The sequence below is a fragment of the Podarcis cretensis genome (assembly GCF_951804945.1).
Source record: "Podarcis cretensis genome assembly, chromosome: 12".
In the NCBI taxonomy this organism is placed as follows: Eukaryota; Metazoa; Chordata; class Lepidosauria; order Squamata; family Lacertidae; genus Podarcis; species Podarcis cretensis.
In genome coordinates this window covers 46,477,170-46,588,633 of record NC_137181.1, presented here as the reverse complement: position 1 = coordinate 46,588,633, position 111,464 = coordinate 46,477,170, and the positions used below count along the sequence as shown (strand labels likewise).

At 44.7% G+C, this 111,464-nt stretch overlaps 1 protein-coding gene and 1 long non-coding RNA gene across 3 annotated transcripts in view; both read left to right on the top strand.

Moving 5' to 3' along the window:
- Positions 1–51,708: 51,708 nt before the first annotated feature.
- ZNRF2 (zinc and ring finger 2) lies at positions 51,709–107,736 on the top strand. Of its 2 annotated transcripts, none has more exons than XM_079947447.1 (4): positions 51,709–52,511; positions 88,037–88,132; positions 102,413–102,485; positions 106,851–106,956. In XM_079947447.1, exons 1-3 carry the CDS (start codon positions 52,046–52,048, stop codon positions 102,457–102,459), a joined length of 609 nt encoding a protein of 202 aa, XP_079803573.1. In that variant the 5' UTR covers positions 51,709–52,045; the 3' UTR covers positions 102,460–102,485; positions 106,851–106,956. The 2 variants fall into 2 exon arrangements, with proteins under 2 accessions (XP_079803573.1, XP_079803572.1); XM_079947446.1 differs by lacking the exon at positions 102,413–102,485 and adding an exon at positions 107,598–107,736 and having other exon boundaries at positions 51,952–52,511.
- A 2,934-nt stretch (positions 107,737–110,670) lies between these two features.
- The window catches only part of LOC307199538, a 5,305-nt gene continuing 4,511 nt past the window's right edge, over positions 110,671–111,464 (top strand). The window contains exon 1 of the long non-coding RNA XR_013832014.1: positions 110,671–111,464. This exon is cut by the window's right edge and continues 3,456 nt beyond it. This is a non-coding gene — a long non-coding RNA (uncharacterized lncRNA).

The following is a 111,464-nucleotide window of genomic DNA, read 5'->3' as shown; positions in this document are numbered from 1 at the left end:
CTCTTATTCCTCTTCAGCCTGGATACCACCCTCTTTCCCATTGTTTGGTTTAACACTGGTGTAGTATTATATCTGGTTGTGTGCTGACCATGGTTTGGCTTTAAACCAGGGTTGGAGGCTGGCTTGCCAACCCTGGTTAAAATTTACCCTGGTAAATTCATCATGGCTAGTTCTTATCCAGCAAAAGGATACACCATGGTTAAGACTACCACAGGGAGAAGAGAATTTGTGAAGGAGAATGACCACCACTCTTATCTTCTAGCCATAAATACAAGATTGGGAATGTTACATCTGCACTGGCCTTGAGAGTCTTAAGTGCTTAGCTTCAGTTCAATCACATCTCTAAATTTGTGCTGTTTTAGCAGTGATAAATGCAGAAGAACCCCTAAAGTTTGAACAAAGATAATTGGATTAGGTGGAAATTCCTTTAAAACACATCAGTATTGATCTAATAATAATAATTCAACAATAATAGGTTTCCTAAGTGCCTGAAGCACTTTATTTACAGATGTTGGTCAGAATAGAGATTTATATTAAGGCTTTCAAATATTATGGTTAAGAATTTTATTATCAGCAGATGCTGAGCCAAATACTGCTTTATTAAAAAATTAATATAAATTAAAAATACATGTTGGACATGTTGGTCACAAATCCACATTTATCAGTACAATAAATCAACAAGGAGAGGAATTCCCTAATCATTTGCCTGCACAGGAAATGGTTAGTCAGATAACTAGTATCCCCTAAATTCTTTAAAAATTTACCTTATGTTCATAAATACCTGATTTCTCCTTTTAATCTTTTTAATCAAATGAGCAACGATTAATAGCCAAAGTTAACTGGAAGTCACGGGAGATAGAAACAGCACCTGTACATTTCTACTGTTTCTTTCCATTACGTGCAAAATGATTGTGGCGTGCTGTCTATTCAGAACAGTGGTTCATTACACTCAGTTAAGTTCACACTTGGAAGTTCTTCAATTGATAGCTGCATTTATCACTTCGGTGGAAGTGTATAGCCATCAGTCTGTAAGATGATTGGCCACCGCAGATCATTGTATCTAATTGCCATAGGCAATTGATCACCAGTGGGAGCCAGGCTGTGAGATAACAAACCCATCACTGAATGAGTTTCGCTTAGAACAGCTTATTTGGTTTTGAAGACACTCTGTTTTCCAGGCAGTGGTCTGGGGACCATGCCACACAACCTTATCCTTTCACATGTGACCAGGCTGCAAAATAGTGAGCAATAAAGGCTTCGCAATTAAGATGCACAAATGCTGTCTTGGGCTGCGTTCACACAGCAGTTTATTCCATCTCCCTGTTAATTTCCAAATTATATTTGAGCTTCCACACAATGCAAAAGCCACTTTCAGAAAACTTAACAGAATACAGTGCATGTTTCACACACATTTCTGCGTTGCTTGATTCCAGAGAAAAATCCTTTGCAGCCCCCTTGACCTGAAAAGTGATGAAATTTGGGGCTGTTTGGAATCAGGGAAACTAATGCACTATTCCCCATGTCTGAATGCTCCTCCATAATATGGAGCAGATGTGTGGTCAGTTCACCAGTTGGACTGGAATTGCAGGGCCGGGGTTATCTTTCATCCGACAAAAGTGCTTTGACATTATTAATATTATTATTATTATTTATTAAATTTGTATACCACCCTATACCCATAGATCTTGGGGTGGTTCACAACCTAACAAAACCTCCAACTAAACCAAATCCTTTTACCCATTCCAAGTTCCAACCCCTTTCTGACAAGTGACAAGCTCTTAAAAGCAGCCTGAAGCTTCTTCTTCACTTATTCAGTGGCCTCTCATTCACTCCCAACTTGTGCCCCACCTGGTATAAAAAGGGGGTTGGTTTTTCCGAGGACTTGTATCTCAAAAGACAATGCATCTGGAGGTCCCAGTTCAGGGTACTGTGGTGCAAGAGTTCCCCTCTGCATGGCAGTCACGCAGTAATGTTGGGGAAGTATCCCAGAACAACTAATAAAACATAATTATGTGTGAGCAATCCAGTCTAAATCAACCACTAATGCCCTCTTATTGCATCATGGCATGCCACAGAATACACCCTTTAAAAAATGGCCTGGAGATGCCTTTCACCTAATTCCCTTCATGGTGTTGCCCAAAGTGGGTCAGTTCCTCCTGCTATATGGCAGAGCTGAGCCCATATACATAGAACAGGCATGGCCAAACTTGGCCCTCCAGCTGTTTTGGGACTACAACTCCCATCATTCCTAGCTAACAGGACCAGTGATCAGGGGTGATGGGAACTGTAGTCCCAAAACAGCTGGAGAGCCAAGTTTGGCGATGCCTGACATAGAAGGATAAAGTTGGGAAGTGGGGATGTATAGCTTTTTGTCTTGGATTACTACACATTGGATGATTGACAAGTTGAATTCTGGATAGCTGCCTCCATTGGAAAGCATCCATTTCATTTCAGCTGACGCTGTTCACACATGCAGGTCATATGGAGTCTGCAGGGACGGTGGCACTGTGTTCTAAACCACTGAGCCTCTTGGGCTTGCCAATCGGAAGGTTGGCAGTTTGAGTCCCCACGATGGAGTGAGCTCCCGTTGCTCTGTCAGTTGAAAAGTGCACCAGTGCAAATAGATAAATAGGTACCGCTGTGATGGGAAGGTAAACAGTGTTTCCGTGCGCTCTGGCTTCAGTCATGGTGTCCCGTTGCGTTAGAAGCAGTTTAGTCTTGCTGGCCACATGACCCGGAAAGCTGTCTGTGGACAAACACCGGCTCCCTCGGCCTGAAAGCGAGATGAGCGCTGCAACCCCAGAGTTGCCTTTGACTGGACTTAACAGTCCAGGGGTCCTTTACCTTTACCTTTAGCATATGGAGTCATCAAGTAACAGCCGAAGAGGTGAGAAAGGGCCCCGAGTTAGGGGCTTTCTGAACGCAGATCAGGACTACTTACGTCTAGGAGCAAATAATTTTGTTGTGCGAATTCGCCCTCAGAAACAGATGGTTCCTAATCTGTAGAGCAGAACCCATCCTTAATAAAAACCTTTTTTAAAAAAATATCAAAACCATCTGCCCTGAAATTGATCAGATAGTTTTATTGATGCGAAACATATGTCACAGGGGTGCCTGCTGGTCCATTATAGGGCTAGGCTGGCCTTTGCTGCAGACTCCAGATGCTGTTCTTGGGAGTCAATTGGGCTGCACTGACTCCATCAGCCATCTTGTGGTCTGCAAAGATAGCATGCCTAATCTCATCTGCAAGGGTCCCCAAAGAGAGCATTCAGGTTGCCAGCAACAACCAGAAATTTAATTCTGGTGACTCTCGCAGAAAGCTGCTGGCATACATAGGAGTGACAAAAGTTTTTAAACCGTTGGCGACACACAGAGGTGGAGCTGATCTCTTTCAAATGGTGTTAGGGGATGGGAAGAGGCTGCCATAAACGCACCCCAACTTAGGGCCGGTCCTATCATTAGGCAACATGAGGTACCTGGGAACCATGCAGCCTGCCCAGCATCTCCTAAATTAGTTTGCTGCTTTCTGGATTGAAGTACAAGTTACCTCTTGCCCTTTGCCTCAAGAAGCAAAATGTCTTTTTTAAAAAAGTATTTTATTAGAAGAATTTCATTTATAAAAGAATGAGAAAAAAGAAAAATGTTAATGAACAAGACTAAAAGAAAATAACTGTTACATGACCATATATTAATACAGTGATACCTTGGTTTCCGAACATAATCCATTCCAGAAGATAGTTCGACTTCCGAAATGTTTGAAAACCGAAGAATTTACTTCCAGAAGCATTTACTTACGAAAAAATTGAATACAGAAGCTGCGTAGCATGTTCAACTTCCGAAAAGCGTTCAAAAACTGAAGCAGTTACTTCTGGGTTTTCAGTGTTCGAAAACCGAAACATTTGACTTCCCGAGACGTTCAAAAACCAAGGTACCACTCTATACAGATGTGTGTATTCTTTTTGTCAATAACCTAATATATTCTGTGTAAACTAATAATAATAATTGATTGATTGATTAATTAATTAATTATACCCCGCCCATCTGCCTGGGTTTCCCCAGCAACTCTGGGCAGCTCCCAACAGAATATTAAAAATATGATAAAACATCAAACATTAAAAACTTCCCTAAACAAGGCTGCCTTCAGATGTCCGCCTTCTTTGGAAAAAGCAAAATGTCCTGCATCGGCCTGCCCCTACGCACCTGCTTCAAGTGCAGCTCACCTGGCGAGGTGGAGCCACAACCCTAGCGACCTGGCATCATCAATGATTTTCAGGAGGGACAAGGCCAGGGCTGCCCAGGAAATCAGTCTGGCACTGCTGGTACAATCGCGCAGTACCAAGTTGGTCCCACCTCGTCTTTTCCCCCTTCTGGCAGGCTATTCCTGCAGCTCCACCCCACTGGGCGAACCATTCCTGGCCTGTACAACTCCGCAAGTACAGAAAGGTATGTAATTACAGTGGTACCTCGGGTTACAGACGCTTCAGGTTACAGGCTCCGCTAACGCAGACATAGTACCTCGGGTTAAGAACTTTGCTTCAGGATGAGAACAGAAATCATGCGGCGGCAGCAGGAGGCCCCATTAGCTAAAGTGGTACCTCAGGTTAAGAACAGTTTCAGGTTAGGAACGGACTTCCAGAACGAATTAAATTCGTAACCCGAGGTACCACCGTCCTTGGCATCTGCAGCATGGAAAGCTGGAAATGGGCCCTTGGTGGCTACTAGCAGAAACAGCTGGCCGGCCTTTGCCATCCTTTGCCAATGCCCAACTTAAGCCTGGATAGCATTCTCACCGGCCAAAGCCCAGGGGCTAAGCAGAACGAAACAGTCGACTATATCCCCCAGACGGTGGTGCTTAAAAGCTGCCCCACCAGACAGTGATAGCCCAATGGGTTGCCTGTAGTCTCTGGTGAAACGGAGACCAGTACCTTGCCAGTTTGAAACTACTGGAACAAGGGCCAAAGGAGAGGCGGCGTAACTCCATCAATAAATGGCCAGGCCAAAGCGTTAGAAGCACTGTGTGGTGTGTTTTTCAGCAGCCAGCGTGCATTTAAGTGGCCATCTGTTCTCAGCCAGTGGATCATATGGAAGACATTTGTCCGTCCGTCTGTGTGTGAAAAATGGCTTGATGTTCATAGCACCAAACGGAAGGCGGCAGAAGTGCCATATAAAATTACTGGCTGGAGTTTCCCAAAATTCCCTTTGTGTGTTGTGACGGGACGATGATGTAAGGACTCCACTCCCTGTCAAAGGCCTTTCACTCCTCGGCTCTGCAATTAGGCCGTAAAAGTCTTGTTTCAAAAAAATCCAAAAGATTTCATATTTAACTTGGTTAATGCAGATATTGATCCAAACACCATGGCATGTGAAAACGGCAACAGCACCTCTCTTGCTAGGAGGGAGAACCATTTGCCACGCTGAAAGTAGGGCATCTGTTGGCGTTTGCGTTTCCTTCTTCAAAGACACGTTTCTTTTTGGGGCTATAAATCTGAAAGATTGCCTCCCCAGAATAGTAACTTGAATAAAAGATGTGCCCTTTTGATTGATGCATTCGTACCCATTATTGCCTTCTCCTTGCTGCTTGGCCATCAAATCTAAAAAAGTAGCTCAATATCAAAAACTTGCCATCAAAGTGCTTGTCACATTCTTCTTGCTACAGTTCCCCTCTCCACCTCCGAGAATTCAAAGCCATCTCTGTGCATTGCACTTTTTCCTATGCAGTGATAATCTCTGCATAGGAAACACTTTCGGCAGACATGCCAAAGCATGCTTCATTTTCATATTTTTTAGTGGCGCTAAATGGCTAAGGTTCAAGTTGGGAGGGATAAGCTCTTGAGACCAACATCAAACAGTGTTTTTCCCCAAGTACAAATTTATACAGTTTGAGAAAGGTCCTACCTATAGCTACTGTTATACAGAGGCACTGAGTTCAGCATAGTATTGAAGCGGCTCGTTGAATGTGTGTGACATCACACGTGTGATGTCATGCATGTCGGAAGGAGGTCACAAGGCCCAACAAGGCTCTCTGCCACAGCGGGGAGGCCAGCAAGGCCCTCTGCTATCGTGGGGAAACCCAGCAGGGCCCACTGTCATAGTGGGGTGGCCCTCCACTACCATGGGGAGGCCTAGCAGGCCCCTCAACCAGTGTGGGGAGGCTCAGGGGGGAGGCCTGGTAGGGCCAGTCCCTCAAGACTGGGGACCTCAGCCCTATCCCCGCATGCTTTGTGGGGGCTGAGCTGTCCTCGGCCCCGTAGAGTTGCCATGTAAATTTTCACGGACTGGGCAGAGGAGGAATGGTGGAGATCATCTCCCCAGCTTGACCCTTCCAGGGAGGAGGAAGACAATTATAACAGGTGCTTGAAGGAGGTCACAGCTCAGAGGCAGATCAGGAGGAAAGTTGAGAAAGAAGAGGAGGAGTGTCAGGTGTGCGTGCAGGAGCCAGGCCCTGTGACCAATCAGAGTTTGCAGGACTGGGCCTTCCTCAGTTTGTTCTGAAGAGGCAAGGCACGGCCGCACAGGTGAGGCCGATTGGTAACTCACTGCACCTGGTGGCAAGAGCCGGGAAGGGTTATAAGGCCAGCATTTCCCTTCAGCTCTTTGCCACAGCAACATGTTCCCTGCCCTGCTGTGTTTGACTCCTTGCTTCTTGATCCTCGGACCCCTGGCTTCGTGACTCCTTGCTTCCTGACCCTCGGACCCTTGGCTTCTTGACTCCCGGCTCACTGACCCTCGGACTCTTGGCTTCCTGGCTTCTGGACCCCCGTTCCTGCTCCCACCCCGCCATCTTGCCCCTGGTCCTGACATCCCCTGCCAGGACTTCGTTCGTCCATGAAATGGACCGTGACAACGAGGAAGCACGGGGGGAGGGTGTGACAGCTGACGGACACAGTGCCTTTCTAGACCCCACCTCTCCCAGAACCTGGTGAGCCTTGAAAGTAGGAGAGCAAAGAGCTCAAAGACAGAGGGCACTTAGCAGCACCCGTAGAAGTGACAAGGAAGTGGGAGAGACAGGGGTGGTGGAGATTCACCAGGGTAGACCAGCAGTGGGGAACCGCCAGCCCATAGCACAAATAGATCTGCCAGGCTTCCTCATTTGGCCAACGAGGCCATTTCCCCCAAGCTGCACCCGCCTGTCATACAGCAAGCAGGGAGGGGCTGGCCCAAAAGGCGCTTCAGCAGCACTCGTAAAGTGATGTGCACAGATTGCCGGTGCTTGCAGAGATTGAAGCCTCGATGACCAGCTCATTGTCGAAGCTTCAAAACACCCCGCAGGGAACCTCACCAAAATGCTGGAGAGGGTGCACCTCCACAGTCACATACCTCCACATGTGGTGGGAGTGTCCCAAAATCCAACTATTCTGGACAACAGTCATACGAGAAATATGTAAAATAGCTAAGCAAGTATTAGACATCACCCCAGAACTGGCTCTACTAAACATCTTCCAAGACAACAATGCCCATTTACACCACAAAGAACACATAACCCACCTACTTTCAGCAGCCAGAAACATCATAACCAGACACTGGAGAGACCTGTCAGGAGTAAGCATGGACCAATGGTACCAAATAGTATGGGAAACAGCCCTACTAGAAAAATTAACCAATAAATCGAAACTGAAACAGGGACAAATAGAAGAACCTTCACCCCGGTATGGCTCCCCTTTATCACATACACAGCCCAACAAGACAATGACAAGAATCCACCAACAGCATACAAATCAATATGGCTAACCTGATCCAAAACACCCACCCACCCCACTCACACACGAAAACAAAGATCACCACAGCCAATCACAAACAAACAACCACACCCTAGGCCAACCCCAACCTCTCTCACCACCAAAGAAACACAAATGAACAGCAGAGAACCTGCACAGACAACGCTGACACCAAACCCTACATACATTAAGCAAAATAGAAACATCGTCATCCGACCCCATCCCCCCCATCTTCCCCCCTTCCCCCCCCCAATGTCTCAACAAATGAAACTGATTTGTAAAAATGTTACATGGAAAAAATACGAGAGACATTACACATACTTCTGTAAAACAAGAAAGTCTTTAATAATAATAATTTTTAAAAACACCCTGCAGGGTTCCTTCTCAAACTGGGAGGGGGAAAGTGGGTTACCTGGTGGCATTGTGATGTCAGGTGACTGACAGGTGGGCTCACCTATCCAATTTGGCTAACAGGGATGCGGGGAGATAAGGATCTGGCCCGCTGGCAGGATCCAGTTCTATAAGCATGGTGTAGACAAGACTGGGCTTATAGGATCAATTGGTGTTTCCCAAATTTGGGTCTCCAGGTGTTTTTGGACTACAACTCCCATCAGCCCTGACCACTGGTCCTGCTAGCTAGGGATGATGGGAGTTGTAGTTCAAAAACAGCTGGAGACCCAAATTTGAGAAATCTGGAACGCAATACAGTGGTGCCCCGCAAGACGAATGCCTCGCAAGATGAAAAACCCGCTAGACGAAAGGGTTTTCCGTTTTTCGAGGCGCTTCGCAAGACGGATTTCCCTATGGGCTTGCTTCGCAAGACGAAAATGTCTTGCGAGTCTTGCGAGTTTTTTCCCTCCCCCCCTTTTTCTAAGCCGCTAATAGCCGCTAATCCGCTAATAGCCGCTAATCTGCTAATAGCCGCTAATAGCGCTAATCCGCTAATAGGGATGCTTCGCAAGACGAAAAAACCACTAGATGAAGAGACTCGCGGAACGGATTATTTTCGTCTTGCGAGGCACCACTGTACGAATGAACTCTCTCCTGTTTCTACGCTGAATATATCATACATGGAGGTCTTTAATCAAGAGGCCAAAGAGCCAAGAGATTCAACAGGGTGACATTAGATGCATTTCCAAACCTTATTTCATAATAAGATGGCCGGTTTGTAAGGTCACTGCTGTTTCTGCAGCAACTGAACGGAGACCTCCACCAGACTGGCATTTACGGAAATGTTGTGGGCCAACATTTCTTGTCAACCTCTAGAGGTCAGTACAAGCTATGTTTTCGGCGGCTTGCTCCACGGAAGTGCATTGAATTTTCGCCCCAGCTATTTGATGCCACAATATTCTTTGTTAACTGGGGACACTGTCTGTTGCAATTCACATCAAGCTTCCTAGGAGCTCCTTGTGCTTGTTTTCACTCAGCATGGGCCACATTCAACCGCAGGGGAATCAATGCCAGTCACTTGGCAATTCATCGAGCGCTGGATTTTACCTGGCCGAGGGGTAACAACTGCCCGAGGCATTTTCGCCACTGGATTCAGACACTGTTGTTGCTGTATTGAAGAAAGCAGGAAAGACAGAAAGGCAAAAGGTTTGCAGTGGAGGAACAGAATCACAGAATTGTGGCAGTAGAGTTGGAAGGGTCATCTAGTCCAACCCTCTGCAATGCAGAAATCTTTTGCCCATTGCGGGGCTCGAACCCACAACCCCGAGATTAAGAGTCTCATGTGCTACCATCTGATCTGTGAGGGAGCCTAAGAGCACACCAAAGGAAGCCATCGTAAGCCAAAATGAAGCAGTACAAATGGAATAAATGTTAACAACACTGAAAATAATTTCAATAAATTTGGGCAGGGGACACACAAGAGCTTGTCAATCATTTACAGTGGTACCTCAGGTTAAGTACTTAATTTGTTCCGGAGGTCTGTTTCTTAACCTGAAACTGTTCTTAACCTGAAGCACCACTTTAGCTAATGGGGCCTCCTGCTGCTGCCGCGCCGCCGGAGCACGATTTCTGTTCTCATCCTGAAGCAAAGTTCTTAACCTGAAGCACTATTTCTGGGTTAGCAGAGTCTGTAACCTGAAGCGTATTTAACCTGAAGCGTATTTAACCTGAAGCGTATGTAACCTGAGGTACCACTGTATTTATTTGCCAGACAGAGTGCTGGAAGGTAGGAGCAGTGAGGCACAGTGGTTAAAGTGCTGGACTAGAATCACGGCAGCTAAAAAAGCCAATGCAATTCTGGGCTGCATCAATAGGAGTATAGCATCTAGATCAAGGGAAGTAATAGTGCCGCTGTATTCTGCTCTGGTCAGACCTCACCTGGAGTACTGTGTCCAGTTCTGGGCACCACAGTTCAAGAAGGACACTGACAAACTGGAACGTGTCTAGAGGAGGGCAACCAAAATGGTCAAAGGCCTGGAAACAATGCCTTATGAGGAACGGCTAAGGGAGCTGGGCATGTTTAGCCTGGAGAAGAGGAGGTTAAGGGGTGATATGATAGCCATGTTCAAATATATAAAAGGATGTCACATAGAGGAGGGAGAAAGGTTGTTTTCTGCTGCTCCAGAGAAGCGGACACGGAGCAATGGTTCCAAACTACAAGAAAGAAGATTCCACCTAAACATTAGGAAGAACTTCCTGACAGTAAGAGCTGTTCGACAGTGGAGGTTTTTAAGCAGAGGCTTGACAACCATATGTCAGGAGTGCTCTGGTGGTGTTTCCTGCTTGGCAGGGGGTTGGACTCGATGGCCCTTGTGGTCTCTTCCAACTCTATGATTCTAAGGTCTCTGGTTACACAAGGAAAACCATCTGATCATTCCATCACAGACAGTGGCAGCACCAGAATAATAATCAAAATTATGGGAGAGGAGCCACAGAAGGGGCAAAGTATATTTCTCTGTGGTTGAGAAAGAAAAATAACAGCATGTGTTAGTGACAGTTCAGAAAGTGGGGGGCAAGTGGGACCAGCTGCTTCTTCTGAGGGGATGCTGGCCTCTCCTCCCCACCCCTGTGATCTCAGTTTTCTGGGGAGCAGAAGCGAAGGTAAACCCGAAGGATTTCCAATTAGCGGTGCCTGAAGCTTCCAGCTCAGCCCAAATCAAGACGCTGGCTCTTCTTTGCGTTTCAGAAACAATACAGGACTTGACAGTCCAATGACAGGGTACTTGAGTTCCTGTCCCCGGGGCTGGGTCTCTGACAAGGAGGGCAAAGGCAGGGTCCCTGGGAGAGCCGATCAGAATGGATGATAGGAGGCAAGGGAAGAGGAGAAACGCATGGCAGGAGGGCGAAGGAAGTGACACTTGCTAAGCCCTCTCCCTGCAATATCTGTCTCTTCCTGCTGTGACTTCGCCTTAACGCCTGTCAATTATACCACTCAGGAAGGCTGGAAACTTTGTTTCCCAGCATCTCGAGATGATAGCCTTCAGGACTGCTGTTCAGTAATATATAATCCTTCCCCCAGATTACCTACTGCTGCTGCCCCACTTTCTTTGTATAGAGAGAGGGGGGGGAACAATTTTTTAAAGATCATAGAATCATAGAATTGTAACCAACCAAGCTTGGGACGCAGGTGGCGCTGTGGGTTAAAGCCTCAGCGCCTAGGACTTGCCGATCGAAAGGTCGGCGGTTCGAATCCCTGCGGCGGGGTGCGCTCCCGCTGCTCGGTCCCAGCGCCTGCCAACCTAGCAGTTCGAAAGCACCCCTGGGTGCAAGTAGATAAATAGGGACCGCTTACTAGCGGGAAGGTAAACGGCATTTCCGTGTGCAGCTCTGGCTCTGGCTCTGGCTCTGGCCAGAGCAGCGATGTCACGCTGGCCACGTGACCCGGAAGTGTCTCCGGACAGCGCTGGCCCCTATATCTATCTATCCGGATGAGCGTTGGCCCCATCTATATCTATATCTATCTATCTATCTATCTATCTATCTATCTATCTATCTATCTATCTATCATCTATCTATCTCTATCATCTACCTATCATCTATCATCTATCTATCTGCTGCACGTTAAGATGTCAGTTACTGACTCCTACTGCATATCAGGTGTCAAATATTTACAACATATCACTGTTTGCCAGAGAGTGGTGCTCATAATGCCCAGGTTGCAGGTTCGATCCCCGCAAGGGACAGCTGCATATTCCTGCACTGCAGGGGGTTGGACTAGATGATCCTCAGGTTCCCTTCCAAGTCCACCTATGATTCTATATGCAACACGTGAGATATCAAAAGGGTCTGCTGTGAAATATTTCAAGGTGAGCAATGACTTTTGTTAAATACACCACCATTGGCACTTTGTCCCATAATCGTTAGCAGGAGCATACTTGCTCAACAGTGTATTATTTAGAAAGGAGCCTTTGCAAAATTAAAGCTAAAATGTGCATTGCACACACTTTTGGATAATCTGCTGGCACATGAGCAAAGAATGTCTTTCAGTCAATGGGTAAATTTGCCCAAACAAAATATGCTATTGAGCTAGGATGCTGTTGTCAGATTCTTCCAGGTAGTGAATTGCTACAGCATGCCAGCTGTTAAGATATTGTCAAAAGTTCCAAATCTTTGCAAGTCAAATGTGGATGCTGAATAGCAAATAAATCTTCAATGAATATTATCAGTTCATCTTTGGGTGCCCAGAGAACATTTCCCATCAACATTCATCAGCGTACATGGAGTAGTGGTTTGAGGAGAATACTTTTGGCAAATGAGTTTCAGCTCTAATCTGCACACGTATGGGTCAGTCTGTTGCCCTCACAACTTGTGACATCTACATCATCCCTCCCAGGCGAGATGTTTTCTGACAACCGACTCACATAGCAACATCAGTTACAGATCTAGCTATGTTACCGGAAGGCCATCTAATCTTAAAGGAGAGCTCAGACCCGGCCGCTTTGTCACTAGGAGGACTATTCTGCTTTGTAAATAACTCAAAATTGAGAGACACTTTTTCATATGTGTCAGAGCTGCCTCTAGGTCCCAGCTCACAGAGGACCAACGCTAGGCTGTCGTTATGTACAAAAGTCTTTATTGAGGTTCAGTTTCCATTTCAAAGCCGCAGCGCGCAGCTCTACGTCTTAAAGCCTAGACCGGCGAAGTACCGTCTGAGTCTCCTCCCCTATGACACCAGTTTAAGATCCTAGCCCTGCTCCACCTTTTACGCTGCTCTCTCCTCCTCTGGGTCCTCCTGCCCGCTGGGGCATTGCCCTTTCTGGACTCTTCCGACGCTGAGTCGCTTAGCTCCTCCCCCTCCCTCCGGCGGGCTTTAGGACCCGGTTCCCAATCCTCATTCTCTGCTGTCCCGCGCTCCTGTACATTTGAACTTGCCTCTCGCGCCAACCCAGTGACCTTCCTCCTGACCGTTACACTACTTCTGTCACTGCTTCCCTCTTCCGGGATACTGGCCGGATCTGACCTCCCCTCCGTTGTCTGACTCTCCGATGGAGGTGTGGTCAGCCCTGCCTTATCTTCTCTCCCTGGTGGAGAATGCACTGGCCCCGATCCTTGGGACTCTTCCCCCCCCACTCTGCTCTGGTGGGGAAGCTGGTCCTGATTTCCAACTACTGCTCTGGGAGTCCCTGCTGCCCCCTTGCTTCTGGGGCGTTCCCCTTGGGAACTCCCTACCCCTGGCCACTGGCGCCCCCTTCTGTGAATCTTCCAATTCGCTGGAGAGGCTCATGGAATCCCTCGGTCCACTGTCCTCTTCTCCTACGCTCCCCTCAGATTCTTCCCCTTCGCTCTCCATCTCCTCTCTTCCCTGTGCCTCTGCTCCTGAACCCCTGACAATATGGAACATTGTAGCATTGGAAGGGACACCAAAGGTCATCTAGTCCAACTCCCTGGAATACTGGAACTTCAACCAGATCATACATACCAGATGGCCACCCAACCTCTGCTTAAAAACTTCCAAGGAATGGAAGTCCACCACCTCCTGAGGGAGTCCGTTCCACTGCTGATCAGCTCTTGCTGTCAGAAAGTTCTTCCTTGATGTTTAGTCAGAATCTCCGTTCTTCTAACTTGAATCCATTGCTTCAGGTCCTAGCCTCCGGAGCAGGAGAAAACAAGTCAGCAGTTTTAAGAAAAGGATCATTTAAGAAAAGGATCAAAAATAGCCTCCTTAACATTTTGTGGACATTTTGGTTAGTCCTTACAACATAAAGGTATTGCTGAACTGCGTGTTTTGGAATGTGGGTTTTAAAATGGGTTTCTGCCGTTGTATTCTGCACTTTTGTTCACGTTCCCTGTCTGATTGCTTTCATCCCCCGATGTGTCTCTCTTGCTTTCAGTCAACGAAAGCGTGGATGTCAACTTGAGTCAATCTCCACTTGAGTTAAAGATGGTGCATTGGAACCAAGAGGCATGGAGATGAATGTCAGCAAGCATAACACATCGCTGTGTTGACAAGGGTTTGTCAAGGGGGGGAATGAAGGAAATTAATTCTCTTGCAACATATGGGTTTCACTAGCAGGGTGTGTGCTGTGACAGCCATTTGGGGCTGAGCTATGCTTTCTTTTCTATACCCCCACATTCACAAGCTTCTGCTTAAGATCCAATCTAAAAGTATTTAACATTTATAAAATAAATGTAAATACCAGCAGCAGCAACAACAACAACAACACATTTCTGCAGTTTTGAAAAGATTTCTAATTTCATGTTGAATCCAACGACTAATTATGGGGATCTATTCCTTTCTCGGGGACGTGGGTGGCGCTGTGGGTTAAACCACAGAGCCTAGGGCTTGCCGATCGGAAGGTCGGCGGTTTGAATTCCCGTGACGGGGTGAGCTCCTGTTGCTAGGTCCCTGCTCCTGCCAACCTAGCAGTTCGAAAGCACCTCAAAGTGCAAGTAGATAAATAGGTACCGCTCTGGCGGGAAGGTAAACGGCGTTTCTGTGCAGTGCTCTGTTTCGCCAGAAGTGGCTTAGTCATGCTGGCCACATGACCTGGAAGCTGTACGCCGGCTCCCTCGGCCAGTAAAGCGAGATGAGCGCTGCAACCCCAGAGTCGGTCACGGGGTCAGGAGTCCCTTTACCTTTACCTTGTTCAAACAAGCCAAGAACAAGCCATGGTTTGAAATCCTAGCTTGTTTGAACAAACTGTGCTTTAACATCTAAACAAACCACTGTTCCCTGTGCAGAAAATGAAGAAGAAACTGGAGTTAGTTTAAAATGGAAGCAGGTGCTTCTGCTCTCCCCCTCACAACTGCACCAGGGAAGAGGGTGTGGAGGAGTAGGTTCATGGATGTAAAATCCCTGCATGCGGGGCTGGCCCGTCCCAGTATGCTGCCTGAGGTGAGACAGGAAGGTGCTACATTCCCCCATTGGGGGCCGGCTCCCTCGGCCAATAAAGCAAGATGAGCGCCGCAACCCCAGAGTTGGCCACGACTGGACCTAATGGTCAGGGGTCCCTTTACCTTTATTCCTTTCTCACTGTTCATGTTATGAGCAAATTACAAAGTAATCCTGCATGATTTCATTCCTGCACAATGTAATGGCGTGGCCAGAGCACGACTCGACCAATATCCACAAATACTTACAATCCAGCCTGTTTTGTTGGAGCAGTTACTAACTCCTCCTGCATATCAGCTGTCAAATATTCACATCATATTAACTGCATATACTACAAGTGATATATTAAGATGGACTGCTGTGATATATTCCGGGGGGGGGAGGGGGCTTTGACTTTTGTTACATGCACCCCAATGAATGGTCTATACCAGTTTGTCCTTTAGAAATCTTTTAACTGATGAATCTTAAATATCTGCATACTGTGCATTTCCATCTCATGAGTGAAATTATGCTCCTAGCTTGAGATCTAGAATGTAGGATTAATAGGACCGCCTATTTATAGATAAGTCACAGAATGGAAAAGTGGGGAAAATATTGTTGCGTGCACCCCCAATCTCTGCGCAGCACAAGATTCCTGGGGTTCCAGGTGCTTACCCAGGGTTCATGTTTCCTTTTGGGAACGAGGCACAGTGGAGACTGTAGTGTCCTTATGATATATGGTTTATTCATACACATATATACAACCTGAGCCTATGATGGAGGGGTTCACAGCATTAACACCCCCCAAAGGGTCTTAATTCTCCCACAGCCTTGAATTCAAACGTTGTGCTCTGCCTCTCCAGCTTTCAAGTTTGCTGCTTTACTTCTGGGTCTCATACCTGCAAACTCTGCTCTAAAAACTGTCTTTCAAACTATCTAGCAGCTGAAGGAGGGGCTCCACACATTTTACATCTGGCACACAGCCCCCTTTCCTTTGTTCTCTTAATGGCCCAAACCTCAAAAGGAACCTAGCTGGCTTATATTTTAACACTTGCAGCATCCAGGGATTCAGAAAGCTAGCTTGACTTGATTAACTATTAACACTTGCTGGATTCGGGGGTTTAAGGGGGGTCCGGCACCCACAAACTCATAACAACATTTTCCATACTCTGTTTCCTTTTATATAAATTCAGATGTTGTACAAAATAATCGTAAGAGCAACATAAGCCAGCAATAAGTCCCTTTCAAGAAATAAATTTGTAATGCTGATAAATAACTTCATAAAGTACCAGGAGGGAAAAAAACTATGTTGTATATTAAACCCAGCAGTAATTCCATCAAACCCTCGTTATTCCAACCCCCCACTGCCAGCTTTTATCCTCTTTAGGGACTTTTGAGAGCAATCTTGGCTTTTTGATTATTTTTTTTAATTGGCTCTTTTTTTCAGATGTCCAAATTGCCCAAGGGTCTTCTGCTTGATATTAGCTACCGAATACGTGCCAACCCCTCTTCCATTATTCTTAATTCCCAATTACGATCAGATGGTATTAAAAGCGTTTTGCTCATTGAGCCAGCCGGAGGTCAAGCATCAAAGCGGAATGGCTCTGGCGTTTGAAGTGTCTTCAATTACACTCGCAGGACGACTTAGCATAAGGAAGCAGCAGAGGCTGTGCCAAAGACGTCTCGCTTCAGCAAAAGCAACGCAGCGGTACATTTGTCCAAGGTGTGTGCCGCTGTGGTTTGAATGATGGTGTGTGCCACAATTGAGGTGTGTTTGGCAGTCCTTGCAGTGGAGAATACTTTGTTGTTGTTGTTTAGTCGTTTAGTCGTGTCCGACTCTTCGTGACCCCAGGGACCAGAGCATGCCAGGCACTCCTGTGTTCCACTGCCTCCCGCAGTTTGGTCAAACTCATGCTGGTAGCTTCAAGAACACTGTCTAACCACCTCGTCCTCTGTCGTCCCCTTCTCCTTGTGCCCTCAATCTTTCCCAGCATCAGGGTCTTTTCCAAGGAGTCTTCTCTTCTCATGAGGTGGCCAAAATATTAGAGCCTCAGCTTCAGGATCTGTCCTTCCAGTGAGCACTCAGGGCTGATTTCATTAAGAATGGATAGGTTTGATCTTCTTACAGTCCATGGGACTCTCAAGAGTCTCCTCCAGCCCCATAATTCAAAAGCATCAATTCTTCGGCGATCAGCCTTCTTTATGGTCCAGCTCTTACTTCCATACATCACTACTGGGAAAACCATAGCTTTAACTATATGGACTTTATTGGCAAGGTGATGTCTCTGCTTTTTAAGATGCTGTCTAGGTTTGTCCCTGCTTTTCTCCCAAGGAGCAGGCGTATTTTAATTTTGTGACTGCTGTCACCATCTGCAGTGATCATGGAGCCCAAGAAAGTAAAATCTCTCACTGCCTCCATTTCTTTATACCTCAGGTTGAAGTAGCTTCAGGTTGAGTGTTTTCAGGTTATGGAACGCGTTACTTCCAGGTTTCGCCGCTCGCACATGTGCAGATGCTCAAAATGACGTCACACGCATGTGCGGAAGCAGCGAATTGCGACCCGTGCAGACGTGCAGATGCGGGCTGCATTCACTTCAGGATGCGAACGGGGCTCCGGAATGGATCCCATTCGTATCCGGAGGTACCACTGTATGTCAAATCCTTATTCTAAAATTTCAAATGCTGGATTAAAAGGCCAAACATTGACATCAAAATCTGAATTTTAAACTTTTAAAAGTTGTTCGATGTCGAGACTTATTCCGGCTCTCAGGTAGATTTAAAATAACCAGTCACTCCACGGCAACAAGAGAGGAACAGCAGCAAACTGCTACTGGAGCAAAGAAACAAAACTATCTGCTAGTATTGACTCTACAAATACTGCCAGTTTGAATAACCCTTCTGTGTATATCAATATGCAGAGCCCAGCGGCTGCTTCCAAATGCATCACTTCCTTGGTGGTTTTACAACCGATTACTACTTCCCTGTAGAAATGACTCTGCCAGCCATGTATAGTTTCCACGCCAACAGTATATTGTTGTCTCTCAATCTATTGGCATTTAACAGCAAAGGAAATACAGTCGGTGTGGTTAGTGACCTGTGAAAGTGAATGTCATCAGTCTGAGGAAAGCTGAGCTTTCAGGCTGACAGTGATTTTTCCCAGAGATGGACAGGGAGGGTGGGGGCCGAATTGCCAGTGAAATAAACCAGAAATGTATACGAATAGGGAATCAGCCTTCCGTCTCAGAGATTCCATCCCAGTAAATCGAAAGGAACTCCCATCATTTCCAGCGAGAAATTGTTCATCCAGCGGCAGGTTTCCTTCCCTCTTTGTACAGTGGTACCTCAGGTTAAGTACTTAATTCGTTCCGGAGGTCCGTACTTAACCTGAAACTGTTCTTAACCTGAAGCACCACTTTAGCTAATGGGGCCTCCTGCTGCTGCCATGCGCCGGAGCACAATTTCTGTTCTCATCCTGAAGCAAAGTTCTTAACCTGAAGCACGATTTCTGGGTTAGCCAAGTCTGTAACCTTAAGCGAATGTAACCTGAAGCGTATGTAACCCGAGGTACCACTGTACCTGGAAATTATCTACTATAAGCTTCTGTAGTCTGATTCCCCAGATTCTATTTTCCAGAATGCTTGGCTGATAGAGAACGATCGCAATGGGGGAGGAGAGGGTGGGGGGAAGAAGCTATGAGAATGTTGGGAATAAAGATGTGATTGTTCCTACACACGTTTGGGGAGAGCCAGTGTGGTGTAGTGGTTAAGAGCGGTGGACTCATAATCTGGTGAACTGGGTTTGCTTCCCTGCTCCTCCACATGCAGCTGCTGGGTGACCTTAGGCTAGTCACACTTCTCTGAAGTCTCTCAGCCCCACTCACCTCACAGAGTGTTTGTTGTGGAGAAGGAAGGAAAAGGAGATTGTTAGCCGCTTTGAGACTCCTTAGGGTAGTGATAAAGTGGGATGTCAAATCCAAACTCTTCTTCTTCTTCATTCGCACATTTGTGTCCAACACACCTTTGGTCCCCCTTAGAGATGGCCAATGTGATTTGCTCATTGACTACCCTTGGGATGGAGTCTTTCGATGGTTACTCTCTGGCCATATGCAGCAACTAGATTCAGAGCCAACGTGCCTCACCTGATGAGGGCCAAACCTCTCATGGCATGGAACAAAATGCTGAACTAGATGGACTATCAGGCTTTGGGGAAATCAGCTTTCTCCTCCATGGCAGTAAACAAAGGATCAAACGAAACGAACGTGTTACCAGTTAGAATCTTTAATAATCACAGTGAGAGAACAAAGGACTCGTCTCCTAGAATGGCGATGTTCCCTATTAAGGACCCAACACACTCCTCCGTCCCTATTAATCTCCATCACTCCTACGTCTTCTAATCTGAGCTTGTACCCTCTGCGCTTTCTGTTCTGAGACTTTCTGAGCTTTTCTCAAACTTGGGGAGAGCAGAGGAATGCTGTCCAATGACTGTGAATCTGTTAACCCTCTCTCTCCCAGTGTTTATTCTCCTAGTTGTTCCCCATCCAGTACTTCCCAGCTTCTGCCTTCTAAACTGTGCCCCTCAGCAAACCACTGTTCCAAATCTATACTGTCCTCCTGCTCCTGGGAAGATTCAGGAGTAGGAGCAGGCGGAGGGGGTGGCTCCCACCATTCCTCCTCAGTGCAGCCCTCCTCAGCCTGGTCTCTGACACAGACTGTTGGTTTGAGCCAACAGAATGTAAAGGTAAAGGGACCCCTGACCGTTAGGTCCAGTCGTGGACGACTCTGGGGTTGCGGTGCTCATCTCACTTTATTGGCCAAGGGAGCCGGCGTACAGCTTCCGGGTCATGTGGCCAGCATGACTAAGCCACTTCTGGCGAAACAGAGCACTGCACAGAAACGCCGTTTACCTTCCCGCCAGAGCGGTACCTATTTATCTACTTGCACTTTGAGGTGCTTTCGAACTGCTAGGTTGGCAGGAGCAGGGACCTAGCAACGGGAGCTCACCCCATCACGGGAATTCAAACTGCCGACTTTCCGATCGGCAAGCCCTAGGCTCTGTGGTTTAACCCACAGCGCCACCCACGTCCCTCAACAGAATATAACAACACGTTAAAAACATTAGCACCCATCTGCAAATGAAAAAAGAGCTGAAGTGAAAGGGCCAAAATGTAAATGATCTGACCTCGTCACTGCTTCCCAGTCATAGCTTTGGGCTGGTGTCCAGTTAGTAAACAGCTTGGCTAAATGGGCAGGCAGACTCAAAGCGCTCAGAACGCTATGCACCATTGAGATCAATGTGGCTGATGTCATGAAGCCTGGAAATCCCTCCCCCCACCTGATCTCATTGGTTGTGTTCTCCTTTTGCCTCATTACATTATTGCAGAGACAAATCTATTATATGTGATCGTTTGCTCCATCTCGCTACATTAGCATGCCATGTATAGAATGGCTCCTGTAGCAGAACACATTCTCCTAATCAGGTTATTTCTCTTGGGGAAGGACAAAGTCTATTTATAATTGCGCTCATCGCGATAGGTATGTCTGCTTTCTTCCAAACAGGTTTTGTTTTTTGGTACAAAGTTTGCGTTCAAATGATTTGGATTTAGGAAGTACTGATCTATCATACATTGACCTTGTTTGTTGGTTTTTTAATATACCGCATTGGAATTAATTGTTCAGCATTGACAATCTGACCATGCAGCTGGGTGGAACAAGAGTACTAAATGATGACAGCTCATAATCATCAATCAACATGTTTATTATTGCCAAAAGAATTGGAGAAAGCTGGCTTTGCTGCCAGGATTAGAAAAATGCACTGGAGATTTCAACAGGATGAATGGACTATGGGCAATAATTTATTGAGCAAAGCTTAAATGGTTTGATCAGTAACAATCAATACACTGAAGCCAACAAACAGTCTATGGTACTCAGACTAAAGCATTCATTAATGTAATAGTCTCTGTTATGGAAGGAAATGAGAATTACTGTACCTGCAACACTCCTGCTGATTCTAATCAAGTTTTAGACAAAGCTTTCGGAAAGGTTTATGCATGCTGCCAAAGAACACCGTGCTTCCTCCTTCACACAATGTACAAATGGAAAATTGCATGAACACACCTATAGCCCACTAACATTGTAAGTGTTTACATGAGAACAAAGTTTCTTGAAAGCTTATGAGGGCTTCTTTAATCGAAAGGACAGTAATGGAGGAGAAGCTTCCCTTTGTGTGTTTGATGGACACATAATATAGTCCATCCTTCAATAAAGGGCAACTTGCGTTAATAGATTATAAAAACAAGTTTAAAAATACGACATAGAATGAAAGCAGTAGCCACTATAGATTCACGAAAGCAGCATGAAATCAATTGGCAGAGATGAAAGCTGATGTAGGCCGAAACCCTATGGACCTCCTTGGGGTTTACTTGTGACAAGGGACGCTGGTGGCGCTGTGGTCTAAACCACTGAACCTCTTGGGCTTGCCAATCAGAAGGTCAGTAGTTCAAATCCGTGTGATGGGGTGAGTTCCTGTTGCTCCTGTTCCTGCCAACCTAGCAGTTTGAAAGCACGCCAGTGCAAGTAGATAAATAGGTACCACTGTGGTGGGAAGGTAAACAGTGTTTCTGTGTGCTCTGGCTTCCATCATGGTGTCCCGTTGTGCCATAAACAGTTTAGTCATGCTGGCTAAATGACCCGGAAAGCTGTTTGCAGACAAACGCCGGCTCCCTTGGCCTGAAAAGCGAACTGAGCGCCGCACCCCATAGTTGCCTTTGACTGGACTTAACCGTCCAGGGGTCCTTTACCTTTTTACCTTTACTTGGGAGTAGATATGTCTACGATTAGGCTGTTAGAGGCTAAATTAGAGAAAGGCCTGGGAAAATAAAAGTACAGTGGTACCTCGGGTTAAGTACTTAATTCGTTCTGGAGGTCCGTTCTTAACCTGAAACTGTTCTTAACCTTAAGCACCACTTTAGCTAATGGAGCCTCCCGCTGCCGCTGCGCCGCCGGAGCACAATCTCTGTTCTCATCCTGAAGAAAAGTTCTTAACCCAAGGTACTATTTCTGGGTTGGTGGAGTCTGTAACCTGAAGAGTATGTAACCCGAGGTACCACTGTACACTTATAGCACAAGTCCTGCCTTAATGACAATTAATCATCACTACTGATCTTTCCCTTCAACAGGCCGTGCTTCATTTCACTTGCTTTTTATACTAATTTGGTTTGTACATCATGTTTAGCCAAACCATGGCTTACTGCAAATAAGCAGATTCTGGGAGGAGATTTCAGCTGCTTTGCTCCTTTTGGTATTTTTTTCTGCTGCTCTGCAATGAGTTCAGCCAAGGTTTGACTCTCGGCATGTCAACCTAACCTGGGCTCATAGTTTAGCTTTCTCCAGACTAACCATGAGCTGCAACCAAGGTTTGCCCTATGGTTTATAGCTCATGGTTTCTCCAGCATAGGCAAAACAGATAACACACTACACCAAACCATGGCTTATCTTCCTGGTCATAGGAGAACGATGGGGAAAGAGCAAAACGGCTGTCATCTCCTCTCCAGGAGCCCACATGCTCACACATTCATGCTAAGCCATGGTTTGCCTTAGCATGAGGTGCAAACCAGTCCACTGACCATGATCTAACTAATGTGCCATAGAAATGGTGTATGTGCCCTACAGCATGCCCCAAGCCAGGCATAGGCAAACTCGGCCCTCCAGATGTTTTGGGACTACAACTCCCATCATCCCTAGCTAACAGGACCAGTGGTTAGGGATTATGGGAGTTGTAGCCCCAAAACATCTGGAGGGCTGCATCTGCCTATGCCTGCCCCAAGTGGGAGATGCACAGGGCTTCCTTAGCATACAATGTGGAAGGGGGTCTGAAAACCACTCTTAGGTAAAGGTAAAGGGACCCCTGACCGTTAGGTCCAGTCTTGACCGACTCTGGGGTTGCAGCGCTCATCTTGCTTTATTGGTCGAGGGAGCCGGCATACAGCTTCCGGGTCATGGGGCCAGCATGACTAAGCCGCTTCTGACGAACCAGAGCAGTGCACGGAAATGGCGTTTACCTTCCTGCCGGAGTGGTACCTATTTATCTACTTGCACTTTGATGTGCTTTCGAACTGCTAGGTGGGCGGGAGCAGGGACCGAGCAATGGGAGCTCACTCCATCGTGGGGATTCGAACTGCCGACCTTCTGATCAGCAAGTCCAAGGCTCTGTGGTTTAACCCACAGCACCACCCGCGTCCTTTAAAACCACTCTTAGTAGCATTCTATTGCCATATCTCTGCGTGGCATGGTGATCATCCATTGAAGGACAAATAACTTATCCGTGGAATACCTTTGTGCTTGAAGCAGGAAGTCAGTTTGCAGAGCACACAGCTTGCGAAAGTAAGAAATTGGTCCTTGCACCAATTTGTAGGGAACAAGCCAAAGGAATGAAGATACAGTAAAAGTAATGTTTCCTAGTCTTCTTATTTGTGATTATAATGTTCCAGGGCTGTAAGATTTTTAATAATAATTTTTATTAATTTTCCAACTTTAGAACAAAACAACAACAACAACATAAAAACATCAACAAATACAAACAAACACACAAATATAAATTCTTAACCTCATTTTCATAAACCTCCTTTCTCGGACTTCCCCATACCTCACCCTTTTTGCATCCTTATTTTACAATTTTTCAGCAACCCTTTTTACCAATTAAATTTAGACTTGTTATCTTTCTCAGTTTCACCTTAAATCATCAAACAATTTCAGCTGTAATTCTGCATCTTCCTTCCCCTTGACATTTTAGCACTCCTCAATTTTATAACAGTTCTTAAGATATACTTTAAACTTCTTCCAATCTTCCTCCACCGTCTCTTTCTCTTGGTCACGGATTCTGCCAGTCATTTCTGCCAGTCCCATAAAGTCGATCACTTTCGTCTGCCATTCTTCCAGTGTGGGTAATTCTTGTGTCTTCCAATACTTTGCTAGAAGAATCCTTGCTGCTGTAGTGGCGTACATAAAAAAAATCTTGTCCCTCCTTGACACCACTTGGCCGACCATGCCCAAGAGAAATGCCTCTGGTTTCTTATGAAAAGTACATTTAAGTACCTTCTTAATTTCATTATAAATCATTTCCCAAAAGGCTTTAATCTTTGGGCAGGTCCACCAAAGGTGAAAGAAGGTGCCTTCAGTCTCATTACATTTCCAACATTTATTATTGGGCAGATGATAAATCTTCGCAAGTTTGACTGGGGTCATGTACCACCTGTAAATCATTTTCATAATATTTTCTCTTAGGGCATTACATGCCGTGAATTTAATACCGGTGGTCCATAACTGTTCCCAGTCAGCAAACATAATGTCATGACCAATGTCCTGTGCCCATTTAATCATGGCTGATTTAACTGTCTCATCTATTGTATTCCACTTCAGCAACAAATTGTACATTCTTGATACATTCTTAGTATTGGGTTCTAACAGTTCTGTTTCCAATTTCGATTTCTCCACCTGGAAGCCAATTTTCCTGTCTTGTTTAAAGGTTTCCATTATTTGGTAGTAATGGAGCCAATCTCGCACCTTGGGCTTTAATTTCTCAAAGCTCTGTAGTTTAAATTCACTGCTTTCTTGTTCTAAAATTTCAGAATATTTTGGCCATTTGGATTCCATGTTAAGTTTCTTCACCTCCTTAGCCTCCATAGGTGATAACCACCTAGGAGTTTTATTTTCCAACAAATCCTTATATCGAATCCAAACATTATATAGTGCTTTCCTAATAATATGGTTTTTAAAACCCTTATGAACTTTAACCTTGTCGTACCATAAATATGCATGCCAGCCAAACCTATTGTCAAATCCTTCCAAATCCAAAATATCTGCATTCTCAAGAAGTAGCCAATCTTTCAACCAGCAGAAAGCTGCCGATTCATAGTACAGTCTCAAATCCGGCAGGGCAAACCCCCCTCTTTCTTTTACATCAGTAAGTATCTTAAATTTTATTCTGGGCTTTTTGCCCTGCCAGATAAATTTAGATATATCTTTCTGCCACTTCTTGAAACAATCTAGTTTATCCACAATTTGTAATGTCTGAAACAAAAATAACATTCTAGGCAATACATTCATTTTAATCACAGCAATTCGGCCTAACAAGGAAAGCTTCAGATTCGACCATATTTCTAAATCTTTCTTTACCTCTATCCAACATTTATCATAATTGTCTTTAAATAATACTTCCATAACTTCAACCTGATACTGAGAGATGATTTTCCTTATGGTTCCCCTGCTGTTCCACCATAGTTCTCTGACTGTTGCTGAAACAATATTCCAGACTTTCTGTGTTTTAGGTCTAGCTGGGTAGCCTTTTATCTGTCTTCAGCTCCAACATAGCGCTGTCCGGTGCTCTGATGCTGGACTAAAACTGTTGTGTTGCTCTCTTTGCTATGATCTGTCTGCCAAACTCAGCAACTCATCTATGGCGAGGAACATGCTATTCCACAGCCTTGCTGCTTCTCTGGGCACAGTGCCTTCTCTGCGGATCCAGGGATTATTAACAGGAGAAATGGAGCAGCTTGCAAGGGGAGGGGACTGAAACTGTTGTTATCTGCATGCCTGCATGCTCCCCCATGTTTAACTTGCACATTGAAGGGGTGAGGCCCCCCAAAGAACAGCCACATGATGGAAATAAGCAATCTGTTCAAATGTAATACTTGCACGGTGCCAGGTAACTAAATACCACAGATCTTCTTTTTTCCTAACAGTTTCTCACCCAGCCTGGAGCAAGTGATATGCACAAGCATGCTTGGATATCAGAGGCCTGCTTTCCACGGAGAAATTATGCCCTGTTGTCATAGAAACAGCGACGGGAGGATCCAAGAATGTGCTATGAATGTTACACAAAGAAGGCATGAACGTTAATGTATTCCCGGGGAAAGTCAGTTCGTCTCTGTCCCGCTTAAAAAATGCCTGGGGAAATCTCTCAAATGTTATCTGGCACCAAATAGTATGGGAAACAGCCCTATTAGAAAAACTAACCAATAAACTGAAACGGACACAGGGACAAATAGAAGAAGACGCCTTCACCCCGGTGTGGTTCCCCTTTGTCACATACACAGCCCAACAAGACAACGACAAGAAACATCCAAACACACACACACACACACACACACACCCAAAAACAAATCTCACTATGGCCAACCAAAGGCAATCAACCACACCTTAGGCCACCCCCAACCTCTCTCACCACAAGGAAAGACAACAAGCGAATAGTAAGAGAACCCACACAAGGGACGCTGACACAAAACCACAAACATACACTAAGAAGAATAGAAATATTGTGACCCCACCCCACTCACCATTCCCCTTTCCCCCTCTTTTCTTCCTAACCTAACACTGTATATAACACTAATGTCTCACAAGAAATGAAACCGATCTGTAGAAAATGCAACTTGAAAACTATTTTTTTTTATAAAATTTTTTTATTGAGTTTTCACATTTTATAAACACAAACACACACACACAGACAAAGACAACACATATAAAGTTTCATATCCTTACTTTCCTAACCCCAGTTCTTGACCTCCCCCCACCCCCCCTTCATACATCCTAATTCAATTAAATTAGCTCAGCAAGTTCATATCTCTCATCCTTTACATATTATTATTATATATATATATTTTTAAAGAAATACTTAATTCTTATTACTTGGCCAAATTTTACTTATCCAATTTTCTTATAAATATTAAATCCTTTTCTAAGGTCGACTCAAATTCCTTCCACGAATTTCCCTTTTATCTTAAAAATAAAAAACTATATTTGTGTGTGTGTGTGTGTGTGTGTGTGTGTGTGTGAGAGAGAGAGAGAGAGAGAGAGAGAGAGAGAGAGAGAGAGAGATCTGGCACTTTTAAGTGCTGAATTCAATACAGAGGGCTCTAGGTTTTAAAACAACTGTGTTTTTTTAAAAATAATTTTTATTGAATGATTTTATGTTACAAAAAAAAATACAACCATACTACCACTAAATATACTTAAGAAATAAAAATTACATACATCAGTATTTAGTTTGTTATTTGTTATTTACCGTCTTATTTCCTCCCAAACAAAAACACACATATGTGCAGACACACCCACACCCGCACACAAAATGATAATAATGAAAGTAAATATTTCCCCCCTTTTATCTTCCAAAATCTTTTCAACTTTGACTTCCTGTCAAGTCCCTTTGCATATATTTTATCTTACAATCAAATATGCACAAAACAATAAACCTTTCTACATAAATTTTCCAATAGGTTTTAAAAACAACTGTTGTTTTAACAGAGCTGGGTGCAGAGGCACACAATGGTGGACCACAGCCTCTGGAGCCAGTGAGAGGCTCATGGGCAACACTGCCCTCCTTCCACCGAACAATATTTATTAGGGAGATGCCAGGGAGACCCTGGAATACAGGACACGTTTAATTTCAAAATGGGCACGTGCAAATTCAACAGACGGTTTTCCGACTGGTATGCCAGACAGTTCACAGGAGAGCTTTTCTGTCGCAAGATTTAGTAGTTGGCCTTCTTAGTCGGTCGGGATGATTACTTTATGGCTGAAGTTCCAAAGAGCGCCAAGCAACAGCTAATGTTTAATACCATCCTGAGAATTAAACAGGCAGAATAAAGGCAGGAATAAATATGCAAATAAATCGTGATGGCAGCTCTGCATGCATGAATATTTGTGGGGGCGTATGAGTAACTCAACTTGCTGTCTCCGCGCTGTACTTCTTCACAATTCAGAATGTGGCCGTCATTCCGCACATGAGAGGAGAGCAGGGGCCGTGTTTCTAGCTGAGGAGAAAGATGAAATACTAGCCAGAACCCGCCGCAGAGTAACTAGTTTCCTCCCTCAGCATGAAAAGGCATGTACAGGCAAGGGGACGGAATGTAATTTACAAAACAGAAACTTTTTGGAGCAGGAGAGAACCCTTTTATTCAGCAAGCTAACCTATCTGGAGCTTCACTTGGAAAGAACTGAATAATCAACCCCAAAGCATATATACAAGGTGCACTGTGAATTTTTAAATGGCACCAAGACTTGAAAAATACCCGTCTGTGCTGCCCTTCTGCTGCCAGACTACCTCCATAGGCAAGGTAGCCATGCTTCCAAATGCAGTGTTAGAAACTGAGATATGAAAGCTAGGAGATAAATGGTACCTTAAGCCTAGGTTAGGGACCCGGGTGGCGCTGTGGGTTAAACCACAGAGCCTAGGACTTGCTGATCAGAAGGTCGGCGGTTCGAATCCCCGCAACAGGGTGAGCTCCCATTGCTCGGTCCCTACTCCTGCCAACCTGCAGTTCAAAAGCACCTCAAAGTGCAAGTAGATAAATAGGTACCACTCCGGCGGGAAGGTAAACAGTGTTTCCATGTGCTGCTCTGTTTCGCCAGAAGCGGCTTAGTCATGCTGGCCACATGACCCAGAAGCTGTACGCCGGCTCCCTCAGCCAATAAAGCGAGATGAGCGCTGCAACCCCAGAGTCGGCCACAACTGGACCTAATGGTCAGTGGTCCCTTTACCTTTAAGCCTGGGTTATGGGCACAACAACAGAATGTCTAGGCGCTCTTTTTTTAATAACAAGAATACAAAGCTGCAGCTTCAAATAAATGAATGGGAAATCAGTTATTTCCTTGTAACTAACAGACATTTCTGTACTTTCATTAGGGTATGATGCACAGGTCTGTTTGTTTGTGTAGCGATGTATTATAAGGGGGAAATGACGCACGGGTCAATTATTGCCATGTAGCTAAGTACCGCAGAGTAGGCGTGCATGTCTGCCTGCCTATTTATTTGCATGTGTGTTCCTTATCTGTTTGTACCTGTCTGGTGAATGTCCTCTGGCTCTGTATTGTTGCCATTTCCAGTTCTTACATCCCTTTAGAGTGCATCAACTGTTTATGGGCTTCAAGGATTCACAAAGTGCTTTGGGGAATATGTGCTCTGTTCCTACATCCATCACTCTTTCCCTCTTCAGATTAACGACGGAGGATGAGCCTGAACAAAAAAGCACACAGCCCTGAGATGTCGCAAAACGGAGGAGATGACAGTCCCACGGTCGAGTGTTGCTTGCAGGAACGCTTCAGACATCAGGTTTCTCCATCACTGTCTATCACTCAGTGATTTTGTTGTTGTTGTTTAGTTGTTTAGTGTCCGAGTCTTCGTGACCCCATGGACCAGAGCACGCTAGGCACTCCTGTCTTCCACTGCCTCCCGCAGTTTGGTCAAACTCATGCTGGTAGCTTCGAGAACACTCTCCAACCATCTCATCCTCTGTCTGTCCCCTTCTCCTTGTGCCCTCAATCTTTCAGGACATCAGGGTCATTTCCTTTATATATATATATATATAATTTTTTTTATTTGCATTTTATAAATTTCCATCCAATTATTCATTTAATCCCGCATACAACAAATTGTGACTGTTTTTGACTTCCTTCAGCGTCTCTGACAATCATCCATATTTATACCTTTAATACACATTCCTTTCTTTCGTATTGCCATTATTCTTACTCCCATTATTTCTAATAAACAATACTTATTTTTATTTACAGTGCCTCTTTAAATCCCACTAGCGTTGTGTTTACATCACATATATTTTTCAGATAATCCACAAATTTTCCCCAGTCCTCAATGAACTTTTGGTCTTTAGTATATCTGATTTTCCTAGTTAATTTATCCAATTCTGCATAGTCTATCACTTTTGATCTCCATTCTTCTATCATCGGTATCTCTTCTTGTTTCCACTTCTGAGCCAACAGGATTCTGGCTGACGTTACAGCATATTGGAAAAGCTTGCAGTCCTTTTTTCCTATGTCCTTTCCTACAATACCTAGAAGAAAAGCTTCGGGGTTTTTCACAAAAGTATATCTTAACATTTTTTTCAGCTCATTATATATCATTTCCCAAAAACTTTTCACTTTCTTACATTCCCACCACTGATGAAAGAATGTCCCTTCTTTATCTTTGCATTTCCAACATTTGTTATCAACCTTATACATCTTTGCTAATTTTACAGGTGTCATATACCATCTGTAAAACATTTTCATCACATTCTCTTTCAGTGATGTACATGCCGTAAATTTTATATGCTCTTTCCACAATTTTTCCCAGTCTTCAAATTGAATATTGTACCCCAAATCCTTTGCCCACTGTATCATTACAGCCCTCCATCTTTCCCAACATCAGGGTCATTTCCAGGGAGTCTTCTCTTCTCATGAGGTGGCCAAAGTATTGGAGCCTCAGCTTCAGGATCTGTCCTTCCAGTGAGCACTCAGGGCTGATTTCCTTCAGAATGGAGAGGTTGGATCATCTTGCAGTCTCCTCCAGCACCATAATTCAAAAGCATCAATTCTTCGGCGATCAGCCTTCGTTATGGTCCAGCTCTCACTTTCTTACATCAGCTAAAGTGGTACCTCAGGTGAAGAACAGTTTCAGGTCAAGAACAGACTTCCAGAACGAATTAAGTTCTTAACCCGAGGTACCACTGTACTCTAACCACACCACCACACGGGGTCTCTCATTTCTACAGCTCCTGGCAGCAAACTAGGAAAGGATTCCTTCAGGCTTTCACAAGACTGTTGCAGAAATAGCGCTTTAGAGGGGAAATTGATTCTCAGGGGGGAAATCAGCCTTTGGGGTCTCCTTCACCACAGCACCATCTATCTCTCAAACTCTCTGCAGTTCATTTCCACTGAGAATTTCAGCCACAGCTGCATTTACGTCTGGCCACATCTATTTGTTGACAATTAGTCAATACATAGGGTTCCTAATAATAGCATCGCTTTCCCCATCCATGTTAGCAATTAGATCTTCAAGAGGTTGGCAAGGCTCCCGGATCTCAAAAGACAAGTCAGGTGGGGAAAGAAGCCCCACGCAACTTTCTGAAAAGCTCTTCCGATTGACTTATCTTCTGGAGAACTGCCAAACGGCACCTTCATGAGGAGACAAAACCCTTCTTGGGGGTATCTGTCTCACATAAACGAAGGGAGATATCATTTTAAACCCATTACGTTGTAACACACTTTAAAAAAAAAAATAACTGTAACTGTGAACAAGACAAAGCCCTCAGTGCCATTTTCCCGTTTCTCCGCCATTCAGGATGCCAATTATATGTAGGTTGGTTGTGCTCTATTGACTTTATTGTATTATGTTTTTATACGCTGTAATCCACCCTGCCCTGCCAACCTAGCAGTTCGAAAGCACGTCAAAGTGCAAGTAGATAAATAGGTACCACTCCAGCGGGAAGGTAAACGGCGTTTCCATGCGCTGCTCTGATTCGTCAGAAGCAGCTTAGTCATGCTGGCCACATGACCTGGAAGCTGTACGCCGGCTCCCTCGGCCAACAAAGCGAGATGGGCGCCGCAACCCCAGAGTCGGTCATGACTGGACCTAATGGTCAGGGGTCCATTTACCTTTACTTTTAACCCACCCTGCAACCTTATGTAGAAAGGTGCACAAGAAATACAACAAATAATAACAGCAATAACAGTAATGCATCTTGTTGTTAGGCATGGTCCACTCCAGTGGCATGTGGTCAGTGGACTAAGACAGGGGTCAGCAAGCTTTTTCAGCCATGGGCCAGTCCACCGTCCCTCAAACCATGTGGTGGGCTGGACTGGACTATATTTTGAAGGGGGAAAATGTGTACGAATTCCTATGCCCCATAAATAACCCAGAGATGCATTTTAAATAAAAGCATAGATTCTGCTCATGTAAAAACACCAGGCAGGCCCCACAAATAACCCAGAGATGCATTTTAAATAAAAGCACACATTGTACTCATGTAAAAACACGCTGATTCCCGGACCGTCTGTGGGCCGGATTGAGAAGGCAATTGGGCCACATCCGGCCCCCGGGCCTTAGGTTGCCTCCTCCTGGACTAGGGGGACTAGGCTAGTCCCCTAAACGTTTCCCTGGTGCCTCCTTTCCCAAGCCCAAGAAGCTTCTGTCTGGCTTAGGGAGGGAGGTGCGATGCCCCGAGGGGTCCCAGGGCTCTCCTGCCACCCCCTCAAAGCCTGGCTGGCTTTAGGCAGGAGGCAGGAGGGCTCCAATCACCCTGGGGTGCAGACATGGGTGTAGCTGTTGCAGGAACCCCCCCCCCCAAATCATTCAGTTTGTATAAACACGAAACACTCACACACAACATACGTGATGTTTCTGTTATAAATTCATAGTAAATCAACCGTACATCGGATTTACACCGGTCCACTTTTATTTTGCTCCACGAAGAAAGGACTATCAAAGGGGATAGGTTTGATACAGGACAGCCATAATCCCTTGAGCGTACCAGCACGTACACAGGAGCCCTGCCTAGTTGTTATGCCAACCCTGATGGTCCTAGACAGAAGACCATCAAGGTCACAAAGAACTTGCATATAGGAGTGGATTCAGCCCAGACTGGAACAAAGGACAATGATCAGCTCTTCCCCCTGCGGGCAGGAAACTGCAAGCTCCCCTTTGTCACCTGGAAAGTACTCATGAGGAGGGGGAAAGGAGGAACCAGCCAGGTAACAAAATACTCAGGTTACCTCCACAAACTCCTCCTGCAACCCCTCCTTTTTGTGATGTATCAATGATGTAGTTGGGATGTAGTCTTAGGGGTGTAATTTGGGGGATTAGTAACTAATAAAAGTTGGGGTCTTCTTTTGTTCTGGGCTTCCATCTTGCTTCATCTTGTCGTGGGTGGGAGTCCTGTCGCAACAGTTTCCAATATAGGCCAAGCCTACAGGCTGCTGTTTTGCTCCAAATTGTCCTGGTTGGTGTCTTTGTTTTTTTGTCCAAGGGAGCCCTCGGATTCCTCCGTTAACATAGCTAAGATTTATGTTGGGTGGGTAGGTTTTATGTTTCGGAGGAGGGACAGAACCAAGCTTTCTGCGACGCAATTGGCCACTTACTTAAGTATCGGGCAGGAGATATAGAAACATGATAAGTTGCACCAACAGGTTAAAGAACAGTTTCTACCCATGGGTCGTGAGGCTGCTGAATGGAAGACAGCAACATTGCAGCTGACGTTCAGGGCATAGCTGTCAACCTTCCCCTTTTTTTTGCAGAAAATTCCCTTATTCCAGTGCCGTTTCCCGCTGCTTCCCGCTGCTATCCCAGATTGTTAGATATCCCGTAGACCAGTGTTTCCCAACCTTGGGCCTCCAGCTGTTTTTGGACTACAACTCCCATCGTCCCTAGCTAGCAAGACCAGTGGTCAGGGATGATGGGAATTGTAGTTCAAAAACAGCTGGAGGCCCAAGGTTGGGAAACACTGCCGTAGACTGTCCCTGGGACAGGTGAGGCTGCTGATCCCTTATTTTTGAGGCTGCTGATTTCAAATTTTCAAATCTGAAAGTTGACAGCTATGGTTTGGGGTTGGTGGTCATACGACAGCACACAGAGTGTAACAAGGATGAGAGATTCTGTGGGGGGGCTTGTTTAATCTCACTGTAAACAAGTGGTACAGTGACAATAAAGTATTTCTACAGTGGTACCTCTGGATGCGAACGGGATCCGTTCCAGAGCCCCGTTCGCATCCTGAAGCAGACACAACCTGCGTCTGCGCATGCGCGGGTCGCGATTCGCCACTTCCGCGCATCATTTTGAACATCTGCGCATGCGCATGTGCCGAGCACAACCTGAAAATGCTCAACCCGAAGCTACTTCAACCCAAGGTATGACTGTATTTCTATTTCTATTCTATTTCTATATTTCCATTCATGAATAACCCATGGCTATGCCCATGGGTGCAGACTCTTTCCCCAGCAGGGTGGCCAGTTGGAAAAGAGGGCAGGGCTCCTTTAATAGTTGTGTAGAAAAGGGGGTTTCTGTTGGTTATTATTATTGTTGTATCTGTAAACAAAGCAGATATGATACAGGCATTCTAAGTCCCTAGTGCTCTTTCATCCAAAGAAACTAAACTTTATACAGCTGTCCCGGAACTTCCCTTTGCTCAGGGAAAGTAGGAGCAAACAGAGGGCATGTACACTTTGCGGGAATTATTCGTTGACTTGTTGTCTCACTGGGCCCTTACCTCATGCGAAATAAGAAAGGACAGAGTTGCTTCTGGTTGGAAAGTGAAAGCGAATTCTAAGAAGTTGGATTGTCCCACTATCAGCTCGCATTATTCTCAGACAACCTGCTGGAGTTGAAGAACATTAAGTCTACCAGGGATTGGGAAGCTGCCCTTCATCTAGGCCCAAAGAGGTACACGACTTCAGTTTCAGATCAAGAATAACTCCCGGCTTGTCAGCTCTCTGATTTCCCTGTAATATGAGCTTCAAGTTGATTTGGTAAAAGATAGCAGCTAATGATTTATACTGTGTTTTGATGGCATTACTGATTTGCAGAAAAACTGGAGCAACTAATCCCTGTTCTAATTAGGTTTGCCGGTTTACACCTGGGGGAGAGCTTTGTGGTTCAACACCACTGAAGCATGGAATGCGATTTTAACGATGACGGGACAAGATACTACATGTACCCACCCCAGCTGAACCAGTTTCACACTGTCAAGTCTTGAAAACAGGCTTAAATTATTGCGCTATAGTAGGGTACGGTTGAGAGACAGCAAAAGCATAGACTGTAAGTTACTTTTAAAGAATGCTACAATATGCAATCTTGCTTTACTGCACAGGTGGGCAAACAAGTTAGCAAATGTGACCCGACTAATCCGCACAGGTGCCAATTCCCTGGGGCCCTGGGTGCCCCAGCACCCACAAAACTCCCCATGAAGGGACCTGGCACCCACAAATTTTGGTGCCAGGGCCATGCACACTGTATGGCACCCACAGCCCCGGGCGTCCATGGTCATGGGACCAAGCTGGTACTCCTGCTCATCCATAATAGTTCTGGCTCCATGTACAGATCCAGGAAAGCAGTAATCACATTACATCGCCAGGCTACATTCATTTACAGACTTGCTGCTTCTAGGACTTAAAAAAAAAAAAATACAAAGGGGAATTACAAGCTATCCTTATACAGTGGTACCTCGGGTTAAATATGCTTCAGGTTACAGACTCCGCTAACCCAGAAATAGTACCTTGGGTTAAGAACTTTGCTTCAGGATGAGAACAGAAATCGGGCTCTGGAGGCGTGGCAGCAGCAGGAGGCCCCATTAGCTGAAGTTGTGCTTCAGGTTAAGAACAGTTTCGGGTTAAGAACAGACCTCCGGAACGAATTAAGTACTTAACCTGAGGTACCACTGTACTGTACAAACAATTTGAATCTGTGTAAAATAAATGTGTATGGAGAAAGGGGATTGTTGTGTACTAAGCTTGGATCCTAGAACAATAGGCAAGTAGGATCCTAGGACATAGCTGTCGACCTTCCCTTTTTTGGTGGGAAATTCCCTTATTCCAGCTCCTTTCCCGCTGCTTCCCACTGCTATCCCGGATTGTTAGATATCCCATAGCTGTGCCTGACACAGGTGAGGCTGCTGATCCCTTATTTTCGAGGCTGCGGATCCCTTATTTTCAAATCTGAAAGTTGACAGCTATGTCCTAGAATGCAGCAACTGATTGGCTTGCAGGAAAAGACCAATCAGGCTCCAGGAGGAAGTTAATCAGCCTATTAGGCTGGTAGGATTGTAGAATGCAACAACTGATTGGCCTTCAGGAAAAGACCAATCAGGCTCCAGGAGGGAAGCAGAATCAGCCAATCAGACACGACTCAACTACAGGACTCCGAGTATATTTCAGGGATTGCGCCTGCTGGTCCTCTCTCTAGCTGCCACACACATGTTTGTGCATCTGCATAGAGGAGAAAATCACAGGGAAAGAGCCTTTGCATATATTTGCAATTCGTACTCATGGAGGCTTTAGCCTATGTAGAAGAACTAATCAATGTATGGGGGTCTGAGCCCACTGCAATCCCAGTTCTCCTTTCATGCATGAATTGCACATGGATTTCAGTCATCTGCATGAGGCATTTGCAGGGCTGCAAACAAAGGAAATGCGACTTGGCTTTCATTCAGAGGCTTCCAAACTGTCTGATCTCTTGGAGCCTGTCAAGTGGTGTCGTTCTAAAATCTGAGAAGATCTCAGTTTGTGAAGCAAAGCCTATACATAGCACCAGGGCTTCTGTTCTGCAAACACGTTATTTCACAGAGTTTGAAAAAGGGCAAGGGGGATACTCTACTTTTAGAAACAGACACCCACCATTTTAACCTCTGGGGCTACAGTCAATTGCGTACTCTTAGATGGAATCTGTTAAGTTGTGGGTGAACATATCAGACGGCACAGCGATTCTTCAAACAGCTCTTGGTTCTTCACAGGCCAGAACAGAACTGAACTGAAGGGTTCAGCCAGCCTGCTTATATAGAGCTCCACTACATCACAACAGTAACCACTTTCTGTAACTATCCAATCACTGAATGTCACTTTCAATCCCTTATTTGCATATGTGGACCTGAGTGAAAACTATCTACAGTATCCCCCTGCTGTCCCAGGGTGAAAACTTCAGTACATAACAGAATCAGCACTGGAATTAACAGAACTGAACCCATTCACACAACTGAGTGTGAGGTGACTAATTTTCCACTTGGACTCACAGCCCGTCTGAAAGCTAGTCCAGAGGAGCCTTAGGTTTATGTGCTTCCTCTCCTTTCTTTTCTTCTGGTGCAGCTCAAAGGAGATCGCTTTGCCTAGCATTGTCTGCAGCAGGACACATGGTGGCTAATTTAAACTATGCTTTGTTCAAACAAGGGACGCGGGTGGCGCTGTGGGCTAAACCACAGAGCCTAGGACTTGCCGATCAGAAGGTTGGCGGTTCGAATCCCCGTGACAGGGTGAGCTCCCGTTGCTCGGTCCCTGCTCCTGCCAACCTAGCAGTTCAAAAGCACGTCCCAGTGCAAGTAGATAAATAGGTACCGCTCCGGCGGGAAGGTAAACGGCATTTCCATGCGCTGCTCTGGTTCGCCAGAAGCGGCTTAGTCATGCTGGCCACATGACCCAGAAGCTGTACGCCGGCTCCCTCGGCCAGTAAAGCGAGATGAGCGCCGCAAGCCCAGAGTCGTCCACGACTGGACCTAATGGTCAGGGGTCCCTGTACCTTTACCTTGTTCAAACAAGCCAAGAACAAGCCACGGTTTAAAATCCTAGCTTGTTTGAACAAACCATTCTTTAACATCTAAACAAACCACTGTTCCCTGTGCAGAAAATGAAGAAGAAACTGGAGTTAGTTTAAAATGGAAGCAGGTGCTTCTGCTCTCCCCCTCACAACTGCACCAGGGAAGAGGGTGTGGAGGAGTAGGTTCATGGATGTAAAATCCCTGCATGCAGGGCTGGCCCGTCCCAGTTTGCTGCCTGAGGTGAGACAGGAAGGTGCTACATTCCCCCATCGCCACCCCCTGCCTCGCTTACTGAGGTTATGCTGCAGCGGGTTCTGTCAAGATCCAATACATTTCCAAGCACAGTTCAAAGTGTCGGTGTTGACCTTTAAAGCCCTAAACGGCCTCGGCTCAGTATACCTGAAGGAGCGTCTCCACCCCCATTGTTCAGCCCGGAGACTAAGGTCCAGTGCTGAGGGCCTTCTGGTGGTTCCTTCACTGCGAGAAGCAAAGCTACAGGGAACCAGGCAGAGGGCCTTCTCGGTAGTGGCGCCCGTCCTGTGGAACGCCCTCCCACCAGATGTCAAAGAGATAAACAACCACCTGACATTTAGAAGACATCTGAAGGCAGCCCTGTTCAGGGAAGTTTTTAATGTGTGACATTTTAATGTATTTTTAATCTTTGTTGGAAGCAGAGTGGATGGGGAGACCCAGCCAGATGGGCTGGGTATAAATAATATATTATTATTATTATTATTATTATTATTATTATTATTATATCTTGCTGGAAGCCACTGCCACCCCGCAGCCCCAGTGTATAGAATGGGACAAATCAGTCACAATTAAGTTACATCTACAGTGGTACCTCGGGTTACATACGCTTCAGGTTACAGACTCCGCTAACCCAGAAATAGTGCTTCAGGTTAAGAACTTTGCTTCAGGATGAGAACAGAAATTGTGCTCCGGCGGCATGGCAGCAGCAGGAGGCCCCATTAGCTAAAGTGGTGCTTCAGGTTAAAAACTGTTTCAGGTTAAGTACGGACCTCCGGAACGAATTAAGTACTTAACCCGAGGTACCACTGTAATTGCATTCAATGAGACAGCTAAAGCATGACTAACTTCCTCGAGATCCACATCCCCTCCGTTGAAAATAGGGACATATTATTATTATTATTATTATTATTATTATTATTATTCCCCACCCATCTGACTGGGTTGCCACAACCACACTGTGGGCAGCTTCCAACATATATTAAAATCATCATAAAACATTTAACATTCCCTATACAGGACCACCTTCAGATGGCTTGGTCATAATATAACTCCATACCATCTGACATTTCTCCAATGAAAATAGGGACGTCCTAAGGAGAAGCGGGACACTCTGGGATCAAATCAGAAACTGGGATGGCTTCTGTAAATCCAGGACTGTCCCTGGAAAATAGAGGCACTTGGAGGGTCTGGATCTAGCCCAGTGTATTATCCTCCCCAAGCTACATTTTTATGCACTTTACCTGTGAGTGACCCTGTCTTAGTGAGCTTAACCTATGTTATATGAAACTGGGACTAAAATAGCAGGTTGGCTTTCTGTTTCTCATGTGGTTGAGCTTGAGCTCAAGCTCACTGAATTCTGGTTGTATTTCTGAACAGCATAGCATACAGTTAAACAGAAAGCATTCTCTTCCTGTTTTGCTTCCACAAAATATATGTAGAATATATGGTTATTGTGGCCAGAAAAAACATATTCAAAGAATCAGCTCATAAACAAGGTTCCTACCATAAAATAATGGGAAACAAACTATTGGATTAGGCTATTATGTCTAAATTGAAAAGCTATGCGAGACAGAAAGGAGGAACAAAGAGGAGGCAAATGTAGAAAACTGGTTACCTCTTAATTAATTGTTAGAGGACCGGAGGACAAATTTCAGTGGATGTTACACAGTAAGTCAATGTACTATGATTTATTTTGTAATTCTGCATACGGTCACAAATATGGTAATATTAAATCTTGTATATGCAAGTACAGTACTATATATAATAAAAATCCAATTTTAAAAAGAAGGGATACAGGGACAATAACTCAGTGGCTCTGCTTTCCCCACCTTCCCTCTATGTCGATGAGTAAATGAGAACACAGATGAATTAACCCAGCTATTGCCTTTCTCGCCAGTGGTGGCTGGGAAGGTAATTTACCAGCTATTCTTTCTCAAATCCGAATGTCTAAGTTGCCAAAACTATTATCACTAGGTGTCAGTGTGGAGTAATTTATTGCTCCCCTTTCTCAAGGGGAAAAAAACAATTTTCTGTATTTGTTAGAACACTAGACTGGTCTAGGTGGTCTGCAGAAATCTCTCTCTCTCTCTCTCTCTCTTCCCACAAGTATCCTCTATTTACTATACTAGTTACCCACATACCTAATCCATTCTAAACACTTTTCTCTCCTAGGACATCACAACCCACATTGGAGAGAATAATATGCATGTATTAATGAAAGTTTCCTCAACACACATTACAGACTTTCACAATTGGAAATTGAAATATACTCGGAGTTGAGAGTGGATTTCATGCTCTTTATTCAGCTCATAGTGGTGAGGAGGAATGGAAGTTCCCCCAGAATGTCTGCTTTATATACATTATTTACACAATGGGCCCCACGTGATTGGCTAATTCCGGGATTCTCCTGTAGGCCAATCAGGTTGCGGATTCACTTCCACCTGGAGCTGGATTGGGTGGCTCCTGTGGACCAATCAGACAGCTGCATTCTGAATCCTATTGTTCTAGGACCAATCAGACTGCTGCATTTTGGATCCTATTCAACTCAGTACATAACAGAAATAAAAATAATATAAATCCTAAATGGATCCCCTTTTCATATACCTTGGGGGTGGATTAGATTTCTGCTGACTCCCCTCCAATTCATCTGCAGCCCTCTGCAATATACCTCACACCATTCCCAAGGGACCCCAACCTCTAGGAAGAGATTGGGAGGGAGGGACTTTAGTGGGAAAGGGGACCCGGAAAGCCCCATTCTGTGAACCTCCATAGTCCCTAAAATGACTGGTGTCTGCATAAAGACGTTATGGGAAAGAATGTTCCATTAATTTAAAAGGAATTAATGTTCAGACAAGTGCGCTTACTGGCATAGCCACTGCCAGATACACAGCTCTAGCCAGGATGAAAGGCAAGGAAACCCCAGTCTGTGCTGCACCGGTTTTGAGCTGGTGCAATGGTCAGGCCTGATCCTGTCAACTAACTGCACTGGGGCTTGCTCTGGTTCCAGTGGATACTGCAATAAAAAATTTAAGGTCATATAAAATAAATGTTCATAAATGTACCAACCAAGCCCAAACATAGATATGTGGACCACATTTCTGGAGCATCACAGGAAGACCGTCTTGAAACCATTTTGACTCCCAAACTGACCAAATGTTTTCTCTGCAAGGAGGGAGGGCAGGAATTGGGTAATCACCATTTCAAAGGAATGGGCAGACTACCAGGAAAGGCAATCAGATAAGGCATGATCAGATAACCTGGCAGACAGGAAAAACAACAACATTCAAATTTCTGTTGTAAACCACCTTTTCTGTGATGCAAGTAGAGTTTGGATTTGATATCCCGCTTTATCACTACCTGAAGGAGTCTCAAAGCGGCTAACATTCTCCTTTCCCTTCCTCCCCGACAACAAGCACTCTGTGAGGTGAGTGAGGCTGAGAGACTTCAGAGAAGTGTGACTGGCCCAAGGTCACCCATCAGCTGCATGTGGAGGAACAGGGAAGCGAACCCGGTTCACCAGGTTATGAGTCTACCGCTCTTAACCACTACACCACACTGGCTCTCACACTGGTACGATGTTTGTGGGGGGTGGTCTTGGGTTACACCCCTCCTGTGATGTATGTATGATGTATGTAGGTCTTGAGCTCCAGGGCAGCGAATTTAAAACGTCTATATAAGGGCAGGCACACCTTTGTTCTGGATCCTCCTCCTTTCCTGCGTGTGAGGGGAGCACCCTGTTGCAACAGTTCAATAAAGATCAGGCTTACGAGCTGCTTTGCTTATCAAAACAGTGGTAGCTCGGGTTACAGACGCTTCAGGTTACAGACACTTAAGGTTATGGGCTCCGTTAACCCAGAAATAGTACCTCGGGTTAAGAACTTTGCTTCAGGATGAGAACAGAAATCGTGCAGCGGCAGCGCAGCGGCAGCGGCAGGCCCCATTAGCTAAAGTGGTGCTTTAGGTTAAGAACAGTTTCAGGTTAAGAACAGACCTCCAGAACGAATTAAGTTCTTAACCCGAGGCAGTGGCGTAGCGTGGGTTGTCAGCACCCGGGGCAAGGCAAGTAATTTGCGCCCCCTAACCCATGGATTTTAGCAGGGGCAGAGAGCTGCGACTGCGAGCGCCCCCCCCCCCAGATGTTGCGCCCGGTGCGGCCGGCCCCCCCTGCACCCCCACGCTACGCCACTGACTCGAGGTACCACTGTAAATAGCAAAAAGCGGTGCAGTCAAATATCTCACTTCCCTTATTTTTTGTCTCTCAAGCAGTGTCTTAAGCATACCTGTCAACTTTTCTTGCGAGGAATCCTATTCGGAATAAGGGAATTTCCCTTTAAAAAAGGGAAAGGTTGGCAGCTATGGTCTTATGAGTGATATTTGGTCTCATAGCTTTGCCTTAAAATTTTGGCTATGTCAGTGCTGACAACTAGAAAGCTCACCAGATGGCCTGAGGCAAATTATTAACATAACCCACCTCACCGGATTGCTATAAAAACAAATAAGATAAGCTTGCATTGTAAACCCACCTTGATCCCTTGGGCATGGGAGCAGGGAAGGGAGGGTACATGTGTTGATCACATTCCTTTCTTGCTTTTACTCTTTCGTTCTCCGTATTTAGAGGGGGGTGGGTGTTGTTGCAGGAAGAGAATAGAAAAGGCACAACTGTTTTGTCCCCGGATACTGGTAATAGCGCTCAATGTTCCTTTTATCAAACAACACATACTCAGCAGTGGTGAAGGTTAGACATTTTACAAAACCAAAGCTGAGATTCCCAGGAAGGCAAATTGCTGTGCCCTGTGCTGAATTAATCATCATAGTCCCGTCCCGTCCCCCCTTTTATTTCTCTTTTCCTGGAACCTGCCCGAAAAGGTCTGTCTGAGGTCGCTGCACTTTTTATAGAAGGGGAACTAATCCAGAATGCGCCAGTTAGACTGGTGACTGGGAGCGGCCGCCGGGACCATATGACACCGGTCCTAAAGGATCTACACTGGCTCCCAGTACGTTTCCGAGCACAATTCAAAGTGTTGGCGCCGACCTTTAAAGCTTTGAACGGCTTCGGCCCAGTATACCTGAAGGAGCGTCTCCACCCCCATTGTTCAGCCCGGACACTGAGGTCCACCTCTGAGGGCCTTCTGGCAGTTCCCTCGCTGCGAGAAGCAAAGTTACAGGGAACCAGGCAGAGGGTCTTCTTGGTAGTGGCGCCCGCCCTGTGGAATGCCCTCCCATCAGGTGTCAAGGACTATACAACTTTTAGAAGACATCTGAAGGCAGTTTTTAATATTTGATGTTATATGATGTTTTTATATGTTGGGCGGGGTATAAATAATAACATTACAGTGGTACCTCAGGTTACATACGCTTCAGGTTACATACGCTTGTTGTGATATGTGTTACATCTGTAAGAAACTTAATAAAAATTATTTTTTTAAAAAGAAAAGGAACATTGCAGGCAAGTTGGTACCTCTTTCATGAAATGGAAACCAAAATCAGGGATATGACCATAACCAAGGACCATATACACAGAATGCAATGGCTGTTCTTTCTTTTGCGATGGGACATATTTTTGGAAATACAGTTTGTTCACATTGCCATAGGAACATAGATAATAACTTACTCAATTACTATGTCTCAGAGGTCTCCGATAAAGTTTTTATATTCGTCTAAACGCTGCAGGATAAAGCATGAAAGATGCTCAATTTCTTTGAAAACCAGACTTGTGTAAAAAGGCAGCTCTACCTCCTTCATCTTGCTGAAGTTTCCATTTCAGGGAATGTAATTTGGGTTTTGCTATACAGCTAGCTAATATGAAAGTGCAGCCTTTAATTTTTAATTAACTTATGCAATAACTTCCACCATGACTCAAACACCCATTATCAAGCTTTAAAACTGAAATGTCATTCTCCCACTAGGATAACTTTGCAGATCATTTCTTTGCCATGCTTTTGAGACGCCTCACTCGAAGACAAATTTTGTACAGTGTCGTTCAGCATATATACAGTACTGTACAAAAATGTAAGCAAAAGAAGCTACAAAAGAGTTGCAACAGCTGAAGCTAGGATTTCCTAGTGAATGAACAAAATCTGAACCCACAAACAGTGCAATCCTATAGATATTAGCTTAGGTTCACTGGGTTTCCTGTTCCCAGGTAAGCATGCATAGGATGGGAGTCTTGCTAGTGCAAAACTTCTTGCGCATATCACAGGGATAGATGCTAGACTGGTTTTTTGGGATTCAGTACACTGGAAAGTCTTTCAGTTTCTCTTAAATTAATTCTCTTAAATTAACACCACCACCCCATTGCAAGTAAGGCCAGTTTGTGCTAATGGTGCACAATTTTTGCTGCATGCTATACAGATATTCAGTGTGCTTGGTCTTTTGCAGCCACCAGCAGATCTGGTGAGGCTGTTGGGATGTGACCACGCCTAGTGAGCTTAGGGAGACATGGCCACGTTGTTATGGTTTCCTTATCCTTTTCCCTTGCAAAGACATTGTGGACACTTAAGCATGACAGTTGCACAGATACTTAAAGGACCCTGACCATTAGGTTCAATCGTGACCAACTCTGGGGTTGCAGCTCTCATCTCGCTTTATTGGCCGAGGGAGCTGGCATTTGTCCGCAGACAGCTTCCGGGTCGTGTGGCCAGCATGACTAAGCTGCTTCTGGCAAACCAGAGCAGCGCATGGAAATGCCGTTTACCTTCCTGCCGGAGCGGTACCTATTTATCTACTTGCACTTTGACGTGCTTTGAACTGCTAGGTTGGCAGGAGCAGGGACCGAGCAACGCGAGCTCACCTCGTCATGGGGATTCGAACCACCGACCTTCTGATTGGCAAGTCCTAGGCTCTGTGGTTTAACCCACAGCGCCACCCGCGTCCCTTGCACAGATACTTAGCACCCATCAAAACTGAGGTACATCTTAGTTCAGAATTGCTTATACATTGGGGAAAAAGTTGTGTGGCCTTCAACTGTTCAAAAGTTGTGTGGCTATTTCTCTAGCCTCCTCCTTTGCAAAGAACGAGTGAACATTTGAACAGTTTTATAATAATAATAATAATAATAATAATTTATTATTTATACCCCGCCCATCTGGCTGGGCCTCCCCAGCCACTCTGGGCGGCTTCCAAAAGAATATTAAAATACTATGATACATCAAACATTAAAAGCATCCCTGAACAGGGCTGCCTTCAGATGTCTTCTAAAAGTCTGGTAGTTGTTGTTCTCTTTGACATCTGGTGGGAGGGCATTCCACAAGGAGGGCGCCACTACCGAAAAGGCCCTCTGCCTGGTTCCCTGTAACTTGGCTTCTCGCAGTGAGGGAACCGCCAGAAGGCCCTTGGTGCTGGACCTCAGTGTCCGGGTAGAACGATGGGGGTGGAGACGCTCCTTCAGGTATACTGGACCGAGGCCGTTTAGGGCTTTAAAGGTCAGCACCAACACTTTGAATTGTGCTCGGAAACGTACTGGGAGCCAATGTAGGTCTTTCAAGACCGGTGTTATATGGTCTCGGTGGCCGCTCCCTGTCACCAGTCTGGCTGCTGCGTTCTGGATTAGTTGTAGTTTCCGGGTCACCTTCAAAGGTAGCCCCACGTACAGTGCATTGCAGTAATCCAAGCGGGAGATAACCAGAGCATGCACCACTCTGGCGAGGCAGTCCACAGGCAGATAGGGTCTCAGCCTGCGTACCAGATGGAGCTGGTACACAGCTGCCCTGGACACGGATTTAACCTGTGCCTCCATGGACAGCTGTGAGTCCAAAATGACTCCCAGGCTGCGCACCTGGTCCTTCAGGGGCACAGTTACCCCATTCAGGACCAGGGAGTCCTCCACACCTGCCCGCCTCCTGTCCCCCAGAAACAGTACTTCTGTCTTGTCAGGATTCAATCTCAATCTGTTAGCCGCCATCCATCCTCCAACCGCCTCCAGACACTCACACAGGACCTTCACCGCCTTCACTGGTTCTGATTTGAAAGAGAGGTAGAGCTGGGTATCATCCGCATACTGATGAACACCCAGCCCAAACCCCCTGATGATCTCTCCCAGCGGCTGCATGTAAATGTTGAAAAGCATGGGGGAGAGGACAGAACCCTGAGGCACCCCACAAGTGAGAGCCCAGGGGTCTGAACACTCATCCCCCACCACCACTTTCTGAACACGGCCCAGGAGGAAGGAGCGGAACCACTGTAGGACAGTGCCACCAGCTCCCAGCCCCTCAAGACGGTCCAGAAGGATGTTATGGTCGATGGTATCAAACGCCGCTGAGAGATCCAGCAGAACTAGGAAACAGCTCTCACCTTTGTCCCTAGCCCGCCGGAGATCATCAACCAGTGCGACCAAGGCAGTTTCAGTCCCATGATGAGGCCTGAATCCCGACTGGAAGGGATCCAAATGGTCCGCTTCTTCCAGGCGTGCCTGGAGTTGTTCAGCAACCACTCGCTCAATCACCTTGCCCAAGAATGGAAGATTTGAGACTGGGCGATAGCTGGCCATCGTGGCCGCATCTAAAGATGTTTTTTTAAGAAGTGGTTTGATAACCGCCTCTTTCAGCGGGTCTGGGAAGGCTCCCTCACGGAGGGAAGCATTCACCACCCCACGAAGCCCATCGCCCAGTCCTTCCCGGCTAGCTTTTATAAGCCAGGATGGGCAAGGATCAAGGAGACAGGTGGTTGGTTTCACTCGTCCAAGCAGCCTGTCCACATCCTCGGAGGTAACAGATTGGAATTGATCCCATGCAATTTGACTAGACAGGACTCTAGCACTCTCCCGCCCCGGCCCTGCTCCCACGGTGGCGTCTACCTCTTCCCGAATCTGAGCGACTTTATCTGCAAAAAACTTTGCAAAATCATTGCAGGAGATCATGTGGCCCGTACTGGGCCCTGATGTAGCAGGTGGTTCCGCTAAATTGCGGACCACCTGAAAAAGTCTCCTGCTGCTATTTTCTGCAGATGCAATAGAGGCGGTGAAGAAAGTCTTCTTCGCCGTCGCTATCGCCACTTGGTAGGCTCGACATTGAGCTCTAACCTGTGTCCGGTCAGCTTCAGAATGAGTTATCCGCCACTGGCGCTCTAGCCGTCTCAACGATTGTTTCATTGCCCTCAGATCCGTGGAAAACCACGGGGCTCTCCGGGCTCCATGCAATCGGAGAGGGCGCTTCGGAGCCAAACAGTCAATAGCCCTGGTTAACTCCACATTCCAGCGGGCCACCAGGGAATCAGCTGAAAGGCCATCAACATGGGATAAAGCATCCCCTACCACTCTCTGGAAACCATTTGGATCCATTAAGTGGCGGGGGCGGACCATCCGAATCGGTCCCACCTCCCTGCAGAGGGGAAGGGTCGCGGAGAAGTCCAGTTGCACCAGGAAGTGATCTGACCATGGCACTTCTTTTGTTTCACTTTTAGTTAGTGTCAGGTCACCAACATCCGTAGAGGTAAACACCAGGTCCAAGGCATGTCCGCGGCTATGGGTTGGGCCAAACTTATTCAGGGACAGCCCCATGGAGGCCATGCTTTCCATGAAGTCCCGAGCGGCCCCTTGTAAGGTCGTGTCGGCATGGATATTAAAATCCCCTAGGACAACCAAACTAGGTGTCTCCAGGAGAACATCCGCCACGACCTGAAGCAGCTCGGGCAGGGAATCCTTGGTGCAGCGGGGAGGTCGGTACACCAAAAGGAATCCTGTACTGCCCCTATTGCCCAACTTCCAGAACATGCACTCAGAGAACTGGGTCTTCCCAATAGGACGCCTGGTGCAAACTAATGACTTCCTAAAAATCACTGCAACCCCCCCCTCCCCGCCCACAAGGCCTGGGTTGCTGTGCGTAAGAGAAACCTGGTGGACAAGCAGCAGCAAGAACAGGCCCATCCGCTTCATTCAACCAAGTCTCTGTTACACATGCCAGGTCAAATCCCCCATCCATGATCAGGTCATGGATGGCAGTGGTCTTATGAATCATTGACCTGGCATTGCACAGCAGCACCTTCAGGTCATGTGGGTATCCCTTGCTGATTCTAGTATCCATCTGGTCAGGACCAGACCTGGAGGCAGGGATAGTCCTCAGACAACGACTAAACCTGCCTCCTCTGTAATGACATGGTCTGGTCTTAGCGTAACTCCTCCTCCTACCCGAGATCACTGAGATCGGTTGTCCCAACGCATCCCCCCCTGTGGAACATGCCGCAGCCATTTTGTTGGCTGGGACCCACTCCCCGGCAGCCCTGACCCCTCCCCTTAAGAACAAAATAAGACCTTAAAACAATGAAAACGAAACAAAAAAGAAACCCCAAAAAACAAAAAACAATACAAATAAAAAACTCCAAAAATTACAAATCCATCAAAATCAAAACAAATTCCCAACTAAACATCCATCCCACCCCCACCCCATCCCTGCATATACAGTAATAATAATGACAATAATAATAATAATAAAGAAATATAAAGGAAAAGGAAAATTTTAAAACATTTTAAAAAGAACTCTGCACCCCTCCGGATCCCCCTGGGCCGCAGCAGCAGTGACAGCAATCGTCCCTGTCAGGCCTGTCAGGCCCCGCTCCAGGCCAGATGGTGAGTGGCAGGAAGGAGCAGGGCCCTCAGACACCCACACAGGAGAGTCCTCCTGGGCAGCAGAGCACAGCAGTCCTTATGGGGCTTCAGGCCCCGCCCCAGGCCAGATGGTGAGTGGCAGGAAGGAGCAGGGCCCTCAGACACCCACGCAGGAGAGTCCTCCTGGGCAGCAGAGCACAGCAGTCCTTATGGGGCTTCAGGCCCCGCCCCAGGCCAGATGGTGAGTGGCAGGAAGGAGCAGGGCCCTCAGACACCCACGCAGGAGAGTCCTCTTAATACTTAATAACTAACCCATTCTTGGTGAATCTTAGCTTGGTTCAGACTGTTGTCACAATTTCCAGTGTAGTTTCATGCCCAACTGTACATTAATCAGAGGAAAGAACCATTGAATTCCCTGGGGATCACTCCCAGGTACAGTCGTACCTTGGTTGTCGAATGCCTTGGTACTCGGACGTTTTGGCTCCCGAACGCCGCAAACCCAGAAGTGAGTGTTCCGGTTTGCAAATGTTTTTTGGAAGCCAAATGTCTGACGCAGCTTCTGACTGAGTGCAGGAAGCTCCTGCAGCCAATCAGAAGCCGCACCTTAGTTTTCGAACTGTTCCGGGAGTTGAATGGACTCCTGGAACGGATTAAGTTTGACAACCAAGGTTTGATTGTATATCATGATTAGGAATTAGGAGCGTGAGAAATAAATGGCATGAGCATGCACAGAGTACACTTGTCTGACCAAATATGTTTGACGATTCCAGAACATCCATTGCTGGCCAAAAAGAAATGCATGTCCCAGGATGCCTTTGACGAAGCGGCTGGGAATCATGAGTGGGGTACTGCTATTGTACTCATGCCCTGCTTGTGGACTTCCTCATAGGCACCTGGTTGCATAGCTGTCAACCGTCCCTTATTTGGCAGGAAACTCCCTTATCCCAGCACTGTGTCCCGCTGCTGTCCCTTATTGATGATGTCCCTTAAATTTCCCGGGTTTCAAAGGAAGCAGCTCCTCTCCCTCCCTCCCTGCCAGCCAGGGAGGAGGGAGGCTCCAACTGTGTTGCTTGGCTGGCTGGCCCACCCCCCTCCGGCCTCCTGTCACCAGTCTCAGCCCCTGGGAGACCCTCCCCACCGGGACTGAGGAGCCTTGAGAGGAGAGCGAGGGCAACCATAGAGAAAGCAGTTCAGAGAGAGGAGGAGGAGGCAGAGGCGGAGGCGTGGGCAGGTGTTCCAAGGGCTAACCATAGAGGGGGAAAGCAGAGGAAGGACTGCAAGGGCTTCTCCCACAGATTTGTAGTGGTAGACTAGTATAGATGGTCTGATCTGCGGGTTTACTTCGGGCGCTATTTCCCCCGTCCCTTCCTCCCGCCCCGCCTGATGGAACTGAGAGCTGCAGATGGAGCACGAGATACAGAACTGCAGCAGCATCTTCGTAGCTTGGACTTCGTTTTGCGTGAAAAGTGGTTGCTGCTTGTAGTTATTTAATTGCAGTGTTTCATCAGCTGGTGTCTTGGGCAGCAACCTCTGTAAATGAAGGGCTAAAAACCGACGCTGCTGTCCAAAATTATCTGGTCCCTTTTAACTGGTTGACTAAAATCCCTTATTTTGGCTGCTGGTCCCTTATTTTCAAGGCTGCTGGTCCCTTATTTTCAAATCTGTAAGCTGACAGCTATGAATTAGGGTTTCCAGAGCGAGACTCCAAGCAGCCTTGAACTGCAGCCCTCTTCACTTTGAGAAATGCAGCAGCGGTGTGTACCTATCACACCCGGCAACGGTTTGTCACATGCTCAGCCCACCCTTCACCCAACAGCTCAAACCTGTTCGGTGGTTTTGGCAAAGATACAGCAAACCAGCCCAAGGTCACCCTGCAGGCCAACCCAAGCTCTGCAATGCAACCACAACCCCTCCCCTCCCTCATACCAGTAAATACTTAATTACCACTACGTAAACCTGCTGTTTAAGAGTTGTCGCCTTCTCCCCCACCCCACCCCACCTTCTCTACCTTTAACAGTTGCCTGAAAGACAGATACTTTGGCTGTGAGCCCTAGAAGATCTGCTCCCTGCCTTACAGGCTTTTTTCCCACCTGGCCTGGGACGGCAGAGCCCTGACTGTCTCCAGCCACAACAAAGAAGGCTGCTGAACAGACTCTTGGCCTGTCGTTATGGCTGCTATTGATCTTTTGTAACTTTATTTCAGCTCTTCTTATAAATGATGTGGAAATTGTTCAGTTTGGCTGTGCACTTTTTGATGTATATTTCAGTTTGGTTGTGTGCTTTTTGATGTTTCCTTTATTGCTGTGAGATGAGCATAGCTGTCAACCTTCCCTTTTTTTGCGGGAAATTCCCTTATTCCAGCGCCGTTTCCCGCTGCTATCCCAGATTGTTAGATATCCCATAGACTGTCTCCGGGACAGGTGAGGCTGCTGCTCCCTTATTTTCAAATCTGAAAGTTGACAGCTATGGAGATGAGCGCCACAACCCCAGAGTCGTCCGTGACTGGACCTAATGGCCAGGGGTCCCTTTACCTTTACTTTACCTTTGGTTATGTTTGTATTTATGTGATTCCCCTCCCCCCCCCCGCAAGTCTCCTTGAGCATGGGTTGAATTACGGAAAGGCGGCATACAAATAAAATGATGTATGTATGTATGCCAGGGGTGGCAACTTTAATCAAATATTAGGGGAGGGGGACGACAAATAAGCCCTGCCCATAATTGATCACATGACAGGGAACACACCCACAATTTGAATGACAATGTCCATCAACCTGGGGGAGGGCCCTCACATATTTTATTGGGAGGGGAGCAAAGGGACCTCAGCCTCCTAGGAGCTGGCTTTTATGTATACGGTGGTACCTCAGGTTAAGTACTTAATTCATTCCGGAGGTCTCTTCTTAACCTGCAACTGTTCTTAACCTGAAGCACCACTTTAGCTAATAGGGTCTCCGCCGCCGGAGCCCGATTTCTGTTCTCATCCTGAAGCAAAGTTCTTAACCTGAAGCACTATTTCTGGGTTAGCGGAGTCTGTAACCTGAAGCGTCTGTAACCTGAAGCAAAACAAAATAAAAAAAATTCCTTCCAGTAGCACCTTAAAGACCAACTAAGTTAGTTCTTGGTATGAGCTTTCGTGTGCTACTGGAAGGAATTTTTTTATTTTGTTTTGACTATGGCAGACCAACACGGCTACCTATCTGTAACTGTAACCTGAAACGTCTGTAATCTGAGGTACCACTGTATATTCCAGGGGTGCCAACTTGAACCAAATATTGGGTGGGGGGGGCAGGTAAGCCCCGCCCTGCATAATTGATCACATGACAGGGAACACATCCACAATTTGAATGTCAATGTCCATCAACTTGGTGGGGCAGCCCCCTCAAATTGGGAGCGGGGAGCAAAGGGCCCCTAGGAATTGGCTCCTAGGTAGATATGCTAAGCATTTCCCCCTCCCCCCATTTTATTGGGAGTTACTGAGTGGTTTTTGTTTTTATTTCGATTTCGTGTCATTTGTGTGTTTGGGTGGAGATTTTATCCTGTGAACCCGCGGGTGTAGGGCGGTATAATAATAATAATGATGATGAATTTGAGCACACGTCTGTGGCGGGAAAAGGCACGTCGGGAAGAGGACGTCCTCCTCAGCTCCGCCAGGCCAACCAGCGGGCCCAGCCGCCCTGGCGGCCCCTCAGAAGCGGGCGGCGCCTGTCACCTCCCGGCGCTGAACGGAGACAGGAGGCGGAGCGGGAGGAGGCGGCGGGCCTCGAGCCTCCCTCCCGCCCCCTTCCCATGATGGCGAGCGAGGGAGGCGCGGCTGCGCAGAGGTGCCGCCCCCCTCGCCTCACACTTGAGCGAGCGCGCGAGCGGCCTCTGAGGCGGGCGACGGGCCGCCGCTGCTCCTCTCCTCACACGCCGACCAGCGCGGCAGCGACGATGGCCGGAGCGGCGGGGCCGAGGACTTGGGCAGCGGCTGCGTTCCCCGGCAGAGCGGTAGTGGCTCCCTGGCCCGTCGTTCTTCTGAGGGACTCGCCGCGGCGGAGGCAGCGCCGCCTCAGCGCCGGGCCCGCCCGCTGAAAGCCGCGGCGGCTCTTCTCCCGCTCAGCTGCCGGGTGGGTCCGGGGAAAGGAGCGAGGGCGGCGGCGCGCTTTCGCCTACCCCGCCCCGCGCAGGGAAGCAGGCGAGCCGGAGAGGAACGCAAGGCAGACGGCGACGGCGAGGAAAGGCGGGCCATGGGCGCCAAGCAGAGCGGCCCGGCCGCCGCCAATGGCCGGACCCGGGCTTACTCCGGGGGGGACTTGCCTTCCAGTAGCGGCGGCGGCGGCGGCGGCGCCAACGGGCGGCCGGCAGGCGGCGCGGCGAGGTACACGCACCTGGCCCCGGGAGGGCAGCACCACGCGGGGCCCAGCGGAGCGGCGGCGGCGACGGCGGCGGCGTCAGCGGCGCCCCGGAGCCGGTCTCTAGGCGGGCCGGGCGCGTCCGGGGCTCGCGCGGCTCATTCTGCCTTCAACATCCCCAACAGCAGCGGCCTCTACGGCTCGCAGGACTCGGTCAGCAGCACCCCCGAGGAAGGGGGCAGGGAACGGGCCGCGGCCGGAGGAGGAGGCGGCGGCGGTGCTGGAGGAGGACACGGCAGCGGCGGGCCCCGGCTCGTCATCGGCTCGCTGCCCGCCCACCTCTCGCCTCACCTGTTCGGAGGTAAAGAGAACGCGGAGGAACGGCACACGTGTGGATGGGTGGATGCGTGAAAGAGAGGAGCGGCTCTGAAGGAGATCAGGGTCGCGGGTTCGAGCACATAGATGTTTGCATTGCAAAGGGGCTTGGGCTGGATGACCCCCGAGGTCCCTCCCGACTCCTACGATTCTTACAAAATGAGAGTTGACAGGATCGTAGAGTTGGACTGGACCCTGAGGATCAACCAGTCCAGTGCAGGAAAATGCAGCTGCCCCGTACCGGGATCGAACCTGCAACCATGGATTTTTGTTGGGGCTGGGGCAGACCTTTGTTAGGAGTGCCAGAACCTCAGTTAGTTAAGGATTTTTTCTTGATTTGGGGGAGCAGCAGCTGCCCCCCCCATGTTTGCAACCTTGGCTTCTCAGCACCATGCTCTAACCAACTGAGCTAGTGCATAGTCTAGACCAGTGGTTCCCAACCTTTTTTTGGCCATGCCCCACCTAAGCATCTCTAAAATCCTGATCCCCCCCCCATATAATTCTTATTATTCTAAAAGTGAACTCATTAACGTGGTGGAAGCCTAAAAGGCCATTCACTGTTAATAACTCATTCTCAAATTGCCCCCCCCCCCCAAAAAAAAATCAAATTGCTACCCTGTGGGGCTTGTGCCCCATGTTGGGAACCAAGATTCTAGAGCGCCATTTCTCACCCACCCATGCTGAAATGTGCTTGATATTTGAGAGTGGGGGACTGCTAGTTTGGTGACTGTTAGTTAGGGCTTCCTGTGACTTTGTGCTTGCTGTTTTGACTGTACATCTTCTCTCTAAACGCCACCGGTGGTAGAGCCACGCTACCCACATGTGTGTTGTAGTGGATAGAGTGCTGAACCATGGACACCCAGGTTGAAATCCTTGCTCAGCCATGAAGCTCACTGGGTGACTTTGGGCTAGCCACTGACTCACCACCTGACCTGCCACGCAGGGTTGTTGTGAGGAGGAAATGGAGAGGGGGAGAACCCCCTTGAGCTCTTGGGAGGAAAGGTGGGATATAAATGTAACTGTCATAGGATTGTAGAGTTGGAAGGGTCATCTAGTCCAACCACCAACCAAAGTATCCATGACAGATGACCACCCAGCCTCTGCTTAGAAACCTCCAAGGAAGGAGAGTTCACCACCTCCTGAGGGAGTCTGTCCCACTGTTGAACAGCTCTTAATGTCAGAAAGGTCTTCCTCGTGTTTAGTCGTAACCTCCTTTCTTCTAACCTCCTTTCTTCTAAAGTGAATCCGTTGGTTGGAGTTCCCAGCCTCCTAAGCTTACTCCCATCTTCAATGTGACAGCCCTTTAGATACTGGAAGGTGGTCACCTCTGTCTCCTCTTTATCATGTAAATGTATACAGAGGAGTTGTAAGTCCACTTGACAAGCAGTAGCAAGGTTTCTATTGTGGGGGATAAAGCTGCTGCTGGTTCCATATATGGTTTGGAATAAAACCCACAGAAGTCAGTAGGGCTTGCTTCCTGTTAAGTTTGGCCAGGTTTGCTGACTTAACAGCAGCACAGCTCTATGCATGTCTGCTCTGAAGTTTCACTGAGTTGAGAGAGACTCCCCCCCCCCCCAAGTAGGTGTGCCTAGGATTGCAATTTAAGACAGTAATCCTTCGCATACATAGTAGGGAGCAAGGTCCATGGAATTTACCTCTCAGCAGATGTGTGGAGGGTTGTTTGTGTTCTCACCTAATGGCAATGTGCTTTGCATGGATTTTGCTTGCTAACTTCATCTGAAGAATGCTGCAAAGTTTCACTGTTTCATCGACTGATTTTCTCCTTTTTGTGCTTCACATATAACACAGTGTTACAAGGGTGGCAGGTGGGCAGGGGTGTATCTCACAGATTTTTGCTGCTTCCTGCTTCTTTGAAGTAACTACTGAGAAGTTTTTTCTTAAATTCAGCAGATTAGGAAAATTCTTTTGCTCTCTGACCAGTGTGTGTCTTCTGCTTTGTTGGTTTGGATTTTAAAATGCCCTTGAAACAGGAACTGGAAAAACTAACTTTCAGCACTATACAATACCGCAAGTATTTATTTGGCCCACAACTTCAATGGCTGTTAGTAGTTCTATAAATTTTCCTGCCAGCCATTTATATAATTAGGACTTAATTGGATAATGTATTTGCACATCCATGCAGTGTATTTAAATCTGACCAAAGTCTCTATTGCTGATGCAAGAACAGAAGCAGTTTATTTCTAATTTTATGTTAATGATTTCGGAGGGTGTTTACAATTTTTTATTTTAAAAGGTTTTATTGGAGTTGCAGCAGATTTGAAACAAAGTTTATGTGCATATATACGGTACTTCGGATGAAATCCAATTGAGTTCAATAGGAATTCAGCTTAAAAAGAATATTGGTTTTTAAAATCTACAAGGTAGCTTGTTATAATTAATATGACATTAATAAGATTAGGGCAAATTTTGGTTCCAAATTCCTTTCAGAAATACTACATTTTCTTGCAGCCCTATCTTTATAACAGTTCACCTAGCCTGGGGATGGGTAACATGTTGAACCAGTGAATCTCTATTTGGTTGTGTCTCTCGCTTTTAATGATGCTGACCTGTGTGAGGTCTCTAAAACCATGATTGTGTGTTGAGGAGTCTGTGAGAAGCCTGTATGATAGCAGTCTTGTGTAGGTTTGCATAGGAGAAGCAACAAGGTGCTTGTTTCATCTTGTGAGCAAATAGGATGATGTAAAATTCATGAGACATCCTTTTCAAAACTGTGGGGTTCCTAGGATAAATGATGGTAGGTGCAACTGGCTGGGTCAGTGTTGCAGCTATGTTTTAGGAAATACCCCTGATCAACATCCTAATGTCCAGAATGCTTTCTCTTTTTTTAGAAAGAGAAAATATAGAACCAGAAAATTAATAATATAATATAATACTTAACCCACCAAAATTGGGCAATCTGTATAGGTAGGCAGTCTTGCTCTGTGCAGTGAGTTGCTTCGTATTGTAGTGCTTTGAGTTTCAAGGTTTCCCTTCTAATAAAACTTTGGAATGTAATTCTGTACATGTATACGCAGAAGTACCATTTAATTCAATAGGACTTACTCTCAGGTAAGAGGTATAGGACTGCAGACCGAGGGTTGCTTATTTTAATGTAGTATATCCTGTGCTTTCCCTGTATGCATAAAATAAACGATCAAAATGTAAGAGTTTCAGACAGCAGCTTTTATTCTTCTTAGCTATAACATAACTGTTTTCTTGTAGTTTTCTGGTGAATTGAACTGCTTTAATGATGTGTAAATAACTGCTTCTTAGGATATCTTGTTACTGGAGATATCCTTATTTTAAAGCTTTTGATAAGTGGAATAGGATTGTTCAAAAGTAGATCGGATGAAAAGCCTTTTCAACATCTGCTGGCCACATACATGTGACATAGTTGTTCAATAGATAGATTATAACGTTGGCTGCCTGGCTGTATGAAGACAAGCAATTTAGAATTCCACTTGCGACTGTGGTGGTACACGAAGGCTCCAATCTGATACTTAGGAATAGAATTCAAAGTAGAAGCCTCATTGAACTCAATGGGGCTTCTGAAGCAACGTGTTTAGGATCTTACTGTAAGCCTATGTTCGAAGGAGCAGTTTTATACAAACTCTTCTATAATAAAGTGATAAGTGTGTAACTCATATTAGAGTGTTTCTGTCAGATTATTATTTTCTGCATTGAATAAAAGTTCTATAATTTTCCTCAATGTGTGTGGAGCAGCTTTGCCATGGAGGATTCCCCATTTCGAGGGATGAGTGTAAGGATGTTTGTTTTTAAATTTGAGCTGGGAATGGAAAGGGCAGGGGGCACTACTTCTGACTACTTAGAACCAGCAGTATCTTGTACCAAGGGAAGTTGTAGTGCTTTCCTACATATTCACAGGTATTGTGATTACTGTCTGAGTATAATTGTGCAAGTACCACAAGCATATGCTTGTGCTTTTTATGGAACTTCACATCTTGCAATTTAGACGTTACTGCACCCATGTGAGCACTCTGAAAAGCACTTCCTTTTTGTGGAAACAGTAGCATTTTAATGAAACTGGTGCCCTAGTACTAATATTTGTACAATAGCATAGTAGTGCCTATTCCCTGCAAGGGAGTAAGAATGAAATAGGCCTTTAAGCCTAACTTAAAGAGAGCAAATAATTGAAGTTATGCAGGGCTTTTGTTTGTTTGTTTGTTTTTTAATAAAAGAATGGAAATGTTTTATTTGATTTTTTTTTAAAAAAATATTTATTAAAGTTTTACACAACAAAGCAAACATCACAATCCGGGAAAACAGAAGAAAAAAAAGACGATCGAAAACAACACAGTTTAACAATGAAAGAAAAAAGAAAAAGAAGTAGTCAAAAAGAAACAAAATAACAGAGAAAAAATTATTTGTTACTTACTATCTTTATAACCCTCTTTCCTGACTTCCTCACATCTCCCTTTTCTGTGTTCCCCTTTACACAATCAAATTCAGCAATTCCCTACCCTCTTTCCAATCTTATTCAATATTATACATTTCAACCTATTTATGCCTTTAGTTTCCTTTACTTTTAAAACCATTTATCACATATTTTTTATAACTTAATCCTTTGTGTCATTTGTTTGTTTGATCTCGGCATAATAATACTCTGGTCTTACCCCTTTTTTTCCTTCAAAACATTTTTACATATTTCTTTTTACCATGTCATGAAGTTATGCAGGGCTTTTGAAAGAAATAGAACTGGAAAATTTTCTAACACCCAAAGAATGATCTAATTTAGCATGCTTATTTTACTTGTATTTTATCAACAAAAGCTACAAAGTTTGAAACTGCTAACCTTTCCTAAAATTTATTTGCAGTTGGCATCTATTCATTGTTGCTATTGAATATAAGAATCAGAAAATTTTCCACAGAAAAGTAAAGGACTGGAAAAAGTTTTCACTCCACCCCACTCCACGTCACAGAAAAAATGAATTCAAAATAGGATAAAACTGCAAGTTTTCCCAAAAAGTTTTAATTGAGTTCTTGTCATTCTAAAAAATAGTAGGATTTTAACTTTTTATTCTAATTAAACAGTACCTTTATTAAACTTTTGTTCCCTTGTGTAAAGGAGATGTGAAAGAATCCTAATGGGAATAATGCATTTTACACTTGTTCTGAATGGGAGTATTAACCTATGGAATAATTTTCATCAATGTGTAAAATAAATCAGCACCTTATATCTCTTATTCTTTGAGACCAATATGATAAAAACAGTTTGTACTTTCAGTGAGTCAGAGGGCACAAGAGTGCTCTTTTAGTTAAGGTTCTGTCATCATAAGCCTCAAAATTCTATAGCTCATAAAAATGACATCTTGATGTAATAACTTGAAACTTGAAATATAGGGAATACCTGGTGAAGTGTACAAATGTGCCAAGGTTAAAACAGATCCAATAAAAAATTCCAGAGGTACAGCAAATTTAAAGGTGCTGCAAACTGACAACTTACTGTTTTCTCCAATTTTCAAACACGCATATCATTTCTTTCCAATTTTGGTGAAAATTGCTGACATTCAGGGCACTGAGGGAAGCACACTATTTCATTGGTTTGGTCAGGTTATTAAGCTTTTCCTGCTCCATTAAACCTATGGCAGCAACTGCTGGCAAAGTTACAGTGCATGCTGAGATTAATTCTGAAGTGATTTCCCCCCCCCCCCCCGCCCCCAGACTTCAGTGTTTGCAAATGGAGTCGTCTAGTGGATGCTATGTGCAATGCCTATTCTTTTATTTGTGGAGTGGGGCAAGGTGGTGCAGTGGTTAGACTGTAGTACACAAGGGAGAGACTTCCTGGCTTGCTGGAGCTGCTGGACATGTTCATGATTCTTTCCCGGTTTTTAGCATATAGTGGTACCTCGGGTTAAGTACTTAATTCGTTCCAGAGGTCCGTTCTTAAGCTGAAACTGTTCTTAACCTGAAGCACCACTTTAGCGAATGGGGCCTCCAGCTGCTGCCACGCCGCTGGAGCACGATTTCTGTTCCCATCCTGAGGCAAAGTTCTTAACCAGAGGTACTATTTCTTGGTTAGCGGGGTCTGTAACCTGAAGCATATGTAACCGAGGTACCACTGTAACTGCAGGGATGGTGACCATGGCACTGTATCTCTCTGAGATGCATGCCATGCCATTCATTGTAGGTTAAACCACAGAGCCTAGGGCTTGCCGATCGGAAGGTGGGCAGTTCGAATCCCCACGATGGGGTGAGCTCCCATTGCTCAGTCCCTGCTCCTGCCAACCTAGCAGTTTGAAAGCACATCAAAGTGCAAGTAGATAAATAGGTACCGCTCCGGCGGGAAGGTAAACGGCGTTTCCGTGTGCTGCTCTGGTTTGCCAAAAGCGGCTTAGTCATGCTGGCCACATGACCCGGAAGCTGTACGCCGGCTCCCTCGGCCAGTAAAGTGAGATGAGCGCCGCAACCCCAGAGTCGGTCACAACTGGACCTACGGTCAGGGGTCTCTTTACCTTTAGAGCAGAATGAAGGCAGAAAGGACAGCACAAAGTTTCAGGTCTCCAGGTTTGCTTTCCAGGTGGTGGGAGAAGGAAGTGGAGGGTTCATTGCCTTACCCTGCCTTTCTGCAATGTAAGGGCTCTCATTCCCACCCTTTGTTTATGTTGGGGTAGGACAAGAAAGTATGGATTGGGGGCCTCATGCTGCCTTTCTGAAGGCATAAATGCACTAAGTGCGCCCTGCTCACTGTTTCCTTCCACTGTGGTGGGGAAAACACGTGAAAGTCTTACGCTTGGGCCCTACACTGTCAAGCTGTGATGCTCCATAAGGTGATACAGGACCAGGAGAATGTGGAGCATCTTTATTGGTTTCAGGCACTTGTACCTTCCCCCTTTGGATTTTGGCCAGAAAGACCAAGAAGTGGTTTGCGCATGGAGACTAAGTTGTAAGCAGCAAGCACAGTTCTTGACATTGCCCATCATCATTGATGATGAGGGAGCAAGTCTGTTAAAGCATTGGCTTTAGCTTCTGATTTACCAGCTTTTTGGGGCTTGGCCAGTGTCAGATACACTTAACTCTGGGTTTAAACTGACATATTTTTGAATGACATTAGGGCCTGTATCCTATGCTGTTCAGAAGAGCTTCACCTTTCTCTCGACTTGGCTATACCGCTCTGTGTGCCCCCCAGATTTTTGTGGGGGAGAAGTCTTGCTGAGCAAGCAGATGTCACAACATTGTACGTTGGATTCTACCCTGCATCTTTTGCTTTAATAATTGCTTTGGGTTTGTGCTACAAGGTACCGAACAGTAATGTGCCATTCAGCAGAGGACTGCAGCTTTAGAAATTTCATTTTCGTTAAAATGGAAACGGCACTTGACTATTCAGACTTGAGTTTTTCTTATTTTTGTGTCATTCCCTACATTACCCTTGCACTACAATGTAAATAAGCAGTGTTGTAATTTTAATCACAGGATTTTATTGTACTGCTTGTTTTTTACACATGAGCTCACAGTAATTCATATGGTAATAAAATTTGTCTTGGTGGTGGGTGAGTTGGAGGGCTGCTTTTAACTCACCCAAGCTTGACTAGGTGGGGCTTCCAGCAGTTGCCTTGCGTACTGTGAACATACTTCTGGTACATACTGTTTTTGCAAGCTGGAGTCTTAAATTAAGTGTTCTTATTTTTTTAAAAAGGCGTTATGCAACTTGGACTTTGATTCACATTGCAGCATTAAGTAAAAGGTTCGCTAATTAGACAGTTAACTTAAGTTGCTTATAGGGGTTGGTGCTGAATTAATTGTTCCTGCAGTTAATGTTGAGTTTGACTGCAGTTAATTTGTGGTTTACTTTCTGTAATTACTGTATAAGAAAAAGATTTAAAAACCAATATTTAAGCCTATATGTAATTGAAACTATGATATGAGTAGCTACTTCTGTCATGAGAGTTAATCTACAATTATTTTCATTATATTTATAGGTTTTTAAAAAAATATAAACCATACAATTATTCTTGTAACTTTATTTTATTTCTGCCTTGCCACGTTCTAAGACTTTAGGAGGATAACTACAGCACTATTTTAAAATGTGACTATTTCAAGTCTCCAAATGATTTGAGTTTTAAGTTTATGAGAAGATATGGATGGAAGACCTGGAGGAATCAAGCAAGATAGTATTCAAATTATAGCAGTGATCCAAAGCATTGCGGGAAGTGTGGTGCGTCCCTCCCCCTCACCTATTTAAATTGAATTTAAAACGGCAAAATAGACATGCTTGCACTAAGGGAGGAATTATTCTTGTTGACGTGGGGGAGAGTGTGGTGTCTTCTTTACCACCTCCTTGTTCATATAAAGGGCAGCATGGCAACAGTGGCTAGATTCCCACTCAGCCCTAAAACTTGCTTAAAATGACCCCGGATAATGCTGAACTAGTCCCCTATCTTTCAGCTTAATATACCTTTCAGAGCTGTTGGATAAAATAGGGGGCAATATATATGCTGCCTAGAGCTCCTTGGAGGAAAGGAAGGATATAAATTTAATAAGTTATTTTAAAACAAAATGAGTTAATGTTTTTCCTTTATTAAAATAGAGTCTTGATTTCATACATTGAGAGTGTTACTGTAGAAAGAGCTCCAGATGGATTTTGTCATATTGACTATCCTGGCTCTCATTCTAAGTGGCTTTGGCAGACCATGATGTGTTAAAAGATCTGTTAAGGTAACACTTTTCTCCTTTCACCAAATTTCCTGTTCTTCTCTTCCCCCTTAAAAAAAATATCCATGGATGCTAAAACTTCTTATTTCAAAAACTAAAAATTTCAGGAGGTGGAGACAGAAGCACTCCTAAAGTATTTTAAAATTTTATCTAATGGGATTTGAGTTACTTGGCAGTGCAGATATTTCAAGAAGTTAGAAGTGAACTACTTTCACCCCAATCAGATGAAATACAGGTGCCTATATATGAGTGTGGGAAAAGTCATGGAGATGTTAGATTCTCCCCCAGTGGTTGCTATACAGGTGGTTGGGTTCATGTATGTGTAGGTATTACCTTTTGTGTTGGCCTAGAGTCTAAATTAGAGAAGAGTTCTAATAGAGTGGCAGCTTTGGGGAAATGCAAAAACCTCATAAGCTTGCCCTAGAGCATAAAAAAGCACATTTTCAGTTCTGGTGTCCTCTGTGGAATCAACCCTGCTCCGCCCTTGTATTAAGGCAAGCAATAACACTGAAATCACTTCTGTCCTTGCCAAAAACTCACTTATTTTTTCAAGCCTTTGCTGGCCATTTAATACCAGTTTGTTAATGTCATGTCTGCCCTGGCCAATTGGCTGCTTTTTTGGTATTGTTTTTTTTAACTGTTCACTGCCTTGTGATTTCAAATGAAATGTTGTATATAGAATACACAAACACAAACGGATGTTGACACTATGTGTTTGTCTCTATTCCTGCCTAAGTAAAATTCCTGACACCCTATGCTTTATGCTATCCTGGCAATCCTGAAGACCTCTTAAATGCCAGACAGGCAACCCAGTCATTTTTAGAGGAAAACAAATAGCTTTACATTAAGATTCTTGAAACACGTTAACAAAAAAGCTTGGTTTATTATATGAAATGAAAATAATAGAATACATAAATTCTGTTTCAGACAGTAAAATTACAATTTAAGATGGCAGCAAACATACCTTGATCTAAAGAATGGAAGAATCCCTAAGGTAAAGGTAAAGGTAAAGGTACCCCTGCCCGTACGGGCCAGTCTTGACAGACTCTGGGGTTGTGCGCCCATCTCACTTAAGAGGCCAGGGGCCAGCGCTGTCCGGAGACACTTCCGGGTCACGTGGCCAGCGTGACATCGCTGCTCTGGCCAGAGCCAGAGCCGCACACGGAAACGCCGTTTACCTTCCCGCTGGTAAGCGGTCCCTATTTATCTACTTGCACCCGGGGGTGCTTTCGAACTGCTAGGTTGGCAGGCGCTGGGACCGAGCAGCGGGAGCGCACCCCGCCACAGGGATTCGAACCGCCGACCTTTCGATCGGCAAGTCCTAGGCGCTGAGGCTTTAACCCACAGCGCCACCTGCGTCCCTGGTGGAAGAATCCCTACCTACTCTCAAAAGCCTACAGAAGTGAGTGTAACAATTTTGCCAGCAGGACTCACACTAATTTAAGAAATGGAGATGAGGGAGGAAGCATATACCTGTCTTTATGTGTGCCTGTTCCCTGTGAGCGATGAATGAAGGTCCTGGTTGGAGCTAGGAGTGCCACTTCCTTTATACTCAGATTTTAGCCTTCCCTTCTACTCGTTTGGTCAAGTCATGCCAATGGAGAGGGGAAGTGGAGACCTTGTGATAAGCAGCTGGTTTATCTCAGAATTTTCTGCCTTTCATCTCACCCATCTTGCAAATTAAGTGTTTGAATGAAAGTCATCCTAGTGGGCTGTGGCTGGAGAAGCTATCTTGTGTCTTCTCTCTGCCTGACCATTACCTCGATGGGCCTCCATTTGCAAAAACAAGAAATATTCTTCAACAAATAAGAACTTTCCATGTGCATACAAAGACTTAAGTTTGGGAATAAGTTGTGTGAGGAAGAGGTTTTGTGCGCCTCCTTGCGAGTTTTCACACCAGTGTACTTGCCTATGTAGGAGACACTAATTCTCAGTTAGACGTTCAAGAAAAATCCTGCAATCTTTTAAACTTGAAATGTTCCAGGATATTGTTCTGAGAACTCAAGACAGACCAATGAAGAAAAGGAGTGGAGCTGAAATTAAATTATTTAAATAGATAAGCAGATGTGTTAGGAATTCAAATAGATAAGACTATGTGTGGTAGAAAGGAAAGAGACAGGACCTTAGTTTTTAACTATGTAAGAATGTTATTTTTGCAATTGGCCTGGCTATTTAAAGGCAAAATTACATAAATCCTAATAAGTGAATTTATATTTTGTGAATATGTTATGTTTTAAAAAACATTGTGTATAGGGTGGAGTGGGACTGGAAACATGAAGGCCATGAAACCATTGTTCATTTTTGACATCTGGAATTCCTGATAAATTCTTTAAAATTAGGTTTTTTCCCTATTTAACGTTACTCCTTAAGACATGGTTGAAGACTGTTATGGGTTAAGGGGCTGCTTGTGCGTAAATGGTTGAGTTCTCAACTCATGCAATCAGTTTCTAAACTCTCCCAGACCGTGGAGCCATGAGTGCATGGCTACCTCAATCGCTGGCAGAATCCGTCAGTGGGCGCTTCCGGAATTTACGCCAACATAAGAGTTCCTTAATGGAAACTCTCCTTCTGGATTCTCTGCGTGACAGTTTCCTGCGCGGAATAGGCGTCCCCAGCGGAGGTCCTGAGACCTCTCCGCTGTTCTCACTGGAAGTATCTTGGAGCCATCCCTCCGACTGAGTTTCTGCGGGAACTCTCTCTCTCCCCCCCTGCTGGTTCCTTCCTCAGCATCCGAGGGTCTCCTAGCCTCCTTGAGCCCTTCCACCACCTGACTCTCCAGTGGCAGTTCCCTGACATCCACCTCCCCTCCAGGACCCCCCTCACCCCCCGTTTCCCCCTCTTCTCTGGGTGGTGAGGCTGGGAACCCCCTGAAAGAATCCTCCTCATCTTCGGATGACTCGAAAACCGCCCTCCACCTACTACTGTCCCTTCTTCCCGAATACTCTTCCCCATCTGATTCTTCTTCCTCTTCTTGTCCTGATTCTGGGAACCCCTCGAACTCCCCTTCCTCGTCAGTGGTGCCGAAGTGTTCCTCCCAGAACCTAGCCAAGGGCTGAGGCTTCCTTGGGTACCGGAGATGAAACGTTCCTACTAAAACCTCATCATCAACCGTTTCTGCCGGTACCCAGGTATTTTCTGACTCCGGTTCCCCTTCCCATGCCACTAAGTACTCCACCTGTTTACCCTTCCACCGAGAGTCGAGTATTTCTGCTACATGACTGCTGCTTTCCCTCTCTTCTACTTCCGGTGCCGCGGGAACCTCACCTTCACGTCCCAAAAATTCCCACCCCTCCCGGTATGGTGACAGTAATGACCTATGAAATACTGGATGCAGTTTCATGTTGTCTGGCAACCTGAGTCTGAAGGCCACCGGATTGACCTGTTGTATAACTTCGAAGGGTCCCAGTCGTTTCGGCCTCAGTTTCTTGCAGCTGCCCTTGAATGGCAACCCTTGTGTTGACAACTACACCCGGTCCCCCACCCTTATGGTCTCTCCTTCCCTTCTGCTCCTATCTGCCTGCTTCTTGTATTCTTCCTTGGCCCTATCCAAATTCATCTTGAGCTGTTGATGTATGGCTTCCATTTCTTCCACGAAATGTTCCGCTGCCGGTACGCTCCATCTTTCTCCTCCTTCCCCTGGAAAGGCCCTAGGGTGACACCCGTAATTGGCCATAAATGGACTCATGCCCGTGGACACATTTTCTGCGTTATTGTAGGCGAATTCGGCCAGGGCCAATTTCTCTACCCAATCATTCTCTGTCATTTACATAACACCTCAGATATTGTTGCAGAATACTGTTTGCCCTTTCCGCCTGCCCATTTGTTTCTGGGTGTCTGGCGGTCGAGAAATTGACCTCTACGTGCAGTAAGCTCATGAGCTTCCTCCAGAACCTGGACGTAAATTGTTTCCCTCTGTCTGAGACCACCCTCAAGGGGGCGCCATGCAACCTAAAAATGTGTTCTATAAACAACCTGGCGGTTTCTTCCACTGTCACCGCATGTGAGCAAGCTATAAAGTGGCACATCTTGGTTAACAGGTCTCCCACTACCATTACCGCAGTCTTTCCCTTGGATTTTGGTAAATCCGTCATAAAATCTATGGAAACTGCCTCCCATGGCTGTTCGGGTGTGGGTAATGGTTCCAGCAACCCCGCCGGTGCCGCCCTCTCCCCCTTTGCTCGCAGGCAGCGGTCGCACCCCCTTACATACTCTCGTACATCTTCCCTCACCTTGGGCCACCAGAACTGCCTGGTAACTAACCACATGGTTTTGTGTTGCCCAAAGTGCCCTGCGGTGGGGCTGTCGTGTAGTTGTTTGAGTACTCTACCCCTCAATTCCCCTTCCGGTATGTACAATGCCCCTTTGTAATACAACGCCCCGTTCCTTTCTTCAAACCCCCCTGTGTTCTCCCCGGCTCTCCTGAGCCCTCTGAGCTTATCTTGGGCGTATTCATCGTTCTCTGTCCCTTCTACCAGTTCCCTTTGCCCCACCAATGCTGCTCCACAAACCCATTGGTCCTCTGGGATAATATGCCTTTCCTTGGGCGCTCCCTCCCCCTCCATATACTCTGGCTTTCGAGAGAGAGCGTCCGCCCTGACGTTCTCTGGTCCCGGTACGTAGCGAATCTCAAAATGGAATTTGGAGAACTCCTGTGCCCATCTCACTTGTCTCTGGTTCAGTACTCGGGCCGTTCTCCAATATTCCAGATTTTTGTGGTCCGTGCACACCTGGACCTTGTGCTGCGCTCCAATCAGCAGGTGTCGCCACCGCCGAAACGCTTCATGAATGGCGAGCAGTTCCCGGTCGTACACTGTGTAGTTCCTTTCGGATTTATTCAACTTCCGCGAGAAGAAGGCACACGGTCTCCAGTCCGACGCATCTTTTCCCGGCTGGAGAAGCACCGCCCCTACCGCTCGATCAGATGCGTCCGTCTCTACCCTCATCGGCTTCTGTAGATCTACGTGCAAGAGCTGTTCCTCCGACGTAAACACTTTCTTTAGCTGTTCAAACGCTCGCTGCGCCTCTTCCGTCCAGGCAAATTTCTTCTTACTACTGAGACAATCGGTGATGGGCGCCGTTAAGTGGGCAAAGTTTTTGATGAACTTCCGATAGAAGTTTCCAAACCCCAGGAATCTCTGCACGTCCTTCCTGGTTCTGGGTGTCTTCCATTCCAGTACCGCTTGGACTTTACTGGGATCCATGGCCAATCCCTTGTCTGACAAACGGTACCCCAGGAATTCCACCTCTCTGGTATGGAACTGGCACTTCTCCAGTTTTACCCACAGCTGGTTTGCTTGCAGCCTGCTTAGGACCTCCCGGACATCTCGAACATGCTGCTCCTCGTCCTCTGAGTAGACTAACACATCGTCTAAGAAGGCCACACAGTTCTTATAGAGCAGAGGTCCCAGGACGTGATGCATGAAGGATTGGAAGCAGGCTGAGCCCGCCTGTAATCCGAAGGGCATAACGAGATACTCAAAGGCCCCCAAGGGGGTGAACATGGTGGTCTTCCATTCATCCCCCTTCCTCATCCGTATCAGGTTATACGCCCCCCTCAGGTCCAGCTTGGTAAAAATCTTTCCCTTCCTCACCCTGGTCAGAATGTCGTCAATCCTGGGCATGGGAAAGGCCACTGGTTCTGACACCGAATTGACGGCCCGGAAGTCCACGACCAGCCTGGGTTTTTTCGAGTCCTTTTTGTCCACAAAAAACACTGGGCTGCCCCCCACTGCTCTTGACTCCCTGATGAACCCTCGTTTCAGGTTCTTGTCTATGAACTCCCTTAACTCCTGCATCTCCCTGTCCGACATAGCATACAGTTTGCCCACTGGTAGCTGGCCTCCCAGGAGTAGGTTAATTTGACAGTCAAAGGGTTTATGCAGGGGCAGTCTATCTGCTTCCTTCTCGCTGAAAACATCACTCAGGTCTGCGTATTGTGGTGGTATTTCTCCCTTTCCTCCCACCACCATCCCTGCCAGACTTGCCCTAGCCAACCCCTGAGTTTCTCTTCCCTTGCAGTGTTCTAGGCAATGAGCTGACCCAAAAGAGACTGTCCGCTGGTGCCATCCCACTAGCGGGTCATGTAACGCCAGCCAGCTCATTCCTAATATGATGGGCGGCCCCGCCAGGGTGGCTACGTGAAATACAATGACTTCCGTGTGCCTTGCCACCCTCATTGTCATGGGGACCGTTTGTTGGCTCACTTCCCCTCCCAGAAGTTCCCTCCCATCAATCGTGGTCACCTGCAAGGAATTCCTTAAGGGCAGCGTCTGTATCTGGTGCTCTGATGCAAACTCCTTACTCATGAAATTGCAGGAGCTGCCTGAGTCTAACAGGGCTTTTATCGTGAGTGGATGTCCATTGGGTAGCTCTAGCAGCACCTCTACGACTAGAGCCGCTCTTGGGGGTTCAGGCTTGGGCACGTTCACTGATCCTTGGCCTGGCTGCTGTGCCCTGTCTCTGGCAGCCAGGCGTTGGCTTTTACCTGCTCCTTAACCCCCTCCTCCTCACTCCCAACAGCCCCCACCATTCCTTGCCATCCCTTCCTTTGTGGGCACACTCTGGCAAAATGTCCTGGCTGTTCACAGAGGAAGCATTTTTTGGCGCTCTTCCCCTCCTTCCGCCCTTCGTTGACGTTTGAAATTCCGCGCGTGCAGTCCCAATCTCCATTGGTTCCACTGGCGGGGAAGGTTGCTCCGGCATCTCAGGAATGCGGAAATCACTCCAACGCTCTCCTCTCCCTTCCCGCTTCTCCAGAGCCCTTGCCTCTTGGTGTGCTCCAATCGCAAGAGCCGATTTGGTCAGATGATCCATAGACTCCGGACGGGGCGCGTGGGAAAGTTCATCTTTCACCGCCGGGGCTAGCCCTTCTTCAAACAGCATTTGAATCGGGTCCGAAGACAGGTCCCACCCCAATTTATGTATGAGCATGGTAAACTGTGTCCAATACTCTCGGACAGACTGATTCCCCTGTTTACATGCCATTAACTGTCTGCGTACCACGCCCTGTTCAATCTGGCTGGAAAACATTAAGTCCATCGCAACAAAGAATTTCCTCAAGTCTTTTAGGGCATCATTATTCGATGCCATCAGGGGCCTCACCCATTCTCTAGCTCCCCCCTCGAGGTGCCCAATCACAAAAGCCACTCTCGATTCCTCATCGGCAAAGTCATCAAACTGCAGGTTCAGTGCATACTGCATTTCTGTCTTAAAGGCTTGGTAGCTTCTTGGGTCACCCCCGAATTTCTGTACCAACCTTCCTTGCGATGGGGGTGGGCTTCCCCTGTGCATCCTGAGCTCTCCTCTCCTCGAGACGCGCCGTTAGCAGTGCCAGCTGGTGTTCCAACGCTCTGTTTCTCTCCTCCAGAGTTGGTCCCGCTCCAGCTCCTTCCGCTGCTCCGTCTCCAGTTGGGTTGCTCATGATGCCTCTCTTTCGCACACGCAGCGTCGAAGACTGACGGATTGCTGTTATGGGTTAAGGGACTGCTTGTGCGTAAATGGTTGAGTTCTCAACTCATGCAATCAGTTTCTAAACTCTCCCAGACCGTGGAGCCATGAGTGCATGGCTACCTCAATCGCTGGCAGAATCCGTCAGTGGGCGCTTCCGGAATTTACGCCAACATAAGAGTTCCTTAATGGAAACTCTCCTTCTGGATTCTCTGCGTGACAGTTTCCTGCGCGGAGTAGGCGTCCCCAGCGGAGGTCCTGAGACTTCTCCGCTGTTCTCACTGGAAGTATCTTGGAGCCCTCCCTCCGACTGAGTTTCTGCGGGAACTCTCTCTCTCCCCCTGCTGGTTCCTTCCTCAGCATCCGAGGGTCTCCTAGCCTCCTTGAGCCCTTCCACCACCTGACTCTCCGATGGCAGTTCCCTGACAAAGACCCAAGCTAAATTCCTTTTAAATACATTTTTTTATCTCACTTGACATAAATTAGAATAATTCCCACAAAATTGTAGTTCATGAAAGAGCATTTAGCCTAATTTATGTCCAAAGTGCTTCATATTTTGCCTGTCACTCCTTTCAGCATATGCTCAATATGCTGTGCAGTTCTGAGTCACTATTTTTACAATACTGTATTTAAAGTTATTTTTTTTCCTTCTATGGAAGCTTCTGTTGGAGACAATTAATTGAGTTGCTTTGGGGAACTGTACTCCCAAACCATCAAATAGTAGATTATTGTCTCTGCACAAGAAAATCTGTTTCTAGTAAAAAATGATGTAATGAAAATATTAATATGGGCATGCTTAGGTTTCTGTGGGCTCCTAAAACCTGTAAGACCTCACACTGGTTTGTCAGAAGCTTTCCTTAAATTAGTAAACGTTTGTGCCATTTACTTAAGCACATCTTTGTATGTTTGAGAAAAGCTAAAGTAAACCTGGTTTGTAACCTAAATTGAAGCCCTGCTGCTGAAACCAGTATTTCTGGAAAAGACAGGAAATGTACTGGAAAATACTCTGGGGTGTGGGAGCTTTGATCCTGGGTTCCTCTTGTGTCAGATAGAAACTATTGCACCATATTTGAGTGCTTCATCTCTCCTGTCATCTTAGAAATGAACTTGCTTGGGAGTGGTTCTCTTCTTTCTTCCATATGCAGCCCAGATACCTGTTAAGTCTTGAATAAAGGTAAAGGTAAAGGTACCCCTGCCCGTACGGGCCAGTCTTGACAGACTCTGGGGTTGTGCGCCCATCTCACTTAAGAGGCCAGGGGCCAGCGCTGTCCGGAGACACTTCCGGGTCACGTGGCCAGCGTGACATTGCTGCTCTGGCGAGCCAGAGCCGCACACGGAAACGCCGTTTACCTTCCCGCTGGTAAGCGGTCCCTATTTATCTACTTGCACCCGGAGGTGCTTTCGAACTGCTAGGTTGGCAGGCGCTGGGACCGAGCACCGGGAGCGCACCCCGCCGCAGGGATTCGAACCGCCGACCTTTCGATCGGCAAGTCCTAGGCGCTGAGGCTTTAACCCACAGCGCCACCTGCGTCCCTTAAGTCTTGAATAGTTCAGTGTAAATAGGCTTTGGAGGGGTAGGAGCTGAACTTCCTTAAGGCCTTATGCGCATGTTGTTTTATAGGGTCCTCAAAACAGTAGTTATTATGATTATAATTGTCGTTAACATCAGTCTCTCTGAAGTTTCCATCAATTTCTCTAAGCTTTAAGATGCTTTTGCAGGGACCACTTTTATCCTTCACTGAGTTGTTAAATTCTTGTGTTTTAATATTGATCCTTCTGGGCTTTTGTTCTCACACCGGTAAAGAAGTATCAATTAAAAGAACTGTTCTCATACAACTTTCTGTCCTGGTGTGCACTCTTCTTAGACTAGTAAGAAAGAAGGATAGGTGTAGTTTAGGAGCCAAGAACTAATGTACCCATCTTTCTTGGTCCGCTGCTGTGGCTGATAGACTGCCAATGCCCATTTTGTGTTTCTGCTTCTTTCATATCTACTTTCTCCATACATACTGATCCCCATGCTGCAAAAGGGCAATAAGGCAGACTATCTATCCTACTGGGTTGTAGCAAAACTCCATGGATGTTGGAGACAGGGTGAGAGAGTTGGCTTTGGTCTCTTACTATCAGCAGTGTTGCTTCCTGTCACTCTGTAGTAAGAAGGAGAAGTTTCTAATTTCAGAACCCAACATTTTTGCTATGTCCTGGCCAAAGGGAATCCTGCACACAGATCCTCCTCTCCCATTCTGGTATCTACCTTCATCGGGAACTGAAGTAAATATCATAAATAGTGTGTTATAGTGCTATATTTCAAACTGTTTGAATTCCTCCATGTGGGTAAGGCAGAACATCACGTGCATACTTTCCAGTTACAACCTCTTTAACTGGTTCATAGTACAGTAGGTCCACATCTTACGCTTCTTTTTCTTACATAATCACAGTTTTAGATGAATCACAAATAAATACATAGTAAAGAGGAGAGAGACCTTAGCTTATCGGGCTCTGGAGGCTCTCGCAAGATATTGCGGGGCCATCTGAAGGGTTTTCATTCACAGAAACAGCTTTTTAAGCCATGCACCTTGCCTACGGGGCTCTCAAGTGGTAGTACAAGGCCCTTGTGGGGCTGTCCAAGACGTTGTGAGATCTCAAATGGCCAGGACGGTTCCTGGGTTCATTCTGACTTTGCATGCTTTTGCCTTTGTGGACTCCCGGATATAACCCCAGTGCTCTCCAGGTGTTGTGGGACTGAAGCTCCTGTTAGCTCCATCCAGCATGGTCCAGTGGGTTAAGGATGGTGGGAGATTCATAGTCCAACAACATCTGGGGCCCCCCACAATGGGGTGGTTGGTCTGCAGGTTCAACTTGCAAGTCTTCTAAGCACCCTTGCAGCTATATTATTAGGAACTCACTGTGGGCACTTCCTGGCTGTATGTTTATGCATGGAATGTGGCAGAGGATAAGAATTGTGGAACACATTCTGCATCTTGGGTTACCAGAGACCTGGCGGTAATGAAACAAACTGGATGACAAGTAGAGTGCAGGATGTAGAAGATGTGCTGCAAAACTGACTGAACATGAGTGAGAACACAGAGCCGTGCCTACTGCATAACAGTGTAGATGGTGAAGAACACCCACTTTTCTGCTTTCTTTGCATCCTCAGTGGAATTTTGTTTTGTTTGTCTTTTTGTATTCTTTGGGGTCTGCTTACTTCTGATCCAGGCAGTGGAATTCTAGATCCTGTGGGATCCTGCTGTTATTTGTTTGCAAGACAATTTGAGGACTGCCCTTGAGGCTGACCCAGAAGCTGCAGTTATTGCAAAATGTGATGGCTCGACTGCTCACTGGAGTGGAATATCACCATCATATTACGCTACTGCTGAAAGAATTGCACTGGCTGTCATTTAGCTACCAGGCTATTCAAGGTGGCAACATTGGTGTACAAAGCCCTATGTAGCCTGGTACCAGAATATCTAAAAGGTTATATACATACTCAACCTATCACTGTGTTCTGCAGGAGAGGGCATCCTTCAGATATCATCCTTATCAAGAGGTCCATTCTGCACAATGTCTGAATCAGTGTGGGCACACTTACCTTCCCATTGTATATCAGGCAGGTGATATGTCTCTTTGGTGCCTGCTAAATACATTCCTCTTTCAAGAAAGCTTAAAAAACACCCAAGTTGGCATCTCTCTTGGATTTGAATTGATTTTATGTATGTGCTATTTCTAGTTCAATCTGTTTTGAATATGTTATACTGCCCTGCAAATTGCTGCTGAATGCCTCATGGGAAATGAGTAAAAAAATGAAATAATAAGGATTTGGCTCTATGACATTGTCAGTGTGGTTTCTGATTAGTTCCATTTATGCCTGGATAATGTGTAAACACAACAGAATAAGAATGTGTCATGTGCAAGAGAGTAAAGGATTAAGATGTGTGCTCTGATACAAGGGTTTGTCAGCATTAAGAGAAGAACTGCTTATTAAAATCTGCTGAAGGGCAGTACCACAGAAGTATTGAAGTAATTGCTTCTGCTAATGACTAAAATGAAAAGGAGAATAAATTTTTTCCTTTAGGATGTTTCATTTTGGGGGAGAGTTAAATATTTTTCCTGCTGTGAACAAGAGCAGACATAACTTCTTTGCAACCTCCAGCCCACCCTTCCCTCCAGTGCCACAAAGCATTTCCTTCCTCTACCATTTGCTTTGGTTGTGTTAGGGCTTCTGTGCTATCTATTTCATGACAACCACAATACCAGCTAGATTATTAAAAGTTCTGATTATGCATATCATTAGACTTTTCTTTTGAATTGTGCACCTAGTGCTGTGTTCTCATCACATCAAAACTAAGGGAGCTGTATAACAGAACTGCCTTATTTCAAGAGAATGCCGTGAAACGTCTGAGTCCAGTTCCAGTCAACAGTAGAAGGGTGCATTGTCATTTTCCAGAATAGAGCCAAATCAAAAGAAAACTGAAAGTTTTAATTTGTGCAACTAGGAAAGTAAGGGAGGAAGCTGAAGCACTGGAAGTGGTGCATGCAAACTATCGACATATATTTCTGTCTGTCATGGCAGGAAGAATGAAAGCTGTCAAACAGAGTGGTATCACGTACAGCAGTGGTGTCCAAACTTTTTTCAAAGAGGGCCAGATTTGATGAAGTGAAGGGCCGTGAGGGCTGACCAAGGGGCCGACCTTTTTTTAGGATTGAAGTTGTTGAGGGTTTTTTAAGGATTTTACCCTAGGAGAAACACTGCAACAGGGGCCGGATTAAACCGACTGGCAGGCCAGATTAGGCCTCCAAAACGGACTTTGGACATGCCTGACATACAGGGACTGTATCTCCAGATGGCATAGAATCCCAGCCATGAAACAATGGTGCTGGACTGCTGTTTACATCTTATCGAAGCTAGGAGTGAATCGCTTATTTGGATTGCCCTAGCAAACATCCCAAATGCATTTGAAAGCATGGCAATTGGCGCAGATGGTCAGATGCAATCTAAAAAAAGTCACCACTTTTTTTGGCATAAGACGGAATAGCAAAGCAGAATAGTTGACTACAGTACGTGGAAGTTCCTTGTGTTTACACCTACAGAGACTACAATAAAGCTGAAGCGTAAATAATGCTAACCTCGGTTTGCTTCTGTTTATGGAGGAAGCTGTGTAACCTTGCTGAGTTTCTTATTCTACACTTTAAAAACCTGGAGATCATCTCCATTCATGTTCTGTTTTCCAGGCTTCATGAGTAAAATCCTTCCTAATTAAAATTACTGCTTTAGAAGGCTGACTTGGCATGATTCAGAATGGTGAGGTTTGTCCCTGTGATCCCTGCCTATTTAAAGCACTCTTAATCTTATCTATACAAAACCTTACAGGGAAAAATGCAGACATAATTTAAAAAATAAAATTATTATACTGCATTTATATAGCTGTCCCTTAACAGTTTTGCTCTTCATTATTTTGTTCATTTTTGTAGGTCTTGTACTGATACATTTTCTTATTGTGTACTCTGGGGGGTGGGGGGGGGAATCATCTTGTTGTTAAAACATATATACCCGAATGGTATGGAAAAATTGCACGTATGCAACGTTCTGGCCTGTCATTTTTTTGATTGAGGGGCATTGTTTTTCAAAATCTTTTTCCTGCAGAAAAATCCTACAAGTGCCCTACCCTTTTCATTTCATGCCTCCGCACGTTGACAAGGGAGTAACAAATAGTTTATACCACTCAAATTACATTTGACTAAGATTTCTTTTAGGCAAAAGTTTTGCAGCACAAAATATTTCTCGTGCAAAATGCAGCACTGGAAGAAAAAGTGAGCCCTGACACAACTCAAGGGACAAGTGCTGACTCACTCTTTCTCTTCTCTCTCTCTCTCTCACCACTGAAGTTCATGTGTTCAAAGTCCAGTGGGGTTTACTGATCCGTAGAGCATAAACAGAAGGTGGAAAGCAGTCAATAAAGCACATCCTTAACCTGTAAGTCTTTAACTTTGTTTCGCAAGGAATGCATCAGTTTTTTATACTACTGGCCTCAGTACGTATTTGCATTGGTGCTTTTCCAATAATACTGCTGTGCAGGTTCCACCTATGTTTATAAATAGTTACTGTAGGGAATGACTAGATAAAGCAGGTGCTCTGTTCCTGCATTTCAGATACTTGTGGTTGATTGAAATATGTATGTTAGTTATTGGCCAGAAAGTCTGTAGCTGCAGGCACTGATGGCGACTGGCATGGGATGTGTGTTCCAGAAGTTGATTGTTTCATTGTATGTGATGAGAGGTGGTTTTGAGACTTCATGACCAAGTTGTTCCTTGGAAGTCAAACGGAATCCGTTCCAGAAGTCTGTTCGACTTCCAAAACATTCGGAAACCAAAGCTTCTGATTGGCTGCAATATGCTTTTAGCTGCTTGGAAGCAGGTGAACTAGCAAGGTGTGTGTGGGTTTTTTGGCAGTGTTGTTGTTGTTGTTGTTGTTGTTGTTGTTGTTGTTGTTGTTAGAATTAATATACCACCCTATACCCGGAGGTCTTAGGGCCAGTTCACAGAACAGAGATAATTTCCCATTGGAAAGACTCCAAAGGTCTCTGGTTATTTCATGGTCGGATTGCTAGCTCCTGGAAGCACAAAATCTTGCTAATTCTATGTTCCACTTGCTTGCATTAGTTAAACTGGTCACTTTACCAGGCAGACAGAATATTCAACAATATCAAGTGGAACACTTTAAGAGGTGGAGAGGTGCCCCACTTAATGTCCCTTCTCCCCCCTAAAAAGTAGTGACATGGAGCTTTTCTGGTTGTCTTACACTTTAATAGGAAATTATATATGCAGAATACACACACACACACACACAGAGAGAGAGAGAGAGAGAGAGAGAGAGAGAATATATCAATATATATTTTGAGATGAATTTTTAAAATCTGCACTTTGAGTCTACATTGGCTTACAAGGCTTTTTTGTGTTTGTTCTGCTGCCCCACCCCCCACCCCATATAGCCTACCTGGCACTGAAATCAAAGCCAAGAAAACGTATTGTCACTGCACCTAGAGCAATTGCTGTACTATATGCTCCACCAACACAGATTTCTTATTTTCAGTTTCAGTGAAATATGTTCGCTGCTTTTTGCAACCAGGTACCAGGGAACAAAATGCAGGCATATAGGGTCTGTTATGAATGGGACAGTTATGTGATTTGTAGCTTTTTCTCTTCAAAACATTTGCAGGTAGGAGCTGGAATGTCTCAGTTGTCACTATTTTGAACAGAATAGTTTCATGTATAGGATCTCTGACAGAGGTTTCCTCTGACTTCTATTTAAGATATTTTAGTTGGTAATGTTAAGGACTGATTCTGAAACCCCTTGGATGCCAAGCATAAGATTTTATCACTGAGGATTACGTGTGCTTGTCCTTCATAACAAGCTGCAGTAAGTTTGTGTGTCAACAAGGTACAAAATGTATTGTTCAAAATGGGCCTTTGGTGAAAGCCAGACTCTGGGTGTTTTCCTCAGAGGTTTGCCCTTTGTAGTGAGCTTCCAAGCACTAGAAAGTTTTCTGAAATGCATTTAATGGGTTCTGAACCAAGTTATTTCCTAGTATACTTTTCAGCTGATTGGGATAACTACTGATGTTACTTTTTCTCATGGCTAATTCTTCTGTGCTTGGGGAAAGCACATTATTAATGAGGTGTTGGTAAGATAGACCTCTTGAAAACCCAGTCAGATGCATTTGATGCTAAAGTCAGTTTAATGTATACATACTTTAATACATACTTTAATAAGAGTTAATTCCTCTCAATACAGAGATATAGCTATACAAATAAGTCCAATAGAATCTTCAGTGACCACAGTGTTAAAAAAAAAAATTCTACCAAACATCAGAGGTCATCCTTTTTTTTTTAACAAAGATTTTTATTAGTTTCCAATTTTTTAACATAAACAAAAACAACATAAAAACAAACACAAAAACTCATATTTTCTTAACCTTATTTCCATAACCCTCTTTTCCCGGACTTCCCCATACCTTTCCCTTTTTGCATCCTTAATTTTGAACCATTATTCAGCAACCCTTCTTAACCAATTAAATGTAAATTCATTCTCTTTTTCAATTCCACCCTAAAATTAAACACAATTTTCCGCTGCAATTCTACGTCTTCTTTTCCCTCAGCATTTTAGCACTCCTCAATTTTATAATAATTCTTAAGATACATCTTAAATTTCTTCCAATCTTCTTCCACAGTCTCTTTCTCTTGGTCGCGGATTCTGCCGGTCATTTCTGCCAGTCCCATAAAGTCAATCACTCTCGCCTGCCATTCCTCCAGCGTGGGTAGCTCTTGTGTCTTCCAATACTTTGCTAGAAGAATCCTTGCTGCCGTAGTAGCATACAAAAAGAAATTCTTATCCTTCTTCGGCACCAACTGGCCGACCATACCCAAGAGAAATGCCTCTGGTTTCTTGTTAAAGGTGCACTTAAGCACTTTCTTCATTTCATTATAAATCATTTCCCAGAAGGCCTTAATCCATCAGAGGTCATCCTATGGGTCATCTGTATTCCAAAAATGCAGAAACTGTATAAGGGCAGCTATAATATTGCAAAAGCAGTGTTAAACTTTTATCTGTTAATTTTTTTTCTCATGCTTAGTTGAGTTATGAAATCAGATGCATAAATTAGTTAAATAAGCAAATAAGAAACGGACACATTGTAAATTAAGCAGGAAAACACTCACAAATGGTTGAGAAGTTGAGCAGGTTAAAATACCACAAAATAATTTATGCTGTCTATTTCTTCTTTTGACCTGAAATGGATTAAAATTCTGATTTCCCCCAGGAGCCAGTTCTTCAGCATTTTTAAAGTAGTTGTGTTGACACTCCTTAAGCACTTGTATGAGAAAATTAATTGATCCTTATATAGTACACGTCTGCTTCCTCCCCTCCCCCCCGGCCAATAAATTTGGTCTCAAACTATTGTTATTGAAGATTGCATTTGCATTGGGTACCTGATGCTGTTTTCCTGCTTAACATATGCCTTTAGCTCAGCAACAACCACAATATGGAGTAGGCCTTATTTGCATTTTGGCTCTGCTTCATTCAAAACTCCTTTACTCTGTGTTGTGCTTTACATATTCTGCACCAACGCACGTAACGAAATAGTGAATGTAAAGCGGTCAAGTGCTGCATTTTGTAGCTACTTCGTACCTTTGCTGATATAAAATGAAACATGCTAGCCTAAGGGCCAGCCTTACCATTTGTCATAGTGAGGCAATTACCAGTGTGCACAAAAATACAGGGCCGATCACCTGAACTCCTTGGCTATTCGCTTCTGTTAAAGATCAGAACTATGTGTGCCACGAGCTTGTCATGCACTCTCTAAGCTAGTCTGCTTCCCTTGGGTACACTGAAGGATGCTGTCCCATTGCCAGTGTTGAATCAAGATTCAGCTGCCAGCCCAGTCAGCTTCTGTCCATGGAATGGAAGGGGCAGATTCGTTCTTTGCCTCAGGCAACCAAATGTTTTAGGCCAGCCCTGTGCAGCCAGACTGTTCTACTGCATGTAGTAATGAAGTTAAGTGGGATAACATTTCTTAAGAAATAAAGGTGTAATGCTAAATACATTTTCAAGTGACCTTGGTTCTCTTATTTCTGAATAACCTTCAACAGAGTTTTGTGGTACCTTAAAACTAACAATTTCCCCCCCTGGTGTAAGCATTCATGCATTAGGGTCAATTTCATCAGACAAATATTTTGTTTGCTGCTGCAGACAAATAGAGCAGCCCCTCAGGTAAATAAATACAGTACTTTACCAACTTTCACTAGCGTATGTTTTTTCTTTGTTGTGTTAGCTAAAACTTGCTGCGGGCTCTGACAGTTCCGTTTCCTCTTTCCCTTTAGCGATCAAACTTGGTACAAAAACAACTGCTATCAGTGGAGATGCTTGATTCTTAACTGTCAGTTTTACTGTTGTTTGTTACAATTTACTTAAAAATAATCTATGTGTGGGACTTCCGGGTTGGCGCCATCGCCGAATGGCGGACTCCCTCCAAGCTTCGGAGGGAGCCTGCTCGGCAGGGGCTGGGTTCTACCACGCCGGCGACGCGGGGACCCTCAAAAACCATGGGCGCTGAAACCCATGGGCATGGTGACTCGGTGGGCACCGTTTGCGCCCCCCTTACCCGCGAAGGAGCCTTTTTAAAGGCTGCGGAGCGGGTGACGGGGGGGGGGTGCTGTGAGTCCTCCGCTTCCCCTGCCGAGCGAAGCCCCATGCCATTCAACGGAGAGCGCTGACTTCTTCCATTGAAAATTTGGTCTTTAAAAGAATAACCCGTGAGTAATTGGAACTTGGATTAAAAAAGGGGGAAAATTCTATTTAAATTCGGAGCGAGCGGGGGAGGTGCAGAAAGGAAGTCAGCCTCCCCCCTGTTGTAGAGGAGCTAAAGCAAAGAATTTGACAACTAAGATCGAGTGCAATCTTTTTTTGATAAAGTTATTAACTTCGCGATGGAAAATTATAAGACTGGGCTGGAGGAGAAAAGTGGAATGTGAATTAAAATGCACCCCCCCCCCGGAAACCCCGGGAGCGATCTGTAAGAGCGCCGGGAGAGGAGAAATAGAGGTTTTGACAGCTGTTAAAGGAGCTGTCAAAGCGGAAGAACAAAAAGAGAACTTTGTTACGAGGACTTTGCTGGTCACATTTGTTACAAATTGGATATAAATTGTTTAAAACAAGGAATAATAAGTTACTTTGACTGTTGGGTGTGATTGGGAAGGAAACTGAGTTACTATAATCCCTCTAGAGGAGCTGTGGGACACTACAAGTATTGCTGGCATCGAATTTGAATAGGACTTTTTATCGCCTGGGAAACTGCAGAAATGGAACACTATTTTGTCTACAGAGGTCTACACACTAAAGGAGACAATAGATTTATCTATTGAAGAATGGAAGGGACTTGACGTAATGTTTTGTTCCTGAATAACAAAGCCTCTGCAGAGGAATTAGAAGCTTTTTGGAATTAGAACATTTGTGCAGGAGAGCAGGGGGGAAAAAAAAAAGAGGAGGAGAGAGAACAACAAGAACAATAAGAATAACAAGAACTGGACAAAGTTGGAAGATAGACTCCTTCCAAGATTGGACATGTGAAACCAAAGATGACCAAAAGATGGCAAAGACTAATAAAAAGACGGCAAAGCGGACTGGTGAAGGACTGTGGTTTAGATGTGGGAGCTCCAGGATGACAGTAGACATTGATGGACATTGGGAACGCAACCGGGAAAGGGGGGAGGGAAATTTGGAATCCAAAGGGTGTTAAATTACATTTTATTCTTCTTTTTTTTATCTTTCTGTTTATCTTAATCTGTATTGCATATTAAAGAGGGGAACTCGTGGAAGGGAACAGGTCGATTTTAGGGGATGGGAAAATATTTTTTTAAAATTGGGCCAATGATAATAATTTTAAATTTGGCGTAAGAATTTGTTGAATCTATTTGAAAGAATTGGAATACAAGAGGGGGAGGGGAGGGGAAGTCCTGGAAAGATGCCAATGAAAATAAGGTTTTAAATTTGGATGTTTTTCTTTTTCTGTTATATTTGAAAATCTTTAATAAATATTATTTAAAAAAATAATAATCTATGTGGTGCTTGGTTGTAAGGGAACCTTAAAGAGGTTTACACAAAATACAAAATGAAACATTAAAATTATCAATAGACATTCAAAAGATGATTAAAATCAATACTAACTGAAAAGAAATAAAACACATCAAACGTATAAATGTCTTCGATTTAAGCAAGGGCCAAAAAGAGAAAAGAAAAATACTGCAAAGGGGTTGTTTTCTGGGTGGAATGGGAGGAAACTGGTGGAAAAGCACTGTTAGGCCAATTTGTTCATTAGTTAGGGAGTTGTTTCCTAAGAGGCTCGAGTAATGTGAGATCTGATTATCTTTAAGAGGAGCCATTTGGTGTGGGACCAGACGTCCTTCCTGTACTCACCAGATAGAGAGTGCAAGTTGGCACTCTGTTAACTGTGCAGTTCAAATGGATGAGTGTGCATCTTACCTTGTGTAGATGGCTTTTTCTCAGGTAACCCCATCTCCCCCCCCCCTTTTTGCCCCCTTTTTCTTCCTCAAGGTTCTTTCTTTAGAGACATCAGCATTGCCCTGATACTCTGTTTCTGCACTTCTTGTTTCTAGGCAGCATGCTGATGGACCATCTGTTTTTTGTTTGAGAACTATTCTCCCCCCCCCCCTTGCATGACAGCTGTGGCTTTATGGTTAGACTGGCTTTTAGATACCTCACATTAAAGTAGATAACATATCTATTTTAGATACCAATATGGACCTTTGGGTAATTAAAGAATATTGGTTTGATTTACAAATAATTGCCAAGAAGGAGTGGGAAAGAAATGCATTATCATCTGTCTCACCTATGTGATCTGCTATGAAATAATTGTGTTTTGATTCTACTTTAAAAGTAAGGTTAATTAAAGTTCTTGTTTAACCTACCCTATAGTTGTTGTTGGCATCTGTCTCGAGAGACTATGGATCACGCCTCCGGGGTGGGAGGTCAAAACTCTGGAGAATCACAGCGGCTGCTATGACTGCAGAGACCCATAACTTGTAACTGGTGTGTCTCACATTATTTTTGCTGTATTAGCAGCACCAAAGTGACCCCTTTGGGCCACAAGCCTTGACAGTGTGTATGGAGGTCGGGGGCTGCCCAGACAACAAGACGCCCCCTAGCCTTGCTAATGTCCAAAAGAAAGCAGAGCAATACATTTGGCACCAGCTTGGCAACTATTGAAAAGGCCAACCCTGGAACAAGTGGATTGTAAGATTGAAAGAGTTGTGGCAGAACAACTGCAGACATACCTGCATGAGACTGGATCCATGGATCCTATCTGGATCCATGCCAGTCTGGTTTCAGGCCTGGGTTTGGGATCAAATCTGCTTCGGTCACTCTGATGGATGACCTTTATAGAGAGAAGGACAGTGGGAGTGCAATCCTACTCCTGCTCAATCTCTCAACTGTCTTTGATACCATGGTTGAAAACGGTATCCTTTTGGACTGACTCTGTGGGATGGATATTGGTCTCATGGTGCTACGTTGGTTCCATTGCTAGCTGAAGGGTCATGAACAAATTGTAGCATTGGGATACTGCTCTTCGGCCCCTTGATGTTTGCGCAGGGCACTATTTTGTCCCCAATGCTATTCAATATCTGTATGAAGTCATTGGGAGCAGTCATGAGGAGTTTGGAGCCAGGTATCAGCAGTATGCTGATGATACCCAACTCTACTTATCCATTTCATCTGAGTCAGGAGAGGCTGGATTATTGTAACACACTTTTTGTGGGATTTCCCTTGTATCTGGTCCATAGACTGCAACCAGTGCAGAATGCATTAGCCAGGCTCCTCACAGGAGCAAATTACAGACAACATGTTACTCTACTGCTGAGAGAACTGCACTGGTTGCCAATTTGCTCTCGGACCAATTCCAAGGCTCCTTTGTGAATTCACAAAGCCCTGAACAACTTAGGCCTGAAGTACCACTTGATCTCTTGTACTCCACCTCAGTCACGGAGATCTTCTGGGGGTTCTCCATGACCTTGAAGTTTAGTTGGCCTTCATTAGGAACCAATCCTGTAGTGTGGCAGATCCTTTTCAACAGGTTTTCACAATGTGATTTTTTTCTTTTTAACCAACAGTATCTGTTGCTTTTTCATTGATGTTTTTAATATGTTCATTGATTATTATTTTTTGTATTTTATGTTGTAAGCTGCCTTCATATATTTTATGAATAGTCATAGTCAAAATTCAGCACGTTCCCTTCTAAACCAGAATTTGCAAACCCACTAAACAGTAGTTTCACATTTTTGTTAAGAAGCGAGTCTGGATGCTATTAACCATTTTTAGCATTGGTGCAGGTATAAGATTAAACTATGGTTAAATTGGACAAGGGGAGGAATTGCATGTTCCTGAGCATGATTTCTAACTCACAAACCCAAGTCTGCAGGAGCTAGCACTATTTCTGCACTAGGCCTGAAGCAAAAAGTTGCATCAGAACCTGACCTTCGCATTTATCTAACGGAAATTTCCATCACATATGTATGTATTACATTCTGACTTTTTTGTCATTGATAAGGTTTTCCTTTCTTTCTTTATTGCTGCTGTGTTCCTCCAGGAACCATTAGCTACTGGTAAGTATTTCAATTAAATCAGATTTTACAAAGTTTTGCCTAGTGAGGACATTAGACCCTCGCTGACTTCAGTGAAAACTTTGTATCCGATGGACACGTCTGTTACCTTCAGTGCTTTCTCAGGTAGTTGCTATTACCCAGTTGAAGAAATTGTTGGAAGTAAGAATAATCAGGACACTGAAGTCTGTGTTTGGACTTCATGGTAGACCATGGTTTATTGTGAAGGAACAAGCAGCACTGAGCTTTGAGCTTGCATGCTCCCCCATCCCCTCTCCTCCTTCAGTTCCTCTAGGTGTCCATTAGGAGAAGAGATTGGAAGCTTTTGCTTCCATTTTTTATTAACTTCAGTTTAGTATATATTTATGGAAACAGTACAAACAGTATTGTGAGCAGCTTAAATTATGCAAACTGTAGCTGAAGCCGTGGCAGAAATGGAAGGCTGTGCTATTTGTGTCAAGCTTTTCATAGTGAAAGGGGATGTCCTGCTTGATTCTCAGTAACAGTTTTCAAAGTACTTTTTAAACTATTTGTAGGGTGCTGAGAGTTCCCAAGCAGTGTTCACAACCAGCGTGTTCCCCCCGTGGGATAGCAAAGCCAGTAACAGTGCATCCTAACTGATCTTTCTTTACCCCATATCCAGTGCAAAAGAAGCCAGTCTAGGCTATTGATAGAAAATTCTTGGCAAGCAAAGAGAGATAAAAATAGTAATTAATCCCTGAAGTCTCAAGCATCTCCATGTGTATAGTGTGTTTGTATGCTTTTCTCCTTTAGCATCCGACTGAAGGAAGTGATTCATTGTGCATTTTTAATCCCTGTGACACTTTGGTGAATACTGGTGGCATGTTATGTGGCGAAGGCTGCAGTTACTTGTATTTGAAATTGCACAAATGGCTTTACTTTCTCAATTAAACTCAACATCTTATATTTTATTCTGTGAACCACCCTGAGACCTTGTGACGAAGGGTGGTATACAAATTTAATAAATAAGATTGAAATAAGAATACTAACATAAACATACTGAATGCCTGAACATATCCATTAAACTTATTACATTCTTTTTTGTATTGCCACTTAATAAGCTTCTGGGTGAAGAGAGCAAATGGAGGTTATTAGGACGATCTGGAAACAAGATGTAGCCCATCTGTTGAGAAGGCCTGCACTTATATAATGCAAAACCATGGTTTGTTCAAGCCATAGTTTAACAAACCACAAGTTAACCATGAGTCAAACAATGACTTTTCCCTCCATTTGCTTTATAGCTGCTCTTGCCAGATGCCGTTATGGCTTGATGAACATTTGGACTGGGATAGGCAACTGTCAGATGGCTGTTGCAGTTGCTTGAGAGTAATCAGGCAGGACTCCAACCTGTCTTTTACAGGCTTTATTTTGGTGCAAACTACTTACAGTGAAAAGCCCCAAAGCTCATGTCTGGCTCAATCGCTAGCAGAATCCGGCAGTGGTCATCTTTTGGACCTCCCCCAACATAAGAGTTTCATTACCGCCAGCCTTCTCCTTTCCTCTTTGCAACTTAGACTACTGCGTAGGATGGGCGATGGCAAGGGCGTGTTTCCCTCCTGTCCGGCTTGCCCAGGAGTGGTGTTAAGGCTCCCACCAGCATCCTCTGGTCCTTGCACCTCTTCCCCACCGGAGGTGGGGCTTTCCTCCCTGGAAGAGGAACTGCTTCACAAGATTTTCGGAGGCTCCCTGTAACACAACTGCCCTTCTATTTCTTGCCTCTGAGCCGATGGCAGTTCCCTGACAGCAATTAACAGTGGTTAAGGAAGAATGCTGTGTTAACTTGGCTTGTAAAACAGCAAACTGTGGCTCCAGAAAATGGTGTTGGCAATAAGCAAACTTTAGTTAAGCTGCTGTGCTGGCTTGCATATAATGCTAAGCCACAGTATGGTTTAGTGGCTTAGTGTTTTTGTGAAAACCAGGCTATTCTTGCAAGTTTTTAGTTGTGTAAGTAGGAAGAACCACCTTTATAAACCACTTGGAGGTTTTATTCACAGTTAAGCAGTATACAGATTTTGTTAAATTAAAATAAAATGCTGCAATACATTCCTCAAAACTAGCTGTGACACTCTGCTCTCATCAGGTGTGTTCTGAACCAAATGAACCTTTGAAAATCAAGGGGTGAAATTTGAAGCTGAGTTTTTGAAACAGCTAATGGGTCTGTTTGTGTGCACGCACACATGCCTGATCTCACTTTAACCATCTTCTAGTTTTTGGGTGAGCAGGATACACTGCTCTATATACCCCTCTTCTTCTTCTTTTCTCTATAAGGGTTTAAACCTTCTCTTTTTAAATGAAAACTAAATTATCTAAATTGCCTGTGTAACTTTATCTAGAAGGCTTTTGTTTTATTGAAGGTACAGGGTGGCCATATTCACACGTAATGCTAAGCCATACTACTGGCTCCAGGAGGAAGAATGTGCCCACTTTCCTCCTCCCGGGCCCCTTTAGCTCAGTGGGGTGTGGCAGGTTTGGCTCAGTGTGTTATCCAAACCCAGGGTTGTGCTTGAACTCTCTCCCTAACCACAATCTGTACTCAGGGTTTGTTTTGGGGTTCGCTGCCAAGATGCACTGCCTCTCCCCAAATGAACTGACTCAGACCCTGCAATCATCACCTGAGGCCCTTCTTCGTACGCCTCCTCTGAGAGAGGTCCGGATGGTGGCAGCACGAGCATGGGCCTTTTTGGTGGTGGCTCCCTGTTTTGGAATGCTCTCTCCAGTGAGGCTCGCCTGGCGCCTTCATTATATATCTTTAGGTGCCAGGCAAAAACATTCCTCTTCTCTCAGGCCTTTTAAACTGTGTGTGCTCAAGTTATTGTTTTTGTTTATTATGATGATGTGTATTTTTATGGTTTTATATTGTAAGCTACCATGTGATCCTTAGATGATGGGTTGTATAGAAATTTAACTGATGATGTTGATGATGAGTAGCAAGTTCCTCTCTGGGTTTAGCACATTTTCAGTAAGCCTACAGTTGTCAGCATGTAATAAATACTACTTCCCACTTTGAGTTTTGTTTGTATATTGCTTTGTTCTCATTCTGGTTCTGTTCCTGTTACTAGTATAGAATAAGTATACTGGTCAAGTGATGTTCCTCTTTTGACAAGAAGGCTTTCTGGATTTGTTGGTTAGGCAAGGGGGCTGTTCACTTAAAGGAAATGTTGCCTTATTCTACCAGTTTTCAGATTAGGCATTCAGAAGACTTTGCCAATGTACACCTTCCTGCCCTATGTATCTTATGTGCCTGCTTGGTTTTTTCAAATGAAAAAGACACTTCCCTCTTTATTACATTGGACAAAATTGTGGGAGTTATTTTCATAAGCTAAACTAGAACAAAACTAGATGTCAATTCAAAACATCAAGGAGCTGGGTTCAGGAGATACTCAGGGGTCATTCTCTGCCATTTTTCACAATTCATATCCTCCCCCCCCCCCGCCCCACAATACAGAACTTATATCATTGTATCATCATATCTGAACTACAACACAAGTAGATCAAAAAGCTATTGCAAGAACGTCCATGAATGTTCCCTTCAGCCAGGGATGGGGGAACATGTGGCCCTTCAGAGGTTGTCAAACCCCAATGAGCCCCAGCCAGCAGGACCCTAGGTCAGAGATGATGTAGCTTACCATGACCATGCAAACATGCTGACTTCCAGCAGAAGCTTGTACTCAACTAAAATATTCCCTGGTCCTTTTAATGCTAACAAGATGTAAGTGTAAAATCACAATTGTTGGTTGGTTTGTTTGTTTTTTAAATACGGTTTATTTCATTATTTTGTTTGATAATGGGGTTTGCCATGGTATCTAGACTTACAGTAACATTGCCATATCAATAATGCAGGATCATAGTATTTAACTTCTTTTCTATTTCTATGGCAAACGTGTTTTCTGTGGATCTCCAAGTTAGTATTTCTGATTTAACAGGAGAGGGGGAGCAATGGTGAATTTCATCTATTCCAATATTGGGGTTGTCAGACTTTTCTTGAACTTTTGTGTAACATTCAAAACAGCCTAATCTGGTGGACAGAAAGTCTTAAGCATATAGAAATATTTACATCTTCATAAAAATAGTTAGCATTTATTGGACATCTCACAAGTTTTAATTTGTGCATTTTTAATGTAAAAGTGGAGCTGTCTGTCTCATATTCATTTTATAAAGCCAGAAGAGGTTATTACTTGCTGATATTGTTCTTAAACAAAGCTAAGATTATCAGAAGTGAAGTATACAACAGATGCTGTACTGGAAATCAGACACCACAATTCACTGTGCAATTGTGGTCATGCAGATGTCTAGCCTCTCTGACCTAGTTTCATGCAAAACTGATTTAATCCTTCCTAGTCCTAATTATGGGGTTGCTAGTATGTGACAGGGATAGAGAGATTCCTACATATGTAGGGTAAGGTCACAACAAGGATTTTCAGAGACTACATTGTGATGAACTGGTTCCTTGGGCAGAGTCGTAGCTATGGGGCGTCTAGCTGGGTTTTTTTACCCCTGGTGAAGCTGCCAGAGGAGGGCCATTGATGCTCCCAACCTGTGTGTGTGTGTGTGTGCGCGCGCGCGCAAATGTGCATGGGGGGGTACCAAACTGGGTTTTTGACCCATGTAAAATAAAGCCTAGTTTTGTCCCTGCCTTGGGCAATGTGAATCCGCAGTTATATAGTCCAGCTTTACATGAATCTTGATTCATTTTCTCTCACATTGGAAGTGAATATTGGCTAGGTTGCCATCTCTTGTCGTAGGCCACTACCAGATTTCACAAGGTGAAGTTTTAATTTAATTCTCCCTATTGAGATAAGAAATATCAGTGTCATATACAGTTCTCTTCTCTTGTCCATATTTATGTCATTTCCTCTGAACTGAGAATGTCCTTGTTGACTCTCAGTGTTTCTCATTGTCAGTGCAGTGCGATTTATTTTGAGCTGAGAGCCAAGTTAGTTTAGCCCAGAACTGAACTGCTTCCACACACTCTCTTTTCCCAGTTTGTATCAAAATGAATTTGCAAAGAATAAAGTATGCCTGCATCATTAACTTGTGTTAAGCGCAAAGCACCTGTCCTCTAAAGCAGTGTTGTCCTTTAATACCTGTGTATAATGACACTTCCATAAACCAAAGAAATATTTTGATTTACATATCATGAAAAGATGAGCTATACAAAAGTTGTCACACTTCTCTCAATATTTTTCTCTCCTTTTTTCTTTTTTGCTTTAGGATTCAAGTGCCCTGTTTGTTCCAAGTTTGTCTCTTCAGATGAAATGGATTTACATCTTGTGATGTGTTTGACAAAACCAAGGATAACCTACAATGGTAAGAAAGTAAGCTAATTACTGCTTGTAGTACGTAACTGAATTAAGATCAGCTGTGAACTAAGTTGATACAATTATTTAAACCAGCAAATACAAAGAACTATTTACTAATGCTTACTTGACACTGATAAAAACCTCACATTTCTGCTGACCCATTCTGTTAATTATTTCATCCATTTCATTTCTAGTCTGCCCTTGATGCCTCTCTTAAATGTTTTTGTTTTCATTTCATTCTTCAAGAGCCATAATCATTCTAGTTGGGAAACTAGTTGGGATACAATTATTGTTTGGACATAAAATCTTGGTATTTCAGTCGTGCAAGTCAGTCTTTTCTAGTTTCCTGACTTTTTGGTGTTGTCTGAATGGGGCACAAAAATATCTCCTTCCTCTGGAGTAGAGTACTGAAAATGAAAATTGGTTATATCAGAAATCCTGGCAGTAATTGACCATCAAGGCTAAAACAAAAAGTTGTGTCAATATAGCAGGTCATTGAAGAGCAGATACATTTGTGGGTCACAAACAGCAGATTTAAGCTAGTAAACCAGGAGTTGGTGGTTCTGTCTGTTTTGTTCCCAGATTCTTTTATCCAGATGCACACTTGCTTAACTTCTCGTAGGAGTACAGAAATAATATAATTAACAAATAATATTTTAGCACTGAGCAATCCTGAGCAAATCCTGAGCAATCCTGAGCAAAACATTGGGTTCAGATACACCCCTCTCCTTTTGCCCTCTTTCTCCTGTGTGGCCAGAAGAACAACTTCTACTGAGTTTACTTTCAATTTAAAATGATCTCTTCGTAATGTTATTTGGAAACCAGGAATCCTGGTTTAATACAAACAGTAGTTGCCAAACAATATAACTTGCATCACCCATGGTTTGAAATTGGTTTGTTTAGGAATTAATCATTGCTTTAAACTAGGATTCCTTGTTCACATAACGCCAAGTTGAGAATATTTGGAAATAAAAGTAAGCACTACAGAAGTCTTTCTTGTGGCTGCATGGAAGGAATAAGGGGGGCTACCTGAGCCCAATGCTTGCTTGGGTTCAGTGTGTCTCATCCATATAATGTCAAACTATGGTTTAGCATTTTGTGTGATCCAGTGAGTCCTATTGTATGTACTTTTTACTTTCTGTGGTCAGACATTGGGTCCCTATCTTTTCCTTAAAACTACAATGTGGAGAAGTGTGTAGGCTTGAGGGGTATACTATATAGATACAGGAATATTTCTGTTGCATAGAACATGGGTTAGAACATGTGACAAGTGGTTCCTTTTTATAACATCTGAAGTTCTCAGACAACACAAAATGTTGTGTTTTAGTTAAGTATTATATGTTTGTTTAATTTTGGGATACTTTCTGTTGTAATGTACATAAAGGTTTTTACTTATATTTGATAGTTTTCTAACATGCTGGTCAATCGGTGCAATTCATTCTCTCCCACAACTATTAAATTTCCATATTTTCCACCACACTCAATGATGTTTGCAGCCTTTTACAACTATGCTAAGATAATGTCTCTTGCTGTCTTGCCCAGTATGTAAAACATGCTATTTTACAGGGTTTTAAAATTATTATTCCATTGGTGAAGGCATTTAGTCTAGAGGGAGCCTTGTCCTATTTGACTCTTTGAGAACTGTTGTGATCTTTTTAGATGGTTAGATATTAAATAAGCCATTGTGTAACGTGGATTTTAAAACAGATTAGAAATGTAAAGCTATTACAGTAAGGAAGTTTGTAAAGCTACTGTACAACCACAATAGTGTTTAGCATGATATTCTTAGAAGACAGATCAAATCTGTTGGTGCTAGCAGTTCATGCAGAACACCAGCCGTATCTATTTAGCCTCATTGTTGCCCCATGTGAAGTATAAAGCCACACTGGAAAGAAGTTATCCACTTCTGCTGCTGTTGATTGCAAGGGAAGATGGACAAAGCAGCCTTTTCCAAGGAAGATTGCGACTTAGCTTTTTGTGCATATAGCCAGGCATCCACAAATACATGTGTGGATTCATAATACATCTTTCCAATGTCGAATGCTTCAAGCAGGGAAGCAGTGCTATCAAATCTCATTAGCACTGAGGGTTGGAGAAGGTTAAAAAATGCCACAAATCCATAAGGCTCTTTTATTTCCTTTTTTTGTGCCACACTGCAAATGAGAGGAATCCTGTCTCTTCCCCAAGCTCTCTGCGCATCCTGGAGGAGCTGGGATGGGGAAAGATTTGTGGGCAACCACACACCCAGGCTGGCTCATAAGCCAAGACTATCTTGGTCAATTGTTGCATGTAACCATCTCATTGCACTAACATACCTGATCAGAAATCTGAGAAAGTAGGAGGGTGCTTCATGTATCTTCACCACTCTGATTTGAACAACTGGGTTACTGAGTAGCTGCACATCATGGAAAGTTTCTACCTGGTCCTCCATATTCTCCCAGTCTCAGAGTCTGAAGCATGACACTTGCTACAAGGTATATTGTGCTGAAACTTTGGTTTCAGACTGCTTCTCTTCTTTCATTTCCTTGCTCCTCACAAAAAAAAAGACCCTGAAAATAACCCTTAGCAATACGGAAAGACTGTATCCCAGCTTCCACTCAACATCAAAAACAATGGCTTCATGATCCACTGTGTTCTATGAACAGGCAGCTGATCGCTGCCCCTTAAAGTGGCGATTCAGATGGCAAGTAATGATACCAGTAACAAGGTTCCCTATTTGGAGAATGCCCCCCCCTTGCTTGCTTATTATACTGTGTGTAGCTATAATCTGTATAGCTTGTGCAGTTCTCAAGAGTTTTCTACTTGCATATTACCCTTCTGATATGCCTACCTTGTGCTATTTCTGGCTTCTAAGGTAATGGCCTTTTAACTACAGCCTGGTGCTGAGGAGTTAAAACTATTAGTGATACACTCGGTACTGAAGAGATGGAATAGAGGGCAGGAATAGCTTTTCATTTCTACTCTGTTCAAGACACCAGTGTATAGTTGTGCTGAATTTCATTTTCTTTAAATGACATGGTGGTTATACTCTCTGCAATTTAAGTCAGTACTCAGAAATGCTGAGCTCCATGACCCTCATAAATAATAGAAATTGAGCATGTGTGCATAGTTTTTCTTGATTTACATAATTGTTTCTACTGTTGCAAATCAAAGGAGGGGCTAACACTGCAGCCCAGCACACTGAGTCCTTCTCAGTCAGTTTTCTTCATTCTGAGATTTTAGCTGGCACACTTTGCTACATTTCCTAAAGTTCTAGAAACTTTTATTTTTATTTTTTTTAAAGAAAAAGCTGAGATTTGCAGGAAGCTGCTTTCTGCACACTCTACCACATTGTAGAATTGCACCATATGGAGTCCTGACTGAGGGTGCGACACACATGTAGTAGTAATTCAATTGGAGGCATTCCTTCCTTCTTCAGGTCTATATTTAATTTTATTTCCTGATAGTGGGGAGTGCCCAGTGCTGCCCAGGAATTTTTCAAAAGCAAAAAATATTGGAGTATTGGAGTATCTTTAAAAGCTGCTGTCCCCACCTTGGGAACCCTTGTACTTAGTTAGTGATGCTCTCTAAAGATGTGTCCGAATTGAAAAGAGAATGAACAGACAGACAAACCACTTTCCAAAATCCATAGTAGATGACATACAGTGGTGCCCCGCAAGACGAACGCCTTGGAAGATGAAAAACTCGCTAGACAAAGGAGTTTTTCGTTTTCTTAGCCGCTTCGCAAGACGCATCTCCCTATGGGCTTGCTTCGCAGTGCGTCTTCCCCACTGTCCCCGGACCTCTTTTGAAGCAAGGGGCGGCGGGGAGAAGATCGCTTCTCCCCGTTGCCTGCCCCGCAATCTCCGGGGACAGAGGGGAAGGCGCGCGCCTTCCCCTCTGTCCCCGGACGGTCTCCATAGGAACGCATTGATTGATTTTCAATGCATTCCTATGGGAAACCGTGCTTCGCAAGACGAAAAACTCGCAAGAAGAAAAAACTTGCGGAACGAATTAATTTCGTCTTGCGAGGCACCACTGTACTAATGTTGTGCCATGCAGTGATGACCCACAAAGGGTTAGAGCCCCCAGAAGACTACATAGGCTCCTGGGAAGGTTTGCATAATGCACATCATATTGTGCTGGTTTGGATGATGTTTTCCACGTAGAGCCTAGGTCCTACTAACTAATGATTGCCCTAAAAAGTAGAGAATTGGCCGGATGATTTCCATTATCTAGGATTTTGAAATGGATTATTTAGAGGAGAAACTGTCTTCTGAACTCTGGAGCGGATAGTTACCTTTTTGTGCCTTACTGAAAGCTGTTTCAGTCTCTGTCTAAGCGATATCTCAAGCAGCTCTGTCGTGTGGTCTCTTGCCTTAGTGTAGTAAATGTTCTTGAGCATGATATGCTATACAGCATGACAGAAAACAGCACAAAACTCAAAAGAGAAAGCTCTAGGGCAGCTTGCTGTCTTGTTCAATTTGGAATGTTAATTCACTCACAGGCAAGGATTCAAGGTTATAAAAACCTGAGCACTGTGCTTTGTACCCCTAAAAGTGAAGGTCCAACGTGCCTACACCAAATGTTGGCAGTCCAGGAATCACAAAATGTTGTACTTTATCCTTTGACTCTTGGAATAATAATAACTTCTTCTTCTTCTTCTTCTTCTTCTTCTTCTTCTTCTTCTTCTTCTTACCCTGCCCATCTGGCTGGGTTTCTCCAACCACTCTGGGCTGCTTCCAACAAAATATTAAAATACAGTGATCTGTTAAACATTTAAAGCTTCCCTAAACAGGGCTGCCTTCAGATGTCTTCTAAAAGTCTGGTAGTTATTCTTTTTGACATCTGGTGGGAGGGCATTCCACAGGGCGGGTGCCACTACTGAGAAGGCACTCTGCCTGGTTCCCTGTAACTTGGCTTCTCACAGCGAGGGAACCGCCAGAAGGCCCTTGGCTCTGGACCTCAGTGTCCGGGCAGAATGATGGGGGTGGAGATGCTCCTTCAGGTATACTGGGCCGAGCCGTTTAGGGCTTTAAAGGTCAGCACCAACACTTTGAATTGTGCTCGGAAATGTACTGGAAGCCAATGTAGATCTTTCAAGAGCGGTGTTATGTAGTCTTGGCGGCCGCTCCCAGTCACCAGTCCAGCTGCTGCATTCTGGATCAGTTGTAGTTTCCGGGTCACCTTCAAAGGTAGCCCCACATAGAGCGCATTGCAGTAATCCAAGCGAGAGATAATTAGAGTATGCACCACTCTGGTGAGACAGTCCATGGGCAGATAGGGTCTCAGCCTGCGTACCAGATGGAGCTGGTAAACAGCTGCCCTGAACACAGAATTGACCTGTGCCTCCATTGGAGAGCTGTGAGTCCAAAATGACTCCCAGGCTGCACACCTGGTCCTACAGGGGCACAGTTACCCCATTCAGGACCGGGGAGTCCTCCACACCTGCCCGCCTCCTGTCCCTCAAAAACAGTACTTCAGTCTTGTCAGGATTCAACCTCAATCTGTTAGCCACCATCCATCCTCCAACCACCTCCAGACACACAGGACCTTCACCGCCTTCACTGGTTCTGATTTGAAAGAGGTAGAGCTGGGTATCATCCGCATATTGATGGACACCCAGCCCAAACCCCCTGATGATCTCTCCCAACGGCTGCATGTAGATGTTGAAAAGCATGGGGGAGAGGACAGAACCCTGAGGCACCCCACAAGTGAGAGCCCAGGGGTCTGAACACTTACCCCCACACACACTTTCTGAACACAGCCCAGGAGGAAGGAGCGAAACCAATGTATAACAGTGCCCCCACCTCCCAGCCCCTCTAGACGGTCCAGAAGGATGTTATGGTTGATGGTATCAAAAGCCTCTAAGAGATCCAGCAGAACTAGAAAACAGCTCTCACCTTTGTCCCTAGCCCACTGGAGATCATCGACCAGTGCAACCAGGGCCGTTTCAGTCCCATGATGAGGCCTGAATCCAGACTGGAAGGGATCCAAATGGTCTGCTTCTTCCAGGCGTGCCTGGAGTTGTTCATCAACCACTCGCTCAATCACCTTGCCCAAGAATGGAAGATTTGAGACTGGGTGATAGTTGGCCATATTGGCAGCATCTAAAGATGGTTTTTTAAGAAGTGGTTTAATAACCGCCTCTTTCAGCAGGTCTGGGAAGGCTCCCTCACAGAGAGAAGCATTCACCACCCCGCAAAGCCCATCGCCCAGCTAGCTTTTATAAGCCAGGATGGGCAAGGATCAAGGAGACAGCTGGTTGGTTTCACTCGTCCAAGCAGCCTGTCCACATCCTCAGAGGTAACAGATTGGAATTGATCCCATGCAACTTGACTAGACAGGACTCTAGCACTCTCCCACCCCGGCCTTGCTCCCATGGTGGAGTCTACCTCTTCCCGAATCTGAGCGACTTTATCAGCAAAAAACTTTGCAAAATCATTGCAGGAGATCGTGTGGCCCGTACTGGGCCCCGATGTAGCAGGTGGTTCCGCTAAATTGAGAGCCACCTGAAAGAGTCTCCTGTGGCTGTTTTCTGCAGATGCAATAGAGGCGGTGAAGAAAGTCTTCTTCGCCGTCGCTATCGCCACTTGGTAGGCTCAACGTTGAGCTCTAACCCGTGTCTGGTCAGCTTCAAAATGAGTTATCCGCCACTGGCACTCTAGCCATCTCAGCGATTGTTTCATTGCCCTCAGATCCATGGAAAACCATGGGGCTGTCTGGGCTCCATGCAATCGGAGAGGGCGCTTCGGAGCCAAACAGTCAGTAGCCCTGGTTAACTCCACATTCCAGCGGGCCACCAGGGAATCAGCTGAAAGGCCATCAACATGGGATAAAGCATCCCCTACCACTCTTTGGAAACCATTTGGATCCATTAAGTGGCGGGGGCGGACCATCCAAATCGGTCCCACCTCCCTGCAGAGGGAAAGGGTCACGGAGAAGTCCAGCTGCACCAGGAAGCGATCAGGCCATGGCACTTCTTTAGTTTCACTTTTACTTAGTGTCAGATCACTAACATCCATAGAGGCGAACACCAGGTCTAAGGCATGTCCGTGACTATGAGTGGGCCAGACTTATTCAGGGACAGCCCCATTGAGGCCATGCTTTCCATGAAATCCCAAGCAGCCCCTTGTAAGGTTGTGTCAGTGTGGATGTTAAAATCCCCTAGGACAACCAAACTAGGTGTCTCCAGGAGAACATCCGCCATGACCTGAAGCAGCTCGGATTCCTCCTTGGTGCAGCAGGGAGGTCGGTACACCAAAAGGAATCCTGTACTTCCCCTATTGCCCAACTTCAGAACATGCACTCAGAGAACTAGGTCTTCCCAATAGGACGCCTGGTGCAAACTAATGACTTCCTAAAAATCTCTGCAAACCCCTCCCCCCAAGGCATGGGTTGCTGTGCGTAAGAGAAACCTGGTAGACAAGCAGCGGCAAGGACAGTCCCATCTGCTTCATCCAACCTAGTCTCTGTTACACATGCCAGGTCACGTCCTCCATCCATGATCAAGTCATGGATGGCAGTAGCCTTATGAATCATTGACCTGGCATTGCACAGCAACACCTTCAGGTCATGTGGGTATCCCTTGCTGATTCCAGTATCTGTCCGGACAAGACCAGACCCGGAGTAAGGGATAGTCCTCAAATAACGACTAAACCTGCCTCCTCGGTAATGACATGGTCTCGTCTTAGCGTAACTCCTCCTCCAACCCATGATCAGTGAGATCAGTTGTCCCAGTTGGAACCTATTTTGATGGGCATTGTGAACAACAGGGTCCATTATGAGCAGCAGCTCATGCACACACAAATCAAGCAAAATAACAGTTTCAATTCTGGATCATTGGTGCTGGAGAAATGTTTTATATACTTAGGCAGCAGCATCCATATTTTGGAGCCAATATCATACATTTAGAGGCAAGCTCTCTGAAGACAGAACAAACGTTCTGAACTTACTGGCACTAGCACAACATTTCTAGGAATCTGAGCAACTAGGCGCCTAGGAGTTTTCTTCGGGTGCTGCATCTGCTGTCTTGCAATTAGTTGAGTCCTTGGAAAGGCATTACACATGCTATAAACAACCTGAATGAAACTCTGCATTTTGCATTTTATAAATTTATATTTTGTAAGATGGAGCATGGTTGGGTTCTGCTGCAATTGGGAGCTTTGGGGTGCTTTGTTTTCATGCCAGATGCAAACCTTAGGTTAAAGGTAAAGGTAAAGGTACCCCTGCCCGTACGGGCCAGTCTTGACAGACTCTGGGGTTGTGCGCCCATCTCACTTAAGAGGCCAGGGGCCAGCGCTGTCCGGAGACACTTCCGGGTCACGTGGCCAGCGTGACATCGCTGCTCTGGCCAGAGCCAGAGCCAGAGCCGCACACGGAAACGCCGTTTACCTTCCCGCTAGTAAGCGGTCCCTATTTATCTACTTGCACCCGAGGGTGCTTTCAAACTGCTAGGTTGGCAGGCGCTGGGACCGAACGACGGGAGCGCACCCCGCCGCAGGGATTCGAACCGCCGACCTTTCGATCGGTAAGCCCTAGGCGCTGAGGCTTTTACCCACAGCGCCACCTGCAATGTACACATGCAGTTGTGCATTCCACATGCTCTTAAAATATGCTGAGAGAAAGAAGTGGACCCAAATACAAGATTAATTTAACAAGGTTTGAATGTCGCTACTTCTATTTCTTTTAAAGCTGTCACATGGGTAAATGCAACTGATATAAGTTAGCTGCAGACTCTGACTCATTATTTTCTGCTTTGACTGTTCTTGAGGTTCTTATCAGAGCCATTAGGCTTAGTTTGGTTTTCCTTTCTCCTCATTCTCCAGTTGATTGTCTTCTTGTAGTTCTTGCCCCTCACAAGATCCATTCTTTGAAATTTTCCTGTTTCTGTTTTCATATAACAGTATCTAATCTCTAGACTCTAAGGCAGACTTCAGCCATCATGCAGACTACAGTATTACAAATATGTAATTGGGCGAAACTGCATATTCATTAGTTGGGTGATTCACCCCTGACCTTGCTGCCCTGCTTTCCAATGACACTTGCTTCTTCCATTGTTTGCTAACCCTAGTTTCTTGTCTTGCAGTGTCTTCTATAATAACTCTTAGATTTGATTTCACCATAATCATGTAACCAGTTTTTAAAATTGCACCTTTATAGGGTGATATTCAACTATGTTTTATTCGGAGATGTTTCTACATCTACACAACAAAAGCCAGAGTAGCTTGTCTGGTCTGTTAAGACTATTCCACGCAGGAATAGTAAAACAGTTGTATCAGAATTAACTGAAAAACCACAAGCTTGCACAAGTACATTGTGGTTTTGGTTGGTACCAGTAAAGCTTTTGATTTACTAACCCTAGGTAGAATCCCACACATTAAGCAAATAATAAGCCCTTGAGCAAATGTTTTACTTTTGCCATTAACTGAAATGCTTCTGCCATTGGAAGGGATAATCTCACAAATACAAATGAGTTGCTAAGAAAGGTATGCAAAAAGTCAGTAAAAACAGTTCAGAGAAAAAAGGGTGTGGAGCTTTTGCACGTGTAGATTTACAATACAGTATGCGTACATTTTCTTATGAGAAATGCACAGGGATTGTTTTCTGTACCTCGTGATTCTACTGGATAAGAACTACCTGGAATGTCCTACACTTAATCAGTTTCTAACTTTAAAGGTCATTCCGAGGACGTCATAAATTGTGTCTGCAACTGCTGCAGTCTTATGACTGCTAGGAACTGTACCTGAGGGCAAACCCTGAGCCTTATCTTTCACTATGTTTATGGAGCGATTTTATTTGATTGACCATATAAGCATCTCACAAGAGACCACAATTATTTTGTTGATGTAGCTCTTTGAATCAATAAAAGCAGTTTTCTTTTTCAGGGTTTCTCTGTCCTTATGACTGTATTTTGTAGGTTTGCAGTTGTTATACCTTACATTGCAGCCCTATGTATGTCTGCTCAGAAATCTGCTTAATGGGGCTTACTCCCAGTTAAGTGTGTATCAGATTGCAGCTTTAATCAACATTAGTCATAATTGGAGCAGACCTATTGAAAGCAATAGGTTTAAGTTTAAGTCTGTTGCTTTCAAAGGGTCTAAGCTGAGTGTGAGTTTTTGGTATACCGTTAGCTAAAGTGTTTTGCTGTTTTTTTTTTTTTTAAAAATAAATCCTAAAGCTGTAATTGATCTCTCACAATGTGGATTTTGTTTGAAATGTGATGTGGTATGAGTCAGTAGCAAAGGAAATTCTTGACTTCAGCATTTTCTGCAACAGCTTAGACACCAGATAGGGTTGCAATTTATGCCTGCCTCAGTCTTTTCCAGGGTTGCGACTCTGTGACAGAGTTACACATACTGGAATGATCTTTTCTATTTCAGATGAAAATATAGTACTGGTAATTATACCTGTTTTTGTTTTTATTTTTTAAATCAATTTTTATTGCAGGAAGTGGTGTGTATGTGTTGCTGGTTTGTTTATGTTAAAATCTAAGTAGGAATTTCTGAACTATTGAGAAGGATTTTTGATTGAAAAATGCTTGCTGCGCCAAGACGGAGAATTGTGACATTGTTTAACATTGTAGCTTATTTCATACAGTGTTGACTGTTTACATTTTGAACACTGGAAACACCCAGTGTTTCCATAATTTGTATAACAGTGTCATCTTACCTACAGGGGTTTAAGCTAATGTGTTAATCTTACCTTTGAAAATGTTTATTTAAGGGCCCTGGTTGCATCCTGTTGAGGAATTATGTACAAAATGTCAGGCTGAGAGATATGGTGGAATACAGAACCTAACACCCACAATAACAATGGAAGAGGTGCCTGAACAGTTGGGTACACATGCAACTCAACTGGAGTGGTCTCCTAATGGATGTTGCTATGCAGGTTTTTGCCATAGCAAGTCTACATTCAAATACTTCAGAACTTGCAGGATTACCATACATCTATTCCTATTGGTCCCCATTTTCAACAAAACAACTTCAAAGGGAGGCTCCATTGTGAAATTGTTAAACTACAGTGGTAACTTTAGTTACGAACTTAATTCATTCTGGAGGTCCGTTCTTAACCTGAAATTGTTCTTAACTAGATGCGTGCTTTTGCTAATGGGGCCTCTTGCCGCTGTGCCGCCAGCACACGATTTCCGTTCTCATCCCAGGGCAAAGTTCTCAACTCGAGGTAACTCTTCCAGGTTAGCAGAGTTTGTAACCTGAAGCGTTTGTAACCTGAGGTGTTTGTAACTCGAGGTACCACCGTATAATGCATTAACAACTTTTTTGAGGCACCTTATGTTTTATATGGGTGACAAGTAGCATTCATTTTCCTCTTCTAGGTCTGCCCTATAGTAGATTTCTTTCTGGCTACAACTCTGTGGAACTTTTATTTCACTGGATGGGTATTGTAGACTGAAACACCTGGTAGACTGAAACACCTGTGAGTCAGAACAGAGGCAGTTCTACACAAAAACATGTAGATATATATAGTTGTCAGTAGGTTTCCAACAGAGGGTGCTTATGTCCATAATGTTTTTCCACCGCAGTGTCTAGAAAATTGCTTGTTGATAAACTGGTCCAGGCTCACAATGATGGTGAGTTGAATTCCTAGTAGAATTTTCCACGTGTTTCCTTTCCATTAGTCAATCTGAGCCTGGACCAGTTCATTCAATGGGGCATTCTGGTCCTACTTCTTTCGTTTTATTTAATCACCTTCAGCACACATACCTTAAGGTGATATACAAAATACAATAAAAACAACACAAGCAAATCCTAAGCAGGCAGAGAGCTATCCATCCTGCTGCCAAGCTTCCTTGAACAAAAATATATTCAATAGCTTCCAGAAAGTACAGTGTGTGTTTGTCATATAACGTGACAGGAATACCGTTCTACAAAACTGGTGTAGCCTGCTCCAAGTTACTGTGGAATGGGCTTCTGATATCTTTGGAACTTGAAGGAGAAGCTCTTTTGAAGTCAGCAGCGACCCACTTAGTATATATGGCATGAGGTTGTCTCTCAAGTAACCTGGTCCTGAGTTGTAAAGGATCTGACAGTGGCAATGCCTTGAATTTGATCCAGTAGCGGAGTGGCAGTTGGTGAAAATCCTACAAGCCAGGTTTTATGTCCTGGCAGCAGTTTGCCCCCACAAGCCACCATATTCTGCAACAGATGAAGTAGAGTCCAGACCAAGGGGAGCCCCCCATGTATCCCCATTTGTTGGAAACCTCCTGATTACTACACACACACACACACACACACACACACCACTATCTTCCACTACTGCAATTACTCAGTATTCCCCCTTATATTGAGGAGACCCACACCTGGCTGTGAGGGACATGGCTGTCATGGACATTGGGGGTGGGACTGGACTAGCTAGCATGGATCCCTTGTGCATGTTTTCAGTGCTTTTGGTTTCCTGTAAACACCCCCAAAAGTCTTCTTTCTAGGAGGATCAGATCACCCACCGGTGTCAGTATCTTAGTGGTTAGGACTCTGAACATGGGTGCTGCCTTAGCTTCTGCCTTCGTAGCTACTTCCCCTCACAGATGTAGATTGACTCGGTTTCCGTGCAACGCTAAATCAAACCATGACTTGGTGCAGGCTCCCAGAGAGGAGATTGTGGCTCGCAGCTGCTTTGCTCTTCCTCTGGTCTCACTGCTGTGAACCAAGCCACAGTTTGGTTTAGTGCATTGTCTGAACCCAGGCACGTGATTTGTCTTGCTCCAGGCAAGCCACAAGTTGTAAACCAAGAACAAATCTTGGCTACAGCTCATGACAAACCACTAGCCTGGGCTCAGATGACATGCTAAGCCAAACTTTGGTGTAACTCTCACAGTGAAGACAGCTATGACACCTGAGGGCTTAACAGTGCCTACCAAGTGACAGTGAAGAGGGGTTATTTCAAACTACAAAAACTTGTTCTGCAAGTACACTGGTTTGTCTATAAGGTGCTAGAACTGTTTTGCCCTGAATCAGCCCATTGATGTATGTAGCTCAGTACTGTCTAACCTGGCTGGCCCTCCAAGGTCTAAGGTAGAGACATTATTCAGACCTGCCTGGACCCTTAATTGGAGATGCTAAGGTTTGAATTTTGGTCTTCATGTACACAAACCATTTTTCTTTTGTGAAGTGATTTAGTGCTTTATTTGTTGAGGTCTAAAACTTTCAGGGAAGTCATATGTCTTTTATATTGGTATTCCCGTCTTCATTGTGGCTCTATGTAAGCACTCAGAATGGGTAAACATCCTCAGAACAATGGTTACATGCAGCATTTGCCACCTCCTGGAGTCCACCCTACTCTGCTCTCCATGTGTTTGCTGTAAATGTCTACTTTGGATGTGTGCTTATAGAGCCCCTCAAATGAAAACGTAAGATCCTAACTTAGGGTCATTTGATTGAAATAACACCCTATTTTGGGAGGTACGGTTCTACAGGTACACATGCCAACAAAGAGAGGTTGAGGCAAGCATGACCATATTAACTCATCACAATCCTTTGACTTACCAGGAAGAAAATGCATTGTTAACAGCCATATTGAAGTCTTGCTAAATGTGTAAAAATAAAGCTACAGACAGGTTTGAAGCTTGTCCTTTGTTAAGAGTAAAATCAAAACATCCAGAGCTTCTTGCCATAGCTTGGTTGGAGACAGAATGCTGCTGAATCCCAATTGTTGGAGATTTCAGGAGGAGAGAGTGATCTTTTGCTTGGGACCTGCTTGCGGGCTTCCGATAGGTATCCCTTTGGCACTCTGAGAACAGGCTAGCGGACTGGAAGTGCCATTTGCCTCTTGCAGCAGGCTCTTCTTAGATTCTTCCGTATGTTATAACTTTCATTAGGCTACGCCACTTGCATTGTTTTACATTTTACTAATGTATCAGATTTTAAGACTGGTTTGATCATTGTCAAATTATATTTGTATGAAATCGACTTGACATACAAGATGTTTGCTTAATTTACCAGTATCAGTGACTGCAGTACATAATTAAAAAAACAACAACAAGCTTTCTCACTAATTTTACACACACTTTATTAAGCGTCTCTCTTTTCTTTGCATGCAAGTTCTGCTTTGAGGACTTAAGCACTTGAGTCCATTGTTGCTTGCCCTGGCATGTAAAATAAGCACAAAGGAGATGAAGTTGGGGGTGGGGTGTCAAAATGTAAGGCACTTAAAAAAAATCTACATGTTATGGAAATTAGAAGTATCTCTGCAACTTAGGGCAACTGTCACTGGCCTAGGAATAGCATTTTATTCTCGGCGGCTTCTGTACTATTACTAAAATAAAATCTATTATCACTCTTGATTTTTCTAGGGGAGTGCACATTGTGTGCTGCTTTTGTGATGGTCTGCTATCATTGAGGGTTCAAGAACAAAAAAGTATTCAGGTAACATGCCTGATCTTTCATCAGTCAAGTTGTAGTGCTTGTCTGTCTCTCTCCTTCCCTCCCCCTTTCCGCCCCCATTTCCACTGAAACAGATGAATTGTTTTGGATGCTTCGTCTGAATGGCAAATATTTCTGTTATGAAGCAGAGCATGGAATCCTGTTGGATGCTTTCATTAAAACCAATATATATTGCAGATAACAGGCTTTTGTTTTGCTGTCTGCTTTACTCATGCTGCCTTGACCTACATTAGTATAGACGTTTACTAAGAAGAGCTTTTTATTTTGCATTTTGGGTGCATGAAAGCTACTGATTCCAGACTTGATACAAATGTCTACAGAAGCACCTAGTATATTGAGTTCACTGACGCACAAGCAGCATTTAATTGATTGGCCTTTAAATAGCTATCTCCTTTTCTCCAGTGGTAAAATCTTTACATACCCAGCTACTAAATATCAAAGCATATAATAAATTATGCCTAACTAGCCTCCACCGTAAGCAGCTGAACCTCAAGTTGGTTTGAGGAAGGCCAGGTCAGATGTAGGAGAGAACTCTGGGGTTTCTATTTCTTTATCATAGATCTTGCTAAGCAAGGGTGTGACTAAGTGCTGTCTGCACAGTCTGGGTTGCCTTGTGGCAGCAGGTAGTGATATCATGGCAGTTATGGAAACCTCCACAGCAGTACAAATTGGTTTGCTCCAAGGTTCATGTACGACTTTGTTCTCTGTGTGTCATGTTCTCTTTGCATTTATCATGCCACACTGGTGATAAACCAGGGATGATTGGGTTGTGCTCAGAATCTGGCATTGATTCACTCCAAGCAGTTGCTTAGGGTATAGTTTCTCTGTACGTCAAGGTTACGGTGACAACATTTGCTATGCAGAAGAGGAGACTGAGGAGAGCCTTGTGGTATGTGAGTCTTAGTTTATCTGGCCGCCGTGGAGACTGTAGACTTGTGGAAATGGCTCTTTGTGGGAAAGTCTGTAAATGCATTAGGCACTTACATCAATTTGATCTGAAACAAGACTTGAATTTTAAAGTTGCTTCTAAAAATTATGCCTTCATAACAGTGGATTGTGCAAACTCAAAGCCTGCCAGGATGAGGCTCAGAGGTGATTGGGGATTGGACAGAAAATTCAGCATCTTTTATCTTGTGAACAGCCCTGAGATCTTGTGATGTAGGATGGCATATAAAGCAGATAAATAAATATTTAGAGAAGATGCCTTTAAAGTGCCAAGTGAATCAATCGGTAAAACAAAGTGAGCTTCTTCATAGTGTAGGCATAAGACACTTAGGCCTTGCTGTCCAAGCCGATCAGGTTTCCCTTGGTTTTTAAGTATCCCACAAAAGCTTGGAGTTCATACCCTGCTGGATTGCCATAATTTTAGGTCATGGCTGAGTGCAAGGGGGTGGGGAACCTTTTTGACCTGGTGGACCAGATTTTTATCTGTCTCCATCACCACAGTCCAACTTTACCAGGCCAATAGCCAAACAACTGGCTGTTGGGTGCTTGGGAAATGCAGTGCAAAGCACATTACAAGCTCTGTGTTTCCCAAGAGTTGAGCAAAGGGCCAGAAAAGCTGCTTTCTGCAGGGATCGGCTGCACAATCAAGTTTCCCCATGGGAAGTTAGATTGCACAGTCATTCCAGCCACATCTGTACCCATGAGCATGATGGGCGTGGTTTTAGGAAAACAGCTTAGTTGGCCAATTTGGGATGTAGGCCAAATTTGACCTGTGGTCTGGAGGTTCCTCACCCCTGCTTTAGTGTTAGATGAGTTGGGGCAAGCACAAGTGAACTGCCAGAGTTGTGTGTTCCTTCTCCTATAGGGCCAGGGTTACTTTGGCAGAGTTTAGTTATGCTTTAATTAACTCCAGCCTTACTGTGTATTCAAACAAATAATCTAATTACAGTTGTACCTTGGAAGTCGAATGGAATCCGTTCGACTTCCAAAACGTTCGGAAACCAAAGCACAGCTTCTGATTGGCTGCAGGAAGCTCCTGCAGCCAATCGGAAGCCTCAGAAGCCCCGTTGGACATTTGGCTTCCAAAAATAGTTCACAAACTGGAACAGTCACTTCGGTGTTTGCGATGTTCGGAAGCCAAAACGTTCGAGTACTAAGCTTTTTGAAAACCAAGATACGACTGTGTTGTAATAAGCTAACTTGGTTTCAAGTTGGCATAGTATGAAACTTACCAATGTGTATGTTTAAACCAGGATCCTACCAACTAAAATGAAACACTACCAAAATTATTATCTTAGCTATTTGGGAAGAGGAGTACAGAATGGAGCATGTAAGCCCAGTTCTTGGCTCGGGCCCATTCAGGCATGTTTTAATTATTGACTAGAAACAGAAGGTTCATAAAACCATGCCAGTATAGGTAGAAATTGCTTCTTATAAACTGCGGACATTTTAATTTGACCAGCTTCTGCGAATTCTTCATACTGTGGAAATAGGAAGATCTGTTACCTTTCATGTAGCATACTGAAATTGCCTGAAAAGTATTTCATAAAGATTTCACAGGAAAAAATAAGAATTTGTTTCAAGCCCTAGTTCTGTGGAGAGAATTAGCAATTCTGATTTTTCCTTACTGATTTGAATCTCAACACAGAGAGATCAGTTTATAGTAAATCTTGACATTAATTCAAAGGATTCATCACAGAATTGTTGTCGCATTGGTATTACAGCTTTGTCACCTACAAAAATATCCCCGTTTGGGGGATCGTTGTATCCACTACTAGTAGTAATTTACTAAGAAAATGCTCAGTTTGGGTGGGATGAACCCCTTCTTGGCTGTTTTTGTCTGGTCAAATAGAGAGCATGCTTGAAAAGTTATTCAGTTGTATGAATAACTTACAAACTTTTTACTCTTTCATTAGTTAAGAAGTTGTAAACTTCCAGTTTCTGCTTCTTCAGTGGGAAAAAAACCATTTAAGGTATCTATGCGCCATCATTCATAACCTACTTTGAAATTAAATTCTGGCGTGTTGTCACATGCCTTTGTTTTTACACCATCAGAACTCACTTTCGCTCCACAAAAAGAGATGCCTCCAAATTCTGGAGCTGATTTTGAACTTCTAATCAAGTGGAAATAGACATGGATTGCAAGGGGAAAGGGAGGGTCTCACTGGTTCTGGAATATCCTTGTTATTTAGATATGGCAGGCATAGATTTAGCCATCCCTAGCTTGCAAAGGTAGAAGGCAAGGCCAATCCACTTCTTGTAAGAGACAGTTTCTAGGTGCAGCATACATGGATAGGCACTCAGCACAATTTAATCCAAAATTGGCAATGCTGTGCAGAATTAAACCTCTTTCACATTCATCAGCTGCTTCAAAAGCCTGGCAGGTGGTGAATGTGGAACACTGCTTTCCAGGTTCAGTGCCGGAACAGTGGTTGGCTCTGGCAAACCTCTGCCAGATTGAGCAAAATCTGGTGAGGTAAAGCTACAGAAATCAAGCGCATGGGCTTATTTTGCAGAAATTCTGCCTCAGGTTTTGTCCAGCCCTATGTCATCTGGAAACCATATTGCACAACTTGCAATCTGGAAGCGAATGGGTGTATCTAGTGTTGATGTCTAATTACTTTTTATGATCACCACTTCAGCAGTAGGGATGTATAGAATCTAGTATGTCAGAGGTGCTTCTTTTCCATGTTCAGGCTTCAGGTGATAAAGGTCTCTGTTCCGTAAGGAGGTATATACTATAAATATTGATCTTTGAATTATGGGGAAGGCTGAGAGAGCATTTATATTATTTTCTGTCTATATCTGAGTTGAAATATATTTTATACCATCATAAATAACTCATTTTCCAAGTGTGGATCCTTAGTAGCCAAGTGGGTACCATCAATTTAGAGCACGAAGGTTAGTAGGCTTGGGGAGAAACCCCCAAGCAACCCTCCCACACACACAAAAAAAAAGGCTTTGGAAGAAATCCCTAAGAGGTGGAAAACCCCAAAAGAGCCTGTGAGGACCAAGCATGCTTAGTGGTCACAGAATGCTGTCGAAGTGTTCAAGGGTGGAAAACTGAGAGAACATGGGATGCATTGGAGTTTACTGAAAGAGGGCATGGCTGGCTGACTGGCTGGAAAGCTTTGATGCAGGTCTTCCTTGTTGTTTTCTGTCTGCACAAGCATGTGAGGTATTGTAATCTTGAGCCCTACATTCCAATAGCTTGTTTCACAACAGTATTCCATTAGACTAAATCAAACCACAGTATGATTTGATTTTGTGACTGTTAACTTCATTGAATGTTAAACGTGATAGATCTCATCTTCCTTGCCATTTCTTTAAAGGATATTGCCAATACTAGGAATGAAATATATATATTTTTTTGTCTCTGTTGTGTTTTGCCTGTGTCTGTAGAGGACGTGCTGAGTAAAGATGCTGGGGAGTGTGCAATATGCCTGGAAGAGCTGCAGCAAGGGGATACAATAGCACGATTGCCTTGTCTATGCATATATCATAAAGGGTAAGTACATGCCAAACAGAATGCAGCAGCTGGGACTTGGAATCATAGAATTGTGCAGTTGGCAGAGACCCAAAGGGTCACCTAGTTCAACCCCCTGCAAGGCAGAAAATTCAGCTAAAGTATCCATGACAGGTGGCCATCCAACCTTTGCTTAGAAACCTCCAAGGAAGGAGAGTCCGCAGCCTCCCAGGGGAATCTGTTCCACTTAACCATTCTAATAATTCACTGAAATAATTTTAATAGGTTTGCATTTAAAAACTGTCAAAAATGAGATTTGACAAGGTGGGATTTCTAGAGCTTATCCCCTCAGCATACTTACTTTTCCTGTTAATTGTTTTTCTTTTGAAATCTTACTTCATAGTATGCAAGGACCCTCAAAAAGACGCCTTTACTGAGGTTTTCCAATATATAGCTTTTTGATTGATTGATTGATTGATTGATCAATTACAAGTCTGTTAACTGTTATGGAAAAACCATTTCTGAATGATTGCCCTAGTTAGCATGATACTTTCATTATAACGAAAGCATTTACTTGAAAATATTTTTTTTTCTGTTTTCGTGGAGCTGACTGATAAGCAAACTTCTCTTTGTGTTTCAGCTCCAGTAAAGAAATAATTCTTCTCTCTCTCGCTCTCTCGTAGATGCATAGACGAATGGTTTGAAGTAAACAGATCTTGTCCTGAGCATCCCTCAGATTAACGTCAGAGTTTCCTGTTTGTGTAGGTAACTACTGTCATATAGGTTGCTGTCCCCAAAGACCAATCTATAAAGCTGAGTAGCTTTCAGTATCTGGCTGTAGCACAAAGTGAGTTCTAGTGCTCCAATAACCTTTTGCTCCAGCTACTTTTCTTAATGGTACATTGGCACAATAACTTCTGGGATTGGACGCAGTTGTTAAATGTATTTGATTCTTGCACATGCTAGAGACTTCAGACCATCGATCCTGTCACTGATGATGGGGATGAATGCTGAATCCTTGCCGCCTGAACCACCTACTCCCTACTCTTACCATGGGGATTTTTGTGTCAAGAAATTCCTGCCTTAACCCAATAAACCACCTTTGTTACTACTTTAGGCTTAGGGCCCTCGTATTTACGGGACCACCTCTCCTAGTATGCCCGGCAAGGACCCTAAGGTCCACGAATAACCATAGTTTAGAGGTCCCAGGCCCTAAGGAAATCAGACTATCCTCTTCTACCAGGGCCAGGGCCTTTTCAGTGATGGCTCCGACCTGGTGGAATGCTCTGTCCCATGAGACTATGGCCCTACAGGATTTAACTTCCTTTCGCTGGGCCTGTAAGACAGAGCTATTCTGCCTGGCCTTTAATTTGAATTCAGCCTGATCTTTTATTTCCCTTCACATCCCTCCCCCTCCCCTTTTATGAAGATTCCCCACTCTGGGACCCCACAGCTAATTCTCCTCTGGCCTCCTCGCTGGCCCAAGTAGGACTAATTCAGCCAGCTAGCCCTGGTGACTATCTAATGTTTATTGGATGGATTTCCCCAAAATTGATTTTTGAACTTTGAATTTTATTGTCATTCATGCTTTTATACTGTATTTTATGCTGCTTCCATGTCGTATTATAATTAAGTGTTTTAAATTTGTTGTTAGCTGCCCTGAGCCCGGTTTTCTGAACCGGGAAGGGCGGGGTATAAATAAAAAAATATTATTATTATTATTTATCCAATTCTGCTGGAGTCATCTTACCATTCTGGGCAGCAGTGCTGGCCCAAGACATTTTGCTGCCTGAAGTGGCATGTAAATAAATGGTGGCCCTGTTATGGCAAACACTTTATAAAGGCATTTTCTGCACCATTCAGACACCAGTTCTTACCCTGTGTGTCCCAGATGTAGCACTTAGCATCTTGGTGCCTAATGCTTAGTAATCACAGTGGTAGGCTGTTTTTACTAGACATTAAGCAATGTGGAACTGGACATTCTGGCATGCCCTTTGTAGACCAGCAATCGGTGCCATTTGAGATGCTCTTTAAAGAGTTGTCTCTTAGCATATTCAGTTCTGACTTGCTGGAACTAGACATGTTACTATTCAGTAACATCTTTTTCATGACTTTTATCCCCACAAGGAAAAAATATTATGTGTCATACTTCAGGCATATTTTTTTAAAACTTGAAAACCACAACTGTGTTAGAGCAGGGCAGCAATACTTTCTAAACTTCCTATTTTTAAATGCCTGCTGGCATTTATGTCAAGTTATTTGAGTTGGCGCACAATACAAGTAACTCCTTTAGGCCCGCAGGTACCAGAAAGGCTTTCCTCTCTACACGCACCCCGAACAACAGCCCTCACATGCTGTATCAAAAATTGCTCTTGAAGCATGATTAATTTTTCAGAAATGGTTTTTTTGTGCCCCACAATGAATGTCTGTTCAATGGAAATGTATAGTGAAAAGTCTCACTGTGCCCATAGCGTTACTCATGTGGTCTCTTGATTGTTAATCATCATAGCCTTGATCAAAGAAGGCCCTTTCTTTTTCCTTCCCCGCCCCCTTTTTACTATTTACCAGGTTTCATCTACTATTTCTGCATTCTTCAGTCATCTTAGAAACCACAATACAGATGTGGTGGGAGTGGGGAGGAGTTATGGCGCTGAATGATGGGTACTGCCATTTAAAAATACTCCCTGAGCCTCAAGCCATTTCTGTTGTTAACAAGTTAATACAGTATTGAAATACTAGTGCATTGTGACAAAAGGTGGCTCAGTTCACACATAATGCTAAGCCAAACTATGGCTTGGCATGAACAAGCAAGCATGCAGGTGCATGTTTAGAAAATCACAGCCTCTTTGCTCTTCAGCCAGTCCTCCTGCTGCTGTACTTCCAGAAGCTGAACCATGGTTTGGCTTAGCTATACGTGGAAACCCAGGCTTGTAGCTGGTCTTGCTCCAAACAAACCATGAACGGTAAGCCGAGAGCTAACTCCGATTACAGCTTGTGGTTTGCTTGGACCAAGACAAACCACAAGCCTGGGCTCACATATAGCACTAACATGGCAACTGCTGGACCAGCAGGAGGGACAAATTTTCTAAATTTGCACCAGCTCACGGGCATATTTGGCTTGGCATTACTTGCAGAGCAGGTTTCCCTCCTGCTTAGGTAGTCCAAGAACAAAAGAAGTTTTCATGCCCAAATGAGTTATGGAGCTCACTACTTTTTGGCCAAGCCCAGGAACATCATATGGGCTCTGAGAAAATGGTGGGCAATAGTGGGGAGAATTTGCATGGCTGCTTCCCTCTTATTTCTCCTTCCTCCTGCCATCATGTGAAACGCAGAAGGGTTTAGCTTCCTGCTGCTCTATATGTGGGATGGGGGTAGATTATGGGAAAAGCCAAGGAGAACAGTATTCCTTCTCAAAATCCCCACTACACCACTATTACAGGATAAATACAGTGGTGCCTCGCAAGACGAAATTAATCCGTTCCGTGAGGCTCTTCGTATAGCGGTTTTTTCGTCTTGCGAAGCAAGCCCATTGACAGCTTAGCGGATTAGCGGCTTTTAGCGGATCAGCTGATAAGCGGCTTAGGGCTTAGGAAAAGGGGGGGGGAATCCCGCAGGAACTCGCAAGACATTTTTGTCTTGCGAAGCAAGCCCATAGGGAAATTCGTTTTGCGAAGCGCCTCCAAAACGGAAAACCCTTTCGTCTAGCGGGCTTTCCGTCTTGCGAGGCGTTCGTCTTGCGGGGCACCACTGTACAAGTGAATAGTTTTCTCAGTATCAGCTGGTTCTTATGGCTGTTTATACACACAAGGGCAATTTATTTTTAAGTGGTGTCCAGAGAGACTCATACTTTCTCCCTCCCCAACCCCTCCCCAAAAAACCTGCTGTTTATAGAACACACTCCATTTCCAAGAAAGTTAACTTCCTTCTCTGTGAATTTCTTTCTAGTCTCTCACACTGATCATCACGTGTAAAGGATTTGGCGTTCCATCTTCAGATGCCGACGTGAGACCGGACTTCTGTTCACTTTGTACTGGAAAGTTAAGAGGGAGATGGAACACGACACGGGACAAGTGATGCGAAGCTGGAAGCTCAGTGTACCGACACTCAGCTTAAAGGAGACACAGGGATTCTTGAAAATGCTGCACATCCTGGAAAAGTCCTCCTCCCACAGACTTTACGGACAACATTTTGTATCTACAGGCCAAAGTTACTAACTTTCATTTTAATATTTTTTTTTTAAAAAAAGAAAACTGTCTGCAGAAGCAGTTTGTTCTCATGTTCTTTCTTGAATGGAAGCTGTGTGCTCCGGATCAAGATTCTGGGACATTGTACAAGGAAAATGCCATTTTGGAGTTGGAATCCACCCCACTCCCACTGTGTACCATGAGCTTGGGACTGGGGGTAAAGGCAATCTATGAAGTACATACAGTTAAGCGGTGTGAACTTCCTCATGAAATTTTGCACCCTTTATGCTGTTCACATTTTTTCTGTGAAAGAATGCAACATTCCTTGACTTAGGATTTTTTTTTTTATTTTTTAAGTAAAGCTTT

Bases quoted from the DNA above. Each gene is read 5' to 3' on its own strand.
- ZNRF2 (XM_079947446.1), top strand. From the start codon at position 52,046: ATGGGCGCCAAGCAGAGCGGCCCGGCCGCCGCCAATGGCCGGACCCGG. The intron at 88,133-106,850 runs GTAAGAAAGTAA...CTGTGTCTGTAG, and splicing joins ACCAAGGATAACCTACAATG to AGGACGTGCTGAGTAAAGAT. The intron at 106,957-107,597 runs GTAAGTACATGC...GCTCTCTCGTAG, and splicing joins CTATGCATATATCATAAAGG to ATGCATAGACGAATGGTTTG.